The 144,179-nt window shown below is 41.2% G+C and overlaps 8 protein-coding genes across 8 annotated transcripts; all 8 read right to left on the bottom strand.

Annotated features, from left to right (window-relative positions):
• Positions 1-11,421: 11,421 nt before the first annotated feature.
• LOC134405790 (vomeronasal type-2 receptor 26-like) lies at positions 11,422-21,468 on the bottom strand. Its single transcript, XM_063137045.1, has 6 exons — positions 21,302-21,468; positions 19,829-20,006; positions 17,423-18,283; positions 13,783-14,010; positions 12,961-13,087; positions 11,422-12,323 (listed from the first exon to the last, which is right to left on the bottom strand). The coding sequence occupies exons 1-6, from the start codon at positions 21,466-21,468 to the stop codon at positions 11,422-11,424; spliced, it is 2,463 nt and encodes an 820-aa protein (XP_062993115.1).
• A 9,689-nt stretch (positions 21,469-31,157) lies between these two features.
• Positions 31,158-41,215, bottom strand: LOC134405789 (vomeronasal type-2 receptor 26-like). The gene is made up of 6 exons (XM_063137044.1): positions 41,049-41,215; positions 39,576-39,753; positions 37,170-38,030; positions 33,521-33,748; positions 32,699-32,825; positions 31,158-32,059 (listed from the first exon to the last, which is right to left on the bottom strand). The coding sequence occupies exons 1-6, from the start codon at positions 41,213-41,215 to the stop codon at positions 31,158-31,160; spliced, it is 2,463 nt and encodes an 820-aa protein (XP_062993114.1).
• Positions 41,216-50,031: 8,816 nt separating this feature from the next.
• LOC134405788 (vomeronasal type-2 receptor 26-like) lies at positions 50,032-61,503 on the bottom strand. The gene is made up of 6 exons (XM_063137043.1): positions 61,286-61,503; positions 58,280-58,457; positions 55,973-56,833; positions 52,399-52,626; positions 51,577-51,703; positions 50,032-50,933 (listed from the first exon to the last, which is right to left on the bottom strand). Exons 1-6 carry the CDS (start codon positions 61,501-61,503, stop codon positions 50,032-50,034), a joined length of 2,514 nt encoding a protein of 837 aa, XP_062993113.1.
• A 6,911-nt stretch (positions 61,504-68,414) lies between these two features.
• LOC134405787 (vomeronasal type-2 receptor 26-like) lies at positions 68,415-79,956 on the bottom strand. Its single transcript, XM_063137042.1, has 6 exons — positions 79,737-79,956; positions 76,618-76,793; positions 73,158-74,012; positions 72,172-72,399; positions 70,779-70,905; positions 68,415-69,316 (listed from the first exon to the last, which is right to left on the bottom strand). Exons 1-6 carry the CDS (start codon positions 79,954-79,956, stop codon positions 68,415-68,417), a joined length of 2,508 nt encoding a protein of 835 aa, XP_062993112.1.
• A 2,258-nt stretch (positions 79,957-82,214) lies between these two features.
• On the bottom strand, positions 82,215-98,324 carry LOC134405786 (vomeronasal type-2 receptor 26-like). Its single transcript, XM_063137040.1, has 6 exons — positions 98,167-98,324; positions 95,487-95,664; positions 93,712-94,566; positions 88,438-88,665; positions 87,072-87,198; positions 82,215-83,116 (listed from the first exon to the last, which is right to left on the bottom strand). The coding sequence occupies exons 1-6, from the start codon at positions 98,322-98,324 to the stop codon at positions 82,215-82,217; spliced, it is 2,448 nt and encodes an 815-aa protein (XP_062993110.1).
• Positions 98,325-100,508: 2,184 nt separating this feature from the next.
• On the bottom strand, positions 100,509-107,575 carry LOC134405785 (vomeronasal type-2 receptor 26-like). Its single transcript, XM_063137039.1, has 5 exons — positions 107,291-107,575; positions 104,276-105,136; positions 103,938-104,165; positions 102,569-102,695; positions 100,509-101,407 (listed from the first exon to the last, which is right to left on the bottom strand). Exons 1-5 carry the CDS (start codon positions 107,573-107,575, stop codon positions 100,509-100,511), a joined length of 2,400 nt encoding a protein of 799 aa, XP_062993109.1.
• A 6,391-nt stretch (positions 107,576-113,966) lies between these two features.
• On the bottom strand, positions 113,967-121,095 carry LOC134405784 (vomeronasal type-2 receptor 26-like). The gene is made up of 5 exons (XM_063137038.1): positions 120,811-121,095; positions 117,744-118,604; positions 116,527-116,754; positions 115,776-115,902; positions 113,967-114,904 (listed from the first exon to the last, which is right to left on the bottom strand). Exons 1-5 carry the CDS (start codon positions 121,093-121,095, stop codon positions 113,967-113,969), a joined length of 2,439 nt encoding a protein of 812 aa, XP_062993108.1.
• Positions 121,096-126,748: 5,653 nt separating this feature from the next.
• On the bottom strand, positions 126,749-139,689 carry LOC134405782 (vomeronasal type-2 receptor 26-like). Its single transcript, XM_063137037.1, has 7 exons — positions 139,478-139,689; positions 139,364-139,372; positions 136,312-136,480; positions 132,418-133,278; positions 131,154-131,381; positions 130,412-130,538; positions 126,749-127,650 (listed from the first exon to the last, which is right to left on the bottom strand). Exons 1-7 carry the CDS (start codon positions 139,687-139,689, stop codon positions 126,749-126,751), a joined length of 2,508 nt encoding a protein of 835 aa, XP_062993107.1.
• Between the last annotated feature and the right edge of the window lie 4,490 nt (positions 139,690-144,179).

The raw sequence follows: 144,179 nt of genomic DNA, 5'->3' as shown, positions 1-144,179 counted from the left end.
TAGTTGGTCATTTGCCATGACTCCCATGCAAGCTGTTTTGTGGTGGTGCACACCACAGTTTCTCGAATTGTCAAACGTGCCCACAGTCCCTAAGCATACAATGTCAACTAAATAATAAATATGTACCAAAAATGATAAATTAAAGCTGAGTCACAAATAAAGGTATAATGGAATTCGTGTTGGTGATGAATTGTTGTTAGCTCCAGATTATATGTCATTTCAGAAATGTATCAAAACAAATTTAGGAATGAAAAAAATCCTCATGGTCACTCTTACATAGGAAGCTGCCTTGCTAGACCATATTACTTGTCCATGTCACCCATGTAGTTTGACTCGAAGAAAGTCTTCATAGTCTCTGGCATATATGTTCTACATCACCTGGTACTGTTGACCGGATATTCCAGGGATCCAGCCTGGCATCTTTTGAATCCAATACATGTTCTTTAACACTAAGCTATAGTCCTTCTGAATGAGGATGAATGACATCAGAGAATACATTGAGATGTTCTCCATTCTTATTTATTTTATTTTATTTTATTTTATTTTATTTATTATTGCTTTTATATCCTGCCTTTCTTCCTCCAAGGAACCCAAGGAGGTGTACATAATCACCCTCTCCATTTTATCCTCATAACAACAACCCTGTGAAGTAGGCTGGGCTGAGAGTCTGTGACTGGCCCAAAGTCACCGAGTGGGTTTCCATGGCTAAATGGGAACTAGAACCCGGATCTTCTGACTCCCAGTCCAACACTTTAGCCACTACACCACACTGGCTCTCTTATGCCAAAGACTACACATTTAATGAAAGAATACACAGATGTAGTTCTTAAAAATAACATCTATGGTCTAATCAATCAGCATCATACAATTTATTTTATTCAACTCCAAAAATACATTTAAAAGTCAATGAAATAGAACACTATCCATGGGCTCATCTTACCTGTGTAATTTTGTAGGTGCTCATGATGACTGCCATGTGGGAGCAGATATTAGAGGTAGGTCCCCCAATGATTGCTCCAAGGTTGTTCTGGACATCACACTTGTAGTTAGGGATGAATCTGCCCCGTGTGGAGAGAAGTTCCATTGAACCTTGATAGGTCCATCTTGGATTAAAATAGTTATTATAGATATGGAAGCCCAGGGTGGTATTAGTTAAGATCTGGGGTTTTTCATTGATCTCTTTTACAGCAAATGCCAGGGCCAGGATGTGCTGGTAGATCTGAGTTATCACCCTACAATGAGAGTTTCATGGTGCATCACAGTGCATCTGCTTCAGAATATAATGGTGATTACATTTCAGTATGGTGACCATATGAAAAGGAGGGCAGGGCTCCTGTATCTTTAACAGTTGTATTGAAAAGGGAATTTCAGCAAGTGGCATTTGAATATATGGGGAACCTGGTGAAATTTCCTCTTCATCACAACAGTTAAAGCTGCAGGTGCCCTACCCTCTTTTAAATCTGGTCACTCTAGTATAGCTCTTGTAGTTTAACTGTTGTGATGAAGAGGAAATTTCACCAGGTTCTCCATATATACAAATGACACCTGCTGAAATTCCCTTTTCTATGCAACTGTTAAAGGTACAGGAGTCCTGTCCTCCTTTCCATGTGGTCACCCTAATTTCAGCTCATCATATGTTTGCAAACAATGTTGCACTAAGATAGACGACATTGGCCCAATTCATGGAAACATTTAGAGACAATTAAAAGTTCACATGGGTATTTGACTTCTCAAAATACCACCCCCACCCCCAACATAGGCATTGATTTGGCAGTTAAGGGTTAACACATGCGAAAGTACATTCACAATGTTCAGTTTTTAAAATTAGCATCCAAGAATTCTAGCTCAGTGACTCACAGGGGTGACACCATTGATATGATTCTTCCTTATGATACAGGAAGCTATAATTTGGCACACATGCAGCGCATTTATAGATAATTCTAGAAAGTGAAGTGAATGAAATAATCAACTCCTTACATGAGCACATCAATGGACAGCTGGTTAGGCTCTCTCTGGAAATCTATCTCTTCATACATGAGGAAGATCTGAGAAATGATGCCAGGAATAATGAGTTCTCCTTCCTGATAATACTTATGAAGAATAGGTATAGGATCATTGACTGTACATTTAAGCATAGGGATCTTGCACACCCCCACAGGGAACAGCACTAAGTACACCACCACCAATACTACCACATTGCATGGAAATCTATGTTCTGGACAACAATGCATCTTTTGCTACGTAGCCATTCATCTGTCTAACATAGCCTGGTTTGAATGGTCACTCACTTGGGCTGACTGGAAACTGGGATTGTCCAATCAACAATGGGAGAATGAAAACCCTATCTGTAGTCTGTAATTCCTGCTTTGAAATAGCACAGGGGATATAAATAGCACATTCAGCTTCTTCTTAGTTTTTCTAGTTGCTACTGGAACTCCTTAGAGACCTTGAGAAGAAGAAGAAGTAATCCTGGTTAATTTGAAAATTAGAGTGGAGATAATCACCTAGTCAGTCTAAGGAGCTTACTCACAGCGAAAGGTCCTTTATGTCATTGTCCAATGAAAACATGTTTATCATGTGAAACCATAGAATTAGATGCATGGATCTGCAGAGATAGTAGAGGTCAGCTGAAAGTTGTCTAGTAAGAACTTCTGGCCCAAAATTTGGGGATGGGGAAAGGTGGGGAGTGAAATGGGGCAATTTTGGGAGGTTGGTGGAGGAAAGGGCTCTTTCCTTGAAAGGTGTTGGGAGACTGCCTGCGTCTTTCATAGAATCATAGTATCATAGAATAATAGAGTTGGAAGGGACCTATTAGGCCATCTAGTCCAACTTCCTGCTCAATGCAGGAATCCACCTCAAAGCATACCCAACAGATGACATCCAGCTGCCTCTTGAATGCCTCTAGCGTGGGACAGTCCACGGCCTTCCTAGGTCATTGGTTCCATTGTCATACTACTCTAACAGTCAGGAAGTTTTTCCTTATGTCCAGCCAGTAGGGTGACTATATGAAAAGGAGGACAGGGCTCCTGTATCTTTAACAGTTGTATTGAAAAGGGAATTTCAGCAGGTGTCATTTGTATATATGGAGAACCTGGTGAAATTTCCTCTTTATCACAACAGTTAAATCTGCAGGTGCCCTGCCCTCTTTTAAATCTGGTCACTCTAGTATAGCTCCTACAGCTTTAACTATTGTGATGAAGAGGAAATTTCACCAGGTTTTTAATATATACAAATGACATTCAAGAGGACATTCCACAGTCAAGGTGCCACAACAGAGAAAGCCCTCTCCCTTGTCCCAACATAGTGAATGTGTTGTGCTAGTGGAATGCGGAGAAGGGCTCCTCCAACAGATCTCAAGTCTCAGGCAGTCATATATAAGCAGAAGCGTGCCTTCAAGTATCAAGGTCCCAAGCCGTTTAGGGCTTTAAATGTCATTACCAACACCTTGAATTCCGACTGGAAGCATATAGGCAACCAGTGCATTATTATTATTATTATTATTATTATTATTATTATTATTATTATTTATTTATATAGCACCATCAATGTACATGGTGCTGTACAGAGTAAAACAATTCCTTTAAGACCAGTGTTATGTGGTGGAAGATCCCATTTTATTATTATTATTATTATTTATTTATTTATTTATTTATTTAGCACCATCAATGTTTCTTCACTTTTCTTTAAAAGTGGTTTGATTCATGGCAGAATTTCCAGGGGATACCAAAGGAGACATCCTAGTCATTGTTGATGTCATGAGAAAGACACACAAACTTTTGCAAGTGACCAATCATGAGCATGCAATAAATTGCTCATTTAAAGTGAGCCCTTACTTACGAATATATTTTTCTGCATTGTAGCCTCTCCTTACGTTCAGGCAGCTGAATCTCTTACTGCCTGACTAGACCAGAGATGTGATAAAATTATTTCATGTTCTGCGTAGTTCTCCAGTGAAAAGAACAAATACCTCTCTTTGAAGTAAGGTGACCAGGGCTGGTGCCAGACTATTTTGCGCCCTAGGCAAGGCGAGCTACTTGCACCACCCCCAAAATTGCCAACTTCAATCCAGCTGTTCGAGAAGAGTTTCTGAACTATTATATTTTCCTTTTATTATGTTTTTTTTCTTAAAACAGCTAATTTGTATACAACTGTGACCCTTAAAGGGCAGTACTGTTCACCTCTGAGGTCTGCGCTCTAGGCGGCTGCCTAATTGGCCTAATGGTAGCAATGTCCCTAAAGGTGACAAGTTCTACCAGCACATATTGGCCTACAAATCCCAAGATATTGTCCAATATCACTCATGGCTTCCACCTCTATGATAACTTAACTGATGCAAAGATAACCTATCATGCTACCCTGGGTCTGCTTTTCAACTCATATAGATTTGTCCCCAACTATAAATGCAACATTCAGAAAACTTTAATAGGAATAATTGCTGGACTTCTGTCTGAGACCTCGTCATAAAGGAGAGACCTGTCATGTCTTTAAGACTCCACAAATAGGATCTCCACTTGATTTTCTTCCTCTGGTTATGGGCCAGGATAGTTAAGGTAGTTATAATAAAACACATTGAATATATTGCAATTAGATCTCTATTCCAATCCTGTTTAAAATGTTGGGTTCCATACTTATTTACTGCAACTAAGTGCTTATATATGGGTCATGGATCAATATGTCTGTTCAGCAGCTATAAGTGTTTCTAACAATGCTGGAGGCTCTGAGGCTGTTGAAAGCTGCCTGACCAAACCTACATTCCAGCATATGACTCAGTTACTAGTATTGCTATTCAGCCATACTAGGTAAATTATATTTAACACACAAATCAGAAAAGGACAGGAATTCATTGGCCTGGTTCAGACAATACGCTAAACCATGCTGCTTAACCACAAAATGGTTAATGGAATGCATGCATTCCGTTGACCATTTTGTGGTTAAGCAGCATGGTTTAGCGTGTTGTCTGAACCAGGCCATTGTCTGGACCTATTATTTGACTATTTATTTATTTATTTATTTATTTATTTATTTCATTTATATACCGCCCCATAGCAGAAGCTCTCTGGGCGGTTTACAAAAGTTAAAAACAGAGAACATTAAAAGGTATACAAAATTTTAAAATATCAAAAACATAAAAACAACAGTATAAAAACAACGGTATCTATTTAAAAAACAACAGTTCTGGGGTCCGTTAAAAAACAAACAACCTTAGCATTGTTAAATGCTGTTAAATGCCTGGGAGAAGAGAAAAATCTTGACCTGGTGCCGAAAAGATAACAATGTTGGTGCCAGGCGAGCCTCATCAGGGAGATCATTCCATAATTGGCGGTCCACCACTGAAAAGGCCCTCTCCCTTGTTGCCATCCTCCGAGCTTCCCTCAGAGTCGGTACTCAGAGGAGGACCTTTGATGTTGAGCGCAGTGTACAGGTAGGTTCATGTCAGGTATTGTGGTCCCAAGCCATGTAGAGCTTTATAGGTTAAAACCAGCACCTTGAATTGAAGGCAGGTGAAGTGTTTCTACCTGGTCCATCCCCAAGGTTGTCTTTTCTCCATATCCTCTTGACAATGAGGTGTAGCCTAGACCATCCACTCCTCAATGTCTGGTGCATCAGGTTATTCAGTAGTTTACACTAATGTGCATAGTAACTAACCTTTGTAATCAAGGAAGATCTGATAATAAGCCAAATTATTGAAGTCTCCTCCTAAGCATCAAAACAGTGAGGAGTGGGCAAAAAGGAGCCACTGCAAAGATACTTAGGCCTTAGCTAGACCTAAGGTTTATCCCGGGATCATCCCGGAGTCTTCCCTGTTCATGTAAACGACACACTGGGGATCCCGGGAGCAGGCAGGGATGACCCCGGGACAATCCCGGGATAAACCTTAGGTCTAGCTAAGGCCCCAGTCATCCCTCTTGCAAGCAGCAAACAAATCCATTAACTGCTGAATTGGCCAGCTTCATTCTTAACTGTGTGCAAAGCTACTGTGAAGTGGACACTACTGTGAAGCCCACATACAGCCTCCTTTGCCAATGTAGGGGGGCACTCAATTACCTGCATCTAAATGAGGAGTGCCATTACTCCCTTTATGTGAAAGGTGCCCTTTCTCCGTGTTTCTTATCACCAATATTTGTCCTTCTGTGTTTGAAGTATGCACCACTTGAGGCCAGAGAGATATCACCCTATGCTGCATGTACTACCATCTGTGTTATACTCTCCCCTGTGTGGACCTGTTCAGAAGACACCTTAAATCATGGCTTTAACCATGGTGGTTAAGCCAGAAAACAGGGCTGTGTTCAGAAGACACCTTAAACCATGGCTTTAACCATGGTGGTTCAGCCAGAAAGCAGGGCTGTGTTCAGAAGACACCTTAAACCATGGCTTTAACCATGGTGAATAAGGCTTTTTGCGTTATTCACCATGGCTAAGCCATGGTTTAAGGTGTCTTCTGAACGGGGCTAGTGTTTCTTTTTTGTTTGGGGGGTGTATTCTATTGTTGGTGTATTGCAATTGGATGTAGTGTTATGTAAAATCCTTTACTCTGTTGTGGTGGAACAAGAAATGGAGGGTATTTCATTTTGGATTATGTGTTTGGAATGTTAGTGATGCCTGCTCTGAAGTCAGCTGAAAGTTGTGCCATTATCAGGGATGTAGATGCATATGAAGGGATATACAGTTTGTTTTAATCCTGCCTCTCACCTGTCCCACCTATGCATGTTTGTATCCTGGTTTTGGTGTTGGTAGAGCAGATACATCAGTATAGCACTTCTGTGGCTTATCCACACACCTGTGGTGGTATAACTCAAAGGACGCCTTTGTATCTCAACTTCTGCTGCTGTATCTTGACTATAGGATTGCAACCTTCAGGTTTACATTGATTGGTAATCAATGAATTTGTATGTGATACAAATTTACTTGCCACGTCCAGATCCTTTTAGTACTTGGTGGGATACTAGGAAGAAAAAAGCAACTCCTGAAGCAGTCATTCCATCTATATGTTATGTGATGTGCTCTTATTAGACCTGTGTACAGACTTGCACACATTCTAATGAGATTTACACCCACTTATAACGAATCTTTTGACATTGGCAATAGAGCGTCTGTGGCTAAGTAAGGTGATTCTTACTCAAGAAACTTACAGCACTGAAGGGGATAACACTACAATGGCACATACAAATACAAAGGCACAAGCTAGTTTTGGGGAAATTAGCTGAGCAAGTAGAGGCTTAGAAGCAGTTTCAAGACTGAAAAATACACTTTTTGAGACTTAAGAGTATACACACAGAGACAGCAGGGGAAAGAGTAGAGGGAATCTTTAACGGCAATATACCTTTCCTTGGGCTGCAGCCCTTTCCTGTAGAGCAGAACTGGAGAGCATTGCAACTCTTAGTCTTAGGTGAAGAGGAAAAGAAGACAGAGAGGCAAAGCACTCACCCAGGACAGCTTGCTCTCGCAAGTAGTCTATTCTGTGCTTCTGGTTCAAAAGGGAGAGAGAGCTAGCCTGCCTCTTCTCTCCAAACTTGAGGGATTTTGTATGATCTTACCTAAAGATCTCTCCAGCAAAGGAGATTGTTACCTTGTCGTGGTGCTGGAGCTTGAGCACCTCAAGTGATAGGGGGAGATATGCCTAATTAAATGCAAAATTCCAGAGGTTAGCCAGAAGAGATAAGGAATTATTTTTAAACAAGCAATGTGCGGAATAGGAAGGACAAGAGACCTCTTCCAGAAAATTAGAAACATTGGAGGTAAATTCCAGGCAAAAATGGGTATGATCAAAAACAAAGACGGCAAGGACCTAACAGAAACAGAAGAGATCAAGAAAAGGTGGCAAGAATATACGGAAGATCTGTATAGGAAGGATAATAATATCGGGGATAGCTCAGATGGTGTGGTCAGTGAGTTAGAGCCAGACATCCTGAAGAGTGAGGTTGAATGGGCCTTAAGAAGCATTGCTAATAACAAGGCAGCAGGAGACGACGGTATCCCAGCTGAACTGTTTAAAATATTGCAAGATGATGAAGTCAAGGTGATGCATGCCATATGCCAGCAAATTTGGAAAACACAAGAATGACCATCAGACTGGAAAAAATCAACTTATATCCCCATACCAAAAAAAGGAAACACTAAAGAATGTTCAAACTATCAGAGTGTGGCACTTATTTCACATGCCAGCAAGGTAATGCTCAAGATCTTGCAAGGTAGACTCCAGCAATTCAAGGAGTGATAATTGCCAGATGTACAAGCTGGGTTTAGAAAAGGTAGAGGAACTAGAGACCAAATTGCCAATATCCGCTGGATAATGGAGAAAGCCAGGGAGTTCCAGAAAAACATCTATTTCTGTTTTATTGACTATTCTAAAGCCTTTGACTGTGTGGATCATAACAAACTGTGGCAAGTTCTTGGTGGTATGGGGATACCAAGTCATCTTGTCTGCCTCCTGAGGAATCTGTATAACAAACAAGTAGCAACGGTAAGAACAGACCATGGAACAACGGACTGGTTTAAGATTGGGAAAGGAGTACAGCAGGGTTGTATACTCTCACCTTATCTATTCAACTTGTATGCAGAACACATCATGCAACGTGCTGGGCTTGACGAATCCAAGGCTGGAGTTAAAATTGCAGGAAGAAACATTAACAATCTCAGATATGCAGATGACACCACTTTGATGGCTGAAAGCGAGGAGGAGCTGAGGAGCCTTATGACAAAGGTGAAATAAGAAAGTGCAAAAGCCGGGTTGCAGTTAAACCTCAAAAAAACCAAGATTATGGCAACCACCTTGATTGATAACTGGCAAATAGAGGGAGAAAACGTGGAGGCAGTGACAGATTTTATATTTCTGGGTGCAAAGATTACTGTAGATGCTGACTGCAGCCAGGAAATCAGAAGACGTTTACTTCTTGGGAGGAGAGCAATGACAAATCTTGATAAAATAGTTAAGAGCAGAGACACCACACTGACAACAAAGGTCCGCATAGTTAAAGCAATGGTATTCCCCGTAGTAACCTATGGCTGCGAGAGCTGGACCATAAGGAAAGCTGAGCGAAGGAAGATAGATGCTTTTGAACTGTGGTGTTGGAGGAAAATTCTGAGAGTGCCTTGGACTGCAAGAAGATCAAACCAGTCCATACTCCAGGAAATAAAGCCAGACTGCTCACTTGAAGGAATGGTATTAAAGGCAAAACTGAAGTACTTTGGCCACATAATAAGAAGACAGGATACCCTGGAGAAGAGGCTGATGCTAGGGAAAGTGGAAGGCAAAAGGAAGAGGGGCCGACCAAGAGCAAGATGGATGGATGATATTCTGGAGGTGACAGACCTGACCTTGGGGGAGCTGGGGGTGGCAACAGCCAACAGAAAGCTCTGGTGTGGGTTGGTCCATGAAGTCACGAAGAGTCTGAAACAACTGAACGAATAAACAACAACAATCTAAAGATCTACTTGCTATGGGAACAAAAGAGGGTGATTTGGGATGATGGTTGTACTTGATGAAGCCTGGTGTTCAGCAACAGGGCTATATTAGCATGTGTATCACCAGGTAAAACTTTTGCCATCCAGCATTCATATTCTGCTTAGTTTTGCCACTACTTTTTTCTCTGTGGAATGCATTTGAAGAAGTCTATAAGGAAGTGGTTACTGACCTAGGCCTTCTGTGAATGCTCTCAGTCTATAGGTGGGGTTTTGGGTCGCTTCAAAATGGAGTCAGTACTGCTCACAGAAGCTACCTTGTAACATTTCTTACTGCAAATCCTTCACTGGGTGTCAATAATCTCACATTTCATAACATTTAACTCTCTTTCCCCTTTACCTTTCTCATATCCATACTCACAGATTCAGCATACTGCTACTACTGAACAAGTGAAGCAGCTGACAAATGCAGAAAAATCTAGTACAACAAACTAGCAACCTAGCATTCAGAAAGAGTATAAAATACCCTGCAAAAATTAACCATGATACAAAATGGACTAAAGCCTTGTTGCAGTCACTTCTCACTAGCATTTCTTAGCTTGATTCAACTCTGGTTGATCAATGAGAAACTAATCTAAAAATGTGTCAGTATACCTCTGGAACATTAGCCATGTAAACAAGACGATGGTCAGTAATAAGCTTACTCCCACGTAAATAAATATATGATTGCAGCCTTTCCATATCTGTTCACCTTACTCTAACAAGTGCAAGGCCCTCCTGTAAAGGAGAACTATGCTCTAACTAGAACCTGGCCTTGTGGATCATGCAACCAGCAGGTGCTCTCCAGAAAGATGCTTTCAGAGCCTAGGTGATCAAGACACACTCAGACAAGTCAAGACAAGCCACACTATGTGCTTACATATTATCTTGCTGGGACAGAACAATTCTGGACAAGACAATACTTTGCAATTGACCAGACATAACAGTCATAAACAAAAAAAGAAAAACACAAGTACCTCACTGACATAGCAATAACTAGTGACAAAAATGTTGCATTAAAGGAAGAGGAAAAAAGAGAAAAATATACATCACTGGCTATGGAAATTAAAGAACTATGGCAACAGGAAAAAGTTACAATTATTCCATTAGTTAAAGTGATCATATGGAATGGAGAACAGGACTCCTAGACATTTAGCAGTTGTATTAAAAAGGGAATTTCAGCAGTTGTCAATTATATGCATGCAGCACCTCGTGAAATTCCCTCTTCATCAGATCAGCCCAGCCCACCTGACCAGATACAAAAGAGGGCAGTCAGTTATTTAAAGGAGAGAGTTCCACATGTAAAGGGCCAAAAGGCAGAACAAGAAATAGCACAAGGCAGTGGAGGTTTCATAAGAAGATTAGTGTTTGGTCAGGAGCAGAGAGAAAGCAATGAGTGCACTCTCAGACCCCAAGTTACTGATATCCTTCTGTAAGTTTTCCATCCCTGAAAAGTTAATTAAGTGCTATGCTCCCCCATATGAACCTGCCCTTCCTCTCCTTTTTTAAATTTATTTTAATTCTAAGTTATTTTTAGGCTGCTTTTAAAGATATCCCTTTGGAATTGCCGAGCAATTAATTTCATTTGCACGTAGCGTGGGGTGGGAAGAAATGACCCAAATATAATTATACATAAGAATGTAAGAGAAGTGCCATGCTGGATCAGACCAAGGGTCTATCTAGTCCAGCATTCTGTTCACACAGTGGCCAACCAGCTGCCTATGGGAAGCCCACAAAAGGACATGAGTGCAACAAAACCTTCCTGCCCATGTTCCCCAGTAGTTGGAGAACATAGGCTTAGTGTCTCTGATACTGGAGGCGGCGCATACTGTAGCTATCAGGACATAGCCATACAGGGCCTGTCGACCAGGGACCAACAAAGCAGGACATGGTGCAACAGGACCCTCCCACCCATGTTCCCCAGCAAATGGTGTACACATGCTTGCTTGCAACATGATTGTGTTAAGGATGATTGGTTATATATTAATTCTTTATCCTTCCAATATGCTCTTTATTGTTCAATTCAGGTCTTACCAAAATAATATAGATTTTGGGGGAAAATATACAAATCAATAATGCAGCACCAGAGGACGAGATGGAGAAGATCTCCACAGCCACCATGTATTTTCCTTTTGTACTCAGGTAAGTTGGAATGAAGGAGACCCACACACTGCAAAATGCCAACATGCTAAAAGTGATAAATTTGGCCTCATTAAAACTGTCAGGTAACTTCCTGGCTAGAAAAGCCACACTGAAGCTGACAATAGCCAGGCATCCCATAAAGCCTAGGACACTGTAAAACATGGTAGATGAGCCTTCATTACACTCCAATACAATTTCTTCAGTCATGGAGTACATGTCAAAATGGGGGAATGGGGGAAACATTGCCAGCCACGCAGTACAAATAGCAGCTTGAATAAGAAAGCAGGAAAGGACAATAGAGCCAGCCAATGGTCTCCTCAACCATCTCCTCATTTTGGATCCTGGATTGGTGGCCTGAAAAGCTAGAACCACAGTGATGGTTTTGGCCAACACACATGATACAGCCACTGTAAATATGAGGCCAAATGCACTCTGTTGTAGTAGACATGATACATTGTCAGGTTGGCCAATAAATAGAAATGAACAAAGGAATGAGAGAATGAGGCAGATGAGAAGAGTGTAGGTGAGGTTACGGTTGTTGGCCTTGACAATGGGAGTGTTATGGTGCTTAATGAACAAGCCAAGCACCAAAGCTGTGATGAAAGAAAAGGAGAGAGAAAGAATGGTCAAACTGGTACCCAAACTTTCTTTGTAAGAAAGGAAGGTTATATATTTTGGAATGCATAAATTCTGGACAACGTTTGGATATCGACCTTCTGGACATGGAACACAGTCATCCATATCTGAAAAAGAAACATAAGCATTTCTGTTCAATAGAATGAATATGCCCTTATATTGCAAAGCCTTAGATGACGGCAACTACATTAAAATCTGAACCATACATTTGCACCCCTCAAGCTTTATTTGCAAGAAGCAGTAGATGGCCTTATAGGCCCCTTAGAATGATAGAATCATAGAATAGCAGAGTTGGAAGGGGCCTACAAGGCTATCGAGTCCAACCCCCTGCTCAATGCAGGGGGTTGGGCTCAACCCCTTCCTACTCTATTATTCTATGATTCTAAGTCATAGGCATGGTATAACCATGGCTTAAGACCCTAGCCTTAATGGGAAACACAACCCCATTACAAACAGTTTAATCCTTGATGTCACAAATGGTGAATTATTTTTCTACTTGCAACTTGCCTGGATTTATGCATTTCTTGAAATACTGGTGTTGTCCCAGTCAAATGAAGTATGATACACAAAATCATGCAAGCATCCATGGTTATAATGGGCTGTAATCTCTTACCAACAATAACTATCACCACTGAACAATGAACAATCTTTTAAACTCTAGGGCAATGAACAAATACGACCTTCATGTGCACTCATTGACTCAAAGCCAATAGATTTGGCTACTGTATCCATGACACCTTTTACCCTTCTGCTTTGAAATCTTCCCAGCTGGACACTGAATGCAATCATAGCAGCAAAATGGCTTCCCTTCCTTTTTTCTCCTGCTGAAGCCCTCATAGCAATTTTCATTACACAGGGAAAGTGGTTGTGCCTGTAGATAAAAGAAAGAGCAGCATATTTGAACTCTCAGAAAATATGTTTCCCAGATTTGTATAATACACCTTGATTTATGGCTAAGAATTTGTGAGGCATAATGGATTTGGAATTAAGAATATAATTTCAAACAGAGGACTGTTGGAACTTCCACCTTGATTGAAATCTTTCAGCCATACAATTAACATCTTGGGAAAATAAGTCCACCAACTCAAGGCTTTACTTAATATCTTATCCCAGGGGAAGGCAGCATTTTTTCTGCCTGCAGGCGCATTTGGCAATTTGAGATACTTTTGATGGCACTATCACAAAATGGCTTCCAGGCACATCAATGGGAAATGACAATAGCAGCTTCTGGAGGGCCTCACTTTACTTTGAAATTGAGAAAATATGTTGTTTTTAAATAGGATGGGTAGTGTGCATTTTGGGTTTTTAAATATTTTAGCATATTGATCTATAACTGGCGTTCCTCTGAAGATAGACATAGATTCTCAATAACTCCAAAGCCCAATATATAGCTGAATATTTGTGCCTGGTGTTTAGGCCACTTAGAGTGTAACATCTTGGTTTGAATGAGCTTCACCAAACTAACATGGTAAAGAGGCATAGATGTTTCAGAGTCTGAACAGTAAACCACTCGTTCAATTTTGAATAAATAGCTGGAAACATCCCAAAATGTGCATGGATCCCTACCTGGTTAAAGCTGTTAGGCCACACAATATTGTCCACATGAATGGTGAATACACTGTCTTGTGGGGCACGGGGGTCTATCTTTCCAACTTTGGCTCTAAGAAAAGACTTGTTTGGGAATGTGACCCAGTTGATGACATTGAATCCAGCTATTAATGCCCCATTTTGGTCAAAGGATACCTTTTCACCAGCACTGTTGTTAAATGAAACCTTTTTCAGAACGTAGTGGAGCTAAAATGCATAAGGTTTGTTCAATGTATGAGGGGGAGAAAGAGACAGACAGACAGACAGACAGAGAGAGAGAGAGAGAGAGATTGAGATTCATATGAACTACACAGTGGTAGTATTTCATATAACAGAACTATGGTTCATAATCCTTTTAAAATTTAATCCTCATCATGGTTTGGGTTTTGTGAAATCTGTCCCACATGTGTTTCACAGATCATGCTGTGTCATTCGTTCTGGCATCCGTTATGCAGAAAATACACAAATAATAATAATAATTTGTTCACAATATTGTAATTTCTTCACAATAATTTGCATAATTTATGTTGGTACGTAACATTTAGCGTCTTGTCCCCTATTCCATTCGACTTTCCCCCATCTCAGAAGAAACTTTTGTATTTTTCGGCCAATGGATTTGCATAAATTTCAGGAAAGTTAAAGTTTTAAAAATCCAGAAGTCCAAGGACTCCATGTGGTCTGGGCCAGGATCTACACAACTGCTTTATAATGGCTCTGAAGTGCACTGACAACTGTTGGGGCCCATGATACATTCCATATACCATTTTCAAACCACTTTCATGGTGTTATATCCTGCTTGGTGTAGATCTGGCATGGGAAGGCTGGTCCACAGTGGATTCAACAGGCCAGATTCTTAGAAATCTGAATTCATTTTAGTCTATCTCAGATTTCTCCAGCATTCTTACGTTTAGCTAGCCATGCCTTCCTGTTGGACAATATAAAGGCTCTAGCAAGGAAATACTCATCCACTTTGTTCCATTTTATTTTGAAGTGAATGATGTATCGAACACTGGACATCAGAACCAGTGGTGTAATGGTTATCTCCTCCCCTCTGATAACACCCCCTATGCCAAGCTAAACCTTCCATGGAAGGATGTGGTGTCCTCTGTATCACATATTTTGGGAGATGCATGGAATACTGCAGTAGAGCAAGGAAAACTTCCATTGTGTTAGCAGAAGTCTTTCTATATGGCTGCCAGGCTTATGTGCATTTCTAGATGTCCTGATTTTATTTTTTTAATTTTTTTTTGGGGGGGGAGTGAATGGGGAGTTGCCTCCTTTTGGTTTAAAAATATTTTTGCACTTCCTTTGAGCATGCCGCTCCCTCCCTCTCAATTTTAATGGAATTGTTTTATGTGTTACTGTAAAGCGCCTCGATGCCAGAAATGGTGAGGCAGCGCTATAAAAAAAATGCTTAAAATAAAATAAATAAATAAATAAATAAATCTCAATGGTAACTATTTTGCTCCAGTTCTATTGCTACTCAACCACATCAGTGCACTACTGAAGGGAATGAAGACCTATGTAATGACATTAATGCACACGGTGCTTTAAAGACTAACAGAATTATTAACAGACATGAGAAATGAAGTCAAGACAAGTTCCAGTCTGCAAGCTTAGCTACTATGGAACATGAAACTCAAAAGGAAGCAAAGAGGAAAATATATAGTATTTCTTTATACATTGGGAGTAAATAGCTGACCCTTAAACACATTTTTTCAAAAATGTTTAGATCTTTTATTGCATTAATTATATGTTATTAATGAATATTGAACACAATATGAATTGTGTACAGCCAGTAAGAAAAACAAAACAATATTTAGCACATTTTATTTATTTATTTATTTATTACATTTATACACCACCCCATATCCGAAGTTCTCTGAGCAGTTTACAAAAGTTAAAAACAGTGAACATTAAAAACAAATATACAAAATTTTAAAACCATCAAAAGCATAAAAACAACAATATCCATTTATTCTGATTCTGTTCACACAACACGAGAGACCAGAGTACATGTTGAGGAGGGCTTGAGAGTGGGTTGCTACATGATTTTATAAGGATTCTTTCTTATATCCATGCAGAGTGATGAAGCAGGTCCCTGAGGTGGTGTCATTGATGTTGCTGTTGCTATTGTTGTTGATGATGACAGTGGTGTTTTGTCATACTGGATCACCAATTGGGTGTTCTAGCACTTGAATTTAAAACAATTCCCTTATTCTTTAACTGATGGGGTCAAAATGTATTACAAATAATATAGGCATCTTACAATGCCATTCTACACCTGGATATTCTTTAGTAAGTCCCATTGAGGTCAGTGGGATTTACTCCATGATAAGCATGTTTTGGATAGCTGCCTGATTATTTAGGCTGATTATTATTATTATTATTATTATTATTATTATTATTATTATTATTATTATTTCTTACCCACCTCTCTGTTTGGATAGAGGCAGCGAACAACAATAAGTATAAAACACAAAAAACTGAATCTAAAACATAGTATACATTATTAAAACATCATAAAAACATCCTAAAATTCCACTGGTTAGGCCTGCTGAAATAGATCAGTCTTCCCCCCAATACAAAGTAGAATAACGCACAGACCACAAGCCCAACTAGAGACAGTATAGGAAGGAGGCCAAATCAATGTTGCTTTCCCACTTTTCTTCCCATGTACAAAAGACACACCCTGCAAGATTGGACATTTCAACAAAGTTAAAATCCTACTTCTCAGGGCTCATCTCTACCGAGCAGGATATTCCTCCATGAAAGCGGTATATAAAATGCAGGAGCCACACTACTGCTTCATAGCTGTATTTAAGTGCACTGACAACTGTTGGGGCCCATTGACACATACCATATACCACTTTCATGCCAATTTCATAGTGCTATATCCTGCTTGGTGTAGAGGCGTCATGGGCCCCAACAGTTGCCAATCCAGTGCAGTACCACGATAAAGCAGTAGTGTAAATCCTGAACTGCATTTCAATACCACTATGAAGCAGTAGTGTGGCTCCTGCCTTTTATATATAACTTTCATAGTGGAATATCCTGATTGATATAGATGAGCCCTCAGTTATTATCAGATGAAGCAGAGTTCTAGACTAAACCCCTATCCAAACATAAATACAGCTGAAGACCTTTTTGTTTTCTCAGTATTTTAACACTTAATTTTAACTTAAATTTAAATTTTACTGTTCCAACTCTGTATTTTAATCTTATATCAATTTTGTTGCGTGGTTTTATCCTGGTTTTTCTTTTTATACTGTATTTTGTAATTGTGCTTTTAACAGGTTGGTTGTTTAATTATGGTTTTAACTTTTGTGAACCACCCAGAGAGCTTCGGCTATTGGGCGGTATAAAAACGTAATAAATAAATAAATACACCCATCACTGATGCATAAATATCTCATAGTACAATATGTCATCAATAAGCATGACCAAAATAATATTCAGTGAACTTAATATGAGCAGGAGCACCTGAATGGTACATGAAGCTATGGTACATGAAGTTTTTAGCCACCATAATCCCAATTTGGGCATGCACAATCTAAGCAGTTTGGGACATGGCATTGCACTCGCTGATATAATGAACTCCCTTTTCCTTATAGTTTACCTGCCATGACAGTTGATTGAGAAGCTTCTGTCTTTGTCCTTTCTTCACTGCTCTCTGTTTGGACTTGGATAAATGCATGGTTTGCAGTGCATGTGCCAGAGCAAATACAGCATTGTACATGTTGTAGCTATGGGGAGTCATGTCCATTTCAAAAACAGAGCCTGGAAGATTTTCCAGCCTCTCCTCCCCAGTGCAAGTATTATCAACATTTTCGTCTAAAGTGGAGTCAGGAAAAGAGCATTCAAATGCATTCCCCCAGAAAACCCTGTTAAAGCCATCTTCTTTTTCCAAGGTCGGGTTTTTGGTATGAAGAAATTTCCGGAAACCTATCATATCCTCTGAGTTAATGGCAAAGGATAGAGCACCATGGATGAAGTCTATATCCCAAGGCCTTTGGAAAGGGAGTGATGTGAAATCGATCTGAGCTGTCATGACCCAGACTTTCCCTTTTCTCTCCACTGCTATATCCTCACCTTTTGAAATTTCAAGCAACATTCGTAAAACTATCATGGTCTGAATTTCACCATGTAGAACCAATACATTGGCAGTGCTTCCATCGATAATTTTGTAGGTTTTAATCCCTTCCTCCACAAGCTTATCAATTTCATTCGAAGAGCCTTGTTTAGGCAATCTTTCTATGAAGTCAAAGCAGATGCCCTTCTCAGGGAAAAGGGGAAGGACATTCTGTACAAACCTCTCTCCAGTTGCATCGTCAAAATAAAGGACCCCGATCCATGTCCACCTAAAATGCAGTAGTAAGTGAAGAATCCCCATATATTGGTGGGTCCCATTTGGGAACATCTGGTGGATGAAAGCACCTTGTTGTTTATTATCCAGTACTGGAGCAGAGCCATAGGTGAGCTAAAGATTTAAAAAGGAAAAATAAATAAAGGAAACTCCCCCAAAAAGCTCCTGTATTGGTAACAGCAAATAAATGCCCTATCCGTGTTTGGTATTCTGAATGAAGGCAGGGCTTGGTGGTACCACTGGCTGGAAGAGGGGCTTCCTAGGCAATAGTAGCCTATGGAGACCTCCCCCTGGCCTCTTTGAAGCAATGCTCCCCTCCTCCCTCCCTGTATGCAGCGTGGGGTTTATCTGGTTGCTCTTTTGAGAGCCTAGCAGGCTTTTTCGGCACACAGTCCAATTAGCTTGCTGTGTGTGCTTTTGCTTGCTTCATGCTGTAAGTGGGGTGGGAGAGTTCTAGTTGATTGGTGGGTTTTCTTTCAGTTCAATTGGTCACATTCCCCTAAGGAGGCTGGTATGGCCTGGCTGTGTTTGTCCAGATAGGGATGGTGTTCCTTCTGAGGCATTGGTGGCGGAGGCAGGTGATGCCTGAGGGTATCCTACTGAGGGTCTTGTGGCCCCAGTGAGCGGATAAGGATTGCCTGTGGGGACATTTCACCTCACATACCCAGAGTTTCATGGCCCCAGGGGGATGTGAAAAGGGATGTCCCCCCTTTCCCCAAATGGGGAAATCCTGGGTGCGCCAATTCTATAACCAACAGCCAGCAGGCAAAGAATGCTTCACCTGACCAGCTAATGCCAGCTTAAGCCTCATCTACACCAAGCAAGATATTGCACTATGAAAGCAGGATGAAAGTGGTATATAAAAGGCAGGAGCCACACTATTGCTTTATAGTGGTGTTGAAGTGCACTGACAACTGTTGGGGCCCATGACACCTACTATATACCGCTTTCATAGTGCAATATCCTGCGTGGTGTAGATGAGTCCATAGTTGAATAGCTGCCCAGCAATCCCCCTTTGCAGATCAGATTTAACAAATGTGGCCCGATTTTCAATCCATAGAGTTGTGTCGTCACTTTATTGTCTCACCTCTTTTACTTGCAAGTGTGTACATGTGGCTGTGTTGATATAATTTCAGATTGTGACACTTGTCCCAGAATATCAACTGATAAGCACTCCACATTTCATTTTGTGGCTTTACTATGATTCACCTTCCTCCTGTCAGGAGAACACAGACTACTTATGAGATACCAATCTGGTCCTCAATCCCCCACTTTAGAGTCCTGATCAGAAAAATAGATAATTATATATAACCCAGGTCTTCTCAAATAGTTTTGCAGTTTTCAATTGCAATCTCTGACTTCAATTTCAAGGTGGAGGAGAAAAAGGAAGGAGGAGAGATGGAGCACATCTTTTAAAAGGTTTGTTCTTGATCTAATAAACCATGGCCATAGCTAGACCTAAGGTTTATCCCAGGATCATCCTGGGTTCGTCCCTGCCTGAGTGCTGGATGCCCTGTGTGGCACTTAGATGAACAGGTGTGACCCCAGGACAATCCTGGAATAATCTTAGGTCTAGCTATGGCCCATGTTTTAGTAGAATGAGATGGTTGCATCTGAATAAGACACTAAAGTGGTGGGTTGAGGAATAGATTGACCTACCTGTGGAATTTTGTAGATACTCAGGATGGTTGTCATGTGGAGACAGACATTGGAATTCGGTCCCCCAATGACTGCTACTGGATTGTTCTGGATGTCACACTTGTAGTTTGGGAAGAATCTTTCCTGTGTGGAGAGAAGTTCCATCGAGGCCAGATAGGTCCAGCTCGCACTGAAATGACTGTCGTAGATCTGGAAGCCCAGGGTGAAGTTGGGTAAGATCTGAGGGTTTTCATTGACTTCCTTTACAGCAAATGTCAAGGCCAGAATGTGCTGGTAGTGCTGAGTCAGTACCCTGAAGGCAGAGTTACATGCTGCATCATAGCCATCTGATTCTGAACATGACCTTTTCTATATTTCAATACATACAATATATTTATCTAAGATATTGCAACAAGGTTATATTGGCACAGAAATGCATACCTTGAATATTAGCCTAACAACAGCAGTGTTTTATAAGCTTCTGTTTAGTACATATAGATACATGTCCACAACTTTCAAAACCATATGCAAATAGATGGTTTTGTGGTTATGAGATCTCATAACCAAAAATTGTGCTTTTTATACTGTATTTTGTATTTGTGCTTTTAACCTGTTGGTTGTTTTATTATGGTTTTAATTTTTGTGAACCGCCCAGAGAGCTTCGGGTATTGGGTGGTATAAAAATGTAATAAATAAATAAATAAATAAAATCTGCAATTTGTATTATAAAACTACAGCAGCCTGTTGCAAGACAGAATTTTGGGTGAGTGAGATGCTTAAATAATGTTAAATTGAAACCAACAACGACAGCCAAGAATAAAAAAAGCTTGGAAATAAAGTATGTTTTGAAAGAACAGAATTCACATAGGACCCATTTCTGTACCAGTTACAGGAGCTATTCCAAATATTATTTATGGAACAAAACTTTTTTTCTTTTGTTGGGGTCAGGGAGGGAAGGGATGCTATTATGCATTAATTCATGCTGAATACAGTGTAGAAAACGTTAACCATTTTTACATATAACCAGGAAATGCTTAAATAACAATTGAAATTCCTTAAACCCATACAGAAAGTGGCTTGTTCTTCCCAGCCTGAGTAAATGCTGTAACTACTGTGAAGAAAAGGGATACTAAGAGAAGCATAACAATAATATTGATGTCTAGAGCCATTTTAGTCTGTTGCAGCAAAAGCAATAACAAAGAGGCTTGAAGATTAATGAATTTATTCTGGCATAAACTTTATTCTGTTTAAACCAGAATAAACTTCTTAATTTTTATGATCCCACAAAACTCTTTGTAATACTAGTTATAATAATCATGTGGCATGGACAGATGTACAGTATGCTCCCATTCTAGAATACAGAGAGAAATATGTCATACAAATCATGACACATTATTCTACCAGGAAAAACCAACCTGTTTAAGAATATTATCAGGACAGATCTGTGTTATCATTTTTTTGAAAAACAAACAAACTAACAAACGAATTCCTTACGTGAGGTCATCGAAGAGTTCAGCAGAAGGAAGTTTTTCATAGGTTATCGGTTGTGAAAACACATAAGTTTGAGAAGAAATGCCAGCAATGTCAACTTTTCCTGACTGATAATATTTATGAAGTATAGGAAGAAGGCCTCTGGCACTACACTTAACACTAGGAGACATGCACACTGCATGTGATAATAGTGCTAATACCAAAACCACCATCAACAACATCTTGAATTACGAGCTTCTTTCTAGAAACTGTTTAATCTATTACTGCAATGATATTCAAGAGGACCTGAATAACATTGTGTGACTTGAATGGCTATTCATTCAGTCAATGCAATGATTTCAATGTAGTCAGGTGAAGTGTTAGGTAGCAGTGATCAGATGGATGGCCCCTCACTATCTCCATCATAGCTCTGAATTGTAGAAGGGATATTAATAGCACCTTATTTTGCTAGGAGCTATGGACATTATCAAGGGACTTGGATAATAATGGTTATTTCAATAATTACCAGGGAGATAGTGACTTGGAATTGCAAGTTTTCTATGACACTGAAGACATTAAGTTGGATCCAAAGTAAACTTCCTTGCCCTTGAAATCAATGGGACAAGTCATGACTAATGTGTCCCATTGATTTCAATGGGAACTAAATTTGACAACATTGTCAAAATCTAAACCATCGAAAGGCCGCTCACTCAGATTATTTGATTTAGATCTGTAGAGATCTGTTAGATCTGTTAGATTTGCAGCTTGAAGAGGAGAAGCAACTTAGCTCTCTGAGAAGCCATTGAGCAACATTGACTAACTGCCATTGTTCTGTTTGAATTGCAGCTTCTGCTCCTGCCCCCCTCCTTTTCAGGTACTTCAAGCCTCCAGTTTGCTGGAGGCGCGAGCCTTCGGCACGAGCCGAAGGGTGAGAGCACAAGGGCTCTCGGCCTGTGGCTCTCAGCCGTGGGCACGAAGCCGGTCAAGCGGATCCTCTACTCTGGAGGAAAAACCCCAGCCACGGTCCGGTCGCTGCCACTTTCTGATTCAGGTCACGATCTTCTCATTGTCTCCTCTCAGTTCTTTTCTCCTCATATCTGTTCCTTATGGCTCGTTCCAATCTCGTCTCTCCTAACTTAGTTCCTATTCGGTGTCTCCCCTCTTCTCAGCTGCCTTTTTCGTGTTCCTTATGGAACTGTCGCTCTCTTGCTTCTAAGGCCCCTGTCATCCAGGACTTGTTTATCTCTAGGTCTCTCCACCTCCTTGCTCTTACTGAAACCTGGCTTCCTGCCCATGATACTGCCATCTCTGCTGCCCTCTCTCTTGGAGGACTCTCTTTCTCTCACACTAGTCGCCCAGAGGGTCGGGGTGGTGGTGTGGGTCTTTTATTATCTAGTTTGTGCCAGTTCCAGCCTCTTTCCATTCCACCTTCACATTGCTTCTCCTCCTTTGAGGTACATGTGGTGAGGCTCTTCGCTCCACTGCGGCTGCGGATTGCAGTTCTGTACCGCCCCCCAGGCTCGTCCTCAAAATTTATCTCTGATTTTGATTCGTGGCTGTCCTTTTTCCTCTCTGATAACTGTCCTACTCTTATCTTGGGTGATTTCAATATTCATGTGGATGACCCTCAAGATGCTGCAGCTCTACGATTTCGCTCATTATCTTCCTCTTATGATCTTAAGCTTTGGTCGGATGCACCCACACATTCCCTTGGACACTGTCTGGATCTTGTTCTCACTCGGAATTGCTCTGTGTTGGACTTTTCTACTGCTCACTTTCCGTTGTCAGATCATCACCTAGTTTCTTTCAATATTACTCTATTATTATTATTATTATTATTTATTTATATAGCACCATCAATGTACATGGTGCTGTACAGATAACACAGTAAATAGCAAGACCCTGCCGCATAGGCTTACAATCTAATAAGTTGTAGTAAACAATAAAGAGGGAAGGAGAATGCAAACAGGCACAGGGAAGTGTAAACAGGCACAGGGTAGGGCAAAACCAACAGTGTAAAGTCAGAACAAACTCAATATTTGAAGGCTATAGGGAAAAGAAAAGTTTTGAGCTGAGTCTTAAAAGCAGTGATTGAGTTTGTAGTTCTCAAGTGTTCTGGAAGAGCGTTCCAGGCGTAAGGGGCAGCAGAAGAAAAAGGACGAAGCCGAGTAAGGGAAGTGGAGGTCCTTGGGCAGGCGAGAAGCATGGCATCGGAGGAGCGGAGAGCCCGAGCGGGGCGATAGTGTGAGATGAGAGAGGAGAGATAGGCAGGAGCTAGGCAGTGAAGAGCTTTGAAGGTCAGTAGGAGAAGTTTATATTGGATTCTGAAGTGAATTGGAAGCCAATGGAGAGATTTCAGAAGTGGAGTGACATGGTCAGAGCGGCGGGCCAAGAAGATGATCTTAGCGGCAGAGTGGTGGACAGAGACCAGCGGACTGATGTGAGACGAAGGAAGGCCAGAGAGAAGAAGGTTGCAGTAGTCCAACCGAGAGATAACCAGTGCGTGAACGAGAGTCTTGGCAGAAGAGACAGACAAAAATGGTCGAATCCTGGCAATATTATACAGGAAGAAACGACAGGATTTAGCTACTGCCTCGATGTGAGGAGTAAAGGAGAGCGAGGAGTCAAATATAAAGCCAAGACTACGAGCTTCCTTGACCGGAGTAAGCGTGACATCGTTGACAGTAAGGGAATCCTCCTCCTTCACGTCCCGCTTCTCGCTCTTGTCGTGACTTGCAATCTATCAATTATGAGGCTTTTTCCCAGTCTCTAGCCTCCTCCCTTCCTTCTGTCTGTTCGGCTGTCTCCTTGGACTCAGCTGTCTCCTTCTTTAATTCCTCCTTATCTTCAACTCTTGATAATCTTGCTCCATCTACAACTCGGATAGTTCGCCCTTCTCAACCCCAACCGTGGCTCACCTCTTCCCTCCGCTACCTTCGCTCTTGTTCCCGGGCAGCTGAACGCCTTTGGCGTAAGACCAGGGACCGGGCTGACTTTGTCCATTACAAATTTGTACTCTCCTCTTTCTCTTCTGCCATCTCACTGGCCAAACAGCAGTACTACTCAACGCTGATCCAGTCAAATGCTAGGCATCCTCAGCGGCTCTTTGCGTCCTTCAATTCTCTTCTGAAGCCTAATCCGCCATCTCTCCCCGCCTCTCTGTCTGCTAATAACTTTGCCTCTTTTTTCAATGCTAAAATCCAAACTATCCGCTCTGATCTGGCCAGCTCTGCTCCTCTTCCAGTTCCTGTTCCTCATCTGTCAGCTCCCCCTGCAAATTTCTCTGCATTTCCTTCGGTCTCTGCGGATGAACTGTCTACAATACTGCGCTCTTCGAAGCCTTCCACTTGTTCTCGTGATCCGATTCCTTCTCGCGTCTTTATTAATCTTATTCCTGCTATCCTCCCTTCCTTACTACATATTATTAATCTTTCTCTGTCCTCTGGTTCATTTCCTTCTGCTTTTAAACATGCTACAGTCTCTCCCATTCTCAAGAAACCTACTCTTGATAGGTTATCTCTGTCTAACTACCGACCTGTCTCTTTGTTGCCGTTTGTTTCAAAGATCCTGGAGCGTGCGGTCTACTCTCGCTGTCTTGACTTTCTTTCTAGTAACTCTGCTTTGGATCCATTTCAATCTGGATTCCGTCCTCTGCATTCCACCGAAACAGCCCTTACTAAGATCACCAATGATCTCCTTACTGCCAAGTCTAAAGGCCATTATTCCGTTCTTATTCTCCTTGATCTAACTGCAGCCTTTGACACGGTTGATCATGATCTTCTCTTAGATTCCCTTCATGACCTTGGATTTTGTGGCTCTGTCTATAACTGGTTTGCCTCCTATCTAGCGGGTCGCTCTTTCAGCGTGTTGGCTAATGGCAGCTTGTCTTCCTCCTTTCCCCTTTCAGTAGGGGTTCCGCAAGGCTCGGTGCTTGGCCCCTTGTTGTTTTCCTTATACATGTTGCCCTTGGGCAAGCTTATTCAATCTCATGGCCTCCAATATCATCTGTACGCCGATGATACACAACTATATCTGTCATCTCCGGAACTCTCTCCTGATGTTCACGATCGTATCTCAGCATGTCTTTCAGATATCTCAGCTTGGCTGCTTCATCGTCGCTTGAAACTTAACATGGCAAAGACTGAATTGCTTGTTTTTCCTCCTAAACCTTCTCCTCATCTCTCATTCTCTCTTACTGTCAATGATGTTACGCTTACTCCGGTCAAGGAAGCTCGTAGCCTTGGCTTTATCTTCGACTCCTCGCTCTCCTTTATTCCTCATATTGAGGCAGTAGCTAAATCTTGTCGATTTTTCCTGTATAATATTGCCAGGATTCGATCATTTTTGTCTGCCTCTTCTGCCAAGACGCTTGTTCATGCACTGGTTATTTCACGGTTGGACTACTGCAACCTTCTTCTCTCTGGCCTTCCTTCTTCTCACATCAGTCCGTTGGTTTCTGTTCACCACTCTGCCGCAAAGATCATCTTCTTGGCTCGCCGCTCTGACCATGTTACTCCGCTTCTGAAATCTCTTCATTGGCTTCCAATTCACTTCAGAATCCAATATAAACTTCTCCTGTTAACCTTCAAAGCTTTTCACGGTCTAGCTCCTTCCTATCTCTCCTCTCTCATCTCACACTATCGCCCCGCTCGTGCTCTTCGCTCCTCTGATGCCATGTTTCTCACCTGCCCAAGGGCCTCTACTTCCCTTGCTCGGCTTCGTCCATTCTCTTCTGCTGCCCCTTACGCCTGGAACGCTCTTCCAGAACATTTGAGAACTACAAGTTCAACCGCAGCTTTTAAAGCTCAACTAAAAACTTTTCTTTTTCCTAAAGCTTTTAAAACTTGATGTTGTGCAGACTTCTACTGTTACTTTCTACTGTTAGTTTTACCCTACCCTGTGCCTGCTTACCCTACCCTGTACCTGTTTGCATTCTCTTCCCCTCCTTATTGTTTTACTATGATTTTATTAGATTGTAAGCCTATGCGGCAGGGTCTTGCTATTTACTGTTTTACTCTGTACAGCACCATGTACATTGATGGTGCTATATAAATAAATAAATAATAATAATAATAATAATAATAATAATAATAATAATAATAATAATAATAGAGAGCTTTAAACAATCATCATCAACAACAGTTTATTAGCCAGTCAGGCCATGCACATACCAAAACATAATAAAATACTCCTCTTGCCAGAGCGAATACCTAAACACAAAGTGTTAATAAAATAGCTAACAAGAGCAAGTTAAAACATCTTGTAACCCTGGACAATATTTGTTAACGTGTTATATTATATTAATAAGTTTAGTCTTTTATGGCTGCCAGTGACTGTTGTTTCTCCCTTAATAGTTGGGTTTGATTATGCCTCCTCTGTAAGCATAACTCTACCACTATTGGCTAGTACAGATTATTTTACGTCAAATAGGACTGCCAAGTTTGTCAAATGGGCTTTTTAAATGATCAAACAGATGGAGCCAGATTATTCCAAGCCCCAGCTCTGAATTGTACAGAGAATATTAAAAGCATACTTTAGTCTTGGTTTGTCATTTTGCTATTAGTCACTAGACCTCTCCAGATGAAGAAGTAATCATAACTAATTTCATCATTAACAGTGAGCTAACCACCTACTCAGATTTACATCTGTAAGGAATGCTTTAAGGTGGGTTCCTACATTGAGCAGGGGGTTGGACTCGATGGCCATATAGGCCCCTTCCAACTCTACTATTCTATGATACTATGATAAGGTCATGAGAGTGATAATTCCAAATTCCATATACAACATATCAGAACGGCAATGCTTGTGGATATTTTTGCACATTATACCTACCATTCTTGGAAGTATCTCTCTGGCTGTTGCTCAAGATGGAAGTATTCGTCTGGTTGAGTATAGAAATTTTAATCTTCTCAACTTTGTCATATTCTTATGATAATAAACTTTACTTCCAATGAATATGCCATATCTAGATTCACAGATGTATTTATTCATTCATTCAATTGATTGGTGCACCCTCCTACCAAGAAAAAAAACATTCCATATTACTTCATATAGTTTGCCTCCTTTTTAGTCATGGTAATTTGCAAAGCAAAATCCCCACTCCCAAACATTCAATGCTAAATCGTTCTTTTGTTCAAGAACAGGTACCTCCATTCTCTCTATGCAATGACCAGTGCTATCCTGGTTACATCAAACAAAAGAAGGAAGGGAAGAAATTCTGTTGCTATGATTGTATTCCATGTCCAGAAGAGTTGATCTCAAACCAGAAAGGTAGGAGATATAAGTCAGATCATTTTACTGAAAATACAGACTATTATTTGGGACTGTGGATATGAGGTTACCAAATGCCAAGGATTAAAAAGTGTTATCTAAGAGATGGGTGCAAAATTTGCCATGTTGAGCTTTGCTGTTGTTATTTCTTTTATAAATTTAAGTAATTCATACCTCCTGAGCTTTTCAGTGAGCTAAGAGAAGGTTGCATGCAAAAATCTGCATCCTTGTGTACTTTCGGATGCAACTTGGCTTAGGGGAAATTTGCACAAAATATCTATATTAGAGGAAAACGTAGACAAAATGTACAGATTTTGAGAAACCTGCAGAAAACAGCATTTCAGAAATGCTGAACAAGTCATCCATGTTAAATCAGTAGAAATAATGTGTACTTCAAAAATATTGACAGAAATTTGCACATTCAGAAAAAAAGAGCACAAATTTGTACAAATCTTCTTACGGCTTATAATTATCACAATCTAATGCAGAAACAGGGCAGGCCTTAAAAAGCTGTGCAGGCCAAGATTGACATATTTCTCCATCCCCACATTCTATAGTTGAGATTTTATATTCTTGGCAATTGAGAATGATGTTAAAGAAGGAAAGTGAGAATCCCCTTCCATCCCTTCTCTGTCCCTCTTCCCCCCCCTCTTTGGGCTTTGTTCTGTTACCTCCTCTTCGCACCTCTCTCTGCCTGGGTGATCACTCAAGGCCTTTTGGCAGATAAGGTCCGGCATCCTGGCACCTAGCCCAGGCTATCTGTCTCCCTCCCTTCTCCAGGTGTTGGCCAAGGCCCCTTGTCTTTTAACTTTTAGTGCATTACAAAAAACAACTAAAATTACTCCCTTCCCCACTACTTCACCCATGTGTCTTCTACTCAGCACAGTCTATCTGCTTTCCCTTACAGATCCCATGTCAAATGCTCCAGTGTTTAAGGAGACCCTCCCGAGTCACTACTGGTCCCACAACTATATGTGTATGGTCTGTGAAGCCTCAAAGGTTTCCAAAGCAGAGAGAAGCCAATCTAGGATATCTCATATCTTTGCAAGGTGCCCTAGGACACTTACCACCATTCAGCTACTGTTTTTCTCTCCAATACAACCCTGACAAACTTGACTAACTTATTTATCTGCCACACCCCAATCTCATAGCCTATCCATGTCATGCATTGTAGGATAGGTGAAAAAAATCCAGTAACCAAGGACAATCCTATCCCTGGATAATATCAATACTACTTTGACCACAATTTATTTATTTATTTATTTATTACATTTTTATACCACCCAATAGCCGAAGCTCTCTGGGCGGTTCACAAAAATTAAAACCATAATAAAACAACCAACAGGTTAAAAGCACAAATATAAAATGCAGTATAAAAAGCACAACCAGAATAAAAACATGCAGCAAAATTGATATAAGATTAAAATTCAGAGTTAAAACAGTAAAATTTAAATTTAAGTTAAAATTAAGTGTTAAAATACTGAGTGAATAAAAAGGTCTTCAGCTGGCGACGAAAGGAGTACAGTGTAGGTGCCAGGCGGACCTCTCTGGATGACCAGGATTACTAACACTGCCATAACAGGATAAGAAGGCAGGTTCTAGCACTACTATGAAATTTCTCTGATGAACCATCCTCATTACCGTGCCCAGGCACTGGTTCAGAACAGCCACTGCCTCACCTGGGTTTGATGAAAAGGAAAGGTAGAGCTGGGTATCATCCGCATATTGATGACACCTCAGTCCACATCTCCGGATAACCTCCCCCAGCGGCTTCATGTATATGTTAAACAGCATAGGAGATAAGCTAGAGCCCTGTGGAACCCCATGGCGTAGGAGCCACGGCACAGAGCAATAATCCCCCAGCACCACCTTCTGGAATTGGCCATCCAAGTAGGAGCGGAACCACTGCAATGCAGTACCTCCCACTCCCAACTCAGACAACCTATCCAGAAGGATACCATGGTCGATGGTATCGAAAGCTGCTGAGAGGTCCAGGAGAACCAACAGGGTTTCAGCATACTGCTACTACTGAACAAGTGAAGCAGCTGACAAATGCAGAAAAATCTAGTACAACAAACTAGCAACCTAGCATTCAGAAAGAGTATAAAATACCCTGCAAAAATTAACCATGATACAAAATGGACTAAAGCCTTGTTGCAGTCATTTCTCACTAGCACTTCTTAGCTTGATTCAACTCTGGTTGATCAATGAGAAACTAATCTAAAAATGTGTCAGTATACCTCTGGAACATTAGCCATGTAAACAAGATGATGGTCAGTAGTAAGCTTACTCCCACATAAATGAATATAGGATTGCAGCCTTTCCATATTTGTTCACCTTACTCTAACAAGTGCAAGGCCCTCCTGTAAAGGAGAACTATGCTCTAACTAGAACCTGGCCTTGTGGATCATGCAACCAGCAGGTGCTCTCCAGAAAGATGCTTTCAGAGCCTAAGCGATCCAGACACACTCAGACAAGTCAAGACAAGCCACACTATGTGCTTACATATTATCTTGCTGGGACAGAACAATTCTGGACAAGACAATACTTTGCAATTGACCAGACATAACAGTCATAAACAAAAAAAGAAAAACACAACTACCTCACTGACATAGCAATAACTAGTGACAAAAATGTTGCATTAAAGGAAGAGGAAAAAAGAGAAAAATATACATCACTGGCTATGGAAATTAAAGAACTATGGCAATAGGAAAAAAATTACAATTATTCCATTAGTTAAAGTGATCATATAGAATGGAGAACTGGGCTCCTGTACATTTAGCAGTTGTATTGAAAAGGGAATTTCAGCAGGTGTCAATTATATGCATGCAGCACCTCGTGAAATTCCCTCTTCATCAGATCAGCCCAGCCCTCCTGACCAGATACAAAAGAGGGCAGTCAGTTATTTAAAGGAGAGTGTTCCACATGTAAAGGGCCAAAAGGCAGAACAAGAAATAGCACAAGGCAGTGGGGGTTTCATAAGAAGATTAGTGTTTTGTCAGGAGCAGAGAGAAAGCAATGGGTGCACTCTCAGACCCCCAAGTTACTGATATCCTTCTGTAAGTTTTCCATCCCTGAAAAGTTAATTAAGTGCTATGCTCCCCCATATGAACCTGCCCTTCCTCTCCTTTTTTAAATTTATTTTAATTCTAAGTTATTTTTAGGCTGCTTTTAAAGATATCCCTTTGGAATTCCCAAACAATTAATTTCATGTGCACGTAGCGTGGGGTGGGAAGAAATGACCCAAATAGAATTATACATAAGGATGTAAGAGAAGTGCCATGCTGGATCAGACCAAGGGTCTATCTAGTCCAGCATTCTGTTCACACAGTGGCCAACCAGCTGCCTATGGGAAGCCCACAAAAGGACATGAGTGCAACAAAACCTTCCTGCCCATGTTCCCCAGTAGTTGGAGAACATAGGCTTAGTGTCTCTGATACTGGAGGCAGCACATACTGTAGCTATCAGGACATAGCCATACAGTGCCTGTCGACCAGGGACCAACAAAGCAGGACATGGTGCAAAAGGACCCTCCCACCCATGTTCCCCAGCAAATGGTGTACACATGCTTGCTTGCAACATGACTGTGTTAAGGATGATTGGTTATATATTAATTCTTTATCCTTCCAATATGCTCTTTATTGTTCAATTCAGGTCTTACCAAAATAATATAGATTTTGGGGAAAAATATACAAATCAATAATGCAGCACCAGAGGACGAGACGGAGAAGATCTCCACAGCCACCATGTATTTTCCTTTTGTACTCAGGTAAGTTGGAATGAAGGAGACCCACACACTGCAAAATGCCAACATGCTAAAAGTGATAAATTTGGCCTCATTAAAACTGTCAGGTAACTTCCTGGCTAGAAAAGCCACACTGAAGCTGACAATAGCCAGGCATCCCATAAAGCCTAGGACACTGTAAAACATGGTAGATGAGCCTTCATTACACTCCAATACAATTTCTTCAGTCATGGAGTACATGTCAAAATGGGGGAATGGGGGAAACATTGCCAGCCACACAGTACAAATAGCAGCTTGAATAAGAAAGCAGGAAAGGACAATAGAGCCAGCCAATGGTCTCCTTAACCATCTCCTCACTTTAGACCCTGGATTGGTGGCCTGAAAAGCTAGAACCACAATGATGGTTTTGGCCAACACACATGATACAGCCATTGTAAATATGAGGCCAAATGCACTCTGTCGAAGTAGACATGATACATTGTCAGGTTGGCCAATAAATAGAAATGAACAAAGGAATGAGAGAATGAGGCAGATGAGAAGAGTGTAGGTGAGGTTACGGTTGTTGGCCTTGACAATGGGAGTGTTATGGTGCTTAATGAACAAGCCAAGCACCAAAGCTGCGATGAAAGAAAAGGAGAGAGAAAGAATGGTCAAACTGGTACCCAAACTTTCTTTGTAAGAAAGGAAGGTTATATATTTTGGAATGCATGAATTCTGGACAACGTTTGGATATCGACCTTCTGGACATGGAACACAGTCATCCATATCTGAAAAACAAACATATAAGCATTTCTGTTCAATAGAATGAATATGCCCTTATATTGCAAAGCCTTAGATGACGGCAACTACATCAAAATCTGAACCATACATTTGCACCCCTCAAGCTTTATTTGCAAGAAGCAGTAGATGGCCTTATAGGCCCCTTAGAATGATAGAATCATAGAATAGCAGAGTTGGAAGGGGCCTACAAGGCTATCGAGTCCAACCCCCTGCTCAATGCAGGGGGTTGGGCTCAACCCCTTCCTACTCTATTATTCTATGATTCTAAGTCATAGGCATGGTATAACCATGGCTTAAGACCCTAGCCTTAATGGGAAACACAACCCCATTACAAACAGTTTAATCCTTGATGTCACAAATGGTGAGTTATTTTTCTACTTGCAACTTGCCTGGATTTATGCATTTCTTGAAATACTGGTGTTGTCCCACTCAAATGAAGTATGATACACAAAATCATGCAAGCATCCATGGTTATAATGGGCTGTAATCTCTTACCAACAATAACTATCACCACTGAACAATGAACAATCTTTTAAACTCTAGGGCAATGAACAAATAAGACCTTCATGTGCACTCATTGACTCAAAGCCAATAGATTTGGCTACTGTATCCATGACACCTTTTACCCTTCTGCTTTGAAATCTTCCCAGCTGGACACTGAATGCAATCATAGCAGCAAAATGGCTTCCCTTCCTTTTTTCTCCTGCTGAAGCCCTCATAGCAATTTTCATTACACAGGGAAAGTGGTTGTGCCTGTAGATAAAAGAAAGAGCAGCATATTTGAACTCTCAGAAAATATGTTTCCCAGATTTGTATAATACACCTTGATTTATGGCTAAGAATTTGTGAGGCATAATGGATTTGGAATTAAGAATATAATTTCAAACAGAGGACTGTTGGAACTTCCACCTTGATTGAAATCTTTCAGCCATACAATTAACATCTTGGGAAAATAAGTCCACCAACTCAAGGCTTTACTTAATATCTTATCCCAGGGGAAGGCAGCATTTTTTCTGCCTGCAGGCGCATTTGGCAATTTGAGATACTTTTGATGGCACTATCACAAAATGGCTTCCAGGCACATCAATGGGAAATGACAATAGCAGCTTCTGGAGGGCCTCACTTTACTTTGAAATTGAGAAAATATGTTGTTTTTAAATAGGATGGGTAGTGTGCATTTTGGGTTTTTAAATATTTTAGCATATTGATCTATAACTGGCGTTCCTCTGAAGATAGACATAGATTCTCAATAACTCCAAAGCCCAATATATAGCTGAATATTTGTGCCTGGTGTTTAGGCCACTTAGAGTGTAACATCTTGGTTTGAATGAGCTTCACCAAACTAACATGGTAAAGAGGCATAGATGTTTCAGAGTCTGAACAGTAAACCACTCGTTCAATTTTGAATAAATAGCTGGAAACATCCCAAAATGTGCATGGATCCCTACCTGGTTAAAGCTGTTAGGCCACACAATATTGTCCACATGAATGGTGAATACACTGTCTTGTGGGGCACGGGGGTCTATCTTTCCAACTTTGGCTCTAAGAAAAGACTTGTTTGGGAATGTGACCCAGTTGATGACATTGAATCCAGCTATTAATGCCCCATTTTGGTCAAAGGATACCTTTTCACCAGCACTGTTGTTAAATGAAACCTTTTTCAGAACGTAGTGGAGCTAAAATGCATAAGGTTTGTTCAATGTATGAGGGGGAGAAAGAGACAGACAGACAGACAGACAGAGAGAGAGAGAGAGAGAGATTGAGATTCATATGAACTACACAGTGGTAGTATTTCATATAACAGAACTATGGTTCATAATCCTTTTAAAATTTAATCCTCATCATGGTTTGGGTTTTGTGAAATCTGTCCCACATGTGTTTCACAGATCATGCTGTGTCATTCGTTCTGGCATCCATTATGCAGAAAATACACAAATAATAATAATAATTTGTTCACAATATTGTAATTTCTTCACAATAATTTGCATAATTTATGTTGGTACGTAACATTTAGCGTCTTGTCCCCTATTCCATTCGACTTTCCCCCATCTCAGAAGAAACTTTTGTATTTTTCGGCCAATGGATTTGCATAAATTTCAGGAAAGTTAAAGTTTTAAAAATCCAGAAGTCCAAGGACTCCATGTGGTCTGGGCCAGGATCTACACAATTGCTTTATAATGGCACTGAAGTGCACTGACAACTGTTGGGGCCCATGATACATTCCATATACCATTTTCAAACCACTTTCATGGTGTTATATCCTGCTTGGTGTAGATCTGGCATGGGAAGGCTGGTCCACAGTGGATTCAACAGGCCAGATTCTTAGAAATCTGAATTTATTTTAGTCTGTCTCAGATTTCTCCAGCATTCTTACGTTTAGCTAGCCATGCCTTCCTGTTGGACAATATAAAGGCTCAAGCAAGGAAATACTCACCCACTTTGTTCCATTTTATTTTGAAGTGAATGATGTATCGAACACTGGACATCAGAACCAGTGGTGTAATGGTTATCTCCTCCCCTCTGATAACACCCCCTATGCCCAGCTAAACCTTCCATGGAAGGATGTGGTGTCCTCTGTATCACATATTTTGGGAGATGCATGGAATACTGCAGTAGAGCAAGGAAAACTTCCATTGTGTTAGCAGAAGTCTTTCTATATGGCTGCCAGACTTATGTGCATTTCTAGATGTCCTGATTTTATTTTTTTAATTTTTTTGGGGGGGGGGAGTGAATGGGGAGTTGCCTCCTTTTGGTTTAAAAATATTTTTGCACTTCCTTTGAGCATGCCGCTCCCTCCCTCTCAATTTTAATGGAATTGTTTTATGTGTTACTGTAAAGCGCCTCGATGCCAGAAATGGTGAGGCAGCGCTATAAAAAAAATGCTTAAAATAAAATAAATAAATAAATAAATAAATCACAATGGTAACTATTTTGCTCCAGTTCTATTGCTACTCAACCACATCAGTGCACTACTGAAGGGAATGAAGACCTATGTAATGACATTAATGCACACGGTGCTTTAAAGACTAACAGAATTATTAACAGACATGAGAAATGAAGTCAAGGCAAGTTCCAGTCTGCAAGCTTAGCTACTATGGAACATGAAACTCAAAAGGAAGCAAAGAGGAAAATATATAGTATTTCTTTATACATTGGGAGTAAATAGCTGACCCTTAAACACATTTTTTCAAAAATGTTTAGATCTTTTATTGCATTAATTATATGTTATTAATGAATATTGAACACAATATGAATTGTGTACAGCCAGTAAGAAAAACAAAACAATATTTAGCACATTTTATTTATTTATTTATTTATTTATTTATTTATTTATTTATTACATTTATACGCCACCCCATATCCGAAGTTCTCTGAGCAGTTTACAAAAGTTAAAAACAGTGAACATTAAAAACAAATATACAAAATTTTAAAACCATCAAAAGCATAAAAACAACAATATCCATTTATTCTGATTCTGTTCACACAACACGAGAGACCAGAGTACATGTTGAGGAGGGCTTGAGAGTGGGTTGCTACATGATTTTATAAGGATTCTTTCTTATATCCATGCAGAGTGATGAAGCAGGTCCCTGAGGTGGTGTCATTGATGTTGCTGTTGCTATTGTTGTTGATGATGACAGTGGTGTTTTGTCATACTGGATCACCAATTGGGTGTTCTAGCACTTGAATTTAAAACAATTCCCTTATTCTTTAACTGATGGGGTCAAAATGTATTACAAATAATATAGGCATCTTACAATGCCATTCTACACCTGGATATTCTTTAGTAAGTCCCATTGAGGTCAGTGGGATTTACTCCATGATAAGCATGTTTTGGATAGCTGCCTGATTATTTAGGCTGATTATTATTATTATTATTATTATTATTATTATTATTATTATTATTATTATTATTTCTTACCCACCTCTCTGTTTGGATAGAGGCAGCGAACAACAATAAGTATAAAACACAAAAAACTGAATCTAAAACATAGTATACATTATTAAAACATCATAAAAACATCCTAAAATTCCACTGGTTAGGCCTGTCTTCCCCCCAATACAAAGTAGAATAATGCACAGACCACAAGCCCAACTAGAGACAGTATAGGAAGGAGGCCAAATCAATGTTGCTTTCCCACTTTTCTTCCCATGTACAAAAGACACACCCTGCAAGATTGGACATTTCAACAAAGTTAAAATCCTACTTCTCAGGGCTCATCTCTACCGAGCAGGATATTCCTCTATGAAAGCGGTATATAAAATGCAGGAGCCACACTACTGCTTCATAGCTGTATTTAAGTGCACTGACAACTGTTGGGGCCCATTGACACATACCATATACCACTTTCATGCCAATTTCATAGTGCTATATCCTGCTTGGTGTAGAGGCGTCATGGGCCCCAACAGTTGCCAATCCAGTGCAGTACCACTATAAAGCAGTAGTGTAAATCCTGAAGTGCATTTCAATACCACTATGAAGCAGTAGTGTGGCTCCTGCCTTTTATATACAACTTTCATAGTGGAATATCCTGATTGATATAGATGAGCCCTCAGTTATTATCAGATGAAGCAGAGTTCTAGACTAAATCCCTATCCAAACATAAATACAGCTGAAGACCTTTTTGTTTTCTCAGTATTTTAACACTTAATTTTAACTTAAATTTAAATTTTACTGTTCCAACTCTGTATTTTAATCTTATATCAATTTTGTTGCGTGGTTTTATCCTGGTTTTTCTTTTTATACTGTATTTTGTAATTGTGCTTTTAACAGGTTGGTTGTTTAATTATGGTTTTAACTTTTGTGAACCACCCAGAGAGCTTCGGCTATTGGGCGGTATAAAAACGTAATAAATAAATAAATACACCCATCACTGATGCATAAATATCTCATAGTACAATATGCCATCAATAAGCATGACCAAAATAATATTCAGTGAACTAAATATGAGCAGGAGCACCTGAATGGTACATGAAGCTATGGTACATGAAGTTTTTAGCCACCATAATCCCAATTTGGGCATGCACAATCTAAGCAGTTTGGGACATGGCATTGCACTCGCTGATATAATGAACTCCCTTTTCCTTATAGTTTACCTGCCATGACAGTTGATTGAGAAGCTTCTGTCTTTGTCCTTTCTTCACTGCTCTCTGTTTGGACTTGAATAAATGCATGGTTTGCAGTGCATGTGCCAGAGCAAATACAGCATTGTACATGTTGTAGCTATGGGGAGTCATGTCCATTTCAAAAACAGAGCCTGGAAGATTTTCCAGCCTCTCCTCCCCAGTGCAAGTATTATCAACATTTTCGTCTAAAGTGGAGTCAGGAAAAGAGCATTCAAATGCATTCCCCCAGAAAACCCTGTTAAAGCCATCTTCTTTTTCCAAGGTCGGGTTTTTGGTATGAAGAAATTTCCGGAAACCTATCATCTCCTCTGAGTTAATGGCAAAGGATAGAGCACCATGGATGAAGTCTATATCCCAAGGTCTTTGGAAAGGGAGTGATGTGAAATCGATCTGAGCTGTCATGACCCAGACTTTCCCTTTTCTCTCCACTGCTATATCCTCACCTTTTGAAATTTCAAGCAACGTTCGTAAAATCATCATGGTCTGAATTTCACCATGTAGAACCAATACATTGGCAGTGCTTCCATCGATAATTTTGTAGGTTTTAATCCCTTCCTCCACAAGCTTATCAATTTCATTCGAAGAGCCTTGTTTAGGCAATCTTTCTATGAAGTCAAAGCAGATGCCCTTCTCAGGGAAAAGGGGAAGGACATTCTGTACAAACCTCTCTCCAGTTGCATCGTCAAAATAAAGGACCCCGATCCATGTCCACCTAAAATGCAGTAGTAAGTGAAGAATCCCCATATATTGGTGGGTCCCATTTGGGAACATCTGGTGGATGAAAGCACCTTGTTGTTTATTATCCAGTACTGGAGCAGAGCCATAGGTGAGCTAAAGATTTAAAAAGGAAAAATAAATAAAGGAAACTCCCCCCAAAAGCTCCTGTATTGGTAACAGCAAATAAATGCCCTATCCGTGTTTGGTATTCTGAATGAAGGCAGGGCTTGGTGGTACCACTGGCTGGAAGAGGGGCTTCCTAGGCAATAGTAGCCTATGGAGACCTCCCCCTGGCCTCTTTGAAGCAATGCTCCCCTCCTCCCTCCCTGTATGCAGCGTGGGGTTTATCTGGTTGCTCTTTTGAGAGCCTAGCAGGCTTTTTCGGCACACAGTCCAATTAGCTTGCTGTGTGTGCTTTTGCTTGCTTCATGCTGTAAGTGGGGTGGGAGAGTTCTAGTTGATTGGTGGGTTTTCTTTCAGTTCAATTGGTCACATTCCCCTAGGGAGGCTGGTATGGCCTGGCTGTGTTTGTCCAGATAGGGATGGTGTTCCTTCTGAGGCATTGGTGGCGGAGGCAGGTGATGCCTGAGGGCATCCTACTGAGGGTTTTGTGGCCCCAGTGAGCGGATAAGGATTGCCTGTGGGGACATTTCACCTCACATACCCAGAGTTTCATGGCCCCAGGGGGATGTGTAAGGGGATGTCCCCCCTTTCCCCAAATGGGGAAATCCTGGGTGCGCCAATTCTATAACCAACAGCCAGCAGGCAAAGAATGCTTCACCTGACCAGCTAATGCCAGCTTAGGCCTCATCTACACCAAGCAAGATATTGCACTATGAAAGCATGATGAAAGTGGTATATAAAAGGCAGGAGCCACACTACTGCTTTATAGCGGTGTTGAAGTGCACTGACAACTGTTGGGGCCCATGACACCTACTATATACCGCTTTCATAGTGCAATATCCTGCGTGGTGTAGATGAGTCCATAGTTGAATAGCTGCCCAGCAATCCCCCTTTGCAGATCAGATTTAACAAATGTGGCCCGGTTTTCAATCCATAGAGTTGTGTCGTCACTTTATTGTCTCACCTCTTTTACTTGCAAGTGTGTACATGTGGCTGTGTTGATATAATTTCAGATTGTGACACTTGTCCCAGAATATCAACTGATAAGCACTCTACATTTCATTTTGTGGCTTTACTATGATTCACCTTCCTCCTGTCAGGAGAACACAGACTACTTATGAGATACCAATCTGGTCCTCAATCCCCCACTTTAGAGTCCTGATCAGAAAAATAGATAATTATATATAACCCAGGTCTTCTCAAATAGTTTTGCAGTTTTCAATTGCAATCTCTGACTTCAATTTCAAGGTGGAGGAGAAAAAGGAAGGAGGAGAGATGGAGCACATCTTTTAAAAGGTTTGTTCTTGATCTAATAAACCATGGCCATAGCTAGACCTAAGGTTTATCCCAGGATCATCCTGGGTTCGTCCCTGCCTGAGTGCTGGATGCCCTGTGTGGCACTTAGATGAACAGGTGTGACCCCAGGACAATCCTGGAATAATCTTAGGTCTAGCTATGGCCCATGTTTTAGTAGAATGAGATGGTTGCATCTGAATAAGACACTAAAGTGGTGGGTTGAGGAATAGATTGACCTACCTGTGGAATTTTGTAGATACTCAGGATGGTTGTCATGTGGAGACAGACATTGGAATTCGGTCCCCCAATGACTGCTACTGGATTGTTCTGGATGTCACACTTGTAGTTTGGGAAGAATCTTTCCTGTGTGGAGAGGAGTTCCATCGAGGCCAGATAGGTCCAGCTCACACTGAAATGACTGTCGTAGATCTGGAAGCCCAGGGTGAAGTTGGGTAAGATCTGAGGGTTTTCATTGACTTCCTTTACAGCAAATGTCAAGGCCAGAATGTGCTGGTAGTGCTGAGTCAGTACCCTGAAGGCAGAGTTACATGCTGCATCATAGCCATCTGATTCTGAACATGACCTTTTCTATATTTCAATACATACAATATATTTATCTAAGATATTGCAACAAGGTTATATTGGCACAGAAATGCATACCTTGAATATTAGCCTAACAACAGCAGTGTTTTATAAGCTTCTGTTTAGTACATATAGATACATGTCCACAACTTTCAAAACCATATGCAAATAGATGGTTTTGTGGTTATGAGATCTCATAACCAAAAATTGTGCTTTTTATACTGTATTTTGTATTTGTGCTTTTAACCTGTTGGTTGTTTTATTATGGTTTTAATTTTTGTGAACCGCCCAGAGAGCTTCGGGTATTGGGTGGTATAAAAATGTAATAAATAAATAAATAAATAAAATCTGCAATTTGTATTATAAAACTACAGCAGCCTGTTGCAAGACAGAATTTTGGGTGAGTGAGATGCTTAAATAATGTTAAATTGAAACCAACAACGACAGCCAAGAATAAAAAAAGCTTGGAAATAAAGTATGTTTTGAAAGAACAGAATTCACATAGGACCCATTTCTGTACCAGTTACAGGAGCTATTCCAAATATTATTTATGGAACAAAACTTTTTTTCTTTTGTTGGGGTCAGGGAGGGAAGGGATGCTATTATGCATTAATTCATGCTGAATACAGTGTAGAAAACGTTAACCATTTTTACATATAACCAGGAAATGCTTAAATAACAATTGAAATTCCTTAAACCCATACAGAAAGTGGCTTGTTCTTCCCAGCCTGAGTAAATGCTGTAACTACTGTGAAGAAAAGGGATACTAAGAGAAGCATAACAATAATATTGATGTCTAGAGCCATTTTAGTCTGTTGCAGCAAAAGCAATAACAAAGAGGCTTGAAGATTAATGAATTTATTCTGGCATAAACTTTATTCTGTTTAAACCAGAATAAACTTCTTAATTTTTATGATCCCACAAAACTCTTTGTAATACTAGTTATAATAATCATGTGGCATGGACAGATGTACAGTATGCTCCCGTTCTAGAATACAGAGAGAAATATGTCATACAAATCATGACACATTATTCTACCAGGAAAAACCAACCTGTTTAAGAATATTATCAGGACAGATCTGTGTTATCATTTTTTTGAAAAACAAACAAACTAACAAACGAATTCCTTACGCGAGGTCATCGAAGAGTTCAGCAGAAGGAAGTTTTTCATAGGTTATCGGTTGTGAAAACACATAAGTTTGAGAAGAAATGCCAGCAATGTCAACTTTTCCTGACTGATAATATTTATGAAGTATAGGAAGAAGCCCTCTGGCACTACACTTAACACTAGGAGACATGCACACTGCATGTGATAATAGTGCTAATACCAAAACCACCATCAACAACATCTTGAATTACGAGCTTCTTTCTAGAAACTGTTTAATCTATTACTGCAATGATATTCAAGAGGACCTGAATAACATTGTGTGACTTGAATGGCTATTCATTCAGTCAATGCAATGATTTCAATGTAGTCAGGTGAAGTGTTAGGTAGCAGTGATCAGATGGATGGCCCCTCACTATCTCCATCATAGCTCTGAATTGTAGAAGGGATATTAATAGCACCTTATTTTGCTAGGAGCTATGGACATTATCAAGGGACTTGGATAATAATGGTTATTTCAATAATTACCAGGGAGATAGTGACTTGGAATTGCAAGTTTTCTATGACACTGAAGACATTAAGTTGGATCCAAAGTAAACTTCCCTGCCCTTGAAATCAATGGGACAAGTCATGACTAATGTGTCCCATTGATTTCAATGGGAACTAAATTTGACAACATTGTCAAAATCTAAACCATCGAAAGGCCGCTCACTCAGATTATTTGATTTAGATCTGTAGAGATCTGTTAGATCTGTTAGATTTGCAGCTTGAAGAGGAGAAGCAACTTAGCTCTCTGAGAAGCCATTGAGCAACATTGACTAACTGCCATTGTTCTGTTTGAATTGCAGCTTCTGCTCCTGCCCCCCTCCTTTTCAGGTACTTCAAGCCTCCAGTTTGCTGGAGGCGCGAGCCTTCGGCACGAGCCGAAGGGTGAGAGCACAAGGGCTCTCGGCCTGTGGCTCTCAGCCGTGGGCGCGAAGCCGGTCAAGCGGATCCTCTACTCCGGAGGATAAACCCCAGCCACGGTCCGGTCGCTGCCACTTTCTGATTCAGGTCACGATCTTCTCATTGTCTCCTCTCAGTTCTTTTCTCCTCATATCTGTTCCTTATGGCTCGTTCCAATCTCGTCTCTCCTAACTTAGTTCCTATTCGGTGTCTCCCCTCTTCTCAGCTGCCTTTTTCGTGTTCCTTATGGAACTGTCGCTCTGTTGCTTCTAAGGCCCCTGTCATCCAGGACTTGTTTATCTCTAGGTCTCTCCACCTCCTTGCTCTTACTGAGACCTGGCTTCCTGCCCATGATACTGCCATCTCTGCTGCCCTCTCTCTTGGAGGACTCTCTTTCTCTCACACTAGTCGCCCAGAGGGTCGGGGTGGTGGTGTGGGTCTTTTATTATCTAGTTTGTGCCAGTTCCAGCCTCTTTCCATTCCACCTTCACATTGCTTCTCCTCCTTTGAGGTACATGTGGTGAGGCTCTTCGCTCCACTGCGACTGCGGATTGCAGTTCTGTACCGCCCCCCAGGCTCGTCCTCAAAATTTATCTCTGATTTTGATTCGTGGCTGTCCTTTTTCCTCTCTGATAACTGTCCTACTCTTATCTTGGGTGATTTCAATATTCATGTGGATGACCCTCAAGATGCTGCAGCTCTACGATTTCGCTCATTATCTTCCTCTTATGATCTTAAGCTTTGGTCGGATGCACCCACACATTCCCTTGGACACTGTCTGGATCTTGTTCTCACTCGGAATTGCTCTGTGTTGGACTTTTCTACTGCTCACTTTCCGTTGTCAGATCATCACCTAGTTTCTTTCAATATTACTCATAATCCTCCTCCTTCACGTCCCGCTTCTCGCTCTTGTCGTGACTTGCAATCTATCAATTATGAGGCTTTTTCCCAGTCTCTAGCCTCCTCCCTTCCTTCTGTCTGTTCGGCTGTCTCCTTGGACTCAGCTGTCTCCTTCTTTAATTCCTCCTTATCTTCAACTCTTGATAATCTTGCTCCATCTACAACTCGGATAGTTCGCCCTTCTCAACCCCAACTGTGGCTCACCTCTTCCCTCCGCTACCTTCGCTCTTGTTCCCGGGCAGCTGAACGCCTTTGGCGTAAGACCAGGGACCGGGCTGACTTTGTCCATTACAAATTTGTACTCTCCTCTTTCTCTTCTGCCATCTCACTGGCCAAACAGCAGTACTACTCAACGCTGATCCAGTCAAATGCTAGGCATCCTCAGCGGCTCTTTGCGTCCTTCAATTCTCTTCTGAAGCCTAATCCGCCATCTCTCCCCGCCTCTCTGTCTGCTAATAACTTTGCCTCTTTTTTCAATGCTAAAATCCAAACTATCCGCTCTGATCTGGCCAGCTCTGCTCCTCTTCCAGTTCCTGTTCCTCATCTGTCAGCTCCCCCTGCAAATTTCTCTGCGTTTCCTTCGGTCTCTGCGGATGAACTGTCTACAATACTGCGCTCTTCGAAGCCTTCCACTTGTTCTCGTGATCCGATTCCTTCTCGCGTCTTTATTAATCTTATTCCTGCTATCCTCCCTTCCTTACTACATATTATTAATCTTTCTCTGTCCTCTGGTTCATTTCCTTCTGCTTTTAAACATGCTACAGTCTCTCCCATTCTCAAGAAACCTACTCTTGATAGGTTATCTCTGTCTAACTACCGACCTGTCTCTTTGTTGCCGTTTGTTTCAAAGATCCTGGAGCGTGCGGTCTACTCTCGCTGTCTTGACTTTCTTTCTAGTAACTCTGCTTTGGATCCATTTCAATCTGGATTCCGTCCTCTGCATTCCACCGAAACAGCCCTTACTAAGATCACCAATGATCTCCTTACTGCCAAGTCTAAAGGCCATTATTCCGTTCTTATTCTCCTTGATCTAACTGCAGCCTTTGACACGGTTGATCATGATCTTCTCTTAGATTCCCTTCATGACCTTGGATTTTGTGGCTCTGTCTATAACTGGTTTGCCTCCTATCTAGCGGGTCGCTCTTTCAGCGTGTTGGCTAATGGCAGCTTGTCTTCCTCCTTTCCCCTTTCAGTAGGGGTTCCGCAAGGCTCGGTGCTTGGCCCCTTGTTGTTTTCCTTATACATGTTGCCCTTGAGCAAGCTTATTCAATCTCATGGCCTCCAATATCATCTGTACGCCGATGATACACAACTATATCTGTCATCTCCGGAACTCTCTCCTGATGTTCACGATCGTATCTCAGCATGTCTTTCAGATATCTCAGCTTGGCTGCTTCATCGTCGCTTGAAACTTAACATGGCAAAGACTGAATTGCTTGTTTTTCCTCCTAAACCTTCTCCTCATCTCTCATTCTCTCTTACTGTCAATGATGTTACGCTTACTCCGGTCAAGGAAGCTCGTAGCCTTGGCTTTATCTTCGACTCCTCGCTCTCCTTTATTCCTCATATTGAGGCAGTAGCTAAATCTTGTCGATTTTTCCTGTATAATATTGCCAGGATTCGATCATTTTTGTCTGCCTCTTCTGCCAAGACGCTTGTTCATGCACTGGTTATTTCACGGTTGGACTACTGCAACCTTCTTCTCTCTGGCCTTCCTTCTTCTCACATCAGTCCGTTGGTTTCTGTTCACCACTCTGCCGCAAAGATCATCTTCTTGGCTCGCCGCTCTGACCATGTTACTCCGCTTCTGAAATCTCTTCATTGGCTTCCAATTCACTTCAGAATCCAATATAAACTTCTCCTGTTAACCTTCAAAGCTTTTCACGGTCTAGCTCCTTCCTATCTCTCCTCTCTCATCTCACACTATCGCCCCGCTCGTGCTCTTCGCTCCTCTGATGCCATGTTTCTCGCCTGCCCAAGGGCCTCTACTTCCCTTGCTCGGCTTCATCCATTCTCTTCTGCTGCCCCTTACGCCTGGAACGCTCTTCCAGAACATTTGAGAACTACAAGTTCAACCGCAGCTTTTAAAGCTCAACTAAAAACTTTTCTTTTTCCTAAAGCTTTTAAAACTTGATGTTGTGCAGACTTCTACTGTTACTTTCTACTGTTAGTTTTACCCTACCCTGTGCCTGCTTACCCTACCCTGTACCTGTTTGCATTCTCTTCCCCTCCTTATTGTTTTACTATGATTTTATTAGATTGTAAGCCTATGCGGCAGGGTCTTGCTATTTACTGTTTTACTCTGTACAGCACCATGTACATTGATGGTGCTATATAAATAAATAAATAATAATAATAATAATAATAATAATAATAATAATAATAATAGAGAGCTTTAAACAATCATCATCAACAACAGTTTATTAGCCAGTCAGGCCATGCACATACCAAAACATAATAAAATACTCCTCTTGCCAGAGCGAATACCTAAACACAAAGTGTTAATAAAATAGCTAACAAGAGCAAGTTAAAACATCTTGTAACCCTGGACAATATTTGTTAACGTGTTATATTATATTAATAAGTTTAGTCTTTTATGGCTGCCAGTGACTGTTGTTTCTCCCTTAATAGTTGGGTTTGATTATGCCTCCTCTGTAAGCATAACTCTACCACTATTGGCTAGTACAGATTATTTTACATCAAATAGGACTGCCAAGTTTGTCAAATGGGCTTTTTAAATGATCAAACAGATGGAGCCAGATTATTCCAAGCCCCAGCTCTGAATTGTACAGAGAATATTAAAAGCATACTTTAGTCTTGGTTTGTCATTTTGCTATTAGTCACTAGACCTCTCCAGATGAAGAAGTAATCATAACTAATTTCATCATTAACAGTGAGCTAACCACCTACTCAGATTTACATCTGTAAGGAATGCTTTAAGGTGGGTTCCTACATTGAGCAGGGGGTTGGACTCGATGGCCATATAGGCCGCTTCCAACTCGACTATTCTATGATACTATGATAAGGTCATGAGAGTGATAATTCCAAATTCCATATACAACATATCAGAACGGCAATGCTTGTGGATATTTTTGCACATTATACCTACCATTCTTGGAAGTATCTCTCTGGCTGTTGCTCAAGATGGAAGTATTCGTCTGGTTGAGTATAGAAATTTTAATCTTCTCAACTTTGTCATATTCTTATGATAATAAACTTTACTTCCAATGAATATGCCATATCTAGATTCACAGATGTATTTATTCATTCATTCAATTGATTGGTGCACCCTCCTACCAAGAAAAAAAACATTCCATATTACTTCATATAGTTTGCCTCCTTTTTAGTCATGGTAATTTGCAAAGCAAAATCCCCACTCCCAAACATTCAATGCTAAATCGTTCTTTTGTTCAAGAACAGGTACCTCCATTCTCTCTATGCAATGACCAGTGCTATCCTGGTTACATCAAACAAAAGAAGGAAGGGAAGAAATTCTGTTGCTATGATTGTATTCCATGTCCAGAAGAGTTGATCTCAAACCAGAAAGGTAGGAGATATAAGTCAGATCATTTTACTGAAAATACAGACTATTATTTGGGACTGTGGATATGAGGTTACCAAATGCCAAGGATTAAAAAGTGTTATCTAAGAGATGGGTGCAAAATTTGCCATGTTGAGCTTTGCTGTTGTTATTTCTTTTATAAATTTAAGTAATTCATACCTCCTGAGCTTTTCAGTGAGCTAAGAGAAGGTTGCATGCAAAAATCTGCATCCTTGTGTACTTTCGGATGCAACTTGGCTTAGGGGAAATTTGCACAAAATATCTATATTAGAGGAAAACGTAGACAAAATGTACAGATTTTGAGAAACCTGCAGAAAACAGCATTTCAGAAATGCTGAACAAGTCATCCATGTTAAATCAGTAGAAATAATGTGTACTTCAAAAATATTGACAGAAATTTGCACATTCAGAAAAAAAGAGCACAAATTTGTACAAATCTTCTTACGGCTTATAATTATCACAATCTAATGCAGAAACAGGGCAGGCCTTAAAAAGCTGTGCAGGCCAAGATTGACATATTTCTCCATCCCCACATTCTATAGTTGAGATTTTATATTCTTGGCAATTGAGAATGATGTTAAAGAAGGAAAGTGAGAATCCCCTTCCATCCCTTCTTTGTCCCTCTTCCCCCCCCCTTTGGGCTTTGTTCTGTTACCTCCTCTTCGCACCTCTCTCTGCCCGGGTGATCACTCAAGGCCTTTTGGCAGATAAGGTCCGGCATCCTGGCACCTAGCCCAGGCTATCTGTCTCCCTCCCTTCTCCAGGTGTTGGCCAAGGCCCCTTGTCTTTTAACTTTTAGTGCATTACAAAAAACAACTAAAATTACTCCCTTCCCCACTACTTCACCCATGTGTCTTCTACTCAGCACAGTCTATCTGCTTTCCCTTACAGATCCCATGTCAAATGCTCCAGTGTTTAAGGAGACCCTCCCGAGTCACTACTGGTCCCACAACTATATGTGTATGGTCTGTGAAGCCTCAAAGGTTTCCAAAGCAGAGAGAAGCCAATCTAGGATATCTCATATCTTTGCAAGGTGCCCTAGGACACTTACCACCATTCAGCTACTGTTTTTCTCTCCAATACAACCCTGACAAACTTGACTAACTTATTTATCTGCCACACCCCAATCTCATAGCCTATCCATGTCATGCATTGTAGGATAGGTGAAAAAAATCCAGTAACCAAGGACAATCCTATCCCTGGATAATATCAATACTACTTTGACCACAATTTATTTATTTATTTATTTATTACATTTTTATACCACCCAATAGCCGAAGCTCTCTGGGCGGTTCACAAAAATTAAAACCATAATAAAACAACCAACAGGTTAAAAGCACAAATACAAAATGCAGTATAAAAAGCACAACCAGGATAAAAACATGCAGCAAAATTGATATAAGATTAAAATTCAGAGTTAAAACAGTAAAATTTAAATTTAAGTTAAAATTAAGTGTTAAAATACTGAGTGAATAAAAAGGTCTTCAGCTGGCGACGAAAGGAGTACAGTGTAGGTGCCAGGCGGACCTCTCTGGATGACCAGGATTACCAACACTGCCATAACAGGATAAGAAGGCAGGTTCTAGCACTACTATGAAATTTCTCTGATGAACCATCCTCATTACCGTGCCCAGGCACTGGTTCAGAACAGCCACTGCCTCACCTGGGTTTGATGAAAAGGAAAGGTAGAGCTGGGTATCATCCGCATATTGATGACACCTCAGTCCACATCTCCGGATAACCTCCCCCAGCGGCTTCATGTATATGTTAAACAGCATAGGAGATAAGCTAGAGCCCTGTGGAACCCCATGGCGTAGGAGCCACGGCACAGAGCAATAATCCCCCAGCACCACCTTCTGGAATCGGCCATCCAAGTAGGAGCGGAACCACTGCAATGCAGTACCTCCCACTCCCAACTCAGACAACCTATCCAGAAGGATACCATGGTCGATGGTATCGAAAGCTGCTGAGAGGTCCAGGAGAACCAACAGGGTTTCAGCATACTGCTACTACTGAACAAGTGAAGCAGCTGACAAATGCAGAAAAATCTAGTACAACAAACTAGCAACCTAGCATTCAGAAAGAGTATAAAATACCCTGCAAAAATTAACCATGATACAAAATGGACTAAAGCCTTGTTGCAGTCATTTCTCACTAGCACTTCTTAGCTTGATTCAACTCTGGTTGATCAATGAGAAACTAATCTAAAAATGTGTCAGTATACCTCTGGAACCTTAGCCATGTAAACAAGATGATGGTCAGTAGTAAGCTTACTCCCACATAAATGAATATAGGATTGCAGCCTTTCCATATCTGTTCACCTTACTCTAACAAGTGCAAGGCCCTCCTGTAAAGGAGAACTATGCTCTAACTAGAACCTGGCCTTGTGGATCATGCATCCAGCAGGTGCTCTCCAGAAAGATGCTTTCAGAGCCTAAGCGATCCAGACACACTCAGACAAGTCAAGACAAGCCACACTATGTGCTTACATATTATCTTGCTGGGACAGAACAATTCTGGACAAGACAATACTTTGCAATTGACCAGACATAACAGTCATAAACAAAAAAAGAAAAACACAACTACCTCACTGACATAGCAATAACTAGTGACAAAAATGTTGCATTAAAGGAAGAGGAAAAAAGAGAAAAATATACATCACTGGCTATGGAAATTAAAGAACTATGGCAATAGGAAAAAAAATACAATTATTCCATTAGTTAAAGTGATCATATAGAATGGAGAACTGGGCTCCTGTACATTTAGCAGTTGTATTGAAAAGGGAATTTCAGCAGGTGTCAATTATATGCATGCAGCACCTTGTGAAATTCCCTCTTCATCAGATCAGTCAAGGAGCCTAGCCCTCCTGACCAGATACAAAAGAGGGCAGTCAGTTATTTAAAGGAGAGTGTTCCACATGTAAAGGGCCAAAAGGCAGAACAAGAAATAGCACAAGGCAGTGGGGGTTTCATAAGAAGATTAGTGTATTGTCAGGAGCAGAGAGAAAGCAATGGGTGCACTCTCAGACCCCCAAGTTACTGATATCCTTCTGTAAGTTTTCCATCCCTGAAAAGTTAATTAAGTGCTATGCTCCCCCATATGAACCTGCCCTTCCTCTCCTTTTTTAAATTTATTTTAATTCTAAGTTATTTTTAGGCTGCTTTTAAAGATATCCCTTTGGAATTGCCGAACAATTAATTTCATGTGCACGTAGCGTGGGGTGGGAAGAAATGACCCAAATAGAATTATACATAAGGATGTAAGAGAAGTGCCATGCTGGATCAGACCAAGGGTCTATCTAGTCCAGCATTCTGTTCACACAGTGGCCAACCAGCTGCCTATGGGAAGCCCACAAAAGGACATGAGTGCAACAAAACCTTCCTGCCCATGTTCCCCAGTAGTTGGAGAACATAGGCTTAGTGTCTCTGATACTGGAGGCAGCACATACTGTAGCTATCAGGACATAGCCATACAGGGCCTGTCGACCAGGGACCAACAAAGCAGGACATGGTGCAACAGGACCCTCCCACCCATGTTCCCCAGCAAATGGTGTACACATGCTTGCTTGCAACATGACTGTGTTAAGGATGATTGGTTATATATTAATTCTTTATCCTTCCAATATGCTCTTTATTGTTCAATTCAGGTCTTACCAAAATAATATAGATTTTGGGGAAAAATATACAAATCAATAATGCAGCACCAGAGGACGAGACGGAGAAGATCTCCACAGCCACCATGTATTTTCCTTTTGTACTCAGGTAAGTTGGAATGAAGGAGACCCACACACTGCAAAATGCCAACATGCTAAAAGTGATAAATTTGGCCTCATTAAAACTGTCAGGTAACTTCCTGGCTAGAAAAGCCACACTGAAGCTGACAATAGCCAGGCATCCCATAAAGCCTAGGACACTGTAAAACATGGTAGATGAGCCTTCATTACACTCCAATACAATTTCTTCAGTCATGGAGTACATGTCAAAATGGGGGAATGGGGGAAACATTGCCAGCCACACAGTACAAATAGCAGCTTGAATAAGAAAGCAGGAAAGGACAATAGAGCCAGCCAATGGTCTCCTTAACCATCTCCTCACTTTAGACCCTGGATTGGTGGCCTGAAAAGCTAGAACCACAATGATGGTTTTGGCCAACACACATGATACAGCCATTGTAAATATGAGGCCAAATGCACTCTGTCGAAGTAGACATGATACATTGTCAGGTTGGCCAATAAATAGAAATGAACAAAGGAATGAGAGAATGAGGCAGATGAGAAGAGTGTAGGTGAGGTTACGGTTGTTGGCCTTGACAATGGGCGTGTTATGGTGTTTAATGAACAAGCCAAGCACCAAAGCTGCGATGAAAGAAAAGGAGAGAGAAAGAATGGTCAAACTGGTACCCAAACTTTCTTTGTAAGAAAGGAAGGTTATATATTTTGGAATGCATGAATTCTGGACAACGTTTGGATATCGACCTTCTGGACATGGAACACAGTCATCCATATCTGAAAAACAAACATATAAGCATTTCTGTTCAATAGAATGAATATGCCCTTATATTGCAAAGCCTTAGATGACGGCAACTACATCAAAATCTGAACCATACATTTGCACCCCTCACATTCAGCTTTATTTGCAAGAAGCAGTAGACGGCCTTATAGGCCCCTTAGAATGATAGAATCATAGAATAGCAGAGTTGGAAGGGGCCTACAAGGCTATTGAGTCCAACCCCCTGCTCAATGCAGGGGGTTGGACTCAACCCCTTCCTACTCTATTATTCTATGATTCTAAGCCATAGGCATGGTATAACCACAGCTTAAGACCCTAGTCTTAATGGGAAACACAACCCCATTACAAACAGTTTCATCCTTGATGTCACAAATGGTGAATTATTTTTCTACTTGCAACTTGCCTGGATTTATGCATTTCTTGAAATACTGGTGTTGTCCCAGTCAAATGAAGTATGATATAAAAAATCATGCAAGCATCCATGTTATAATGGGCTGTAATCTCTTACCAGCAATAACTATCACCACTGAACAATGAACAACCTTTTAAACTCTAGGGCAATGAACAAATATGACCTTCATGTGCACTCATTGACTCAAAGCCAATAGATTTGGCTACTGTATCCATGACACCTTTTACCCTTCTGCTTTGAAATCTTCCCAGTTGGACACTGAATGCAATCATAGCAGCAAAATGGCTTCCCTTCCTTTTTTCTCCTGCTGAAGCCCTCATAGCAATTTTCATTACACAGGGAAAGTGGTTGTGCCTGTAGATAAAAGAAAGAGCAGCAAATTTGAACATTCAGAAGATATGTTTCCCAGAGTTGTATAATGCACCTTGATCTATGGCTAAGAATTGGTGAGGCATAATGGATTTGGAATTAAGAATATAATTTCAAACAGAGGACTGTTGGGACTTCCACCTTGATTGAAATCTTTTAGCCATACAATGAACATCTTGGAAAAATAAGTCCACCAACTCAAGGCTTTACTTAATATCTTAACCCAGGAGAAGGCAGCATTTTTTCTGCCTGCAGGCACGTTTGGCAATTTGAGATTCTTTTGATGACACTATCACAAAATGGCTGCCAGACACATCAATTGGAAATGACAATGGCAGCTGCTGGAGGGCCTCACTTTACTTTGAAAGTGAGACAATATGTTGTTTTTAAATAGGATGGATAGTGTGCATTTTGGGTTTTTAAATATTTTAGCATATTGATCTATAACTGGCGTTCCTCTGAAGATAGACATAGATTCTCAATAACTCCAAAGCCCAATATATAGCTGAATGTTTGTGCCTGATGTTTAGGCCATTTAGAGTGTAACATCTTTGTTTGAATGAGCTTCACCAAACTAACATGGTGAAGAGGCATAGATGTTTCAGAGTCTGAACAGTAAACCACTGGTTCAATTTTGAATAAATAACTGGAAACATCCCAAAATGTGCATGGATCCCTACCTGGTTAAAGCTGTTAGGCCATACAATGTTGTCCACATGAATGGTGAATACACTGTCTTGTGGGGCACGGGGGTCTATCTTTCCAACTTTGGCTCTAAGAAAAGACTTGTTTGGGAATGTGACCCAGTTGATGACATTGAATCCAGCTATTAATGCCCCATTTTGGTCAAAGGATACCTTTTCACCAGCACTGTTGTTAAATGAAACCTTTTTCAGAAGGTAGTGGAGCTAAAATGCATAAGGGGTGTTCAATGTATGAGGGGGAGAAAGAGTGAGTGTGTGTGAGAGAGAGAGAGAGAGAGAGAGAGAGAGAGAGAGAGAGATTCATATGAACTACACAGTGGTAGTATTTCATATAACAGAACTATGGTTCATAATCCCTTCAAAATTTAATCGTCATCATGGTTTAGGTTTTGTGAAATCTGTCACACATGTGTTTCACAGATCATGCTGTGTCATTCGTTCTGGCATCCGTTATGCAGAAAATACACAAATAATTTTGTAAGGACCTTCACAATAATTTGCATAATTTATGTTGGTACGTAACATTTAGCGTCTTGTCCCCTATTCCATTCGACTTTCCCCCATCTCAGAAGAAACTTTTGTATTTTTCGGCCAATGGATTTGCATAAATTTCAGGAAAGTTAAAGTTTTAAAAATCCAGAAGTCCAAGGACTCCATGTGGTCTGGGCCAGGATCTAGACAATTGCTTTATAATGGCACTGAAGTGCACTGACAACTGTTTGGGCCCCATGATACATTCCATATATCATTTTCAAACCACTTTCATGGTGTTATATCCTGCTTGGTGTAGATCTGGCATGGGAAGGCTGGTCCACAGTGGATTCAACAGGCCAGATTCTTAGAAATCTGAATTCATTTTAGTCTATCTCAGATTTCTCCAGCATTCTTACTTTTAGCTGGCCATGCCTTCCTGTTGGACACTATGAAGGCTCAAGCAAGGAAATACTCACCCACTTTGTTCCATTTTATTTTGAAGTGAATGATGTATCGAACACTGGACATCAGAACCAGTGGTGTAATGGTTATCTCCTCCCCTCTGATAACACCCCCTATGCCCAGCTAAATGTACCATGGAAGGATGTAGTGTCCTCTGTATCATGGAGGGCAGTAGAGCAAGGAAAACTTCCATTGTGTTAGCAGAAGTCCTTCCATGTGGCTGCCACACTTATGTGCATTTCTAGATGTCCTGATTTTAATTTTATTTGGGGCTGTGTGTGAGTGGGGAGGTGACTCCTTTTAGTTTAAAAATATTTTTGCACTTCCTTTGAGCATGCTGCTCCCTCCCTCTTGCATCTCAATGGTAACTATTTAGCTCCAGTCCTATTGCTACTCAACCACATCAGTGCACTACTGAAGGGAATGAAGACCTATGTAATGATATTAATGCACACGGTGCTTTAAAGACTAACAGAATTATTAACAGACATGCGAAATGAAGTCAAGACAAGTTCCAGTCTGCAAGCTTAGCTACTATGGAACATGAAACTCAAAAGGAAGCATAGAAGAAAATATATAGTATTTCTTTATACATTGGGAGTAAGCAGCTGACCCTTAAACACATTTGTCAATAATGTTTAGATGTTTTATTGCATTAATTATATGTTATTTATGAATATTGAACACAGTATGAATTGTGTACAGCCAGTAAGAAAAACAAAACAATATTTAGCACATTTTATTTATTTATTTATTTATTACATTTATACACCACCCCATATCCAAAGTTCTCTGAGCAGTTTACAAAAGTTAAAAACAGTGAACATTAAAAACAAATATACAAAATTTTAAAACCATCAAAAGCATAAAAACAACAATATCCATTTATTCTGATTCTGTTCACACAACATGAGAGACCAGAGTACATGTTGAGGAGGGCTTGAGTGTGGGTTGCTACATGATTTTATAAGGATTCTTTCTTATATCCATGCAGAGTGATGAAGCAGGTCCCTGAGGTGGTGTCATTGATGTTGCTGTTGCTATTGTTGTTGATGATGACGGTGGTGTTTTGTCATACTGGATCACCAATTGGGTGTTCTAGCACTTGAATTTAAAACAATTCCCTTATTCTTTAACTGATGGGGTTAAAATGTATTACAAATAATATAGGCATCTTACAATGCCATTCTACACCTGGATATTCTTTAGTAAGTCCCATTGAGGTCAGTGGGATTTACTCCAAGATAAGCATGTTTTGGATAGCTGCCTGCAAATTTAGGCTGATTATTATTATTATTATTATTATTATTATTATTATTAATAATAATATTTCTTACCCGCCTCTCTGTTTGGATAGAGGCAGCGAACAACAATAAGTATAAAATACAAAAAACTGAATCTAAAACATAGTATACATTATTAAAACATCATAAAAACATCCTAAAATTCCACTGGTTAGGCCTGCTGAAATAGATCAGTCTTCCTCCCAATACAAAGTAGAATAATGCACAGACCACAAGCCCAATTAGAGACAGTATAGGAAGGAGGCCAAATCAATGTTGCTTTCCTACTTTTCTTCCCATGTACAAAAGACACACCCTGCAAAATTGGCCATTTCAACAAAGTTAAAATCCTACTTCTCAGGACTCATCTCTACCGAGCAGGATATTCCACTATGAAAGTGGTATATAAAACGCAGGAGCCACACTACTGCTTTATAGCTGTAAAATCATGCCAATTTCATAGTGCTATATCCTGCTTGGTGTAGATGCATTATGGGCCCCAACAGTTGCCAATCCAGTGCAGTACCACTATAAAGCAGTAGTGTAAATCCTGCAGTGCATTTCAATACCACGATGAAGCAGTAGTGTGGCTCCTGCCTTTTATGTACAACTTTCATAGTGGAATATCCTGCTTGATCCATAGCTAGACCTAAGGTTTATCCCTGGATCGTCCAGGGGTCAAACCTGTTCATCTAGGTGACACACAGGGGATCCAGTGCTCAGGCAGGGGCGAACCCAAGATGATCCCAGGATAAACCTTAGGTCCAGCTGTGGCCATAGATGAGCCCTCAGTTATTATCAGATGAAGCAGAGTTCTAGACTAAACCCCTACCCAAACATAAATACAGCTGAAGACCTTTTTGTTTTCTCAGTATTTTAACACTTAATTTTAACTTAAATTTAAATTTTACTGTTCTAACTCTGTATTTTAAACTTATATCGATTTTGTTGCATGGTTTTATCCTGGTGTGCTTTTTATACTGTATTTTGTAATTGTGCTTTTAACAGGTTGGTTGTTTTATTATGGTTTTAACTTTTGTGAACCGCCCAGAGAGCTTCGGCTATTGGGCGGTATAAAAACGTAATAAATAAATAAATACACCCATCACTGATGCATAAATATCTAATAGTACAATATGTCATCAATAAGCATGACCAAAATAATATTCAGTGAACTAAATATGAGCAGGAGCACCTGAATGGTACATGAAGCTATGGTACATGAAGTTTTTAGCCACTATAATCCCAATTTGGGCATGCACAATCTAAGCAGTTTGGGACATGGCATTGCACTCGCTGATATAATGAACTCCCTTTTCCTTATAGTTTACCTGCCATGACAGTTGATTGAGAAGCTTCTGTCTTTGTCCTTTCTTCACTGCTCTCTGTTTGGACTTGGATAAATGCATGGTTTGCAGTGCATGTGCCAGAGCAAATACAGCATTGTACATGTTGTAGCTATGGGGAGTCATGTCCATTTCAAAAACAGAGCCTGGAAGATTTTCCAGCTTCTCCTCCCCAGTGCAAGTATTATCAACATTTTCATCTAAAGTGGAGTCAGGAAAAGAGCATTCAAATGCATTCCCCCAGAAAACCCTGATAAAGCCATCTTCTTTTTCCAAGGTGGGGTTTTTGGTATGAAGATATTTCCGGAAACCTATCACCTCCTCTGAGTTAATGGCAAAGGATAGAGCACCATGGATGAAATCTATATCCCAAGGTCTTTGGAAAGGGAGTGATGTGAAATCGATCTGAGCTGTCATGACCCAGACTTTCCCTTTTCTCTCCACTGCTATATCCTCACCTTTTGAAATTTCAAGCAACATTCGTAAAACTATCATGGTCTGAATTTCACCATGTAGAACCAATACATTGGCAGTGCTTCCATCGATAATCTTGGAGGTTTTAATCCCTTCCTCCACAAGCTTATCAATTTCATTCGAAGAGCCTTGTTTAGGCAATCTTTCTATGAAGTCAAAGCAGATGCCCTTCTCAGGGAAAAGGGGAAGGACATTCTGTACAAACCTCTCTCCAGTTGCATCGTCAAAATAAAGGACCCCGATCCATGTCCATCTAAAATGCAGTAGTAAGTGAAGAATCCCCATATATTGGTGGGTCCCATTTGGGAACATCTGGTGGATGAAAGCACCTTGTTGTTTATTATCCAGTACTGGAGCAGAGCCATAAGTGAGCTAAAGATTTAAAAAGGAAAAATAAATAAAGGAAACTCCCCAAAAAAGCTCCTGTATTTGTAACAGCAAATAAATGCCCTATCCGTGTTTGGTATTCTGAATGAAGGCAGGGCTTGGTGGTACCACTGGCTGGAAGAGGGGCTTCCTAGGCAATAGTAGCCTATGGAGACCTCCCCCTGGCCTCTTTGAAGCAATGCTCCCCTCCTCCCTCCCTGTATGCAGCGTGGGGTTTATCTGGTTGCTCTTTTGAGAGCCTAGCAGGCTTTTTCGGCACACAGTCCAATTAGCTTGCTGTGTGCGCTTTTGCTTGCTTCATGCTGTAAGTGGGGTGGGAGAGTTCTAGTTGATTGGTGGGTTTTCTTTCAGTTCAATTGGTCACATTCCCCTAAGGAGGCTGGTATGGCCTGGCTGTGTTTGTCCAGATAGGGATGGTGTTCCTTCTGAGGCATTGGTGGCGGAGGCAGGTGATGCCTGAGGGCGTCCTACTGAGGGTTTTGTGGCCCCAGTGAGCGGATAAGGATTGCCTGTGGGGACATTTCACCTCACATACCCAGAGTTTCATGGCCCCAGGGGGATGTGAAAGGGGATGTCCCCCCTTTCCCCAAATGGGGAAATCCTGGGTGCGCCAATTCTATAACCAACAGCCAGCAGGCAAAGAATGCTTCACCTGACCAGCTAATGCCAGCTTAGGCCTCATCTACACTAAGCAAGATATTGCACTATGAAAGCAGGATGAAAGTGGTATATAAAAGGCAGGAGCCACACTATTGCTTTATAGCGGTGTTGAAGTGCACTGACAACTGTTGGGGCCCATGACACCTACTATATACCGCTTTCATACTGCAATATTCTGCTTGGTGTGGCTCCTGCCTTTTATATACCACTTCCATAGTGCAATATCCTGCATGGTGTAGATGAGTCCATAGTTGAATAGCTGCCCAGCAATCCCCCTTTGCAGATCAGATTTAACAAATGTGGCCTGATTTTCAATTCATAGAGTTGTGTCGTCACTTTATTGTCTCACCTCTTTTACTTGCAAGTGTGTACATGTGTTGATATAATTTCAGATTGTGACACTTGTCCCAGAATATCAACTGATAAGCACTCCACATTTCATTTTGTGGCTTTACTATGATTCACCTTCCTCCTGTCAGGAGAACACAGACTACTTATGAGATACCAATCTGGTCCTCAATCCCCCACTTTAGAGTCCTGATCAGAAAAATAGATAATTATATATAACCCAGGTCTTCTCAAATAGTTTTGCTGTTTTCAATTGCAATCTCTGACTTCAATTTCAAGGTGGAGGAGAAAAAGGTAGGATGAAAGATGGAGTGCAGTTTTAAAAGGTTTGTTCTTGATCTAATAAACCATGTTTTAGTAGAATGAGCTGGTTGCATCTGAATAGGACTCTAAAGTGGTGGGTTGAGGAATAGATTGACCTACCTGTGGAATTTTGTAGATACTCAGGATGGTTGTCATGTGGAGACAGACATTGGAATTCGGTCCCCCAATGACTGCTACTGGATTGTTCTGGATGTCACACTTGTAGTTTGGGAAGAATCTTTCCTGTGTGGAGAGGAGTTCCATCGAGGCCAGATAGGTCCAGCTCGCACTGAAATGACTGTCGTAGATCTGGAAGCCCAGGGTGAAGTTGGGTAAGATCTGAGGGTTTTCATTGACTTCCTTTACAGCAAATGTCAAGGCCAGAATGTGCTGGTAGTGCTGAGTCAGTACCCTGAAGGCAGAGTTACATGCTGCATCATAGCCATCTGATTCTGAACATGACATTTTCTATATTTCAATACACACAATATATTTATCTAAGGTATTGCAACAAGGTTATATTGGCACAGAAATGCATACCTTGAATATTAGCCCAACAACAGCAGTGTTCTATAAGCTTCTGTTTAGTACATATAGATACCTGTGCAAAACTTTCAAAACCATATGCAAATAAATGGACGTATCTTTCTGTCTCTTCCACTGTGTCTCTGTGTGTGGATTTGTTATCCCTCTTGTATATATGCATTCAAATTATAAAATCAAATAAATCAATGAACGAGTGTGGCCTAAACTTGTGTGTGTGTGTGTGTGTGTGTGTGTGTGTATGAACACACACATGAGAATGCATTTGCATATATATGCACATTTGGGCCTCATTTTTTATATATACCGCCCAATAGCCAAAGCTCTCTGGGCGGTTCATTTGCCCATATGTTAATTTCACATGACTTGGAAAGCAAAACACATGATTCATATTTGTGTCAATGCATCCTCAATGTATTCTCATTTTCAGAATGCCTGAAAGAGCGATCTTTCTATATAGAACTGTCAAAATCTGGAACATGGGTTTTATGGCGTATGGAGTATAGCACTCAACAATCAAGCATTGGAAAGTGTCATTGAAATGGAATATTGGGGTTCCGGAGGACTGGAATATTGGGGTATAGGAGTTCTGTCACCTTTCACATGCTCAAGGATCATTCTACCACACAGAAGGATGAAGTGACCTTCATCCTGTGGTCATGTGGTACCATGGGGGTGAGGAAATAGATGAAGGCAGGAATTGATATCTGAATAGTGTAACACAGACTGGTCAGACTTCTGGCTTGTAAGATCCAACTTTTTTTATTATCAATGGAACGCTGAGATGCTCCAACAACAGGAGCATTAATTTACTTAGAATTAATGAATTCTGAGGCCAGAAATTTGTTTAGCGGACTGAACAGAGCTCATAGTTTTTCCAGACAATGGTCTTCATTCAGCAGTGTGTGTACATGTGTGTAGTTTGTATATAGGGAGTCATTTTACTGTTGCTATTGCCAAATAATTTGGAGTCAGAAAATCTTAGCCAATCAACTGCAAATCACCCAGTGATCTACCAGAAAATCCCAGTCTACCCTCTGCCTACTCTTGTTGTAACAAGACTTTAAAAATTATTCACCATGGGGTGGAGGGCAATTAGAGGTTTTCTTGAGACTGGCACAGCACATTCAGTAGGTTTTTTCATCTGTGGTTTCCAACTTCTGACTACAACTCTTATATCACTCACCACCACCAATAAAAACAGGTGTTGAAGTACAAAGATTTAAAGCCCTGCAATGGGAATACTTAGAAAGCCTGAATAGAAGGGATTATCTCCCCATTAATGACATTGCAAAAAGTTAAAACAGGATTTTTTTTATAAATGCTACATTGTGTAAGCTGCTCACAATAACACACACACACACACACACATATATATACAGAGAGAGAGAGAGAGAGAGAGAGAGAGAGAAAGACAGGAAGAGAGTTAAAATACTAGTTGAAGTACATTACTAGTTAAAGCAGCACTAAAACAAGATACCTGCAACCCAGAATCACACCAATGCAATCAGGCTGTTGCAATTACCTGTAGTTACCTTCAAGAAATCACATATTTTAAGGGCACAGTTACTAATAAAACATTTATTTATTTATTTATTTATTTATTAATTACATTTTTATACTGCCCAATAGCCAAAGTTCTCTGGGTGGTTCACAAAGGTGTGGCATTAGACTTCCACTAATGTGAACAATTCAGTTAAATATAAGAGAAAGAAGAAAAAAGAAAAAAGGAAAATAATGACATATGCAATATAAAGGGAAAACTGCAATGGCCCTAAGAACTAGATCCCATAACCACAAATCTGCAATTTGTATTATAAAACTACAGCAGCCTGTTGCAAGACATAATTTTGGGTGAGTGAGATGCTTAAATAATGTTAAATTGAAACCAACAACAACAGCCAAGAATAAATATAGCTTTGGAAATAAAGTATGTTTTGAAACAACAGAATTCACATAGGACCCATTTCTGTACCAGTTACAGGAGCTATTCCAAATATTATTTATGGAACAAAACATTTTTTTCTTTTGGTAGGGTCAGGGAGGGAAGGGTTATTATGCATTAATTCATGTTGAATACAATGTAGAAAACATTAACCATTTTTACATATAACCAAGAAATGCTTAAATAACAATTGAAATTCCTTAAACCCATACAGAAAGTGGCTTGTTCTTCCCAGCCTGTGTAAAGGCTGTGACTACTGTGAGGAAAAGGGATACTAAGAGAAGCATAACAATAATATTGATGTCTAGAGCCATTTTAGTCTGTTGCAGCAAAAGCAACAACAAAGAGACTTGAACATTAATGAATTTATTCTGGCATAAACTTTATTCTGTTTAAACCAGAATAAACTTCTTAATTTTTATGATCCCACCAAACTCTTTGTAATAATAGTTATAATAACCATGTGGCATGGACAGATGTACGTGATGCTCCCGTTCTAGAACAGAGAGAGAATCATGCCATACAAATCATGGCACATTATTCTACCAGGGAAAACCAACCTGTTTAAGAATATTATCAGGACAGATCTGTGTTATCATTTTTTAAAAAACAAACAAACTAACAAACAAATTCCTTACGCGAGGTCATCGAAGAGTTCAGCAGAAGGAAGTTTTTCAAAGGTTATCGGTTGTGAAAACACATAATTTTGAGAAGAAATGCCAGCAATGTCAACTTTTCCTGACTGATAATATTTATGAAGTATAGGAAGAAGGCCTCTGGCACTACACTTAACACTAGGAGACATGCACACTGCACGTGACAATAGTGCTAATACCAAAAGCAACAACAACGACATCTTCTATTAAGAGCTTCTTTCTAGAAACTATTTAATCTATTACTGCAATGATATTCAAGAGGACCTGAATAACATTGTGTGACTTGAATGGCTATTCATTCAGTCAAAGCAATGATTTGAATGTAGTCAGGTGAAGTGTTAGGTAACAGTGATCAGATGGATGGCCCCTCACTATCTCTATCATAGCTCTGAATTGTAGAAGGGATATTAATAGCACCCTTTTTTTGCTAGGTGCTATGGACATTATCAAGGGACTTGGATAATAATGGTTATTTCAATAATTACCAGGGAGATAGTGACTTGGAATTGCAAGTTTTCTATGACACTGAAGACATTGAGTTGGATCCAAAGTAAACTTCCCTGCCCTTGAAATCAATGGGACAAGTCATGACTAATGTGTCCCATTGATTTCAATGGGAACTAAATTTGACCACTTTGTCAAAATCTAAACCATTGAAAGGCCGCTCACTCAGATTATTTGATTTAGATCTGTAGAGAGCTTTAAACAATCATTATCAACAACAGTTTATTAGCCAGTCAGGCCATGCACATACCGAAACATAATAAAATACTCTTCTTGCCAGAGAGAATACCTAAATACAAAATGTTAATAAAATGGCTAACAAGAGCAAGTTAAAACATCTTGTATTCCTGGACAATATTTGTTAACACGTTATATTATATTAATAAGTTTAGTCTTTTATGGCTGCCAGTGACTGTTGTTTCTCCCTTAATAGCTGGGTTTAATTATGCCTCCTCTGTAAGCATAACTCTACCACTATTGGCTAGTACAGATTATTTTACGTCAAATAGGACTGCCAAGTTTGTCAAATGGGCTTTTTAAATGATCAAACAGATGGAGCCAGATTATTCCAAGCCCCAGCTCTGAATTGTACAGAGAATATTAAAAGCATACTTTAGTCTTGGTTTGTCATTTTGCTATTAGTCACTAGAACTCTCCAGATGAAGAAGTAATCATAACTAATTTCATCATTACCAGTGAGCTAACCAACTACTCAGACTTACAGGCTTTGAGAGGCACTGAAGCTGAAAATATCACATCTCAGCAGAAATCTCCTTTTGTCCTCCTTAATGCACATAGTATTGTGCTTTAATGGGACAGCAACTTGTAACAGGGGGTTTTAATGACACAAAGTACAAGGAATTTGAGGTGTTCCAAAAGAAAGCTCCCAAAGAACAGCCAGTTTGCAATATAGAGGTCCATCCAACGAGCATTTTATTGCATGCTTATTACTGAGCACTCACGGAATTCTCGGAGGTCCCTCACATGATGTCGTCTGCCTCCTGTGCGCCTGCCACTCCTTCTGGCCTTCTTTGCACCGCAAGAAAAAAAAGGAAAAGTCCGGTTGCTGCTCTCTCCTGCCATGTGTGGGAGAAGCAGTGTGATGCCTGACTGAATGGGCCTCGTGTTCCTTATTTACTTCCTGTTTTCAAACAGGAAGTAACTGAGCGATGACGGAGAAGTGACGGTAGCGGGCGTTTCTTCCTAGGTGTGATGGAGCTGACATAATATTTTTAAGGGCACAGTCCTATGCATGTTTAGACAGGGGGAAAAAGTCTTACAAATGCCTGCATTCCCCAGCCAGCCTTACTGGCTGGGAAATGCTAGGAGTTTTAATGTAAAATCGTATCTGGAGAGTCACAGGCCTCCAAAATCAGAGGCTGCTGACTATCCTACGTGCAGCGACTGGAGCATGGATGGGATCTTCTCCTCCATGCTCTGGCCATCCTGCATTTCGCCTAGACAGGCAATTTTGCCCATTTAGTCACAGCTGAAGGGATGGGGAGGGAAGGTGCCTAGAGACCTGATAGGAAACTGCATAAAGCAGCTTCCCCAATCTCCCCCACCCCTCTTTCCTGGGACCACCTCCTTTTCCACCTCTCCACACTCCATGGCCATAGCTAGATGGGGGGAAATTCCAGGGCAATCCCCGGGATTGTCCGTGTGTATCCACATGAAGCACAGGGAATCCCGGGATCAGGGAGGGATGATCCCTCCCTAACCCTGGGATCTTGCCCTCCCTTTAGGCCTGTGTGGCCGGGCACTGCGGTTTGTCCCAGTTCCTTGCGAGGAGCCATGAGCCATGCATGGGGCGTACAGCTCCTCAGGAGCACTGCACCCATCAGGGTTGGCGTGGGGGGAGTGGGGAAATTTAATTATTTTTTAAAAAACCTTACCTTTTGCACACGAGCACTCATGCACAACTTCTCCTTTAAGAAAATAAAAATATTGCATCCAACACCTCTCTCTCTCTCTCTCTGAGGTTGTCCCGCGTGTAAACAGAGGGGGGATCTCGCGACAAAACCATTGCAAGATCTTCACCCCTGTCAAGACTAATAGGTAGGTCTAGCTAAGGCCCATTTCTGAGTGCAGAGACATAGCTGGCATGGAGAGAAACATGTCAACTATGAGGAGTGGGGAGAGCAGTTTCTGGGCTCCAGCATTGGAGCCCTGGTTCTGGCCTTAGTTCCCAGGAACTAAAGAATCCTATGCCCCCCACACACACATTCCCAGATGCTGTGTAGGATTGCTCTCTTATATTCTGTTTAAACATTTACAGCATTGTGTCCTAAGTATTCCTAATTGTGTCAGATTTTCACATTCCAAATGAAACCTCCATCATCAAGGGGTGAACTAAATTCTCCTATTCCCACCTCCAGTACTCTCCAACCGAACATAATTGCAAAACAACAACAACAACCACTTGTAAATGGATGGATATATTTGTCAAGCTCTAGATAAATGCAATCTCCATGAATGAATGCAAAACAGGGGAAAAAAATGAAATCCATAGAAGTGTACAGAGAGAGATTTATTTAATCCAAACCCAATGCATTTCAAGCTGCATCATTAAAATAGCTCATGCTGTGTTCAAGTGTTAACTGGGACATTAATTTTCTCATTTTCATGTTTAAATGTAACAACTTTTCATAGTATTGTGCTTTACATTAGTTAATCCTGATTCCATTCTACAATGGCATCTTCCAAAAAATTCTAGCAGCCTTTCCTTCCCCCCCCCCACTCACCTTTGCTAGACCTACCGGTAAATGTGCGACCAAGGAGGGGAGAGCCCGTGATGCAACTATCACGGGCTGTCATGCTAGTCTATACGTCAGGCACGACGAACTCAAGAAGGGAGCCGTCACATCTGCCATTTTTAAATTCTTAAAGGGACAATGTGCATGAACGATCGTGCACACAGGTAAGTTTTTTTTTAAAAAAAATTAAATTCATTTCCCCACTATGCCCACCCTGCCCCCGGTGGGCACAGCACGTGGCCAGAAAAAGCTGCGAAAACGGGCCACATGTTCCAGGGGGAAACCAGGGCCAAAGGGTAGGCTAATATCCCAGGGCCAGGCAGGGTTGATCCCTGCCTGAGCCCAGGATCCCCTGTGCGTCATCTGGACGCATAGGGGTGATCCTGGGTATCAGCACAGAATAACCTCTGGTCTAGCAAAGGCCCCCCTCTCTCTTATAGTTGATAGTATACAAAGCACACATTTTCCAAGCCAGAAATACAAATCCAGGAATATGTGAGCTGATGTCACAAAATGCATTTGTCTTCACATTGGGGGTGGTGTGTAAACAGAGCAAGTTCTGTTCAAAACAAGCTGAAATGAAGTTCTTGTACAACCCTTATTTACTTCAATATCAGAGAACATTAAGCAGCAGTGATTCAACCCTGTTTAATCTCTACTTAGGATAAGTTTGTCATGTATGCAGGGCTCTTCATTATTATTATTATTATTATTATTATTTATTTATATAGCACCATCAATGTACATGGTGCTGTACAGAGTAAAACAGTAAATAGCAAGACTCTGCCGCATAGGCTTACAATCTAATAAAATCATAGTAAAACAATAAGGAGGGGAAGAGAATGCCAACAGGTACAGGGAAGGGTAAGCAGGCACAGGGTAGGGAAAAACTAACAGTAGAAAGTAACAGTAGAAGTCTGCACAACATCAAGTTTTAAAAGCTTTAGGAAAAAGAAAAGTTTTTAGTTGAGCTTTAAAAGCTGTGGTTGAACTTGTAGTTCTCAAATGTTCTGGAAGAGCGTTCCAGGCGTAAGGGGCAGCAGACGAAAATGGACGAAGCCGAGCAAGGGAAGTAGAGGCCCTTGGGCAGGCGAGAAACATGGCATCAGAGGAGCGAAGAGCACGAGCGGGGCAATAGTGTGAGATGAGAGAGGAGAGATAGGAAGGAGCTAGACCGTGAAAAGCTTTGAAGGTTAACAGGAGAAGTTTATATTGGATTCTGAAGTGAATTGGAAGCCAATGAAGAGATTTCAGAAGCGGAGTAACATGGTCGGAGCGGCGTGCTAAGAAGATGATCTTTGCGGCAGAGTGGTGAACAGAAACCAACGGGCTGATGTGAGAAGAAGGAAGGCCAGAGAGAAGAAGGTTGCAGTAGTCCAACCGTGAAATAACCAGTGCATGAACAAGCGTCTTGGCAGAAGAGACAGACAAAAATGATCGAATCCTGGCAATATTATACAGGAAAAATCGACAAGATTTAAGACCTGTTCAGACCTGTTGATCGGTGAGATCTAGGCCATATCTACATAAAGCAGGATATTCCATTATGAAAGCGGTATGAAAGCAGTATATAAAAGGCAGGAGCCACACTACTGCTTTATAGTGGTACTGAAGTGCCCTGACAACTGTCGAGGCCCATGACACCTCTACACCAAGCAGGATATAACACTGTGGAAGTGGCATGAAAGCTGTATATGGTATGTGTCAATGGGCCCCAACGGTTGTCAGTGCACTTCAATAGTGTGGCTCAGTAGTGCGGCTCCTGCCTTTTATATACCACTTTCATGCCGCTTTCATAGTGGAATATCCTGCTTGGTGTAGCTGAGCCCTTAGACTCCTTATTGACTCTGATTTTGGTTTGTATAACCATGCTTCCACCGGCTCCAGTTTTATCTTCCAAGCAAAATACAGAGATGACCTATTTATGCTGGTTTGTGATATATAAATTAAATCACATGGCCTTCTCACAACCACATCTGTGCCATGTTTGGAGAAAGTGAGTATGAAGAAAAATGTTCCTGGTGGATGCTCCCAAGCTTGAGAATACCAGTTACATTTCAGCCACTTCTTATTTGCTAGATGTCACAATTTGGGGAGGGTGGCAGGGGGACATGTTGAAAGAAACAAATGGCATGGGTTTTTTTTTCATGAGTATTAGCTAAATTTCCAACTGCAAGCACTAGTTTCTGGCATTTACATAGTGGTGTTTGAAATCTCAATCCTGTGGTATCTAGAAAAGCACAGTCTGATGCAGGCCTCGGTCTACTCAATGATGTTTGCTTATGGAAAATACACGCACACGCCCCTCCATGCATTGAATGAACATGTAGAAAAAACTATTGTTGCCACTGTGCACACTGCCATGGTACCCCTGTGAACATCACACATCATGTGCAGGAGCCCTTCATGCATAGCTCTGTGTGGAGAATTGCTTCTGATCAACATCCAAGGGTCATTAATCAGGGAAGCATGACAGTACATGGTACGTGCCAGTGGTACATGGCAGTGGTAATAGAGGGTCCAGGGGCCAGCCTGAGTGCCCCCACCACCCATTCTACTCATTTACTTTATGAATGGAGGGGTGTATTGTGCTAATAAAATATTCTTGGGATGCAAACACATTTGATTGCCTTTAGAGCAAGTGGGCTTTTTACTCTGGTTCTTCACTGGGGTTAATTTTTTATTATTTTTTTTATTTAAGGATTTTTATGCCGCCATTCAGCCAAAAAAGGCTCTCACATTTGATTGCCTTTAGAGCAAGTGGGCCTTTTACTCTGTTTCTTCACTAGGTTTAATTTTTATTTATTTATTTATTTAAGGATTTTTATGCCGCCATTCAGCCAAAAAAGGCTCTCACGGCAGCTTACAAAAGTATTTCTTAACAGTCTCTGCCCACAGGCTTACAATCTAAAAGACATGACACAAAAGGAAAGGGGATTGGGAGGGAGGAGGAGGAGGGGGGAAAGGAAAGCAAATTCAGGCACTACAATCTTAGTTGCAAAGTTCAGCAGTTACAGTTGACAGCAGGAGGGAGGGGGCTCTCAGCTGGAGCTGGACCCAGGCACGGTGGAGAGGTGCCTGGCTGCTGCTTCCTCCCTCACTGGTGGCCTCTGCAGAGACAGTTGACAGCAGGAGGGAGGGGGCTCTCAGCTGGAGCTGGACCCAGGCACAGTGGAGAGGTGCCTGGCTGCTGCTTCCTCCCTCACTAGTGGCTTCTGCAGAGACAAAGGGCTTATTTCACAAAATACATCATGAGCTCAAGCCACATTCAGGGAGATGTGTGTGCCCCCTCTAAAGTTCTTCCGAAAATAGGTAGAAACCCATAACATAATAAAAAATACACAAAATGAGAGGACATTTAAGTTGGCTCAGCATTTTCTGTTTCTAGTGATGACTCATCTTGTACAGTAATTCATATCTCTGCAGTGCGAGGGGACAGATTCCAAATTCTAAGCAATATTGCAACAATTATGAAGAATATTTCTGGAGGCAACATATTTTCCTCCATGACACTTACACTCTAATGTGAGAATACAAAGCCAGAAAAGATAGCTCCAAATTCATCTACAATTCCTCCAGATTAAGTACCATTTATATCAGTCATTTGTGATTTTATCCAGTTCTTAAAAAATAATAATCCAAATTAAGTGCTACATAGAGTAGACCCACTAAAATAAATGCAATTTCTGTACATTAATGGTGCTATATAAATAATAATAATAATAATAATAATAATAATAATAATAATGTTAGTTACGACTAATTTTAGTCCCATTCATTTTAATAGGTCTGCTCTAAGCAGGATTTATGTTGGTAACTATAAACTTGGGTGATATAGAAATCTAGAATACTTAATTCATTCTCCTGATTAACTGCCCCCTGCTATTTAACTCAGGCCTCACCACAATAATATAGCATTTGGGGAAAAAAATACAAATAAGTAAGCCAGCACTGGAGGCCAAGATGGAGAAGATCTCCACGGCCACCATGTATTTTCCCTTGGTGCTCTGGTAAGTTGGAACGAAGGTCAACCAGACACTGCAAAACAAAAGCATGCTGAAGGTGATAAACTTGGCTTCGTTAAAACTGTCAGGTAATTTCCTAGCTAGGAAAGCAACAGTGAAGCTAACAATGGCCAAGATGCCCATAAAGCCCAGGACACAGTAAAACATGATAGCTGAGCCTTCATTACATTCCAGTACAATTTCTTCAGCCATTGAGTGCATGTCAAAATCTGGGAATGGCGGAGAGGTTGCCAGCCACACAGTGCAAATGACGGCTTGAATAAGGGAGCAGGAAAGGACAATGGAGGTGGCCATTCTTTTCCCAAGCCATTTCCGCATCTTTGATCCTGGCTTGGTGGCCATGAAAGAAAGGACCACGATGATGGTTTTGGCCAACACACAAGAAACAGCCACTGAAAAGATGATGCCAAAAGCAGTTTGTCGACAGAGGCATGCTATTTTCTCAGGTTGGCCAATGAATAAGAAAACACAAATAAAGGACAGCAGGAGAGTGATAAGGAGAGTGTAGGTGAGGTTCTGGTTATTGGCTTTGACTATGGGAGTGTCCTGGTGCTCAATGAAGATTCTTAGCACCAAAGCTGTGAGGAAAGAGAAGAAAAGAGCAAAAGTGGCCAAAGTGATTCCCAAAGGTTCTCCATAAGACAAGAAGCTTATATTTTTTGGAAGACATAAATCCTGGTCATGGTTTGGATATTGACCTTCTGGACACTGAACACAGTCAACCTTGTCTGGAAAAGAAAACATGGATTTTTGATATATGATACCCCCTGTATCGGGCAATGCAAAAATCCATCCTTAAGTTTCGAAAATCCTCTATGAGAGCTAGTCCATTGAAGTGTAACATACAAGTATGCAAACATCTTATAAAATTGTGTTTGTAAGAAATATCTAGCATGGTTTAGAGCAGCCTTCTCCAAAATGGTACCCTCAAGATGTTCTGGAGTCCAGTTCTCATCAGCCCAAGTCAGCAAGATGAATTATTATTATTATTATTATTATTATTATTATTATTATTTATTTATTTATTTATATAGCATCATCAGTGTACATGGTGCTGTACAGAGTAAAACAGTAAATAGCAAGACCCTGCCGCATAGGCTTACAATCTAATAAAATCATAGTAAAACAATAAGGAGGGGAAGAGAATGCAAACAGGTACAGGGTAGGGTAAGCAGGCACAGAGTAGGGTAAAACTAACAGTAGAAAGTAACAGTAGAAGTCTGCACAACATCAAATGATCAGGAATGCTGGGAGTTGTAGTCCATAACATCTGGAGGGTACCAGGTTCAGGGAGGTTGGTTTAGGGAAATTTAGTACTTAGAAAGAATTTTACACTTGATATATGAGGAAGTTTCATATAAATCTTGCATAAATGGCCCCTTTACAAGCATTTACGGGCCTTTACAAAAAAGGATAAGTCTCATTTTTTATGGAAAACGGCAGCTCAGCAAAGGATGGGGCAGTCACACACTGCTTGCTGAGTGCCCATGGCTTAGCCAATGGCTTGTCATGCATGGCAAGCAGTCAGGTCATCCAGTGGGGTTGTGATGAGTGATGCATACCTTGGACTATTTATTTATTATTTATTTATTTAGAATATTTATATATTGCTCCCCACTGAAAAATTTCAGAGCGGTGTACAAGGTAGAATGAAAATAAAAACAGAATAAAACAGTTACAACAAAATTTAAAAGAAGCAAAAACATAAATCCAAGGCCGCATGTTAAAGAAAGGCTTCTTGGAATAAAGATGTTTTCAGGAGGCGCCGAAAGGAGTACAAGGTTGGCACCTGCCTGACCTAAAGAGGCAGGGAATTCCACAGGAGGGGGGCCACCATGCTGAAGGCTCTTCCCCTGGTGGATTCCAATCGGAGGATGGATCTATGTGGAACCACTAGGAGCAGGCCCTCAGATGACCTCAGTGACCGGGCAGGTTGGTAAGGGAGAAGGCACTCTCTCAGGTATTATGGTCCCAAGTTGGACTAGGGTGAGTTCATCTATCCCTAATTATGCTGTAATATATTTTGGATTAAGTCAAATGAGGTGATAAACTCAGCAGGTCACAGATATCAGGAATTACATCAGATATTTTATCTGATTCAGCGATCAGCACTTAATTATGAACCATTTTGCAATATTAAGGATCACATTCAATATATTAAAAAAAAAGTCTGTATGTGATAGCTCTTACCAGTCTCGTTTGACATCTTCCCTTCAGGACATGGAATGCAATCATAGCAGCAAAAGGACATCCCTTCCTTCTTTCTCTTGCTAGAGCCCAAATAGCAATGATCATTACAAACAGAAAGGGGCATGGCCTGTCCCTAAATGAAAGAAGAAACAGACATCATTCCAGGGGGAAAAAAAGCATCTTGTGAGTTTGCAACCTATAGGTCACTCTATATTTAAAAGTGAATAACAGAATAGCATCACTATTAGGGAGGATTTGGTGTGCAATGTACTGTTATAACTGGTGGGGGGGTGCACTGAACATAATTGGTTTGGACCCCAACTCTCTGGAAGTGAACAAGCAAAGCATACTGAACACTGGACAAATTCTCCTGCAATGCATTACATTTTCATTCCTACCCAAAGCAATGGGATTGGAGCACCATGGTAAAAACACACACAAAAAACCCTGATGTGCTTAGAAGTTAGAACTACCACATGCCCCTATCCTCCCTCCACCCTCTCCCTTTCCTGGTGTTTTTCTTTTATGGAAGCTTGAGGTGCAATGTATCCATTTTTGGAGATACACAGTCTGTCTCTCTATGGGCTCATCTACACTTGCTGGCTATGCAGGATGTGTGTGTGTGGGGGGGGAATCCTGGGCTGTCCTGCTTCTGGGATCATCCCCCAGTGTGCACGTGCTAGCACAATTTCCCAGAAGTCAGGAGGGATGCTCTGGTGCAGTGATTTTGTTTTTAAAAGCAGAAGCCAGTCACACAACTGCGTGGCCCCGATCCTGCACAAAAATGTAAGTACAAAACAAAACAAACGCAAAATTCAGCTCCAAAAAACACCAGCAGCCATCCTGGGGATGGCGAAACTGTTCCCCCCACCAGACATGGGAAAAACCGTGGTTGCAGTTATCCTGGGAAAAGTAAGGGGTTGTCCCTGGTTAACCCCAGGATCCCCTATGCATTATTTGGATGCACAGGGATGACCTAGAGACAACCCTGGGGTAAATGGATGGTGTAGATGTGACCAGTGTCCTTCTGAATCCCAAACCATCCCGACTGTTCAGATTTAGACAACTTCAGAAGAGCTGTGCTTTGATACAGACATCAGACATCTCCCAAATCTGTTTGAATCGGACCAGTTCAGATTTGGGATCCAATTGACTGAACTTAGGTAGAGTAAATTCAATATCTCATGCTGTGACACAGTGGTCATAGCTAGACCTAAGGGTTATCCCTGGATCATCCAAGGGTCAAACCTGTTCATAGGTGACACACAGGGGATCCAGTGCTCAGGCAGGGGCGAACCCTGGATGATCACAGGATAAATCTTAGGTCTAGCTGTGGCCTTTCTCAACATTATGAATATGAGTTGATACATTCCAAAATGAACACAGATCTTACCTGGTTGAACTTGCTGGGCCATTTGATGGCATCTTCATCAATGCTGAACCTTTTGTTAAAGAGATCCTGTGGGTCCATTTTGCCAACTCTCACTCTACGAAAAGATTGGTTTGGGAAGGTGATCCAATTTATGATATCAAATCCGGCTGCTAATGACCCATTTTCATCAAATGAAATCTTTTCCCCAGCGCTGTTATTAAATGAAACACTTCTTAGAAAGTCATGGAACTAAAGTCGCAAAGGAAAGGAAAGGAGGGAGTGGTTGAATAGACAGGATATATTTTTTAAAAATGCCAAAAACAATGGGTGATAGTTTCTTTAGTGGTTTTATTCAGTTAAGAAAAGAGTAATAAATCATTCCAGTATACAAGAGAATGTATAGTTGCTACTCCTACTGAGTTGCTGGTGTTACTACTATGTAACTACTACTCCATGAGCATGGCATTTTATAAAGTCACACAAGTAAACACAGAAGTGCATAAAGATTAGGACAATAAGCAGCTTGCAAGCTTACAAGAAAAAGAAAGAAAGAAAGAATATATGGCTTAACACTCAGTCGTTGGTTTTTCATGACACAGCAACACCTGTTTGGGACGGGCCTATTCAAAATGTTTCCCATCACGGGCATTGGCTCATCATGATTCAAACAACCCCTGATGAGTCCATCTATGCGATGCAAACAAGACCATTGTGACACTTGCTTTCATTCACTGGAAATGTTGAAAAATCCTGATGAACAAGGATGCATAAAGAAAGAATGCTAGTAATACTGAAATATATTAATCTGGTAAAACCAATAATCATGTTTATTATCTCCTTAATGTGTACCAATGAACTTTAACTGGAAGATGTAACACACTTAGCTCTTAGATGTTTAGATGCCTGTTTTATTAAAAATACAGAATCTTGCATGGTCTGTCACCTATTGTTGCACCTACGGTGCAGATGTGGATAATTTTTGTACATTAATCTGCCCAGGACATTACCTGCCACGGTTGTTGATTCTGAAGTTTCCATTCCCCTCCGTCTGCCCTTATTCTGTGCTTGGATTGGAATAACTCAATGGCATTCAAAGCTTGAGCCACAGCATAGACAGCATTGTAGATGCTGTAGCTGTGGCCAGTCATTCTCGTTTCAAAAACTGAGGCAGGGAGAGATGCAAGTTCCTCTTCTCCGGTGCAGATGTTGCTACCTACGTGGTCTGCCACAGGATTAGTGAACATACAGTCAAATGCATGTTCCCAGAAGCTTCTGATGAAGCCATCTTCTCTTTCTGAGGTAGGATTTCTGGTTTGAATAAATTTCTCGAATCCCAAAAACTCCTTTGTGTGCATTGCAAAAGATATAGCACCATGCAAGACCGCTATGTCCCAATTCCTTTGAAAAGGCAGTGATGTGAAATCCACCTGGGCTGTCATAATCCAGACTTTTGCCTTCATTGGTATTTCTTCATGTTCTGAAAAGTGGAGCACCATCCTCAAAATAATCATGTCCTGAATTTCGCCGTGTACAACCAATACAGTGGCAGTGGCATTCACAATAACACTGAATAGTTCAGATCCCTGTTCCACCATTTCTTCGGCATCATCAGAAAAACTTAGTTGTGGGAATCTTTCTATGAAATCAAAGCAGATGCCCTGGCCAGAAAATATGGGAAGCACATTCTGTACAAACCTCTCTCCGTTGTCATCATTCAGATAAATCACACCAATCCATGTCCACCTAAAATGAAGCAATAACTGGAGTATCCCATCATATTGAAGGTTCACATTTGGGAACATCTGGTGGAAGAATGCTCCTTGGGTTTGGTTATCCATCACTAGAGCAGAGCCATATGCCAGCTACGTCACATTTTGAAAGAGGAGAGAGAAACATACATTTCAAAAGTAAACCAATGTGTGTGCTCGAGTTAGTGCTATGCCAAATATTTCAAAAGGATGTGATATTGAGCATTGTTCTGAGGATTCAAGAATGGCTGTCAGGTTGAAAGCCATAATAATAATAATAATAATAATAATAATAATAATAATAATAATAATAATAATCCGCCTCGGATTAGAACAGCAAGTATAAAACATAAAATATTAATCAAAACACAGTATACATTATTAAAACTCATAGAATCATAGAATAGCAGAGTCGGAAGGGGCCTACAAGGCCATCGAGTCCAACCCCCTGCTCAATGCAGGAATCCACCCTAAAGCATCCCCGACAGATGCTTTTCCAGCTGCCTCTTGAAGGCCTCTAGTCTGGGAGAGCCCACAACCTCCCTAGGTAACTGATTCCATTGTCGCACTGCTCTAACAGTCAGGAAGTTTTTCCTGATGTCCAGCCGGAATCTGGCTTCCTTTAACTTGAGTCCATTATTCCGTGTCCTGCACTCTGGGAGGATCGAGAAGAGATCCTGGCCCTCCTCTGTGTGACAACCTTAAGTATTTGAAGAGTGCTATCATGTCTCCCCTCAATCTTCTCTTCTCCAGGCTAAACATGCCCAGTTCTTTACTAAAAACATACTAAAAGGATCCTAAAATCCCCCTGGATAGGCCTGCTGGAAGGGATCAGTTTTTATAGCTTTCTTAAATGCTAAAAGATTGTTAAGTTGATGAATCTCCTCCAACAGGCCATTCCACAGTCTGGGAGCAGCAGAGGAAAAGGTCCTCTGGGTAATACCTGTCAGCCTAGTTTTGACTGTCTGAAGGAAGTTCTTCCCAGAGGACCTGAGTGTGCAGGGCAGATTGTACAGGAGAAGGTGATCCCGCAGGTAGCCTAGAAACTAATCGGCAGCCAGTGAAGAGATTTTAAAACTGGTGTAATGTGGTCACCCCTAGGTGTACCGGTGACCAACCTGGCTGCCAGGTTGCTAGGAGAAGAAACTAGTGCAAACAAGAATGGGGAATCTAGGGATTTAGGAAAGGTGTTTTTCAATCCCCCCTCAAAGCTTCAACAGAACAAGGCTGTTAGCACAGAGAGTTTCAGCCAGACAACAGTTCCTGAATGCTGAGGAGCCCATGCAATTTCATTTCATCTCCTGAGCATTCCAGGAAGCAGTGCCACACTAAAAGCATCTATGTGAAGAGGCCCACTTTAATGACATGTGGGATGTTTTAACATTTAAAAAGATAAAACAGAAGCCTCCTTGGCTACTCCCTGCTCTTCCTAGGAAAACAGAACCCCTGTCCCTGTCCTCAGTGAGAAAATGGTTGAAATTCACCTCTTAGGCCATAGCTAGACCTAAGGTTTATCCCTGGATTGTCCAGGGGTCAAACCTGTTCATCTAGATGACACACAGGGGATCCAGTGTTCAGGCAGGGGCAAACCCTGGATGACCCCAGGATAAACCTTAGGTCTAGCTGTGGCTGTAGTTACTCTTGGAAGAGGCAGGGGGAAAAAACCCATTGCATTTTCAGAAGGAGGGAAAATTCAAGAAATGTGTTGGTTGCTGATTAGTGAAAAAATGATTGATGAACAATCCTGGGGCTCCTCTATACCAGTCAGGATATTCCACTATGAAAGTGGTATGAACATGGTATATAAAAGGCAGGAGCCACACTACTGCTTTATAGTGGTACTGAAGTGCACTGACAACTGTCGGGGCCCATTACACATGTACACCAAGCAGGATATATCACTATGGAAGTGGCATGAAAGAGGTATGTGTCAATGGGCCCCAACAGTTGTCAGTGCACTTCAATACCACTATAAAGCAGTAGTGTGGCTCCTGCCTTTTATATACCACTTTCATAGTGAAATATCCTGCTCGGTGTAGATGAGCTCCTGGATTCTTAATACCAGTGGGGATGTGGGAAGGGCAGTACTTTATTGTACTGAAGATATTATCTGGCCCTGAAATGGAAGTCATTCTGGAACGCTCTTCCAGAACATTTGAGAACTACAAGTTCAATCGCAGCTTTTAAAGCTCAACTAAAAACTTTTCTTTTTCCTAAAGCTTTTAAAACTTGATGTTGTGCGGACTTTATACTGTTAGTTTTACCCTACCCTGTACCTGCTTACCCTACCCTGTGCCTGTTGGCATTCTCTTCCCCTCCTTATTGTTTTACTATGATTTTATTAGATTGTAAGCCTATGCGGCAGGGCCTTGCTATTTACTGTTTTACTCTGTACAGCACCATGTACATTGATGGTGCTATATAAATAAATAATAATAATAATATTTATTTCATAGCTGGTTGCTTCAAGATGAGAATCTGCAGGTTGTAGTACCACCAGCATGGTCTCCTCCAATGATATGGGCTTCATATGGCTTATGGGCATGTAGAATGGCTTCTTGAGTTCATAGGAGAGGTTACTAACATGAATGAAGAAATAGCAAGCTCCATCTTCACTGTATGGATGTTTTACTTGGCCAAAATTTGATATTTAAATTGAATGCATGATGTTCCCTTCCACATCTTACAAGACAGGAGAAAGTATGTGTGGACAACGTACCTGTGGGATCTTGTAGATAGACAGAATGGTTACCATGTTGAGTTCGACATCAGAATTAGGTCCCCCAATGACTGCAACAAGCTTGTTCTGGATATCACACTTATAGTTTGGGAAGAATTTGCCTTTTGTGGAGAGAAGTTCCAAAGAGGCAAGATAGATTGAGACTGCATTGAAATCATTATTATAAATGTGGAAGCCCAGGGTGATGTTGGCTAAGATCTTATGATTTTCATTAATCTCCTTTAAAGCAAATACCAAGGCCAGGATGTGCTGGTAGTGCTGTTTCAGTACCCTACAAAGAGATCAATGACTGCATTACTGTGTTTGTGCTTCAAATTTCAACTCAGTATTTGTTTACTCAAGGTTTTGCACTAAATCTGATTGTATGGCCCCGCTGTTGCAATATATGAATTGCCATTGTAAATCACCCCTGAACTTTCACCTTTTTCTTCTAATATCAGCATTTCTTTACTAGCTTTGGGATAATAGGTGTCAAATATTCAAAGCCAAATAAGACTTGTTTTAATGATACTAGCTTTTTTCATGGATTTGCAATCTGTCTTTTTATTATTTAGTTCTCTAAATGCTTGCATTTCATGTATATTCTCTTAACTGCAGGAATCAATGGCTTGTGACTCTGACTAAGTGCACAGGGGGCAACATCACCATCTCCAGACTTCAGTGATGGATCATTACATCTAGTATCAAATCAATGAAAGAAAGACTGGTTGTAAAACAAAAATCAGGCCTATAAAGTGCAATTGGAATTACCCCCAGGTTAGTGTGTTCAGTATTGCAGGCTAGAAGTGGCTAGCAGTCCATTGTATAGATATCTGCTCTGAAACAGGTCCCATTGAATTTAATGGGGCTTACTTCAACGTAAATTGGTACACAATTTTAACAGCACACAACCATAGCACCCAACAGCATAAAACCAGAAACTTAAGGTTACAAAATTGCTAACAAAAGGTAGCAAAGACCAAGGGGTCATCTATACCAAGCAGATATTCCACTATGAAAGTGGTATGAAAGTGGTATATAAAAAGCAGGAGCCAGACTACTGCTTTATAGTGGAATTGAAGTGCATTGACAACGGTTGGGACCCATGACAAAGACTTTCATACCACTTTCACAGTGTTATATCGTGCTTGGTGTAGATGTGACATGGGCCCCAACAGTTGTCAGTGCACTTCAATAAGCAGTAGTGTAGATCCTGCAATACCGCTATAAAGCAGTAGTGTGGCTCCTGCCTTTTATATATCGCTTTCACACCATTTTCATAGTGGAATATCCTGCTTGGTGTAGATGAGCCCTAAGTATAGAGTTACTTGTAAATAAATAAATGAATAAATATTAACTTCTCTCCCTATCTTATACAGTACAGAATATCCAATAGAATGTATTGAATAAGAAACCAGGCTGCAAAAAAAAAGTAGTCACTGTCAAAGGCGTGTGTGGAGTCAGCTCAACAGGTCAGAACAACCACATTGAAATTGCGAACATAATCCAAAAAACAGTTTTGGGGAATTATGATGATGGCATCTTATCTAGACAAAGATTTGATTATACGTGATTGACAGCCCTTACAAATAAAAGCATAACTCAAAACATGACATCTTATACCGGGAGGAAAGTGTAATAATCAATAGCAAATATGCTGTACAAAATAAACCTAAAACTGCTACTATGGCACATGTTATTATGCTGCATGCTGCACAGAATTGATGATGTCCTAATATTGTCTACATTAGCTGTTCCAAATACACTGAAGCACAACTGAGACAGAACAAATACAGAGATCTACAATCAGTTTTTATAATTGACCCAATTCTCCAAACACAAACCTAATCTTGTGTCACTTCATTCCCTATTATTATTATTATTATTATTATTATTATTATTATTATTATTATTTTACCTTTCAGAATTACTAGGGGAAAGTGCGCATCTCAAATGGGAAAAATGCACTTTGGCCAGATCTACACCTTGTATCAAATAATTAGGAAAGTGGAGTAAAAAGCAGGAAATAACATTACAAAGTAGTATATGGAATGTGTCCTGTGCCCCAGCAGTTATCAGTAGACTTCAGTACCGTTACAAAGTAGTTCTGTAGTTCTAGCCTTTTTCTCCATACAGTAAAGTGTGAAAGCATGCATTTTTGAGCATTAACACAAGTTCGATAATTTGCAAATGTTTTCAGAGAGCATGTTCTTCTGTTTGCATTCCCATCTGTGGTTATGAATGAATGCCCTTGCATAATTTGAGAGCATAAACAAATTCCTCATTCTTCCCCTAAACAGATATATCATTGGCCACATTATACACAAAGCAGAAATCTGGCATGTGCCAGATTTGCCAAGGAATCAGAGGAGGCTTAAAGAACAACTGATATGGCACATACAACACTGCTTTGAATAATATGACTCATTCAGTAAGGGATCCTTACACTCAGTACTGTAACTATTATTATTATATTATTATATTTATTTGTATCCCGCCTTTTGCCCAATACTAGGCCTCAAGGCGGCCTTACAAAGTTTAAAACATACATTGAAAAGGAAAAAAATAAAAAAATAAAATACACAACAAAATTATAAGTAAATTAACATAGATGGAGGAGAAAACATTTATTATTATTATCATCATCATCATCATCATCTGAGGAAAATTGCAACAACAACAACTATGGCAACAGGAAAAATATTCTATTAGTCACATTATTATTATTATTATTATTATTATTATTATTATTATTATTAAAACCTTCAGAAACTGGGCCTACAAAAATACATCCTAACCAACATCCATAAAGCAGTCATACTTAAAACATGTTCAATAACCAGGAAATTTCTGAATCAGTAAAAGGCAACATGACCTGGCAAAGCCTGTCATGTTCATCTAGAAAAAAGTGCCATGAGTGAAAGAATGATGATGATGATGATGATGATGATGGTGATGATAATGCATAGGTTAGGCATGATCCCATTCCAAGAAAGAAAAACAAACATTCAAAATATTTCTCACTAGTCCACCCAAGTGAAATTGCTTCCATAGAATGATCCCATGGAAGCATAAGGATGGGACAGACTTATGATATGCTAAAGAAAACCCAACTCCTTACACGTAGTCACCAAAGAGTTCAGGAGAGGGACGTTTTTTGAAGTCAGATGGAGTTAATAAAACGTGGGTGTGAGATATAATGCCACCAATTATGAGGTCTCCTGGCTGATAATACTTGTGATGAATAGGAAGGGGGTCACTGACATTACATCTAAGCATAGGGATCTTGCACACTGCCTGAGGAAGCAGCACTATTACCAAAAGCACTAATACCACCATCTTGCATGAAAATTGTTTTCCCAGTAACCAAATCACCTGTTCCTACATTGACACTGGATTGTCTCTGAATATCACAGTTTGACTTGAATGGCCACTCACTGAGATGATTGGAGCCAGGACTTTAGAGTGCAAATTTTCAACGATCACTCTCATGGAGCCCTGTCTACCTCTATCCACAGCTCTGAATGAAATGATGGATATTAAAAACACCCTTCAGTCTTGGTTTGTTGTTTTGATAGTAACTACATGAAATCTCATGGGAAAGGAAGAATAAGTGATTATAAGTTATTTCATAATTACAGGGGAGATAAGCACCTGCTCATACTTGTTGGTTGTGTGAGAAATTGAAGTTGAAAACATATTAATGACATCTCAGCAGAAGTCTTGTTTGGGCAGCATGACATCTTCTATTCAACTCATAGCCCAACTTTGATAATGTTTAAAAGAACAACACCAAAAGTTGGTATATTTCTGACTGATGGCTAATACAAGCTCTATTCAGGTATTTGCTTAAGGTGGGTAGAAGGAACTCCTCCCTACATCTCCATGTGCACCTGCCCCACCCAGCTCAGTTCAGACTTTGCCATTTTGAATAGGCAAGGTGTCAACCCATGCTCCTTTTAACATAAGGGATTATACTCTATGCATAATCAGGGTTCTTGATCACATGGATGTCAGCCAGACCCCAATTGTGGTTCCTGGCATTTCTTTCTGCTCAAAATTTAAGGTAATTAACTGGAGGTGAAATAATCTATTGCCCAGATATTACCATCCACCCCTTTCCCTTTATACTTGATTCACAGTGGCAGCTGACCCTCTTGTGGAAGCTGCAAACTGTCTTCCTCTCTCAGATGTCCTCTTAGAACCATGCTATTAATTACATAGTATCATTCTGATGAGTATTATAGGAAGCCAACTGTGGCCACCAGGTGGTATCAACACAATCTGTAGATACTTGATCCAATACACTGTGCTGGAGAAATCTTCTGTGGGCTCCAATGAGTCCAGATTCCCAAGTATCTGAGCTGCAGAGTCTGCAGTGCGCCCCTTACCAGCACATCTTCCGGATTTCGTGCTGGGCATCTTTCCAACTTTAAAAAAGGCAAGACATGTTAATGTTGGCTGCGATTAACTTATCATTGGCATATTACACCTGTAATTTGCCTATTTTACAACATTTGCAGCCACAATTTATGTAGAAGTAAGTGCTTTACGGCTGCAAATGGCTGCAAGTTCCAAGTGGACTAAATTTCCCCACAGTGAACTCCCACCCCTACAGGACACGGGTGGTGGTGGTGGTTCACCCATCCTTACTTTGACAACCTGTTGGGCTTAAACAGAACAGAATTCACAGCATCATGCATCCCTGCCTACTTCATACGTGTGCTAGTGTAGGAGAAATAATTTATGGATTGTCGTAGAATTCTTTACATGGTCAAGAGACTGGACATGACTCCGGTCATGCTCGCTCACCAATTACTTTATTGCAGCAGCACAGAAAACACTATGTTGCAAGAGAGTCTCTTAGCACACCAGCCAAGAGAACTAGCCCCCCGTCCCCCCAAGGTGTGACACTTTAATAGATTTCTACAGTTTCCATACATAATTAGAGCACACCTTATTGCAGAGGTCAATTGTCCAATCACAAAGCTTACAATGTTTTAAGCATGGCATTCTGTATCTCCCTTTGGCTCCCATCCTTCACATGTCTCAGCCTTAAGAAATAGCTGACCATACATTTCCCTTTGCACCATATATTTGGCCATGAGAGACAGCCGACTCTGGACATTCTATATTCCCCTTTTGCCTTAGCAACACAGGGTGAAAAGCAAGGTAAGCTTCTTTCAGTAAATCAACCTTTTTATTGATAAAGGTGAATTTCCACTGCAGGATGATAAACGTCATTAAGCAGACTTCTTTTTAACTTGACAGGCTCCTACTTCCTGTGTATATCTGGATCCATAGAGAAGAGGTTTTTCTGATGCTGAGGAGGACTCAGTCATTCCAGAGCAACATCCCATCTACATATTTGTCCTGGTTTTCCCTTGAATTATCCCATTTCATTTTCATAGCGTATGAAAGCTTGCAAACTTTCACCTGTGCTCTTGTATGTGCCATGTCTCTTTACACATCTCCGTTGCCCCTGTGAGACTCACTCACACACCTTGTTGTTTTCCCTATCGTCTCCACCCATTGATCTCCTTTGTACCTCCCCATACATTTTATTGGTTGTTGGAAGTTGGACAATTTAAGATGGTTTAATGCCTATTCCTTATTAGCTGCTCTCTGCTGTTCAGCTCAGGCTTCAGCAAAATGATAAAGCACTTGGGGCAGAAGATGCAACCCAGTAGTCCAGTACTGGAGGACAAAATCGAGAAGATCTCCACAACCACTGTGTATTTCCCTTTCGTGCTCAGGGAGGTTGGGACAAAAGACAACCAAACACTGCAGAAGACCAACATGCTGAAGGTGATGAATTTGGCTTCATTAAAATTGTCTGGTAACTTCCTTGCTAGGAAAGCCACAGTGAAGCTGACAATGGCCAAGAAGCCCATAAAGCTCAGGACACAGTAGAACATGACAGTTGAACCTTCATTACATTCCAGAACAATTTCATCAGTCATCGAGTGCATGTCAACATCGGGGAATGGGGGAGAGATTGCCAACCACACAATACAAATAGTGGCTTGAATAAAGGAGCAGGAAAAAACAATGAAGTAAGCCAATTTTATCCCCACCCATGCCCTCATCCTAGATCCTGGCTTGGTGGCCATGAAAGCTAGAACAACAATGATAGTTTTGGCTAATACGCAAGAAACCGCAACTGAAAAAATGACACCGAAAGCAACTTGACGAAGGAGACATGTCATTCTCTCAGGCCGGTTGATGAATAGCAAAGCACAAAGGAATGATAGCAAGAGGGAGATGAGGAGAGTGTAGGTGAGGTTTTGGTTGTTGGCCTTGACTATGGGAGTGCTCTTGTGCTTAATGAAGATCTGAAGCACCAAAGCTGTAATGGAAGATAGGGAAAGAGCAAATACGACCAAGGTTATTCCCAAAGGTTCTTCAAATGATAAGAAGGTCATAGTCTTTTGAATGCAGAAGTCCTTGTCATTGGCTGCATATTGTTCATCTGGGCACTGAAAGCAGTCATCCATATCTGGGAAAGGGGGAAAAGCTGTTTATAGATACATGACTGCAAATTCACTGCTGTAATTAAATCTTAATATTACAAAGCCCCAAACAGTGACTGCTAGTTCAAAACCTGATGGCATTTTAAGGAACGAACCAAATTCTTGGTCCTCAAGGACAAAGGGATGCTCATCATGATCACAGAAGTTGTCTTATCATGCCCTAAATATCACAAGCTATGGGGTTATCTCCATGTCTGGGCCAAATGTTTGAAAATCTAAATATTTAGTCTGAGGAGGTCTTTGCAACAAAAAGACAGAGGTTAAACGTCTTCCTCTTTCTTTGCCTTGCAAAGTGTAGGGCGAATTTTGGTATGTGTAAAGACAAGATGAACTACTTCTTGATGATTATGATTTCTATTTCACCCACAAAACATTATGAGCTGGCATTGTTCAGAGGCCCATGGTAAAAACAACAGAAGGCTTAAGCTACAAGGTTGCAACAGGAGCAAAAAATAGCTGAAATTCTCCAATTTTGTAGCCTGTAAGGACTCTGCTAAAGTGCGGTGGCCAATTTAGTCTATTCCTAACCTGATATAACTAACCTGATGCTTTCTGAATATTCTATAATAGTGGTTTTTACTTCAGAGTAGTTTTCTAAGTATAAGAATACAACAACAAACTTATCACTGGCTTCATCAAAATGTCTCCATCTATCAGGAACCAACCCTAAACTATAAGCAGCTTTCTAAACAACCATCTTTCATATAAATTACAAGCATAACCCTTACTGAACAAGTTGATCAAATTTTGGTAGCGATTTTGATTAAAACATGGATATATTTGTTGCATTCTAGCATTTTGGACCTTCCTCAAATGAAACAAAGCTAGTAGCGTAGCATATTCAAAATAGATCAGGTTAGTGATACTGATGGACTGAATTGTTTTGAACTTGAGAGAAACAATTGTTGGTACTCCCTGGTGAAGTCAATCTTGAACTAGGGTTGGGTCATCTGTTGAGTCCATTTCTGCAGACTTCCTCCTTTGCCAGCCTCCAAGTCTGACCCATGCCAGTCCCGTGCAGATTTTTTTTTCATTTTTCACATTTTCCAAATGCATTAATGACGGTTCAGATTACACACTATGATTAGGTGGCTAACCCTTTTGCAGTAGATGGTTAGTGAGCATGTTTAAACCATGGTTATTTATAGGGGTGTGCACGGACCCCCCGCTCCGCTTCACTTGCAGATCCGCCATTTTTCAGATCGGGCCGCTCCGCCCCGCCCCCGCTCCGCCCACTTCCGCTCCGCTCCGCTCGGAGCTCCGGATCCAGATCGGAGCTCCGTTTTCCCCCCCCCCATAGGCTTGCATTGAAAGCTAAAAAAGTAAACAACTTTTTTTCTGTTCAAGTTAGAAACCTCACATTTGGCACCATGACACCTCATGGGGGTATACACACACACACCAAGTTTCAAAGCAATCCCATCATCCCCTGATTTTTGGGGAATTTTTGAAAATCAGGCACCCCATTCACACCCCTTTCCATAGCTCCGTCAATTTGCACGTTAGAAACCTCAAACACGCCACCATGAAAGCTTATCCAGGGATACATACGCATGCCGAGACTCAAGGCAGTCCCATCATCCCCTGATTTTTGGGGAATTTATGAAAATCCAACACCCCTTTCCATAGCTCCGTCAATTTTACACGTTAAAAAAACCCCTAAAACTCACCACCATGACAGCTTATCCAGGGATACATACGCCACACGCCGAGACTCAAGGCAGTCCCATCATCCCCTGTTTTTTGGCGGGGCTTAAACCTGCAAAATTTGGAACTTCCAAAACTCCAAGTGAGCGCAGGAAGGACTTCACCCCTGAGTCAAAGCCACACACACACAACATCCCTGCGAGGTGGGCAGGGGAGGAGGGAGGGAAGGCAGGCAGGCATGCAGCTGGCATTTCTGGGGGCATAAGGAAGTGAGCCAAGGATAAGCCAGTAATGCATATAAAATGGAATAAATCAATCAATAAACAAAGGAGGGGTGGAATTAAAAGCAGCAGTGTTGCTCAATAAACAGCAAGAAGATTTTTTAAAAAAAGGCTATATCTGTCTTTTACCAGCAATAAGGGGACGTGCCCGGGGGAGGGGGAAGTAGCTGCCAGTTCAACTCAAGACAGCCATTGCTTCACCAACAGCTCTGAGCTTGAGAAGTAAACGCTCACTTCAACTCGTAATAGGCATCGCTCCACCACTAAGAAGTAAACGCTCACTTCGACTCATGATAGGCATTGCTCCACCGTTTTACTCTCTTTGGAAGGCTCTAATGGCCTTCCAGTGCAGGAGAGAGTGGGGGCATGTCCACGATGAGATGCCCTAGGGGAGCTCATCCCCTTGCACCACATCTTTTCAGTTGTTCCCCAAAGTTAGGGTGGGGAGCAGTGCTGTGTTTCTATCTCTTATTCTTGGCTTAGTATATGATTTCAGGTTGTGTTTGTGCATTTGGTGGGGCTACTGTGTTAAAAAACACTGGGAAAAGTCCGTTCAGATGAAGAAAAAGAAGTTTCCCAGAATCCCAAGTTACCCGTTTTGCCTATGCCCTCCTCTAACTTTGGGATCATGTGATCATGACCGGGAGCTGACTCTGCCCCTCAGCCCTTTGAAAAAGGTATTTTTCCCGCCGATTTTTTTAAAAATTCTAGCGTGCGACCTGCACGATGCAGAGAGGTGAGAGTAGTCTCAAAATGACCCCCATCCACGACTGTCTAAGCACAAGAATTTTCAGAACAATAGCTTAAAAAACAACCCAGTTATCCCTGATTCTTTCCCTCAATGCAATCCTATGGGCGAAAAGCCGAAAACGCCATTTGAGCTGCGCGGTTGACCCGATTTTCAAAAAAATATAGCACGCGACCCGCACGACGCAGAGAGGTGAGAGTGGTCTCAAAATGACCCCCATCCACGACTCTCTGAGCACAAGAATTTCCAGAACGATAGCTTCAAAAAGAACGTAGTTATCCACGATTATTTGCCGCAATGCAATCCTATGGCGAAATGTTTTCAAGATGGCGATCGGAGCACTCCGCGGAAAGAGAAGCGCTCCGAAAATGGCCGCTTCTCTTCGCCTTGCTTCTAGGGGTCCGCGGTCCGCTCCTACTCTGCCTCTGGGTAAGGCGGAGTAGGCCAATTCGCTACTGCTTCTACGCTCCTAATCGGAGCTGATCACACCCCTAGTTATTTAGCCACCATGGTTAGGAATGGTTCACACAACACGCTAAGCCAAAATGTTTAGCTCAAAATGCTTAACCACCATGGCTTACTGTGTGGTGTCTGAACACAGTCAATGTATTTATGGGCACATGCCCCCATGTCTAAAGTGTGTTTATGCACTTTTTATAAATGTACACATTTTTCCACATGCATTTTTCAAATGTGTGTATATTGTCAAATTCATTCTCCCCCCCACCCCTTTATTTCATGGAAAGCATGCCTAGAAATGCACTGATTTCTGATTGGAAATTACACCTGTTTCCATGTTTGGTTGGAAGAGCTGGTGTGGATCAATTAAATCCATTAAAAAAAAAAACACTCAACAAAGCTATTTTCTCATCCAGTCCTACCTTGAACACTGTTATAGCACAACTAACATGACACCAGCAGAAGCTAGGTTATGAACAGTGGACAAGAAGAAAATCCAGTTAAACTTACATTTGTGGAAGCATGCTTGTGCAAGTGGTTGCACATCACAGTTAAACTTACATTTGTGGAAGCATGCTTGTGCAAGTGGTTGCACATTACAGTTGCACAACCTGTTGCACATCATGTTTTCATAGACAGATGTGTAACTAGCTCTGCCTCATGCTTACATAGCCATTTGCACAATGGAAAGATTAATCAGAGCTCTGCTAGTGCTATTTGAGTTTGCAGAATGATACCACGGAACACTTCCCTTTGCTGATAAATAATGTAGATCCCAGCTCTTACCCTCCTGGTTTGAAATCTTCCCTTCTGGACATGGAAGGCAATCATAGCAGCAAAATGGCTTCCCTTCTTTCTTGGTCTTGCTATAACCCAGATGGCAATGGTCATTACACAGAGAAAAGGGCCATGCCTAAACGTAAATGAAAAAAGGGAGTATTTTGATGTTCAGAAAACTTATTTGGGGATTTCTTACATTAACCCAGTTTTATGAGACTAGCATGGTATAATTACCTAGAGAGTATTTAGTATTCAATAGTATGTCTCATTGAGTTTAGGATCCTGATCCTGTCAGATCCCAGTCAAAGCAGATTCATGGGGTCCCAATATGAGGCAAAGTCACAGATGCATCAGATTGAGAGTTTATTTATTTCATAAAAGTAGCAGAATATGTTCAGCCAAGAGAGTTGATCTTCATCATTACAGCTGGTTCTGTGCAGGCGCCTGACAGTACAGGACACACCACCCCCTCTGACCAAAAAACCCCTCCAAGTTGGCTGTTTATTCCCTGCCCCCTTAAGAATGAGACCAAACTGGTCTGCTTTTAGCACAAGGTTATATAGCTAGCCCCTACCTTCCAGAAGGAGCTCAAAGCATTGCAGGCTAGGAAATCAATCACCCTTTCCAATGAGAACATGTCCCCAATATTTTAGCATAGGAGGAGGAGTCTCTCAGGTCTTCAGAGAGACAAAGCACAATACCCTACTCTGATTGGTGAGGTAACTTGGCAAAGATCAAGAAGTTGTAGCTGTACCTGCTTGATACCAATTATCTCAAGTGAGAGGCATACTTGGTTAACTAAAAGGTTCCCCATTATTCTAGGCGATACATGCCTCTGTATACTACAAAGAGCATATAGGACATGGTGTCAGTTCAACAGTTGACTCCTCACTAGTCTTCCAAAACCAAACTCATTACAGAATTTCTATCATCACCTGAATCACCTGCTGATAGAAAACCATCCCCTAGTTGGATGTATCCATTCCCTCATGACTTAATCCATTTTCCATTTTGTTTACTGTTAGAACACATAATGTTAAATTTCCCATAGCACACTTCCTTTTGATAAAGTGCTGGTTGATTCCATTTTGCTTTTCCTGAGTAATTGCAATTTAGTCTTTGTTTTTTGCTATGGAATTTGGCTAGGTAATTGATAAATCTATTCCCCCCACCCTTTGGTTGGCCTCAGAAGATGACTTATAGGCCAAAACAGTGTAAAGAGACATTTAGGTTGAGCATCATTATTTTAATTGACCTCATCAAACTAGAAGAATAAAGAGACAGGGGCAGTTCATTAATATTTTAAACAGTAAATTATTTTGGAACATGGGAGAAATGACTTAATATGTCATGAAATATGTGTCAAACCTACCTGGTTGAAGCTGCTGGGCCATACAATGGAATTCTCAAAAATGCTGAATGATATGTTTGAGGAATCTTTCATGTCTACCCTTCCAACTTTGACTCTAAGGAATGACTGGTTCGGGAAGGTAACCCAGTTTATAATATCAAATCCAACTATTAATTGCCCTTCTTGGTCAAAGGAAACTGTTTCCCCAGCAGTGTTGTTAAATGAGAAACTCCTCAGGAAGTGGTGAAGCTAAATTTGAAAGAAAAGACATGCTGGTCATAAAAATATATATAGGTAAAGATGCAAGCATACAATTGGGTAATAATTTTTCATTCTTGAGGGCTATGCTTAATATTTGTTTGTTTTAAAAATAGGCAGGCTAAAAGTACTGATGGGGTTTCTGAACAGTATGTAAATTGGTGGACTTGGCATGAGAAATTGCAGCTCCAGGTTCAGTTGGGCACAAGCCCATTTAACGAGGACACCATGTGAAGTCCTTCTCTTCTGGTATTTAGATGAGTACTAAAGAGTAGCAGCTATTTCAGAGAGGAGTGAATTTAGCAGGTGGGGTCACAAAATTTGCCAGCAGCCCTCTAACTTCCCTCTGCTGCTGGCTGCCATGTTTAGGTCCTCATAATGATGCTACATTCTGATATAGCATTGTTTCAAGGCATTATGGGGAATCAAACATGATGATAATCAGCAGCAAAAAGCAAAGGGAGGACTCGTGAGTTCCCACACACAGACACACACCTTTGAAATTTAGGTCCATCCGCCAAACTGGGAAAGATGAGCACAATTTGCCACTTTTTTTTTTGCTGTCCCCACCACTACCACCAGACCACATTTTGGGACTTTCAAAGGCTTGGCACAACACATTTAGAGACCAGTTAGATTATTAATCATTGCTGTGGGGAGTTTCCCCTAACCTAATCTACTGATGCTATTTTAGAGTGTTTTACATAATTGTTTTTTTTATTAGATATATTTTCATTGTTATAGAATATAGATGTTGATGTTTAATTTTTAATGGTGGGTTTTCTAGCCAGGTTGATAGGTGTTGTGAATATAATATACAGAAAAGCAAGATATAACAAGATTGAAATCAATGAATCACAGGGGAAACAGTCCAAAGGTCCTTCGACACTGTCTGTGGGGCCATAGGGTATTTTGGATACCCTAAAGTTGGAGACAGCATGACCAAACTAGCCCTATATGGTTCAGATCCAGGTTATTTGAAAGAATGTATTCTCCCTTATGAGCCTGCCCATGCTTTGAGATCTTCTGGAGAAGCCCTTCTTTCAGTCCCACCTTCTTCACAGGCACGCTTGGTGGGAACATGGGAGAGGGCCTTCTCGGTGGCTGCTCCAGTGCTTTGGAACTCTCTTCCCGGGGAAGCTAGGCTGGCTCCCTCCTTGATGGGCTTTCGGAAAAAGGCTAAAACTTTTTTGTTCCAGCAGCCCTTTGGAGAATAGTCTGGCCCTCCATCTATGTTAATGTCTTATAATTTTGTTGTGGTTTTTAAATGTTTATGGTTTTGCCCCCCCCCCCATGTATATTTTAAACTTTGTAAGACCGCCTTGAGGCCCAGCATTGGGCAAAAGGCGGGATACTACTACTACTACTACTACTACTACTACTACTACTACTACTAATAATAATAATAATAATAAGCGATGGGGGGGTGTCAGTGCTTCAGCCCCACTTCCCCTCCCCTTGCAGCCAGCATGGAAATAAGGGATCAATGGTTACTAGCCCTGATGGCTAGCCGTTACCCCCAGAAGCAGAAGCAGTAAGCCTATATACACTAGGGCAGGATCCACACTACTGCTTTAAAATAGTTTATAACAGTAGTGACAATTGTTGGGGCCCCAGGACACATTCCCTATACAGTTTTCAAAACATTTTCAAAGGCCCTGTTCCGAAGACACCTTAAACCACAGCTTTAACCATGGTGGTTAAGCCAGAAAGCCAGGCCATGTTCAGAAGACATGAAAAGAAGGGAGAAACAAATTCTCAGGATGCTGAATGTTTTATTGTGGACTGTAAAGCCTGACGCATTTTGGCTTGTACCTTTTCAAGGCCTTCTTCGGGGTTTGTAGGAAGATGTCTTCAAAGATCTTCTTATCAACAGAGAGATTGATAAGAAGATCTTGGCAGACATCTTCCTACAACCCTCTGAAGAAAAGGTACCTTGAAAAGGTACAGGCCAAAACACGACGGGCTTCACAATCCACATTAAAATGTTCAGCATCCTGAGAATTCATTTCTCCCTTCTTTTCACTTCATTGGATGTTTTCTTCCCCTGCTTTTGCTTTTGCATGTTCAGAAGACACCTTAAATCATGGTTTTAACTGCAGTGAATAAGGCTTTTTGCCAATGGGCCTTGCTAGACCTATCTGTTAAGGATAGGTCCTATCTGAGGAGAAGGAGCGAAGCCGTGCTGCAGCTAGCGCAGGCCATCACCCCTTTCTACACATGAGATGCGATGGGGTAACGGAAAGCCCTGTTGCGTCGGCCATTTTTTTAAAAATGGAGCAGGAGCGCACCAACAATAAGGTAAGTCTTTTTTTAAAAAAAGGTTCCCTGCACCCCCTGCCCCAATTTCCCCCCACAATGTCTGATGCCCCCCCGCTTGCCCCCTCGCTCACCCATCCACTCACTCGCCCCCTCACTCGCCCATCCATCCGCTCACTTGCCCGTACACCCCCTGCTCACCATGTCCACCCCCGCTCGCTTGTCCTCCACCCCCCATTCGCTCGCCTGCTCATCATGTTCGATGCCCCCTCTGCCCCCGTCTGTGATCTCCCCCCCCCAGCCTGATGGGCACAGCGCTCCTATGGAGTAAGCGAGCAGCCAGGAAAAGCCACGGAACTAGCTAGACCTTCCACAGTCCCGGGCTCAGCCCAGGGCTGTGGAAAAAACAGGCCACAAGCGGATCTGGTTATCCCAGATCAAGGGAGGGTTTAGCCTGGCCTGACCCCGGGATCCCCTGTGCATCGTCTGCATGCACAGCAGGGAGCCGGGGCCTCACACTGAGCTAAACCCTCGTCTAGGAAGGCCCTAAGTCACCATGGTTAAAGCCATGGTTTAAGGTATCTTCTGAACACAGCCCGGCTTTCTGGCTTAACCACCATGGTGAAAGCTGTGGTTTAAGGTGTCTTCTGAATGGGGCCAGCGTGTCATATCCTGCTTGGTGTAGCTCTGGCCCAGGTTTGAGATAGCATGCGTGGGAGGGTGCTGTTGCACTCATGTCCTGCTTAGGGATTCCTGGTTGAAAGCTGGTTGGCCACTGTGGCCTTTGCTAGACCATGGGTTAGCCCAGTGCAAGCCCCGGGCTTGCCCCTGTGCATCCAGATGATGCACAGGGGATCCCGGGCCCAGGCAGGGGTAACCCTTCCTTGGCCCGGGATAACCAGCACCACTTTTGGACTGGTATTTCCCATGGCCTCGAGCTGAGCCTGAGACTGCGGGCATGTAGACCGGTCTGCCGCTTTCCCCAGCAACCGTAATTACTTGGGGAAAGCAGCGGACGGGGAGCAGAGCTCCACAGGAGTGCTGTGGCCATTAGGGCAGGGGGGGAGATTGGGGGGGGAATTGGAGCAATGGGGGATGAGGGGGGAAACGGAGCCATGGGGGATGGGGGAAACGGAACCATGGGGGATGGGGGGAAATGGAGCCATGGGGAAAACAGAGCCAGGGGGAAGATCAGGGAAGGGGGAGTGGGGAGAATGATTTTTTTTAAAAAAATAAAACACTTACCTAAGCGCACGAGCGCTCATACGCATCCATCCCCTTTAAGACAAAGATAAAATTTTAAGTGAACCGCCCAGAGAGCTCCGGCTATTGGGCGGTATAGAAATGTAATAAATAAATAAATAAATGAAATGGCTGACACAATGAGGCTTTCCTTTACCCCGTCACGTCTGACGTGTGGAAAGGAGTGACAGCCCGCACTACTTCTAGCATGGGCTGGCCCCTCCTCACCACCGGATTTGCAGGTAGGTCTAGCAAAGCCCTGTGTGAACAGAGTGCTGGACTAGATTGCCCCTTAGAAGATCATCAGATCGGGGGGAATCATGTTTCCTTCTCATTGCTTCGCCTTCTGCTTCTGTCCCACAATAAGGATGAACAGCTTCCTCTTTCTTCTCAGTGGGTGTTTTTTATCATGCGACTTCTCTTATACGCAGCAGGAAATGGCAGCATGTACTATTATAGCCAAAAACATTTGGATTTTCCTGGTTTTATTTTGTGACAGAAAAAAAGGGCAGAAGGAGCAGGAGACACATGAGAGGATCGCTGTATCATCAGAATGTCCAGCAAAGAACCGTGAGTGGCCAGTCACAAGTGGGTCATAAATGCTTGTCTGATGACACACTTAGCCTGATCCAGCAGGGCTCTTCTCTTGTTCTTATGTTTTCAATCATGTCAAATACTCTCTGAGGTTGGGGCAAATTTGTTTGCCTTGTTTTGGGGGAGAGGGAAGAAGGAGCACTTAAGGGGCTTCTGTTGAAGATATGACAGCAGGTTTTTTTTTCTCCCATTGAAAATTAAAACAACTGTTTCAGTTTAAAAATCATCATCATCATCATCATCATCATCATCATCATCATCATCATCTCAAGTTCCATCCATCCCAAATGTGAAGACGTGAGGTGTGGGGTTTTTTTTGGGGGGGGGGATTTATCTCTGAATCAAACTAAAACAAAATTCTCCCTCCATCCTTGCTATCAGCTAGCACAAACTAGATTAACAGCTGTTACCCAGAGGACCTTCTCTTCCGCTGCTCCCAGACTGTGGAATGGCCTGCTGGAGGAGATTCGTCAACTTGACAGTCTTTTAGAATTTAAAAAAGCAATAAAAACTGATCTCTTCCGGCAGGCCTATCCAGTGAAATTTTAGAATGTTTTCACGATGTTTTAATCATGTATGGTATGTTTTAATTCGCTTTAATGTGTATTTTATCTCATGTTTTTATACTGTTTGTTTTACACTTTGAATTGTTTTTGTTTTTGTGAACCGCTCAGGGAGCTTCGGCTATTGGGCGGTATAAAAATGCAAATAATAATAATAATAATAATAATCAGGCAAAATATCTTGTCCCCACTCTAAAAAGTATTACAATGTTCCTTAAATTGGGGAGGGGTCGTAATGAAAGCCCTGCTACAGTTTTACTGTGTGTGTGTGTGTCTGTGTATAAAGTCTACACAGAATGGATGCTATAAAAATCTGGAGCCTGCTCTTACACCTATACACATGGTTAGGACTCCAATATTTAGGAGCTCAGGACATTACCTGCCATGGCTGTTGATGAAGAAGATCCCGTCTCCTTTTGTCCACACTTGCTCTGTGTTTGAATTTAGATGAATGCATGATGTGCAAAGCATGAGCCAAAGCATAGACACCATTATAGATGCTATAGCTGTGGCCACTCATGCTCGTTTCAAACACAGTACCAGGAAGAGTTTCCATCTTCTCCTCCCCAGTACAGGGTCCCTTAGCCAGCCCATCTACTTCAGAGTTGGGAAAGAAACAATCAAACGCCTCTTCCCAGAAATCCCATATAAATCCATCTCCTTTTTCTGTGGTAGGGTTCCTGATCTTGAGAAATGTCTGGAATCCAGGGACATCCTTTCCATGAATTCCAAAGGATAAAGCACCATGGATGAAATGAATGTCCCAGTTTCTTTGAATCCCAACGGATGTGAAATCCATTTGTGCAGTCATAATCCAGACTTTTGCCTTTAGCGTCATATTCTCAAATTTTGAGAGGTAGAGCAAAGTTCTCAAATTCATTATGGTTTGAATTTCACCATATATGATTACAACATTGGCAGTGCTTTCCATGACAACTTGAAACATATCATGGCCCTTCTCAAGCATTTCTGTAAACTCACTTGTAAACGTTAATTTGGGAAAACTTCCTATGAAGTCAAAGCAGATGCCATTTTGGGAAAATGTGGGAAGTTCATTTTGCACAAAACTCTCTGAATTATCATCTTCCTGAACAATCACTCCAATCCATGTCCACATGAAATGCAGCAACAACTGGAGAATTCCTGGATATTGAACAGCTCCACTGGGAAACAATCGGTAGAAGAAAGGCATTTCATTTTTGTTATTTGTTCCTGGAGCAGAGCCATATATGAACTAAATCAAACAAGAATGAGAGGGAATATATTTATGAAATTATTTTTTGTTTGTTTGTAAGACCGTAAGAAGACCTCTGCTGGATCAGATCGAGGGTCCATCTAGTCCAGCATTCTGTTCACACAGTGGCCAAACATCTGCCCACAGGTAACATTACCCTCCCATTCATGTCCCCCTGCATCCCCCCAAAATTTTCAGCACCTTGGATAGCTCCTTTAGCATTCCAACATCTTCTGACTGGAACCCAGAATGGAATCGGACCCACCAACTTCCACTGCATAGGATTGTACCCCTATACCAGTCTTAAGGACCATAACATGGGCAAACTTCCAAAATTGTTCATACTGTTATTTCTGCACATTTTTAAAAATCCTCCACCTCTCTGCAAACATTGCTCTTTTCTCCATCTCAGCCTTGCTCCATTGCCATGGAATTTCTACTCTCTTTTATTTTCATAGGAAGTTGAAGGTGATCCGTAGAAGGGATCTTTACCAAATGTGTCCATCCTCCAACTCCCCTGTGAAGCTCACCACCAAGCTATAGAAGCTCTATTCACATGAACATAAGCAACAAGGACCAAGAAGTAAACGTATTCTACCAAAGCATGGCAGGCTGCAGTGTCAGTTGTATGCTAGAATGTTCACTACTTAATCATTTCCAGAAATGTTTTATAAAGTCAAATGAGATGCTGTTTACAAGAAGAAAATGAAGTTCATTCTGTAAAACAAACAATCACACTCTGAATTGAACCCCAGTGATTACTTTCCCTTGGCCTGGGTTTTACCTTCAGTTAATATGCATAAGCACGTCCCTATTCTGCAATGTCACTCTCTATCGCCAAGCTGTAACAGTTCATCTAAATGGGAAGGGATGTGTCTGAGTGGATTGATAAATTGCCATGACCCATGCCCACATTTTACCTGTGGAATATTGTAGATGTTCAGAATTGTTGCCATGTTGGCACAGATATCAGAATTGGGTCCCCCAATAACCGCTGCTACATTGTTATGGGTGTCACACTTATAGTTGGGGATGAAATTGCCCTGTGTTGATAGAAGGTCCATTGAAGCAAGATATGTCCAGCTTGCAATGAAATAGCTATTATAGATGTGGAAGCCCAAAGAATCATTGGACAAGATCAGAGGGTTTTCATTGATCTCATTTACAGCAAACGCCAAGGCCAGGATGTGCTGGTAATTCTGAAGTAGTATCCTGAATAAAAGATTCTTGATAAGTTATACAGATTTGCTTCAGAACATGACATAAACTCGATTTCCACATTTTATCTATCATTTTTCTATCATCTATCTATTACAATATCTATTAACTGCTTGAAGAAACAATAGCATGAACATTTGGAGATATATATATATATAGTCTAAAACTAGCACTGCTTTAGAAGTATTTGTAAAAGATACAAACAAGAAAAGTAAGGTTTTATTGATGATTTCATTTAGGCTTTTTTTTAACCTGTCCTATTTCTATACACCAAGCAGGATATTCCACTATTTTAGTATTTATTTATTGCATTTTTATACCACCCAATAGCTGAAGTTTTTATACCACTATGAAGGCAGCATGAAAGCAGTATATAAAAGGCAGGAGCCACACTGCTGCTTTATAGCAGTATTGACGTGCACTGCTTTATCATGGTACTGAAGTGCACTGACAATTGTTGGGGCCCATTGACACATCTACACCAAGCAGGATATAACACTATGAAAGTGGTAGGGAAATGGTATATGGTATATGTCAATGGCCCCCAACAGTTGTCAGTGCACTCCAATACTGCTATAGTATAAAGCAGTAGTGTGGCTCCTGCCTTTTATGTACCTCTTTCATACCATTTCATAGTGGAATATCCTGCATGGTGTAGATGAGCCCTTTGTGTTACAGAAAGTTTAATATGTAAAGATGAGAGTGATAGAGGCAGAGGGAGAATAGGGAGAAATTTCAAACCGTATAGGCACTTCTGCAATGCTAATAAATTGGTAAAAAAATGGCATTTGTTTGAGAAATGACAAAATTATATATTGGGTGAGTCAGCTGAACCATTACCAGAAATTGGGGGCAATACATTATGTGGCATATACTGGGGAAAAGACTCAACAGACTGATCTGAAACTTGGCCGTATATGAGAGAAATTGCCAATTTTGAGGCAGAAAAGACAATGGCTTATTTTTTGAGGTGGCTGAGTGCCCACCAGCAGATGGAGACCCATAGACTTAGATGGGCTTCATTTTGCAGTAATATTTCTCCTGTTGGTGTAGGATGTCTTGGAAAACGCCATGATAGCTGGTTGGATTGTGTGTGGCTTGGGTGGTGGATGCAGTCTTCCCCTCCCCCCACATAAGCCCCCACAGATCCTGGAAATGCTATACAAAGGGTTGAATAGGGTGAGCTGTGGGGGAAAGGGGAATCCCCCAGATCAGCCATTGGAATGTAATCTTCCATCAGAGGAGCTTTTTCATCAATGGAAGACAGATCCTGATCAAACCCACACTGTGCAAAACAATCCTGAACATATATGAGCCAAGCTGCCAGTTCTGTCCTAGTTCTTGAGAAGAATGATCACACCATCTACAAGTACCGATCAATTCCCTCCAAGGAACCCAGGGCGGCGTACATAATCCTCCTCCTCTCCATTTTTGTCCTCACAGCAACAACCCTGTGAGGAAGGCTGTGCTGAGAGTCTGTGACTGGCCCAAAGTCATCCAGAAAGCTTCCATGGCCAAGTGGGGACTAGATCTCCCAACTCTCTGTCTGACACTCTAGCCACTACACCACACTGGCTCTCCATTTTTGAAGATTAAACTATAGATTGCAAAATGCTAATATTATTCTGGTGAGCAATGAAAGCAATATACTGTGTTCAATTAAAATTTCTGCTTTCACATTCCAAGTTAAAGCCATAAAGACTGATCTCTTCCAGCAGGCCTACCCAGCTGAATTTTAAGATGCCTTTTTTAATGGGGTGCTGCTTTTAATGATGCACTTGTTTTAAATGTTTGAATTAGTTTTATGTACTCTATGTTGTTTTTAATTGTGTTGTACCCTGCCTTGATCCAGAGGGAGAGGCGGGTAACAAATAAATATTATTATTATTATTATTATTATTATTATTATTATTATTATTATTATTATTATTTTAGTATAGAAAATGAATAAATATGAATATTAATAAATAGTCTGGTAAAATGCATGTCCAGAAATTGAATCCAATGCATCAAGTACCATGTTTAATATTAGTCACTCAACCCCACCCCATTTTCTGTAGCCGAAAAAAAAAAGTTTCTTTGTTCTTGTTGTTCACTATTATGGGGAAACTTAACTCTTCAGGCTTGACTTTCAACCAGGTAATGCTTGAAATAATAGACACTATTTACTAAAAGAGGCTGGAGATGTCAGATTCCAACCTAAGTAAGAACCAGAACTGCTGAGGAGTGAATGGTTAATATTGGTAATGATAATCAATGAGGCATGATTCATAGGAGCCTGCTTTTCTGCAAAGTGAAAAACAAAGTGCCAGATGTTTCCTACATCACTGTAACTGAGGATACTATGTGGACAGATGTGTGGTTTTAAAAGCAGCTTCTTACATACGGTTGTCAAAGAGTTCATGGGTGGGTGATTTTTTGAAGGTTATCGTATCTGAAAATATGTAGATTTGAGAAATTATGCCAGCAATTACAGGATCTCCTGATTGATAATATTTGTGCAGAATTGGAAGAGGTTTGCTGATGGCGCATTTTACCATTGGAACCCTGCATGCCACCTGGGGAAGCATCACCAAGAGAAAGAAGAGAAGGACCACAATTTTGCATGAACATCTTCCATGGAAACACCGGTTCACCTGTCCACACATTGTCATTGGAGTGTCCCTGAGTTGCAAAACCTAAGGTGAATAAGCTTCAAGTACTTTTCATGTATCTGTTTATTTCTCCAACCCCCAATGGCACAGGCAATATTAGTAGTATCTTTATGTGTTGGTCCATTATTTAGGTAGTGGCCATTAGATCTCTTGAGGGCTTTGGAACAGAAGTAGAGACATTTATAGTTAATTTGGTAATTACACAGGACTTAATCACCTTCAGAGTTTATAGGTTGCCTGCAGGAACGCAGGAAAAACATGTTTATCACATCTTAGCAGAAGACTTTTCTGGATTTCTGTGGATTTCAGAGATTGGCAACAAGAAAACATTGCCAGGAAATGAGGTCTTAAAAAGTATACCCAACAAAAGAGAGTAACGAGTTTGGAATTAAGATTTGCTTAAGTTTCAAATTGATCCTCTTATTCAAAGTACTCTAAACAAGAGTAGATATCCATCAGTTTCCAAATGTGTATAATCCATTGGAAGGGCAGGTGGAGCCAAAGAACACTGCAGTGACCAATTTATTCAACCAGAACCAAATCACACTGTGGCCCAAGATGCTATATACTAATATAACCTAATACAACATATCTAGGGACATCAGATGGTATTTTGCTGCTCTTAGCATCATATGGTATTTTCCTCCTCCTTCCCTTTGGCCTGATCTATACCAAGCAGTATATTGTACTATGAAAGTGGTATATAAAAGGCAGGAGCCACACCAAGTAGGATATAGTGGTATGAAACCAGTATAGTATGTCTCAATGGCCCCCAACAGTTGTCAGTGTACTTCAGTACCACTATAAACAGTAATGTGGCTCTTGCCTTTTATATATGGCATTCATACCACTTTCATAGTGGAATATCCTGCTTGATGTAGATGAAGCCATTGCATACTGAGGAACACCCTCCCCATATGGAGGACCACAATGACTTGCATGTTAATGAAGTCCTCCATACCTCACTCACTCCATCCTGTTTCCATTATGGGGAAAAGTTATGGTAGTTATGGGGAAATGGACAGGTTCATCAAGTACTAGTAGTTCATTGAACACTAGTAGTGGTATATAAGATATGTGGAACCACGTGGATAAGTTGTGGTGTACTGAAAGTAGACTAAGCCTTCAAACTTGGAGCTTGTTTTGTAATAGTTTTCTGTTTTCTGAGCCAGAGGAATATTATTTTTCATGCAACTCATTGTGAATTCTATCACAAACTCATGTAGTGATGTATGAGAATTTTGTTACAGTTCACAAATCACTCAAAACGAGACTTTCAGCTATGGGGTGGTACACAGTAGAAATATAATGAATCAATCCTGAACATGAACACAAGCAGGAGCACATATTCTCTGAAAATGTTTGCAAATTCCCGAACTTACCTTCACATACTATGTACTTGAGAATTCCACAACTTACTCAAAATGTACAACTTTCTCAAACTTCAAAAGTTTTGAAAACGTACACCTTCTGACAAATTCAGAAGTTTCTCAAAATCTGCAAATATTGCAAAATGCACAACTTTTGAAAAAAATGCACAACTTTTGGGAAAAAAATCTGCACAACTTTTTCCCATTTGAAAGAACAGAAAAACAAATTGCAAATTAGAACGGGAGTGTGATAAACTGGGCTTCGAAATAAAGTTTGGAGAATTTCAGCAAGTTCAAACATCCCTGGGTCTATCCATAAGTTTGTGTTATGTCTATGCAACCAAAATAATGATATGCATGGGAGAATTTCTAATTATAGGCAGCTGAATAAAATGTGAGTTAATTAAAGGCCATATCTACCATAGAGACTTGTCTATTCTTTAATACTTTCTAGTCAATAGATGTCCTCTGCTGTTCAACTCGGGCTTCAGCAAAATCACAAAACATTTTGAGACTGAAGAATTGAGATTTGAAGAAAAGTCAAACATCCCTGGTTCTTTCATCACTAAGTTTATATAATGTCTATACACTGAAAATAATTATCTAGAAGGGAGTATCATTAATTACAGTTACATACAATTGAATAAAATGTAAGTTAAGCAAAGGCCAATTTTACTAAATACTGTTGTCTATTATTTATTTATTTTCTGTCTTTTAGGTGTCCTCTGCTGTTCAACTCAGGCTTCAGCAAAATAACATAACATTTTGGGAAGAAGATGCAACCAAGCAGTCCAGTGCTGGACGTTAAGATGGAGAAGATCTCCACAGCCACCATATATTTCCCCTTGGTACTCAAGTAGGTTGGAACAAAGGACAGCCACACACTGCAGAAGACTAACATGCTGAAGGTGATAAATTTGGCTTCATTAAAACTGTCTGGTAATTTCCTGGCTGGGAAAGCCACAGTAAAGCTGAGAATGGCCAGGAAACCCATAAAGCCCAGGACGGAGTAAAACATAATAGCTGAACCTTCATTACATTCCAGTACAATTTCTTTTGTCATTGAGTGCATGTCAGAGTCTGGAAATGGGGGAGAAGTTGCCAGCCAAACCATACAATTTGTGGCTTGAATAAATGAGCAGCAAAGTACAATGGAGTAAGACAATTGTTTTCCCACCCATTTCCTCATCTTGGAGCCAGGTTTGGTTGCCATGAAAGCTAGAACCACAATGCTGGTTTTGGCCAATATGCAAGAAACGGCCACTGAGAAGATCATGCCGAAAGCAGTTTGTCGAAGGAGGCATGACAGCTTTTCAGGTTGTCCCATGAATAAGAAGACACAAAGGAAGGAGAACAGGAGGGAGATGAGCAGAGTGTAGCTGAGGTTCCGGTTGTTGGCTTTGACTATGGGAGTCTCCTTATGCTTCATGAAGATTCCCAGCACCAGAACTGGGACGGAAGAAAAGGAGAGAGCAAAACTGGCTAACGTGATCCCCAAAGATTCTCCATAAGACAAAAAGGTTATTTCTTTTGGAACACATCCATCCTTGTTATTATTTGGATACTGATCTCCAGGGCATTCGACACAGTAATCCATGTCTGAAATAGAAAATATATGTTTTCTTTACATGGAAGCCCTGGATGTTGCGTCTGCTTGAAGTAACAACAAAAAGAAAACCTTGAATGTTTGCTGATATGACACTAAAAGTCATGGCTGTAACCTTCCCAAGTCAAGAAACCATATTCAACTATGATACAGAAATGCTGCCTCTCTTGGTCCCAATGACAAAGGGATGCTCATCTCCATCTATAAAGATACTGTATCTTCAATCACCGATGAGCAGTTAATATAGTCACCGTGATCTCTAGATATGCTGAAACCCTCGCCTGTGTCCCAACCCACAATGATGTTAGGGGGTATAACCAAGAACACATTTATTTCAGTGGTGATGTTTAACAGTATCCTTTTACCTGCAGGGTTGAAAAAAATCTGTCAATTTTGCTTTCCCCACATTCAACCTTTCTTTGTTTTGATAATCTAGAGTCCATCAAATTTATGAAGAAATTTGTGAAGAGAGGGCCATGTTGTATCTGCCTGCCACGTTGCCATGAAAATGAAGGGCTTGTCAGGAAAAAAAAAGATTTGACAATCCCGATCTAGGAAGGAACATAATTGAATATAGACGAACTGAGTCAGTGTGGTGTAGTGGCTAAGGTGTTGTACTGGAAGCTGGAAGATCAAGGTTCTAGTCCTCAGTCGGCCATGGAAACCCACTGGGTGACTTTGGGCCAGCCACAGTCTCTCAGCCCAACCTACCTCACAGGGTTGTTATTGTGAGGATAAAATGGAGAGGAGGAGGATTATGTATGCCTCCTGGGGTTCCTTGGATGAAAAAAAGTGGGATAGAAATATAATAAATAAATAAATAAATAAATTCAAACACAGCCTTTTCAGAGCTAAGCACTCAAACACTCTGATTGCATGGGACATAGGTCAGTTTGACTTTTGCACACATAAGATTGTGTTTTTTAAATAATAATAATAATAATAATAATAATAATAATAATAATAATAATGTTATTATATTTATGATTAAATATGTTGATTTTGAGAAGTTCTTATAAATAATAAATAAAAAAGACCAAACATCCCTACATATCAGTGTCCTCCCAACAATTTAAATAACATTTAAACATCTGCTGCACACATAGCAAATCATTTTTATATACTTTATAAACTCTGTAGAAATTATTTCCTACCCTTCTGGTTTGAAATCTTCCCTTCTGGACATTCCTGGCAATCATAACAGCAAAATGGCTTCCCTTCCCTCTTTTTTTTACTATAACCAAAATGGCAATCCTTGGTACACACAGAGAGGGGTTGTGCCTGCCCATAAGGGAAAGAAAGGAACAGTTTCTCATTGGTTTATCCACACATCAACAGGTACAAAAGACATTGATGCTTGTATGGTAAAATGGGTTTGTCTTTCGAGAAAAGTGCCCTTTCCCCACATCCCATCCATGTGGCCGTGGGGAGGCTATTGCAGGTGTGTGTGTGTGGGGGGGGGGAAAGAGCCGTGCCTCCTCATCATTGGAGGAGGCTGTATGGTGCCACTGATTGAGGGTGGGGTGGCAGCACCAATATTAGGTGGCCGCGCCCAACCCTCCAGCCTCTTCTGGATCACGACTGAAAGAGTAGGACATCGGTTGGTGTAGGAGAAGGAACCACGTGCTCCATTAAGTGATGACAGGTGATGCCTGAGGCCTTCTACTGAGGGTTCTTGTGGCCCCAGTGGGGGATAAAGGTTACCTGTGAGACCAACTCACCTCACTTTAGGTGAGCGACACAGGAAGGCCCGGGGGGAGGGAGCAACACGGGAAGGCTTCCCCTCCCCAAAAGGGGGAGGCCTGTGGGTGGTGATCAAGCAGATGCCACTCATCAGGAATAGAATGTTTCACTCTTTAAAATGCCTGCTGGTTGCCGGCATAGTTAGGGCCTGCCCAGTGCTTCCTTTGCAGATCTTAATAAATGTGGCCGCTAATATGAAACCATATATACTGGTTTATAATAATAATACCAATACTAGTTACAGCTTGTAGTGTTGGAACCTCTGCCGTCAGTCCAGTAAGTTCTTGGAAATTGCATTGAGTGCCTCAAAGCTTAGTCCAGTACCTTATCAATTTAGAATTGATTCAAGGTTATTGTTGTTATTATTATTTTCGGATATGTTTATATTCTTTATATATTTGTTCAGGTTTTTTTTGACACAGCTTGCTTCTTCTTCCTCCCATTTCTGTCTTTCAAAATTTAGTTTTAACCCTGTGATTCCCTTTGCTTGGTCAATAAAGTAATATTGCTCAACCCCCTCCCCCAGCCAAATTATGGGATAGCATTGGTCAGGTCCTCTGCTCTTCAAAATAAATACAACACAAAGCATTTTAAGATTCGTCTTAGACCCTGTATGCTTCCCATCACAAAGGGAATAGTTGTGCAGGAAGATGACTTAGATCAGTGCAATGACAGTCAATCTCCCCTGGTTTGGCCCTGAGGGACAGCTGTTTCTGTGTTTGAAAACTGAATGAAATTTTGAACATTCAGAAAACATTAGTGTTGTGAAATGGACCTCACCTGGTTGAACCTGCTGGGCCAAATAATGCCGTCATTGTGAATAGTGAACCTCTTCTTGTGGGGAGACTGTGGGTTCACCATTCCAACTTTGACTCTATGAAAAGACTGGTTTGGGAATGTGACCCAGTTGATAATATCAAATCCAGCTACTAATTCCCCATTTTGGTCAAAGGAAACATCTTCTCCAGCACTATTGTTGAATGAGACACTTCTCAGAAATGACTGCAACTAAATTAGCATAGGAAAGAGACAAAATTCATGAGATTAAAGAGCTGTTTGAACATGATCCAATGATATACTGAAGGCAATCTATTACATCAGTCAGATGAGGACATTACCTGCCATGGCTGTTGATTCAAAAGGTCCCATTTTATGCCATCCACCATTCCTCTGTGCTTGAGTTTGGAGGAATGCATGGCATGCAAAGCATGTGCCACGGCATAGGCAGCATTGTAGACACTGTAACTATGGCCACTCATGCTCATTTCAAAAACAGACCCGGGAAGAGTCTCCAGCTTTTCCTCCCCAGTGCAGAATCCCCCAGCTTCCTTGTCTAAGGAAGGATGGGGTAAAGAACAGTTGAATGCCTCTTCCCAGAAAACCTTGAAAAATCCATCTTCTTTTTCCAAGATTGGATTTCTCATGAGAAGGAATTCCTGGAATCCTAAAAGATCCTTTGAGTGAACTGCAAAAGATATAGCACCATGGATGAAATTTATATCCCAACTCCTTTGAAAGGAAAATGAGGTGAAATCCACCTGGGCTGTCATAATCCAGATTTTGGCTTTCATTGACAATGGTATATCCTCCATTTCAGTGATCTTGGGTAGTATTCTCATTATCATCATGGTATGCACTTCACCATGCAAAATCACAGCATTGGCAGAGCTTGCCATTATAACGTTGCATGTATCAAAACCTTCTTCCACCATTGCATCATAGTTATCAGAAAAAGTTAGTTTAGGAATTCTTTCTATAAAATCAAAGCAAATTCCACTCTGAGCAAATGTGGGAAGAACATTCTCTACAAATCTCTCTGAATTCTCATCCTCCTGAGATAAAACCCCTATCCATGTCCATCTGAAATGCAGCAGTAAATGGAGAATCCCATCATATTGATGATCTCCATCTGGGAACATCCAGCTAAAGAAAACATTTTGGATATTGTTATTCCTCATGGGAGAAGAGCCATAGGTGAGCTAAAGATAATTGAGAGAGAGGGAAAGAAGAAAACTGACATTGTTCCATCTGTTATCTTTTAATTAAGCTGTGTATTAAACAGGAGGATTTAATATGTTCTTGTAATGGATATTCAGTGGTGCAGCTTTGGAGCATATTTTGGGAGCTGTGACTTGGCACAGATGTGACTTCACAGCATCTTTGGCCCAGATGGCTTTGAGATATAGAGCTTCATCCCACGTACCTGTTTCCCTCGAATTGTCCCCTACAGCACTAAGCTGTTGCTGTTGTTGTTGTTGCTGTTGCTACTGGGCGGCTAGATCCTTTGCATACTAGGAAATGGCTTTAAGGGGGGAAATGTAAAAAAATCATTAAAAAATCAATGGATGACCCAATCTGATTCAAATTTGGTATGCTTAAAGCTCTCCTAAATATCTATTACTGTGCCAATTTTGATATATTTATATTTAAAGCTTACACATATGTAAGCGTTTGTTTATTTTTTCTTCAAATCGTGCTCCTGCGCCCCAGTGGCCGCTCGGAAAACAACAAATGATACGCTTGAAAACTAGTAACAAAATATTGCACTTCTTTAGGTTAAGAAGCACAATTAAAGCAGGGTGCATGGGAGTACTTCACAATAAAAGCAGATTATAAGCTGGAAAACTTCGGAGTCCTTTGCATGCAATTCACAGTGATTGCACAGTATAACGCTGGTGTGATAAAGCTCATAGTCAGTGGAAGTGTGTGGAAGTGCATATGGACTAGCTGGTGGAAGATCCATACCTTAGGGCTCCATGCTGTGAACTAAAGCAGGAAGGAGTTGCACTGCTGTGAACTTTAACGCCAACATGAAATGGTATCAATAACTGCATTGGGAAGTACTGCAGCCCTACTGCAGTAGCATTTCATGTCTTCAAGGCTCAGATTGGCAAGCTCTCTCAACCTCTGTCCAATATGTGCTGGATCTTCAAGGTAGTTTCTTGTACCTCTGTTTCCAGTCTCTGTATGAAGTCATCAGGGAGGTGAGTGGCACTCCATAATCAGCCAGACTAGCCTCACCCTTGGTGCTTCATCTATAGTGGCACCATTCCTCAGCTTCCTCCTGTTCCTCCTCCTCTTCCTCCTTCTCATCCTCCTCCCACTACCAAGCTACACCAGAAAAAAATCATTTTTCAGGCCCTGCACTCAGTTCGCCATTCTATCACCTTCTGTTCGTCTCTTTTTGCTACTTTTTCAGCAACAGAAACTGCTAATTGCAAAAGGGCCATTCTTCCCTTTGTCTGCACCAGAGGAGACAGGAGTTAATTAGTGTCTTCCCAAGTTCACTCTCCCAAGTTTTAATCTGGGAGAAATTACTTTCTAAGATTTTTAGTGGTTTTTTTTTTAAAAATCAGACTTCTATTATGAGGCTAGGCAAGAGATTTTCCTTGCTTCCCATATCCCTCAGGCTGCCTAAACTAAACAAGCCTTAAAAAATCCTATGCCTTGAGTAATTCTTTTTGATAGTGTGTTGCTTGGGTTTTAGATGCTACTGAAGAAAAAAAATCAATAGAAAATAGATACTTACACACCACGAACAACAACAACAACAAGTAAATAAAACAACAACTAGGTATAAACAGAACCAGCTAGCCTAAATAGACTGTGTTCCTAATTTATACAGGTCCCTTATTCAATCTCTTATTGAGCCTCGTGAGGCTCTGCAGCTGAAACTCTCCCCACGGCCTGAGTTCGATCCCAGCAGAAGCTGGTTTCAGGCAGCCGGGTTGGGTCGACTCAGCCTTCCATCCTCCCGAGGTCAGTAAAATGACTACACAGTTAGCTGGGGGAAAGGTAATAACGGCCGGGGAAGGCAACGGCAAACCACCCCGCTATAAGGCCTGCCAAGAAAACATTAGCGAAAGCTGGCGTCCCTCCAAGAGTCAGTAATGACTCAGTGCTTGCACGAGAGGTTCCTTTCCTTTCCTTCCTATTCAAGCAATGCAGCACATTCATTGGTCCAGATTTTTCAGTCAGTTCTCTAGTTCCAGCTGGTCTGAAACTTCCTTTTCTACAGGATTCCAGCATTCTTCTCTTTCCCTCCTCTCTATTTCTTCTTCTGTCTGCTTCTTCTTTTTTCTGCCCTTCTGCATTTCTGCCTTTGGCTCAGATCCTCCATGCTTTCATCTTACCTGTGGCATCTTGTATAATGACAGGAGAGTTGCCATGTGGAAACAGAATTCATAGTTAGGGCCCCCAAGGACTGCTACTGGAATATTCTCAACATCACATTTGTAGTTCGGGATGAATCTGCCTCGTCTGGAGAGAAGTTCCAATGAGGCAAGATAGGTCCAGCTTGCACTGAAATCACCATTGTAGATGTGGAAGCCCAGGCTGACGTTGGGTAAGATTTGGTGGTCTCCGTTGATCTCATTTATAGCAAATGCCAAGGCCACGATGTGCTGGTAGAGGTGCATAATAAGCCTGGAGGGAAAGCCATATACAGTACAGCAGTGTATCTTCTTCAGATCAAGCCAATAAATTCAGTTCATTCAATGATCAAAATGCCTGGCAACTCAAGGCAAGAGTTAAGGCTGTTTCATGTTGCCTCATACTCCAGAAAGACACAAAATGGGAATCTATTTCCCATCAAAATGGGAATCTGCTCTGCACACCCCTATAAGCCACTTTAATTACCATGACAGTTTGTTTAAAATTATTGCTGTGTAAAAAACTAAATCCTTCTGCATTCCTTTAAACCATTCTAATTCACTTTATTACAAAAGGAATTGCTTTTGAAAAGTAATTTAAAAGGAGAGAAAATTTTAGAGAAGTCCTTATGGGATGAGACCAAGGATCTTGTGCTTGAGGTGGCTGAGGAGAATGTGCAACTGTTCTGTACTTCTGCAAACAACTCATCCAGCAATTTGTAGCCTTTTCAACTTCCAACGCATTAATTAAGGCTCAGGAGAAGACATAATGAGGTAATTCTTCTGATAGTGCTTTTTCAGACGAGGAAGTGCAGGCAGCCTGGGAGGCTGCAGAGCGTTGGAGGGCAGGGTAATAGAAAAGGGAAAACACACACACACCAACACATACACACACCACCACTACCACCAATGGGCACCTCACAATGATTAGGTAAAGCACCAGAGGAAATTTATAATAAATTCTAAAATGACCTCTAAGACTGAGTCAGAACAATTGAAGTCTCTTTCATGGAGGATTAAAAAAAACTTTTAGGAAAATAGAAGACAGTTTGGGGCACAGCACTAGCTTCACGTTTTCCCTGGAGTTGGACAGAACGCTGCCCTCTTCACATCTGGCAGGACCCACAATACTGCTTTCATACCACTTTCACAGTGTTATAGCCTGCTTGGTGTAGATGATGTGTCAATGGGCCCCAGCAGTTGTCGGTGCACTGTTGTGAACTGCCCAGAGAGCTTCGGCTGTGGGGCGGTATATAAATGTAAATAAATAAATAAATAAATAAATAAATAAATAAATAAAGAAGAAGAAGAAGAAGAAGAAGAAGAAGAAGAAGAAGAAGAAGAAGAAGAAGAAGCAGCCGCATGGCAGTTATAGGAATATATTCATTACAGTGTAATGATAAAATGAAAATACCAAACTACTTACATATGATCATCAGAAAGTTCCAGTGATGGATGGTTTTTAAAGGTTATGGTATTTGAAGATATAAAGACCTGAGACATAATGCCAGCAATGATGACATTCCCTGACTGATAATATTTGTGAAGAATAGAAAGAGGTTCCCCAGTGGAACAATGAACAATGGGTTGCTTGCCTAGCACCTTGGGCAGCAGAACTAATATCAGAAGTAAGACCACCTTGCAAAAAGTGAGCTTCATTTTACTCACTCTCTCTCTCTCTCTCTCTCACACACACACTTCCAACATTGTTTTTCAACTGTCCATGAATAGCAAAGCTCCATAACAATGGCTATATATTTGGCTGATCCCAATTAAGAACTCTGAGGTGTACAGAAGCAGGAATCAGAGCACGGTGTGACTATGGACTAGGCTCTGAATGGTTGTCTTCAGTCTTGGTTAATATTTTTGCTCCTGCCTACTAGAGCTCCCTGAGGATGGGGTGAAGTAATAGATGCAATTATGTTGAATTTGATAATAACAGGGGAGTTAATCACATAGTCAGAATGGTAGATTTTCTCTGACATTGATTTCAGTGGGGTTGAGGAGTCCTTCCAGGTTTCAGTCAGAACCAGCCAGAACTCTAAAGGAGTTGCCCAAGATGCTGAACCTTAGGTTCAGGACCTTGGATATCTCCTTTAGAGTTTTGGCTGGTTCTGAATGAAACCAAGAATGGAATCACAGCCCCACTGATATCCTAGCCACCAACTTTTATTGCATAGGGTTGTACCTTTATACTAACCTTAAGGGGTATAATCCGGCCAAATGAATGACATTGTACATACTGATTTTTCTACATTTTTTTTTTTAAAAAACTCCACCTTTCTACAAACCTTCCTCTTTATCTCAACCTTGCTCCATTGCCATGGAACTCCCTCCTCTCTTTTATTTTCATCCTCCATCTCCCCTGTGAAGCTCACCACCAAGCTATAGAAGCTCCATTCACATGAACAAGGACCTAGAAGTAAACTTCTACTGACACACTGCAAGCTGGCGTGTGGGTTGCATGTTAGAATGCTCTCTTACATAATAATTTTTCAGGAATCTTTAATGAAATCAAATGAGATGCCAGATATTTACTTTCTGAGCAATATCTAACCTTTGACTGGGTTACCTTTAACTGTAGGTGTCTCTTAATCGCTACATGATTTGCTTTCAGGCTGTATGTTACAGGCATAACATTGTACAATTTCTCCTTTTCATCTTCAGCAGGAGAGGCTGTGAATGTGTTGAACCAGTGCCTGGCTGCGACAATGGACTGGATGAGGGCTAATAAACTGAAACTCAGTCCAGACAAGACTGAGATGCTGTTAGTAGGTGATTCTGCTGACAGGATGGGGGGTGTTCTACCGGTTCTGGATGGGATTGCACTCACCCTGAAGGAGCAGGTTCGTAGCTTGGGGGTTCTTTTAGATCCATCATTGTCACTTGAGGCGCAGGTGATCTCAGTGGCACGGAGTTCCTTCTACAAACTCTGGTTGGTGGCCAAGCTACACTCCTATCTGGAGAGGGATAACCTGACTTCAGTTGTCCATGCTCTGGTAACCTCCAAGTTAGATTGCTACAATGCACTCTACGTAGGGCTGCTTTTGAAGATGGTTTGGAAGCTGCAGCTCGTGCAAAATGCAGCACCCAGATTGATTTCGGGAACCAGAAGGTTCGACCATATAACACCTGCTCTGGTCCGCTTGCACTGGCTGCCTGTATGTTTCCGAGCCCAATTCAAGGTGCTGGTTTTGACTTATAAAGCCTTACATGGCTTGGGGCCACAATACCTGTCGGAACGCCTCTCCCAACGTGAATATACCCAGTCACTACGTTCAACATCTAAGGTCCTCCTCCAGGTGCCTACTCCGAGAGAGGCTCGGAGTATGGAAATAAGGGACAGGGCCTTTTCAGTGGTGGCCCCCCAGACTATGGAATGATCTCCCTGATGAGGCTCACCTGGCACCATCGCTGCTATCTTTCCGGCGCCAGGTTAAGACTTTCCTCTTTGCCCAGGCATACGGCGGCACATCTTAATCACCCACATGTTTATTTTAACAGTTTTTAATGCTTCATATATGTATGTTCTGAGTTTTAGAATTTTAAATTTTGTATACTTGTTTTTATCTCATTTTAGAATTTCTGTAAACATCCCAGAGAGCTCTTGCTATGGGGGGGGGGGGGCGGTATATAAATGTAATAAATAAATAAATAAATAAATACGTTGACCTGTATTATAAAGGTGACAGAGACCCTTTCTGTGTTCACATTTCATTTTACTTGAATTTGCAATTAATTATGTTCATTTCATTATACTTGACCTTTTGATATTAAATACAGGGTTTTATAGTACATTGTTATAGAAGGTAGCCTGTGTGTGTGTTTTAGAGCTTTATGGACATAAATAAATCCAATTTTGAAATACAGTGAAAAGTGTTGTTATTCATGGAATTTGCAAATCAAGAGTTTTCCAATGAAGTGTGTTTCATGAGAAGCAGTGAACAGGAAAGCAGTCAAAAAGAGATGACAACCTAACTCTTGACTTTGGTTTATATATGTAAGGTTATATTTTAAATGCTTTTAGTTTTTGTAAACCACAAGGAGAGTTTAAACTATTAGGTGGTGTAGACATTAATACATGAAATGAAAATAATAATAATAATAATAATAATAATAATAATAATAATAACAGACAAGTTTAAGTTCTCCATTTGCCTATCTATAAAATTATTTTCATTCATCTCCCTCAAGTCATTTGCACATCACTCTCACCCTATTAAAGTGTATTGTCTTTATTTAGAAGACATCTGTATTTCTGAGAGCTTGGGTTATGTAAGTGTTAGTGACACTAAGGCAGGATCTACGCTACTGCTTTATTAGAATATTGGAGTGCATGGATAACAATTGGGACCTAAGGACACATTCCATATACTGCTTTCAAAGTGCCATATCCTCCAGGGTGTAGATCTGGCCTTAGACACTTTAAGTGAAAGAGGAAATAGGCAGTGGGAAGGAGACGTGGGACAGAGGTGCACAGAAATACAGGTGAATCAACTCTGCTATTCTGTGATTCTATGATTCTATGAACTTACTCTGCCATAAGCTTTAAATGAACTGTCTGGGCATGGTCAGAAGTATCATCTCAAATTCAGCAATATGATTGTGGGATTTGTAGTAGCTATAGACCCTGTTCAGATGAAACGCTAAGCCATGGCAGTTAAGCATTTTGAGCTAAACATTATGGTTTAGCATGTCAAGCGAACCATGACTTATAGACTGTCCTATAGTTGCAAGTAAAAGAAACACCCCCTTTGCAACCACAGAGCTTTTAGGAGGATATTCTTATTATTTTTTAAAAAGTTTCCATTTATTTCTGTTATATAGATAGATAGATAGATAGATAGATAGATGATAGATAGATAGATGATAGATAGATATAATGGGAATTATTAAAAATAGGTGATCTATTTCCAAACTCTCACCACCAGTCTCTAAAGTGGAGAAAGCAAGGTCTGAGGGATTTCATTAGTTTGATAGGTATTTCTCTCTTCACTCAATAATGAAATGATCAGTTCTCAACAATGAAATGGTCACTTTCGTCAATGCTCAGAACAGTTCCAGAGTGATTAGGACTTATGGTTGAGGTTGGGGAAGTCCTCTGTGCCACACTCAATAGGCCTATTCAGAAGACACCTTAAACCCTGCTGATTAAGGCTTTTGATTCAGCAGAAAGGTTGAAGGTGTTCTGTGTTGCTAAACACTGCTCACTCACTAACCACTGTTGGACTGTCTGCAGCAGGGTCAGTGGCTCAAACCATAGCATAAAGTTCTGTGTGGAACAGCATGGCTTGTGGTTAGTGTTAACTCCAGAGAACTACAGTTTTGCTAACCACATTGCCTGAAGTGTTGTTTGAATAGGCCCATTCTAACATTTCCCTTTGATGTGGTAGTTATGAGGAAATGGGCAGGTTCATCACCTGGCTGTAGAAGTGCTATGTAAGATATGTGGAACAAATGTGATAAGTTATGGTATGTATTGGAAGAGGAACAAAGAAAGATGTTTGAGCATAATGTTTCAATTCACAAATCACTCAAAAATTCTGCTGTTCACAATCCCAAACTTGAACAAAATGATGAGAAAATGTTCTCTGAAAATGTTTGAAATTCCTCAACTTGTGTTTGCAAAATCTGTACTTGAAATTTCCACAACTTTCTCAAAATCCACAAATTCTGACATATGCAAAACTTTCTCAAAACATGTAAATGTTGAAGAATGCACAACATTTCAGAATGAACTGAAAAACAGATCAGAAAACTGGTTGCAAATAAGAATGGGAGTGAGCTGAATAGAGATATGAAAAAAGTCAAACATCTCTGGTTCTCTCATTGCTAAGTTCATGTAATGTCTATACTCAGAAAATATTTATATGGCAGGGAGTATCATTAATTTCTAATTGCATACAGTTGAATAAAATGTGAGTTAAACCACGGCAAAATTTACCAGATACAGTTATCTAGTATTTAATTATTTCTGTTTGTGAGTGCAGGAGGGAGCGCGGAAGAAAGACACAAATATCAGAGCTTGGGTAAACTAGGGCCTCTTTATTAAATAATGCTGTATCTATCCCTCCCTGGATCTGCACATGAAGGTATGGGAATTACAACCTTAATTCAGGCTGCTTTCCTGTCTTTAAGGGCAAGTCACTCTCAAAGCAAGGAGTCGGAAATCCCAGCTCCTTGCTTATATGACACTATGTAAGTGTAGGAGACCATGCCATGACACCCCTGCCCACTGCCATATGGGACAGTGAATAGGTGAAGACAGTGTGGTTTCCAAAGGCACACCATATCCTGACACGTGAGCTGCATAACCCCAGAGGAGCAGGTCCTCCGATTATGCCGATCACCCCTAAATGGGTACCAGAGTGCTCACCATCCCTAGCTAAACAGCACAATTCCTGCCGCAAATTAACCTATTAACACCACCAGTATGAAGTAGGCAAAAACCACATATGGAAAAAAATCCTACTTAGCCCTCCCTCCAAAGGGAGCGACTGGCTAATCCCAAACTGGAACAAAATGGGTGGGTGGGAGCCGAAAACGAAAGAGGCCAAGCCTTGGGCAGGCCCACCTTTTATAGGCGCGGCCACACCCTGATGCACGAGGCTCACATTTGGAGCCTCATAAGCCTCTTTATAGGCGCTGCACCACCCCATCACAACGGCTGCTTCCTGCCAAAACCGTTAGGTTGGGTGGGAAGCAGATTTTTTAGCTGTCCTCTGCTGTTCAACTCAGGCTTCAGCAAAATGACATAACATTTTGGGAAGAAAATACAGCCAAGTAATCCAGCACTGGAAGCTAAGATGGAGAAGATCTCCACAGCCACCATATATTTCCCCTTGGTACTCAAGTAGGTTGGAACAAAGGACAGCCACACACTGCAGAAGACCAACATGCTGAAAGAAATGAATTTGGCTTCATTAAAACTGTCTGGTAATTTCCTGGCTAGGAAAGCGACACTGAAGCTGAGAATGGCCAGGAAACCCATAAAGCCCAGGACAGAGTAAAACATGAGCGTTGAACCTTCATTACATTCCAGTACAATTTCTTTTGTCATTGAGTGCATGTCAAAGTGAGGAAATGGGGGAGAGATTGACAGCCACATGCAACAAATCATGACTTGAATGAGAGAGCATAAAAGAACAATGTAGCTAGCCAGTTGTTTCCCCACACATCTCCTCATCTTGGAGCCAGGTTTGGTGGCCATGAAAGCGAGAACCACAATGGTGGTTTTGGCCAATATGCAAGAAATGGCAACTGAGAAGATCATGCCGAAAGCAGTTTGTCGAAGGAGGCATGGCAGCTTTTCCGGTTGTCCCATGAATAAGAAGACACAAAGGAAGGAGAGCAGGAGGGAGGTGAGGAGAGTGTAGCTGAGGTTCCGGTTGTTGGCTTTGACTATGGGAGTCTCCTTGTGCTTCATGAAGATTCCCAGCACCAGAGTTGTGATGAAGGACAAGGAGAGAGCAGAAGTGGCTAAAATGATCCCCAAAGGTTCTCCATAAGACAAGTAGCTTATTTTTTTCACGTCACACCCGTCCTTGTTATTATTTGGATACTGATCTCCAGGGCATTCGACACAGTAATCCATGTCTGAAAAAGAAAACATATATTTCCTGTATGTGGAAGCCCTGTATGTTGCGTCTGCTGGAAATAACAACATTAAGAAAGCCTTGAACGATGGTTGTTTTGACTCTGAAAGTCAGGGCTGAGTTCTTCCAAAGTCATTTTTTTTTACAAGAATCCATATGCAACTAGGTCATGGCCCCAATTAAATCATTAAAGATACTGTGGCCTCATCTACACCAAGCAGGATATAGCACTATGAAAGCGGTATGAAAATGGTATATAAAAGGCAGGAGCCATACCAAACAGGATATAGTGGTATGAAGGTAGTATATAGTATATGTCAATTGGCCCCAACAGTTGTCAGTGCACTTCAATACCACTATAAAGCAGTAGTGTGGATCCTGCCTCCATATACTGCTTTCATATCAGTTTCATAGTGCATTATTCTGCTTGGTGTAGATGAGGCAACCATCTTCAATCACAGTTAAAACAGACACCATCATCTCTATATATGCTGAAATCCTCCCCTGTGTCACAACCCACAGTGATATTAAGGGGTGTGTGTAAAATTAAGAACATATTTATCTCAGTGGAGATATTAGGTAGCACACAGAAGAACTCAGATTTTTAAGAGCTAAGCAAACAAACTCTGTTTGCATATGTCAGTTTCACTTTCTGCCACACTGATTTAAAAAACAAACAAACCTTCTTTCCATTAAACAGTATTTATGATTAAATCTGTGGATTTTCAAACGTTCTTAACACAAAAAAGAAAAAAGGAAAGAAAAACGGACCAAACTCATTGCTACTTATCTGCCTCATCCCATCAATTTAAAGAACATTTAAACTTCTGTTGTGCACACAGCCGATCATTTGTATATGGCTTGTCTCCTACCCTTCTGGTTTGAAATCTTTCCTTCTGGACATGGTTCGCATCTATAACAGCAGAATGGCTTCCCTTCCTCCTTCCTTTTACTGTAACCTAAATGGCATTTCTCATTACATAGAGAGAGGGGTTGTGCCTGCCCATAAAGGAAAGAACAGAATAGTGACTTATCCAGAAATCATGCAGAAATGACATTGAAGCTGGTTTTGCATAATGGTTTTTTCTTTCAAAAGAACTCTTAATGTAACAATTGTAACAAGTGTTGGAAACTCTGTCATCAGCCCAGTGACTTTGTAGTTATGATCTAGCTCTTGGAAATTGTATTGACTGCCTCAATTTTGAACATATTCTAACATGTTATTTTCAAATATTTTACTATCCTTGATATATTTGTTCAGGGTTCCTTTGAAACAGTTTGCTGCTGCTTCATCCCATTTCTGTCTTTTAAAATTTACTTTTCACCCTGTGATTCCCTTTGCTTGGTTAGGAAAGTAATGTTGCTTCATTCCTCCCACCCGCCTAGCTATGGGAGAGCCTTGGTCAGGTCCTGAGCTCTTCCAAATAAATCCAACACAAAGGTTTTTAAGATTCGTCTTAGCCCTTGTAAGCTTCCTAACACAAATTAATAGTTGTGCAGGAAGATGACTTAGATCAGTGCAATGACAGTCAATCTCCTCTGGTTTGGCCCTGAGGGACAGCTGTTTCTGTGTTTGAAAACTGAATGAAATTTTGAACATTCAGAAAATAACTAGATCAGTACCTGGTTGAACCTGCTGGGCCAAATAATGCCATCATCATGAATGGTGAATCTCTTCTTGTGGGGAGCCTGTGGGTTCACCATTCCAACTTTAACTCTATGAAAAGATTGATTTGGGAATGTGACCCAGTTGATAATATCAAATCCAGCTACTAATTCCCCATTTTGGTCAAAGGAAACATCTTCTCCAGCACTATTGTTGAATGAGACACTTCTCAGAAATGACTGGATCTAAATTAGCATAGGAAAGAGACAAATTCCATGAGATGAAGCAGCTTTCCTAACATGATCCAATGATATACTGAAGGCAATCCATTACATTTTAAATGGCATTTATAATAGAGATCCAATATGTTTTATTATAAGACATAACCAAACTGTATTGAAATTTTCCACTCAAATAAGAGTACACATATCATCCAATCTGATCTAAGTACAAGACTATCTGGTGGGTGGGGGACGCTTGGTTTTATAACCGCAATGCATGAATCCCTGCTAACAGGGGTACTCTGAAATTATGGTATTAGGGAGCAGAAGGCTGCTTCCCTCCTCTTCCCATTCATCATTTTTTTCTCCAACTGATGCTCAGATACACTCAACATTCTATGAAAACTACTGAGCATACTCAGTATCTTGTTATATTATTATTTTTATAGAATTTTAATGACTATAATATTTATGTAAACATAGGGGAGTCCTTTCATGTGCTGTAAAACCACAAATGTCTGTGTGAGGTCCTTTTTCATTAACCTAATCATAGGGTTCATCTACACCAAGCAGAATATTCCACTATGGAAGTGGTATAAAAGTAGTATATAAAAGACAGGAGACACTCTACTGCTTTATAGTGGTATTGAAGTGCACTGCAGGATCTACACTACTGCTTTGTCATGGTATTGAAGTGCACTTACAATTGTTGTGGCCCCTGACACATCTACCACAAGCAGGATATAACACTATGAAAGTGGTATGAGTGTGGTATATGGTATGTGTCATAGGCCCCAACAGTTGTCATTGCTATTAAGCAGTAGTGTGGTGTCTGCCTTTTATGAACTTCTTTCAAAGTGCAATATCTTGCTTGGTGTAGATGAATCCATAGTTAGAGGACTGCCCAACTTCTCCAGGCTACATAGAGAGAAAGATTTCTGTCCAGTCAAAGACCATTTGTTGCAACAATAGATACGGTGAAATCTTCTGCATCTGTCAGATGGGGACATTACCTGCCATGGCTGTTGATTCAAAAGGTCCCATTTTATGCCATCCACCATTCCTCTGTGCTTGAGTTTGGAGGAATACATGGCATGCAAAGCATGTGCCACGGCATAGGCAGCATTGTAGACACTGTAACTATGGCCACTCATGCTCATTTCAAAAACCGACCCGGGAAGAGTCTCCAGCTTTTCCTCCCCAGTGCAGAATCCCCCAGCTTCCTTGTCTAAGGAAGGATGGGGTAAAGAACAGTTGAATGCCTCTTCCCAGAAAGCCTTGATAAATCCATCTTCTTTTTCCAAGATTGGATTCCTCATCAAAAGGAATTCCTGGAATCCTAAAATATCCTTTGAGTGAACTGCAAAGGATACAGCACCATGGATGAAATTTATGTCCCAATTCTTTTGAAAGGAAAATGAGGTGAAATCCACCTGGGCTGTCATAATCCAGACTTTGGCCTTCATTGACAATGGTATATCCTCCATTTCAGTGATCTTGGGTAGCATTCTCATTATTATCATGGTATGCACTTCACCATGCAAAATCACAATGTTGGCAGAGCTGGTCAATACACTGATGCTCATTTCAAAACCTTCCTCCACCATTGCATCGTAGTCATTGGAAGATGTTAGTTTTGGAAATTTTTCTATAAAATCAAAGCAAATTCCATTCTTAGCAAATGTGGGAAGAACATTCTCTACAAATCTCTCTGAATTCTCATCCTCCTGAGACAAAACCCCTATCCACGTCCATCTGAAATGAAGCAGTAAATGCAGAATCCCATCATATTGATGATTTCCATCTGGGAACATCCAGCTGAAGAAAACATTTTGGATATTGTTATTCCTCATAGGAGAAGAGCCATAGGTGAGCTAAAGAGAGGGAGAGAAGAAAACTGACATAATTCCATATGTTACCTCTTAATCAAGTAGTATATTAAACAGGAGGATTTAATATGTTCTTGTAAGGGATATTCAGTGGTGCAGCTTTGAAGCATATTTTGGGAGCTGGGACTTCACAGCATCTTTGTCCCAGATGGCATTGAGATATAGGGCTCATCTACACACAGCAGGATATTGCACCATGAAAGTAGGATGAAAGTGGTATATAAAAGGCAGGCGCCACACTACTGCTTTATAGCGGTATCGGAGTGCACTGCAAGACATAAACTACTGCTTAATAGTGGTAATGAAGTGCACTGACTACTGTTGGGGCCCATGTCACATCTACACCAAGCAGGATAGAACATTATGAAAGTGGTATGAAAGTGGTATGGTATGTGTCAATGAGCCCAAACAGTTGTCAGTGCACTTCATTACCACTATAAAGCAGTAGTGTGGCTCCTGCCTTTTATACTTTCATACTACTTTCTTTGTGCAGTGTCCTGCTTGGTATAGATGAGCACATAGTCAGCAGAAGTGTATGGCAAACTTGCAGTGCATATGGGACTAGCTGGTGGATGATCCATGCCATTGGGCTCCATACTGTTTGCTAAAGCAGAAAGGAGTTGCACTGCTGTGAACTTTAATTCCAACTTGAAATGGTATCAGTTACTGCATTGGGATGAACTGCAACCCCACTGCAGTAGCATTTCATGACTTTAAGGCTCAGACTGGCAAGCTCTCTCAAGCTATGACCAACATGTGCTAGACCTCCAAGCTTAAAGTAGTTTCTTGTTCCTCTGTTTCCAGTCTCTGTATGAAGTCATCAGGGAGGTGAGTGACACTCCATCATCAGCTGCAGATGTGTGCCAGACTAGCCACACACTTGGTGTATCGTCTATGGTGACACCAATCCTCAGCTTTCACCACCACCACCACCACTCTTCCTCCTCCTCCTCCTCCCACCACCAACCTGAACCTGTTTTTAAATTCCATTTTTCAGGCCCTGCAGTCATTCTCCACTCTATTTTATTACCTTCTGTTCCGTTTGTCATTGGCCTACCATCTACTGCAAAAGGGCCTTTCTTCCCGACATTTGCACCAGAGTAGATCAGGGTTAATCAGCATCTCTCAGTTTAGACCTGGGTGCAATGGCTTTTCTTTCTATGCTTTTTTAAAAAAAATTGGTAGTGATTTTTTTTATATCAAACTTCTGTCATGAGGCTATGCAAGGGACTCTCCTTGTTTCCTGTCTGGAATTCTCTGCAAGCTCATTATGCCCTTTGGTTTAAAAGACAACAACCATAGTGACAACATTTAATATTTCTTCAGTGAAGGCAGAACAGTAAATACTTAAGCTCACCCTTAGTGTTGTTATATGTCCGAAGAAGCAGAACAATAAATACTTTCCCCCCCATTTTTTGGTGAGCATATTTGGTGTTGCAAGTACTCCATTCACCATGGTGCCACCTGATCTAAGAAGTTAATCCCTATCAGGTGACTTTCCTTACTATAGCTCATTTCCAGCTCATTTACTGGGACTTGGCAGACCTCATGGGCTGGAGACATCCTGTCCTGTGAGTGGAAGGGAAATAGTGTGACCACAATCGTCTTTGCGCTTTCCTTCCTGTAGCCTTTCCCACTGCCAATATGCAGAAATCTTTAAACAAACAAACAAAAAGCCTTTGGCTACATACACTAAACAGGGCTTAACAATTTCTGGACCTTGGGTAATTCTATTTGGTAGTGTGGTGCTTGGCTTTTAGTTGTGCAGAGGGTAAATCCAAAGAACTGCAAGTCCACAAATGGTTAAATTACACAGTGTAAGTGATAGTGAAGAAAGATTTCAATAGAAAATAGATACCCACGTTACAAAAAACGTCGTCATCATCATCATCATCAACAACAACAACAATGGGTAAATAAAACAACAACCAGGGATAGACACACCCAGCTATCCTAAATAGACTGTGACCCAATTTTATACAGGTCCCTTATTCAAGCAATATCTCACTAGCATTGGTCCAGCTTTTTAATCATTTCTCCATTTCCAGCAGCTCTGAACCTTCATTTTCTCTACGATTCTAGCATTCTTTCCTTTTTCTTCCTCTCTGTTTCTTCTTTTGTCTGCTTCTTTCTGTCTTCTGATCTTTTACATTTCTGTCTTTGGCTCAGATCCTCCATACTTTCATATTACCTGTGGCATCTTGTACAATGACAGGACAGTGGCCATGTGGAAACAGAATTCATAGTTAGGGCCCCCAATGACTGCTACTGGGATATTCTCAACATCACACTTGTAGTTTGGGATGAATCTGCCTCGTCTGGAGAGAAGTTCCAATGAGGCAAGATAGGTCCAGCTTGCACTGAAATCACCATTATAGATGTGGAAGCCCAGGCTGACGTTCGGTAACATCTGGGGCTTTTTATTGATCTCATTTATAGCAAATGCCAAGGCCAAAATGTGCTGGTAAAGATGCATAATAAGCCTGGAGGAAAAGCCATATACAGTACAACTTTTTCAAAACAAGCCATTCCCTTCAGTTCATTCCTATGTATATTCAATTATCAAAATGCCCAGCAGTTTAAGGCAAGAATCAAGGTTGTTTCATGTTGGCTCAAACTCCAGAAAGACAGGAAATGGGAATCTAAGGCAGAGAATGGGGAAGACACAGTGTCTTGGAACATTCATGAAAGAATGCCCCATGTTTTTCTGGTCCTGTGCTATCTTATGAATCCTCTGAGCCCTACTGAGCCCTATTGCTAGAGGAATCCTGTGAGTTGTCCCATGACCTTTTGTTGCACAGATCCATATTAATAAGGTACATGCATATGAATGAGTACATATGTCGCTTTATGTTTGGAAGGACTTACTTCTGAGAATTACAAAATACTCTATCCCTTTCCCTTACTATCACTCTTCATCCGTGATAGATGTGTAAAGCACAGTATTTCATCAGCCTGCAAAATATTTTCCTGCCAACCCTCCCCCACTGTCAGATTTCTGACAGGAGCCCTGGGCATTTTTGAAGTACAGGATAACAAGTTTCCATTGACCTAAATGGCAACATGACACCTAATTAAAACAAACAAACCACAGAGTCAATAGCAATGAAATTTAGCCTATTTAGGAGATACCCACAATTCTATATTTATCCAACCTTTCTCAGCTCTCTAACGTCTTTCTCATCTTGTCAAATGGCCTTTATTTTTACATTGTGAAAACTACTAAGTCACTATAATTATTGTAACACTTTGTTTAAAATTAGTGCTGTGCCAATCATCATCATCATCATCATCCTTCTCCATTCTTTAAACCAGTCTAATTCACGTTATTACAAAAGGAATTGCTTTTGAAAAGAAATGTAAAGGAGAAGAACATTTTGGAGAAATCTTTACGATTTGAGATGAAGGATCTTGAGCGTAACTTGCTGCTGAGGTGGCTGAGGGGAATGTGCAACAGTTCTATACTTCTGCAACCAACTCTTCATCAGCTTGCAGCCTTCTCAGCTTCCAACACTTCAAAGGAAGCTCAGAAGAAATATAATGAGGTAATCCCTCTAATAGTCCTTTTTTTACACCAGGAAGTGCAGGTAGCCCAGGAGGCTGCAGAGCATTAAAAAAATGTGTGATAGAAATGGAAACTGCACACAAACACAAAGAGCACAAATGATCACATCACAGTGATTAGGTAATCTCAAAAATGGTGCCAAATTAAGTTCATAAGAAAATCTAAGAGGACCTCTAAAAATGAATCAGGAAAAATGAATCAACACACACATATTTGTTTGAATTGATGAACATATAAACTCACACAGAAGAATCAGGGCCTCACACTGATTTCAGGCTTCAGAAAATCAGCACATGGGCCTGCCTCAATCCCCATGTGAAATGGAAAGAAACAAAGAAACCAGGGATTCTTGCATGTCCTTTTCCCAACACACACACACACACACACACACACACACACACACACACACACACAAATACACACACAGACACACAGGAGCAATAATTGGGGGCCTGTTAGAAGTTGAGATCCACCTACTGTAGATCTCAACATCTAACAGAATGCCCACACCAGTGGAGTAATGGGGAATTCCTTATTGCAGATGGTTACAATTTAAATAATAATGTGGCTGACCCAATTACTGTCTCATGAGATAAGTGTTGACTGTTCTGTCCTATCAAAGCTAAATGATATTTCCAGAGACAGATAGTTTGCACATTTTTGTTTAATATTCACTGAAGTTTCCAAGTGTAGCCAGGCACTTCAGAACTGCACCATTATTGCAGAAAGAGAGTGAGTGAGAGAGAGAGTTGCTGAATATAATTATGACATCTTATTCTAATAAAAACATTGCATTTCTGGGCTGAGGTTTACGACAGATAGAGCTCTTAAGAAAATACCCTCAGAAAACCAGCTCTTTTAAGTCATGTCACAATAACATCGACACCTGAAACAACTGAGGATAAATAATAGCAGAATTATGGAAAGCTAGTCTCAGACATGAAGAGTGGCTAGAATCTCAGGAATCATTATGATAGCTGTATAGCCAGGGAATTCTTACAATATGGATGGGAATCCTCACTGAAAGATGTTAGGGACTTGAGATTCTACCTAGACATCAGAATTACTGAGAATAAAAGGGGTTGTAGTAGAAGCAGAAACAAGGCAATTGTAGGAATATATTCATTACAGTAGAATGATACTGTAATAGTGAAAACACCAATCTACTTACATATGATCATCAGAAAGATCCAGCAATGGACAGTTTTTAAAAGTTATGGCATTTGAAGATATAAAGATCTGAGACATAATGCCTGCAATGATGAGGTCCCCTGATTGATAATATTTGTGAAGAATAGAAAGAGGTTCTCCAGTGGAACAAGGAACAATGGGATGCTTGCTGAGCACCTGGGGCAGCAGAACTAGTGCCAGAAATAAGGCCATCTTGCAAAAACAGAACTTTGTTTTAGACACACACAAAAATCACTTCCAGCATTACTATTCAAGTGTCCCTGAGTAGCAAAGCCTCATTGCTATGGCTTTACATACAGCTGATCCAAAGTAAGAACTCTGAGGTGTACCAACACAGCAGTCAGAGCTGTGACTGTGGACTAAGATTTGAATGGTCCTGGGGATATTAATAAAATGCTTCAGTCTTGGTTAATAGGTTTGCATCAGGCTACCGGAACTCCCTGAGAATGGGGAGAAGTAGTAAACATCATTACATTTAATTTGATAATGATAGGAGAATTAATTACATATTCAGAATGGTATTTTTTGTGTGACACTGAATAAGAAAACATGATGATCATATCTCATCCCAAAAGATTGTACATAACAATAATATAATGCTTACAATACTTCTAGAATTATAGAATAGTAGAGTTGGTAGGGACCTATAAGGCCATCAAGTCCAACCCCCACTCAATGCAGGAATCCACCCTAAAGCATACCTGAGAGATGGTTGTCCAGCTGGTTTTGAGTTGATGGTTGTCCACTTAAAACACAATCCTTTGCATGTTAAGATAGAAAAATAATAATCCTACGATTAGCCATGGGTTGCTGGGGAATGCTGGCTTGGGAAGGCTAGGAGTTGTAGGACTTTCCTCATACTGGCTGGGGAATGCTGAGAGCTGTAGATCTTTTGTTCTTTCTAAACATGCATATGATCAGTGGAGGCTGGTGTCTCTAATTTGGGTGGGTATTTGGATCCCTTCCAGGTTTTAGACAGAACCAGTTAGAACGCTAAAGGAGTTGCCCAAGATTCTGAACCCTACAATTGGATTCAGGACCTTGGATAGATCATTGAGGGGTTTGGCTGGTTCTGAAGAAAACCTAGAATGGAATCACAGCCCCACCAAAATCAGATTTGATATTTTAAGGTCTATTGTATGAGTGTTTATAATTGTACAGTTCCCTACTTTTGTAAAACTATATCTTTTTAAAATTTCCTTTAGATTGCCTTGATGAAGGACTAGATTTAGTTTGAAATGCGTCAGCAATAATAAATCCTTTCGGACATACAACTCCTAGTTCCACCCTAGTTCCACCCTTTGCCTTTTGCCTTTTTTCTCTCTCTCACTCATACTGATTCTTCAGCATATTTTGAAAAATGCTCTACCTCTCTGCAAACTTTGCTCTTTTCTTTATCTCAACCTTATCCATTTCCATGGAACTTCCCCACACCCTTTTATTTTCAAAGAAATTTAAGGGGATCCATAGAAAGGATTGTTGCCAAATGTATCCATCTGTCATTTTCCTTGTGAAGCTCAGCAACAAGCTATGCAAGCTCCATTCATACAAACATAAGTAACAAAGACCAAGAAGTAAACTTCTACTGAAGCGCTGCAGGCTTTTTTTGCGGGTGGTCTGTTAGAATGTTCACTTAATCATTTTTAGGAATCTTTTATAACGCCAAATGGGATGCTAGATAGTCACTTCCTTAACAATAACTGAATTACAACTAAGTTACTTTTAACTGTAGGTGTCTCTTAGGCCATAGCTAGACCTAAGGTTTATCCCAGGATCATCCCAGGTTCGTCCCTGTCTGAGCACTGGATGCCCTGTGTAGCACATAGATGAACAGGTTTGACCCCAGGACAATCATGGGATAAACCTTAGGTCTAGCTACGGCCTTAGTCTCTTCATGATATGTTTACAGGCTGTATGTTACTGGCATATAACCTCGAACTGGTGGGAACCCAGGAGAGGGCCTTCTCAGTGGCTGCCCCAGGGCTCTGGAACACCCTTCCCTGGAAAATTAGACTATGGGCTCATCTACATGAAGCAGGATATTCTGTTATGAAGGAGGTATGAAAATGGTATGGTTTGTGTCAAGGGCCCCAATAATTGTCATTGCACTTCCATACTGCTATAAAGCAGTAGTGTGGCTACTGCCTTTTATATACTGCTTTCATGGTGCTTGGTGTAGATGAGCCCTGGCACTCTCTCTGTGGTGCTTCCAGAGGCAGGCTAAAACTTTTTCCCCAGCTGGCCTCTGGGGAGAAGCCTGGACCTCTGCTTATGCCACTGTGGTGTAGTGGCTAAAGTGTTGGACTGGGAGTCGGGAGATCAGGGTTCTAGTCCCCATTTGGCCATGGAAACCTACTGGATGACTTTAGGCACCTTAAGTGAAAGAGGAAATAGGCAGTGGGAAGGAGTCATGGGACAGGGGCATCCTACTTACTCTGCCGTAAGCTTGAAATGAACTGTCTGGGTAGTCATAGTCAGAGGCATCATCTCAAGCTTAGCAATATGATTGTGGGATTTGTAGTAGCTGTTGTTGTTTTTATTTGGCTTTGTTTTTTTCACAGAACTGAGTTGGTGGGGTCAACTACTGCAGTTCTCTCACCTATGTTTAGTTTCCAGTGAAAGACTGTTTTATAGTTGAAGGTAAAAGGGAGCAAAATTAGCAGCTCTGACCATGGCTTAATGTGTTGTTTGCGACAACATGGCTTGTGATTAGTGCAAACTTCAGAGAACCACAGGTTTGATAACCACAGAGCTTGAAGTGTTGTTTGAATAGGCCCATTCTAACATTTCCCTTTGACAGGGTAGTTATGAGGAAATGGGCAGGTTCATCACCATGTTGTAGTAGTGCTACATAAGATATGTGGAACAAATGTGATAAGTTGTGGTATATATTGAAAGAGGACCAACGTTTTGGGCTTGGAGCCTGTCTTGTAATAGCTTGCTCTTTCCTGAGAGGAGTTTTATTTCTGAACCACCCATTGTGATTTTTTCCACATGCTCTCAGAGGGATGTTTGAGCATAATGTTGCTGTTTACAATCCCAAATGTGTACTTGGAATATCCACAACTTTCTCAAACTCCACAAATTCTGACATATGCACAACTTTCTCAAAATGTGCAAATGTTGAAGAATGCACAACATTTGAGAATGAACTGGAAAAAAAAAAGATCAGAAAAACAGGTTGCAAATGAGAATGGGAGAAAGCTGAATGGAGATCTCTTTTTTTAAGTCAAACATCTCTTGTTTTCTCATCACTAAGTTCATGTTATGTCTATACACTGAAAATAATAACAATGTGTGCACCAATTACATACAGTTGAATAAAATGTGAATTAATCAAAGGCCAATTTTACCAGATACAGTTATCTAGTATTTAATTGTTTCTGTTTTTTAGCTGTCCTCTGCTGTTTAACTCAGGCTTCAGCAAAATGACATAACATTTTGGGAAGAAAATACAGCCAAGTAATCCAGCACTGGAAGCTAAGATGGAGAAGATCTCCACAGCCACCATATATTTCCCCTTGGTACTCAAGTAGGTTGGAACAAAGGACAGCCACACACTGCAGAAGACCAACATGCTGAAAGAAATGAATTTGGCTTCATTAAAACTGTCTGGTAATTTCCTGGCCAGGAAAGCGACACTGAAGCTGAGAATGGCCAGGAAACCCATAAAGCCCAGGACAGAGTAAAACATGAGCGTTGAACCTTCATTACATTCCAGTACAATTTCTTTTGTCATTGAGTGCATGTCAAAGTGAGGAAACGGGGGAGAGATTGACAGCCACATGCAACAAATCATGACTTGAATGAGAGAGCATAAAAGAACAATGTAGCTAGCCAGTTGTTTCCCCACACATCTCCTCATCTTGGAGCCAGGTTTGGTGGCCATGAAAGCGAGAACCACAATGGTGGTTTTGGCCAATATGCAAGAAATGGCCACTGAGAAGATCATGCCGAAAGCAGTTTGTCGAAGGAGGCATGGCAGCTTTTCCGGTTGTCCCATGAATAAGAAGACACAAAGGAAGGAGAGCAGGAGGGAGGTGAGGAGAGTGTAGCTGAGGTTCCGGTTGTTGGCTTTGACTATGGGAGTCTCCTTGTGCTTCATGAAGATTCCCAGCACCAGAGTTGTGATGAAGGACAAGGAGAGAGCAGAAGTGGCTAAAATGATCCCCAAAGGTTCTCCATAAGACAAGTAGCTTATTTTTTTCACGTCACACCCGTCCTTGTTATTATTTGGATACTGATCTCCAGGGCATTCGACACAGTAATCCATGTCTGAAAAAGAAAACATATATTTCCTGTATGTGGAAGCCCTGTATGTTGCGTCTGCTGGAAATAACAACATTAAGAAAGCCTTGAACGATGGTTGTTTTGACTCTGAAAGTCAGGGCTGAGTTCTTCCAAAGTCATTTTTTTTTACAAGAATCCATATGCAACTAGGTCATGGCCCCAATTAAATCATTAAAGATACTGTGGCCTCATCTACACCAAGCAGGATATAGCACTATGAAAGCGGTATGAAAATGGTATATAAAAGGCAGGAGCCATACCAAACAGGATATAGTGGTATGAAGGTAGTATATAGTATATGTCAATTGGCCCCAACAGTTGTCAGTGCACTTCAATACCACTATAAAGCAGTAGTGTGGATCCTGCCTCCATATACTGCTTTCATATCAGTTTCATAGTGCATTATTCTGCTTGGTGTAGATGAGGCAACCATCTTCAATCACAGTTAAAACAGACACCATCATCTCTATATATGCTGAAATCCTCCCCTGTGTCACAACCCACAGTGATATTAAGGGGTGTTTGTATAATTAAGACTAGGGGTGTGATCCGCTCCGATTAGGAGCGTAGAAGCAGTAGCGGATTGGCCTGCTCCGCCTTACCCAGAGGCGGAGTAGGAGCGGACCGCGGACCCCCTAGAAGCAAGGCGAAGAGAAGCGGCCATTTTTCGGAGCTCCTAGTTCAGGCGGAGCGCTCCGGTCGCCATCTTGAAAACATTTCACCATAGGATTGCATTGCGGCAAATAATCGCGCATAACTACGTTCTTTTTGAAGCTATCGTTCTAGAAATTCTTGTGCTCAGAGAGTCGTGGATGGGGGTCATTTTGAGACCACTCTCACCTCTCTGCGTTGTCTGGGTCGCGTGCTATATTTTTGTGAAAATCGGGTCAACCGCGCGGCTCAAACGGCGTTTTCGGCTTTTCGCCCATAGGATTGCATTGAGGGAAAGACTCGGGCATAACTGGGTTGGTTTTTAAGCTATCGTTCTGAAAATTCTTGTGCACAGAGAGTCGTGGATGGGGGTCATTTTGAGACCACTCTCACCTCTCTGCGTTGTCTGGGTCGCGTGCTATATTTTTGTGAAAATCAGGTCAACCGCGCGGCTCAAACGGCGTTTTCGGCTTTTCGCCCATAGGATTGCATTGAGGGAAAGACTCGGGCATAACTGGGTTGGTTTTTAAGCTATCGTTCTGAAAATTCTTGTGCACAGAGAGTCGTGGATGCGGGTCATTTTGAGACTACTCTCAACTTTCTGCGTTGTCCGGGTCGCGCGCTAGAAGTTTTTTAAAAATCGGCGGGAAAAATACCTTTTTCAAAGGGCTGAGGGGCAGAGTCAGCTCCCGGTCATGATGATCCCAAAGTTAGAGGAGGGCATAGGCAAAACAGGTAACTTGGGATTCTGGGAAACCTCTCTTTCTTCATCTGAACGGGCTTTTCCCCGTGTTTTTTAACACAGTAGCCCCACCAAATGCACAAACACAACCTGAAATCATATACTAAGCCAAGAATAAGAGATAGAAACACAGCACTGCTCCCCACCCTAACTTTGGGGAACAACTGAAAAGATGTGGTGCAAGGGGATGAGCTCCCCTAGGGCATCTCATTGTGGACGTGCCCCCACTCTCTCCTGCACTGGAAGGCCATTAGAGCCTTCCAAAGAGAGTAAAACGGTGGAGCAATGCCTATCATGAGTTGAAGTGAATGTTCACTTTTTAGTGGTGGAGCGATGCCTGTTATGAGTTGAAGTGAGCGTTTACTTCTTAATCTCAGAGCTGTTGGTGGCTGTCTTGAGTTGAACTGGCAGCTGCTTCCCCCTCCCCCGGGCACGTCCCCCTATTGCTGGTAAAAGACAGATATAGCCTTTTTTAAAAAAATCTTCTTGCTGTTTATTCAGCAACACTGCTGCTTTTAATTCCACCCCTCCTTTGTTTATTGATTGATTTATTCCATTTTATATGCATTACTGGCTTATCCTTGGCTCACTTCCTTATGCCCCCAGAAATGCCAGCTGCATGCCTGCCTGCCTTCCCTCCCTCCTCCCCTGCCCACCTCGCAGGGATGTTGTGTGTGGGGTGCCCGATTTTCAAAAATTCACCAAAAATCAGGGGATGATGGGATTGCTTTGAAACTTGGCGTGCGTGTGTATATCCCCATGAGGTGTCATGGTGCCAAACATGAGGTTTCTAACTTGAACAGAAAAAAAGTTGTATAATTTTTTAGCTTTCAATGCAAGCCTATGGGGGGGAAACGGAGCTCCGGATCCGGATCCAGAGCTCCGGGCGGAGCGGAGCGGAAGTGGGCGGAGCGGGGGTGGGGCGGAGCGGCCCGATCCGGAAAATGGCGGATCTGCAAGTGAAGCGGAGCGGGGGGTCCGTGCACACCCCTAATTAAGACCATATTTATCTCAGTGGAGATATTAGGTAGCATACAGAAGAACTCAGATTTTTAAGAGCTAAGCACACAGACTCTCTGTTTGCATGGGAAATATGTCAGTTTCACTTTCTGCCACACTGATTTATAAAACAAACAAACCTTCTTTCTATTAAACAGTATTTATGATTAAATCTGTGGATTTTCAAACGTTCTTAACACAAAAAATAAAAAAGGAAAAAGGAAAGGAAAACAGACCAAAGTCATCGCTACTTATCAGCTTCATCCCAACAATTTAAAGACCATTTAAACTTCTGTTGTACACACAGCAAATCATTTATATATGGCTATAAATACTGTAGAATATATCTCCTACCCTTCTGGTTTGAAATCTTTCCTTCTGGACATGGTTCACATTTATAACAGCAGAATGGCTTCTCTTCCTCCTTCCTCTTACTGTAACCTAAATGGCATTTCTCATTACATAGAGAGAGGGGTTGTGCCTGCCCATAAAGGAAAGAACAGAATAGTGACTTATCCAGAAATCATCCAGAAATGACATTGAAGCTGGTTTTGCATAATGGTTTTTTCTTTCAAAAGAACTCTTAATGTAACAAGTGTTGGAACCTCTGTCATCAGCCCAGTGACTTTGTAGTTATGATCTAACTCTTGGAAATTGTATTGACTGCCTCAATTTTGAACATATTCTAAGATGTTATTTTCAAATATTTTACTATCCTTGATATATTTGTTCAGGGTTCCTTTGAAACAGTTTGCTGCTGCTTCATCCCATTTCTGTCTTTTAAAATTTACTTTTTACCCTGTGATTCCCTTTGCTTGGTTAGGAAAGTAATGTTGCTTCATTCCTCCCACCCGCCTAGCTATGGGAGAGCCTTGGTCAGGTCCTGGGCTCTTCCAAGTAAATCCAACACAAAGGTTTTTAAATTTTGTCATAGCCCTTGTATGCTTCCTAACACAAATTATTAGTTGTGCAGGAAGATGACTTACATCAGTGCAATGACTGTCAGTCTCCACTGGTTTGGCCCTGAGGGACAGCTGTTTCTGTGTTTGAAAACTGAATGAAATTTTGAACATTCAGAAAATAACTAGATCAGTACCTGGTTGAACCTGCTAGGCCAAATAATGTCATCATCATGAATGGTGAATCTCTTCTTGTGGGGAGCCTGTGGGTTCACCATTCCAACTTTAACTCTATGAAAAGATTGATTTGGGAACGTGACCCAGTTGATAATATCAAATCCAGCTACTAATTCCCCATTTTGGTCAAAGGAAACATCTTCTCCAGCACTATTGTTGAATGAGACACTTCTCAGAAATGACTGGATCTAAATTAGCATAGGAAAGAGACAAATTCCATGAGATGAAGCAGCTTTCCTAACATGATCCAATGATATACTGAAGGCAATCCATTACATTTTAAATGGCATTTATAATAGAGATCCAATATGTTTTATTATAAGACATAACCATGTACATTGATGGTGCTATATAAATAAATAATAATAATAATAACCAAACTGTATTGAAATTTTCCACTCAAATAAGAGTACACATATCCTTCAATCCGATCTAAGTACAAGACTATCTGGTGGGTGGGGGGACGCTTGGTTTTATAACCGCAATGCATGAAGCCCTGCTAACAGGGGTACTCTGAAATTATGGTATTAGGGAGCAGAAGGCTGCTTCCCTCCTCTTCCCATTCATCATTTTTTTCTCCAACTGATGCTCAGATACACTCAACATTCTATGAAATCTACTGAGCATACTCAGTATCTTGTTATATTATTATTTTTATAGAATTTTAATGACTATCGTGTTTATGTAAACATAGGGGAGTCCTTTCATGTGCTGTAAAACTACAAATGTCTGTGTGAGGTCCTTTTTCATTAACATAATCATAGGGCTCATCTACACCAAACAGAATATTCCACTATGAAAGTAGTATGAAAGTAGTATATAAAAAGCGGGAGACACACTACTTCTTTATAGTAGTATTGAAGTGCATTGCAGGATCTACACTACTGCTTTATAGCAGTATTGAAGTGCACTTACAATTGTTGCGGCCCATGACACATCTACCACATGTGGAATATAAAACTATGAAAGTGGTGTGAGTGTGGTATATGGTATGTGTCATAGGCCCCAACAGTTGTCAGTGCTATTAAGCAGTAGTGTGGTGTCTGCCTTTTATGTACTTCTTTCATAGTGCAATATCTTGCTTGGTGTAGATGAATCCATAGTTAGAGGAATGCCCAACTTCTCCAGGCTACATAGAGAGAAAGATTTCTGTCCAGTCAAAGACCATTTGTTGCAACAATAGATACGGTGAAATCTTCTGCATCTGTCAGATGGGGACATTACCTGCCATGGCTGTTGATTCAAAAGGTCCCATTTTATGCCATCCACCATTCCTCTGTGTTTGAGTTTGGAGGAATGCATGGCATGCAAAGCATGTGCCACGGCATAGGCAGCATTGTAGACACTGTAACTATGGCCACTCATGCTCATTTCAAAAACCGACCCGGGAAGAGTCTCCAGCTTTTCCTCCCCAGTGCAGAATCCCCCAGCTTCCTTGTCTAAGGAAGGATGGGGTAAAGAACAGTTGAACGCCTCTTCCCAGAAAACCTTGATAAATCCATCTTCTTTTTCCAAGATTGGATTCCTCATCAGAAGGAATTCCTGGAATCCTAAAAGATCCTTTGAGTGAACTGCAAAAGATACAGCACCATGGATGAAATTTATGTCCCAATTCTTTTGAAAGGAAAATGAGGTGAAATCCACCTGGGCTGTCATAATCCAGACTTTGGCCTTCATTGACAATGGTATATCCTCCATTTCAGCGATCTTGGGTAGCGTTCTCATTGTTATCATGGTATGCACTTCACCATGCAAAATCACAATGTTGGCAGAGCTGGTCAATACACTGATGCTGATTTCAAAACCTTCCTCCAGCATTGCATCGTAGTCATTGGAAGATGTTAGTTTTGGAAATTTTTCTATAAAATCAAAGCAAATTCCATTCTTAGCAAATGTGGGAAGTACATTCTCTACAAATCTCTCTGAATTCTCATCCTCCTGAGACAAAACCCCTATCCACGTCCATCTGAAATGCAGCAGTAAATGCAGAATCCCATCATATTGATGATTTCCATCTGGGAACATCCAGCTGAAGAAAACATTTGGGATATTGTTATTCCTCATAGGAGAAGAGCCATAGGTGAGCTAAAGAGAATGAGAGAAGAAAACTGATATAACTCCATATGTTACCTCTTAATCAAGTAGTATATTAAACAGGAGGATTTAATATGTTCTTGTAATGGATATTCAGTGGTGCAGCTTTGGAGCTTTGGGAGGTGTGACTTCACAGCATCTTTGTCCCAGATGGCATTGAGATATAGGGCTCATCTACACACAGCAGGATATTGCACCATGAAAGTAGGCTGAAAGTGGTATATAAAAGGCAGCAGCCATACCACTGCTTTATAGCGGTATTGAAGTGCACTGCAAGACCTAAACTACTGCTTTATAGTGGTAATGAAGTGCTCTGACGACTGTTGGGGCTCATGTCACATCTACACCAAGCAGGATAGAACATTATGAAAGTGGAATGAAAGCGGTATATGGCATGTGTCAACGAGCCTTAACAGTTGTCAGTGCACTTCATTAACACTATACCTGTTGGTTTAACCTGATTGTGGTTTTAATTTTTGTGAACCGCCCAGAGAGCTTCGGCTATTGGGCAGTATAAAAATGTAATAAATAAATAAATAAATGAAATATAAAGCAGTAGTGTGGCTCCTGCCTTTTATATACCACTTTCATACTACTTTCTTTGTGCAAGGTCCTGCTTGGTATAGATGCGCCCATAGTCAGCAGAAGTGTATGGCAAACTTGCAGTGCATATGGGACTAGCTGGTGGATGATCCTTGCCATTGGGCTCTATACGATTTGCTAAAGCAGAAAGGAGTTGCACTGAAATGGTATCCATTACTGCATTGGGATGAACTGCAACCCTACTGCAGTAGCATTTCATGACTTCAAGGCTCAGATTGGCAAGCTCTCTCAAGCTGTGACCAACATGTGCTAGACCTCCAAGCTTAAAGTAATTTCTTTTCCTCTGTTTCCAGTCTCTGTATGAAGTCATCAGGGAGGTGAGTGACACTCCATCATCAGCTGCAGATGTGTGCCAGACTAGCCGCACACTTGGTGCATCGTCTATGGTGACACCAATCCTCAGCTTCCACCACCACCACCACTCTTCCTCCTCCTCTTCCTCCCACCACCAACCTGAACCTGTTTTTAAATTCAATTTTTCAGGCCCTGCAGTCAGTTCTCCACTCTATTTTATTACCTTCTGTTCCGTTTGTCACCGTTTGTTACTTTTTCAGTGACAGAAACAGTGGCCTACTGCCTACTGCAAAAGGGCCTTTCTTCCCAACATTTGCGCCAGAGTAGATCAGGGTTAATCAGCATCTCTCAGTTTAGACCTGGGTGCAATGACTTTTCTTTCTACGCTTTTTTTTTGGGGGGGGGGGAAGTGATTTTTTTTATATCAAACTTCTATCATGAGGCTAGGCAAGAGACTCTCCTTGCTTCCTGTCTGGAATTCTCTGCAATCTCATTATGCCCATTGGTTTAAAAGACAACCACCATAGTGACAACATTTAATATTTCTTCAGTGTATAAGTAAATACTTAAGCTCACCCTTAGTGTTTTTATATGTCCTAAGAAGCAGAACAATAAATACTTGAGCCTTTCCCCCTCTTTTTTTGGTGAGCATATTTGGTGTTGCAAGTACTCCATTCACCATGGTGCCACCTGATCTAAGAAGTTAATCCCTGTCAGGTGACTTTCCTTACTATAGCTCATTTCCAGCTCATTTACTGGGACTTGGCAGACCTCATGGGCTGGTGACATCCTGTCCGGTGAGAGGAAGGGAAATAGTGTGACCACAATCGTCTTTGCACTTTCCTTCCTGTAGCCTTTTCCACTGCCAATGTGCAGAAATCTTTAAACAAACAAACAAAAAGCCTTTGGCTACATACACTAAACAGGGCTTAACAATTTCTGGACCTTGGGTAATTCTATTTGGTAGTGTGGTGCTTGGCTTTTAGTTGTGCAGAGGGTAAATCCAAACAACTGCAAGTCCACAAATGGTTAAATTACACAGTGTAAGTGATAGTGAAGAAAGATTTCATTAGAAAATAGATACCCACGTTACAAAAAACGTCATCATCATCATCATCAACAACAACAATGGGTAAATAGAACAACAACCAGGGATAGACACACCCAGCTATCCTAAATAGACTGTGGGCGTTACTAGACGAGGCCTTAGCGCGCCTTCTGACCCGGTTTCCCTGCTGTGCGTCCAGAGGATGCACAGGGGAATCCGGCGGCAGGCCGCACTGAGGCCTCCTCCAATGTGCCATAAGCGAATGCGCTTATGGTGCGCCTTTTCCCCAGCTCCGGCCTCAGGCCGGAGCAGGGGAACATCTAGGGACTTCCGTGGCTTTTTGCGGCTCCTCGCTTACTTGCGAGGAGCCGCGAAAAGCCGCGGACGTGCCCATTGGCCCGGGGGGGGGAAGAGAGGGGAGGGCGAAGGATGGCAGAGTGGGTGGCAAGGGGGGAGGGGGGGTGCGATTGCGCCGCGCGCCGCCCGAGCAAGCAGCCGAGCGGCGCTTGCCCGAGCAATGCTGCCATGCCAGGCATTGCCCGGGCAAGCGCCGCTCGCCTGCTTGCTCGGGCGGCGCACGGCGTGATCGCACCCGCCCTGCCCCCTTGCCACCCACCCTGCCATCCTTCGCCCCCCCGTACAACCCCCCCCCAAAAAAACCACTCACCGTCTCTGGAGGCTTCGGGCCGCACCCGGCCCCTTTAAGCAAAAATAATAATAATGGTGGACGCCGCAGGGACGCGACGTCCCTGTGCGTCCGACGTGTGGGAGCCTGGAGGAGGCGCGCTAACGGTAGCGTGCCTTGGCCCCGCCTCCCTGCCGGTGTAAGCCGGCAGGTCTAGCAAGACCCCAAGTCCCAATTTTATACAGGTCCCTTATTCAAGCAATATCTCACTAGCTCTGGTCCAGATTTTTAAGTCATTTCTCCATTTCCAGCAGCTCTGAACCTTCATTTTCTCTACGATTCTAGCATTCTTTCCTTTTTCTTCCTCTCTGTTTCTTCTTTTGTCTGCTTCTTTCTGTCTTCTGATCTTTTACATTTCTGTCTTTGGCTCAGATCCTCGATACTTTCGTATTACCTGTGGCATCTTGTACAATGACAGGACAGCGGCCATGTGGAAACAGAATTCATAGTTAGGGCCCCCAATGACTGCTACTGGAATATTCTCAACATCACACTTGTAGTTCGGGATGAATCTGCCTCGTCTGGAGAGAAGTTCCAATGAGGCAAGATAGGTCCAGCTTGCACTGAAATCACCATTATAGATGTGGAAGCCCAGGCTGACGTTGGGTAACATCTGGGGCTTTTTATTGATCTCATTTATAGCAAATGCCAAGGCCAAAATGTGCTGGTAAAGATGCATAATAAGCCTGGAGGAAAAGCCATATACAGTACAACTTTTTCAGAACAAGCCATTCCCTTCAGTTCATTCCTATGTATATTCAATTATCAAAATGCCCAGCAGTTTAAGGCAAGAATCAAGGTTGTTTCATGTTGGCTCAAACTCCAGAAAGACAGGAAGTGGGAATCTAAGGCAGAGAATGGGGAAGACACAGTGTCTTGGAACATTCATGAAACAATGCCCCATGTTTTTCTGGTCCTGTGCTATCTTATGAATCCTTTGAGCCCTACTCTATTGCTAGAGGAATCCTGTGAGTTGTCCCATGACCTTTTGTTGCATAGATCCATATTAATAAGGTACATGCATATGAATGAGTACATATGTCGCTCTATGTTTGGAAGGACTTACTTCTGAGAATTACAAAATACTCTATCCCTTTCCCTTACTATCACTCTTCATCCGTGAAAGATGTGTAAAGCACAGTATTTCCTCAGCCTGCAAAATATTTTCCTGCCAACCCTCCCCCACTTTCAGATTTCTGACAGGAGCCCTGGGCTTTTTTGAAGTACTGCAGAGCATTAAAAAAAATTGTGATAGAAATGGAAACTGCACACACACACACAGAGCACAAATGATCACATCACAGTGATTAGGTAACCTCAAAAATGGTACCAAAGGAAGTTCATTATAAATTCTAAGAGGACCTCTAAAAATGAGGCAGGGAAAATGAATCAACACACACATATCTGTGTGAATTGATGAACCTATAAACCCACACAGAAGAATCAGGGCCTCACACTGATTTCAGGCTTCAGAAAATCAGCACATGGGCCTGCCTCAATCCCCATGTGAAATGGAAACAAACAAAGAAACAAAGAATCCAGGGATTCTTGCATGACCTTTACCCAACACACACACACACACACACACACACACACTTAAGAGCAATAATTGAGAGCCTTGTGCAAGGTTTCTGCTTTCAGAAAGATGGTGTGAAGAGATATTCAATCTGCTCCCCTGACTTGATTCCTCCCACCTTTTTTATTATTATTTTAAATATATCAGGACTCTAGAGTGGGGGATAAAGGGCAACATGGCTTTGATATCAATCTGTAGTTTACATTGCACCTTTTTGGCAATGTAAATTGGAGCCATGAGGCACCTGTTCCAGATTGGGACATTGCCCCCCTAATCCCCTGCCCCATGTTATGATCCTATTCTGAGTATTAAAGTGAATCCACACCTTAGAAAACCACACCCCATAGCTAAAGGAGTAGGCATTGCCCATGGAATACTGTGGGATTCCTCTGAAATCATTGGCATACTAGCAGCATTCTATCTTCAGTGAATATGCCCAATATATCTTTGCCAGTAGTTGCTGCTAGGGGTCGTGCAGAGTCCATTCCATCCCTGTTCTATGGATTATCAGGCTCTTTCCATTCCATCATCTGTCTATCGACAGAATCAGATTTTTTTTTTCAGATTTGTGAACATTTGCAAGTGTGCACATGTGCCAATTTCCCCAAAGTGCACAAATTCCCACCAAATGTGTATTTTCACACTATAGGAGGGAGCACATATTTTGGCTGTTAAAAAAATATATATTTATGCATTTTTCTACGATGAAATTTGTGCATAATTCCCAATGACTAGGGGAATGGTCTTCAAGTCCATAGACTCTGCCTGACAAGGAAAAAGCCATCCCAATGAAGGATCCATGGGTCAGATTCATAAAATCTTGCATTGCAGATTTCTTGGGCATCCCTATTGGTCTCCATTCACTTTAATTGTGCCAAAAAAACCTTAATACCTTTTCAACCACTTTTCAGATATGCACCAAACCAATGAAAGGCACATCTCCATGAAAGACATTCAAAGTGGAGGCCCAACATGGTGCCACAACTCCTGTCGCCGTGGTCTGTCATGATATGTTTGAAGAGGCTCTGCAACAGAACAGTCTGTTGTGATAATTTGCATCCGACAGTTAAGTTCATGTCTTGCTAGCTTGCAGTTTATCTTTTCCCCCTCTCTGTTAAAATATTTCCTAGCATGTACTTCAGCTGCATGTTCATGCCATTTGCCAGCAAAGTTCAGTTAAGTGACATGATATGGCTAATGGTACCAGGGTGTATCACTCAACCAAAGAAGACAGCAAAAGATTCACCTACTGTAGATCTCAACTTCTAACAGAATGCCCACACAAGTGGAGTAATGGGGAATTCCTTATTGCAGATGCTTACAATTTAAATAATAATGTGGCTGACCCAATTACTGTCTCATGAGGTAAGTGTTGACTGTTCTGTCCTATCAAAGCTAAATGATATTTCCAGAGACAGATAGTTTGCACATTTTTGTTTAATATTCACTGAAGTTTCCAAATCTAGCCAGGCACTTCAGAACTGCACCATTATTGCAGAAAGAGAGTGAGTGAGAGAGAGAGAGAGAGAGAGTTGCTGAATATAATTATTCTAATAAAAACATTGCATTACTGGGCTGAGGTTTACGACAGATAGAGCTCTTAAGAAAATACTCTCAGAAAACCAGCTCTTTTAAGTCATGTCGCAATAACATCGACACCTGAAACAACTGAGGATAAGTATTGCAGAGTTATGGAAAGCTAGTCTCAGACATGAAGAGTGGCTGGAATCTCAGGAATCATTATGATAGCTGCATAGCCAGGGAATTCTCACAATATGGATGGGAATCCTCACTGAAAGATGTTAGGGACGTGAGATTCTACCTAGACGTCAGAATTACTGAGAATAAAAGGGGTAGTAGTAGCTGAAACAAGTAGTAGCTAAAAGGGGTAGTAGTAGTAGTAGTAGCTGAAACAAGGCAATTGTAGGAATATATTCATTACAGTAGAATGATACTGTAATAGTGAAAACACCAATCTACTTACATATGATCATCAGAAAGATCCAGCAATGGACGGTTTTTAAAGGTTATGGCATTTGAAGATATAAAAATCTGAGACATAATGCCTGCAATGATGAGGTCCCCTGATTGATAATATTTGTGAAGAATAGAAAAAGGTTCTCCAGTGGAACAAGGAACAATGGGATGCTTGCTGAGCACCTGGGGCAGCAGAACTAGTGCCAGAAATAAGGCCATCTTGCAAAAACAGAACTTTGTTTTACACACACACACACAAATCACTTCCAGCATTACTATTCAAGTGTCCCTGAGTAGCAAAGCTTAATTGCTATGGCTTTACGTTCAACTGATCCAAAGTAAGAACTCTGAGGTGTACCAACACAGCAGTCAGAGCTTTGACTATGGACTAAGATTTAAATGGTCCTGGGTATATTAATAAAATGCTTCAGTCTTGGTTAATAGGTTTGCATCAGGCTACTGGAACTCCCTGAGAATGGGGAGAAGTAGTAAACATCATTACGTTTAATTTGATAATGATAGGAGAATTAATTACATATTCAGAATGGTATTTTTTGTGTGACATTGAATAAGAAAACATGATGATCATATCTCATCCCAAAAGATTGTACATAACATTAATATAATGCTTACAATACTTATAGAATTATAGAATAGTAGAGTTGGTAGAGGCCTAAAAGGCCATCAAGTCCAACCCCCACTCAATGCAGGAATCCACCCTAAAGCATACCTGAGAGATGGTTGTCCAGCTGGTTTTGAGTTGATGGTTGTCCACTTAAAACACAATCCTTTGCATGTTGAGACAGAAAATAATAATCCTACGATTAGCCATGGGTTGCTGGGGAATGCTGGCTTGGGATGGCTAGGAGTTGTAGGACTTTCCCCATACTGGCTGGGGAATGCTGAGAGCTGTAGATCTTTTGTTCTTTCTAAACCTGCATATGATCAGTGGAGGCTGGTGTCTCTAATTTCGGTGGATTTTGGATCCCTTCCAGGTTTTAGACAGAACCAGCCAAAACGCTAAAGGAGTTGCCCAATATTCTGAACCCTACAATTGGGTTCAGGACCTTGGATAGATCATTGAGGGGTTTGGCTGGTTCTTCAGAAAACCTAGAATGGAATCACAGCCCCACCAAAACCAGATTTGATATTTTAAGGTCTATTGTATGAACGTTTATAATTGTACAGTTCCCTACTTTTGTAAAATTATATCTTTTTAAAATTTCCTTTAGATTTCCTTGATGAAGGACTAGATTTAGTTTGAAATGCGTCGGCAGGAATAAATCCTTTCGGACATACAACTCCTAGTTCCACCCTAGTATCACCCTTTGCCTTTTGCCTTTTTTCTCTCTCTCTCACTCATACTGATTCTTCAGCATATTTTGAAAAATGCTCTACCTCTCTGCAAACTTTGCTTTTTTCTTTATCTCAACCTGATCCATTTCCATGGAACTTCCCCACACCCTTTTATTTTCAAAGAAATTTAAGGGGATCCATAGAAAGGATTGTTGCCAAATGTATCCATCTGTCATTTCCCTTGTGAAGCTCAGCAACAAGCTATGCAAACTAGGGATGTGCTCCGCTTCTAATCGGACCAGCGAATTAGAAGCGGAGCGGGGTGCTTCGCCTCCCCTTAAGGCGGAGGCGAAGAGGATTGGGGGGCCGGTGGAGCATGGCGAAGATGATCGAGATGAAGGCGGATCCTTCGCCTTGATCTGGAGCTCCGCTGGAAAGTTAAGTGGGGTTTACCGGGCCTTTCGCTGTCGCTGTTGCCCATGCGGCAACAGTGGCAGGGCCCGGTAAACCCGCCCTCCTCTCCCTTACCTGCCTCCGTCCGCAGTCCCTCAGCTTCTTCAATTGAGCCCGCAGTTCAACCAGTAAGTCTAGGCTGCACTTGCAGCCCAGACTTCCTGGCTGAACCACGGGCTCAATTGAAGAAGCCAACGGACCGCGGACAGAGGCAGGTAAGGCCCCCCTCCCCCTTGGTCCCTTACCAGGCTCTGCCACCATCGCCGCATGGGCGGCGACAGCAGCAGGGCCCAGTAAACCCCCAGCCCTCCTCTCCCGGCCTTACCTGGCACCACTCCCCTCCACTGTGGAGCTCCGATTCGGAGCCGGAGCTCCGCGGCAAAGAGGAGCGGAGTATGGGCAGAGCGGCGTGGAGCAGAGCGGGCCGATCCGAAATTTTCAGATCGTCCCGCGGGGCGGAGCGGGGGGTCCGTGCACACCCCTAATGAAAACTCCATTCATACAAACAAGTAACAAGAACCAAGAAGTAAACTTCTACTGAAGCGCTGCAGGCTTTTTTTGTGGGTGGTCTGTTCCCGGGTTCATCCCTGCCTGAACACTGGATGCCCTGTGTTGCACATAAATGAACAGGTTTGACCCCAGAACAATCCTGGGATAAACCTTAGGTCTAGCTACCACCTTAGTCTCTTCAGGATAAGTTTACAGGCTGTATGTTACTGGCATATAACTTTGAACTGGTTGGAACCCAGGAGAGGGCCTTCTCAGTGGCTGCCCCAGGGCTCTGGAACTCCCTTCCCTGGAAAATTAGACTATGGGCTCATCTACATGAAGCAGGATATTCCGTTAAAATTTTGTTTGAATTAAACAAAACCCACACATCCACCGGCCACCTGAGCTTTCTAAGTTCTCCTTTAAAACCAGACTCTCCAATTCTTGTCTGAGAGGCTTCATTCACAAGTATAGAAACATCAATGTACATTGTTCTTCACCAGATGTCTCAGATGTCTATATCTTCTCCTTTGGTCCTTAGGCGTCTTTGATTATTATGTTTCACCCTATACTCAGGGCTATTTCCTCCTGTTCCATATTTGTGGGCATTGCTAACTATGGATTCCCCAAACTCGTACCTCCCTCCAAATCCAAATCAAAGTTTTGTGCTAGTTTTGTGCCATGACTCAAAGTATGAAAATGACATATCTGTTTTAGCATTCAACTTTGGCGTAGTGTCTTAGGTGATATGACAAAGGCCTTAGCTAGACCTAAGGTTTATCCTGGGATCATCCTGGGGTCATCCTTGCCTGCTCCTGGGATATTCTATGTGTCATTTACATGAACAGGGATGACCCTGGGATGATCCCGGGATAAATCTTAGGTCTAGCTAAGGCCAAAGTTGGCTTTTGTGTGTGTTAACACTATGAACGTGGCATATAAAAAGCAAGAGCTACACTACTGCTTTATAGTGGTATTGAAGTGCACTGACAACTGTTGGGGCCCATTGACATATACCATATATCGCTTTCATACCACTATATCTTGTTTGGTGTGGCTCCTGCCTTTTATATACCACTTTCATTGTGCAACATCCTGCATGGTGTAGATGAGCCCTATGAAACCACATTTGATATATCAGGAAACAGTTATAGGTGGTGGTGGCACAAAACTTACACAAACCTTCATCCCATTCAGATGATTCAACGTGAACTAGGTGCTTCCCAGCTCCTGTTGGATTTCCCCCAGGATCAGTTTAAAACTGCCCTGCCACATTTCTATCTTTGCACAATAGTTTTTATTCAGTGTGAGATGAAGTTCCAACTTCATTGTGTAAACACGAAACCCAGGTGTTATATGGACAAAGAATTGATTTGCTGGTGTGGATAAAACTACTGAGCAAAAGTAGGAGGGTGCTGATTCTGCAGTTCCCATAGATCTGATTTACTTGTAATATGACTTCCATAAAAGAAGGAGAACAATGGAGCTCATTATTTTGTTACTTCTTCCAGAGGAATAAACTCTAAAGATATGGGATCAGCACTGAAAAGGGCCCATCCCAGTTTCACACCAATTTATTGGTTCATAATGGTAGAACAGAGAGCAGGGCCTCTTTAGCTGACATCTAGAATATGAAGTTTCATATGGCTGCAGGCTAGAGTGGCCATCCATCATGTTTTACAAAAATGAGTCCTCTATTTGAAGGGCTGACAGAGGACCATCCTCCATTTCAAGGCATTCTCATATTTAAGGTCTGTCCTTAAAGTTTACATGTCTTATGATTAATAAACGAAGTTGTAGAATAAGAGCTGTAGTAGGCAATGATATTCAGTGTAGCATATTAAATAGAAAAACTGAAGTTATCAGTTGAAACTTCTATACAAGTCATATCACTTGAGGGACAAGTTTGAGTAAGTAACTCCCACTTTCTGAATCTCACCTTATAAATCTATAACTCCATTACTTACAAAGAACAAACAAAACAACATGCTTTCTCCACTGGTGATTCTGAGGAAGCTCAAGGAAATGGGGTAAATTCCAGTGGGAAGAACTCCATCAATGTACCTGTGAAACATCAAGGATTTGCTAATGCATTTTGTCATTTTATCTGGACAAGACTGAGGAACTGATAACTAGTATTTGGACATTACAATGGTCTCAGCCACTTGTGGATAAAATTGAGAGTGCATTCCATAATTCTAAAAAATGGGCATAAAACCAGAGTTCAAATCTTGAGTAATATTTGAAAATTCTCATTGAAAAATAGAATCATAGAATCATAGAATAGTAGAGTTGGAAGGGGCCTATAAGGCCATGAAGTCCAAGCCCCTGCTCAATGCAGGAATCCACTCTAAAGCATCCCTGACAGACGGTTGTCCAGCTGCCTCTTGAATGCCTCTAGTGTGGGAGAGCCCACAACCTCCCTAGGTAACTGGTTCCATTGTTGTACTGCTCTAAAAGACAGGAAGTTT

This window comes from Elgaria multicarinata, chromosome 11, assembly GCF_023053635.1.
Source record: "Elgaria multicarinata webbii isolate HBS135686 ecotype San Diego chromosome 11, rElgMul1.1.pri, whole genome shotgun sequence".
NCBI classification, from domain to species: domain Eukaryota; kingdom Metazoa; phylum Chordata; class Lepidosauria; order Squamata; family Anguidae; genus Elgaria; species Elgaria multicarinata.
The sequence above is the reverse complement of the archived record's forward strand: the minus strand, read 5'-3'. Positions and strand labels throughout refer to the sequence as shown.

Coding starts and splice junctions, on each gene's coding strand:
- LOC134405790 (XM_063137045.1), bottom strand. CDS start 21,468: ATGTCTCCTAGTGTTAAGTGTAGTGCCAGAGGCCTTCTTCCTATACTT. Junction 20,007..21,301: donor GAACTCTTCGATGACCTCAC/GTAAGGAATTCG, acceptor GATCTACGACAG/TCATTTCAGTGCGAGCTGGA. Junction 18,284..19,828: donor GTATCTACAAAATTCCACAG/GTAGGTCAATCT, acceptor TTAAATCTTTAG/CTCACCTATGGCTCTGCTCC.
- LOC134405789 (XM_063137044.1), bottom strand. CDS start 41,215: ATGTCTCCTAGTGTTAAGTGTAGTGCCAGAGGGCTTCTTCCTATACTT. Junction 33,749..37,169: donor TCAATCAACTGTCATGGCAG/GTAAACTATAAG, acceptor TATGCATTTTAG/CTCCACTACGTTCTGAAAAA. Junction 32,060..32,698: donor GAAGATTTCAAAGCAGAAGG/GTAAAAGGTGTC, acceptor TTTGTTTTTCAG/ATATGGATGACTGTGTTCCA.
- LOC134405788 (XM_063137043.1), bottom strand. CDS start 61,503: ATGTCGTTGTTGTTGCTTTTGGTATTAGCACTATTGTCACGTGCAGTG. Junction 58,458..61,285: donor GAACTCTTCGATGACCTCGC/GTAAGGAATTTG, acceptor GATCTACGACAG/TCATTTCAGTGCGAGCTGGA. Junction 50,934..51,576: donor GAAGATTTCAAAGCAGAAGG/GTAAAAGGTGTC, acceptor TTTGTTTTTCAG/ATATGGATGACTGTGTTCCA.
- LOC134405787 (XM_063137042.1), bottom strand. CDS start 79,956: ATGGTGGTATTAGTGCTTTTGGTAATAGTGCTGCTTCCTCAGGCAGTG. Junction 74,013..76,617: donor CTATCTACAAGATCCCACAG/GTACGTTGTCCA, acceptor AATGTGACGTAG/CTGGCATATGGCTCTGCTCT. Junction 70,906..72,171: donor GGCCCAGCAAGTTCAACCAG/GTAAGATCTGTG, acceptor ATTTAGGGACAG/GCCATGCCCCTTTCTGTTTG.
- LOC134405786 (XM_063137040.1), bottom strand. CDS start 98,324: ATGGTAAAATGCGCCATCAGCAAACCTCTTCCAATTCTGCACAAATAT. Junction 87,199..88,437: donor GGCCCAGCAGCTTCAACCAG/GTAGGTTTGACA, acceptor ATTTACGTTTAG/GCATGGCCCTTTTCTCTGTG. Junction 83,117..87,071: donor GAAGATTTCAAACCAGGAGG/GTAAGAGCTGGG, acceptor CCCCTTTCCCAG/ATATGGATGACTGCTTTCAG.
- LOC134405785 (XM_063137039.1), bottom strand. CDS start 107,575: ATGCACCTCTACCAGCACATCGTGGCCTTGGCATTTGCTATAAATGAG. Junction 102,696..103,937: donor GGCCCAGCAGGTTCAACCAG/GTGAGGTCCATT, acceptor CCTTATGGGCAG/GCACAACCCCTCTCTGTGTG. Junction 101,408..102,568: donor GAAGATTTCAAACCAGAAGG/GTAGGAAATAAT, acceptor TTTCTATTTCAG/ACATGGATTACTGTGTCGAA.
- LOC134405784 (XM_063137038.1), bottom strand. CDS start 121,095: ATGCATCTTTACCAGCACATTTTGGCCTTGGCATTTGCTATAAATGAG. Junction 118,605..120,810: donor CATTGTACAAGATGCCACAG/GTAATATGAAAG, acceptor CCCTCTCTTTAG/CTCACCTATGGCTCTTCTCC. Junction 115,903..116,526: donor GGCCCAGCAGGTTCAACCAG/GTACTGATCTAG, acceptor CTTTATGGGCAG/GCACAACCCCTCTCTCTATG.
- LOC134405782 (XM_063137037.1), bottom strand. CDS start 139,689: ATGGCCTTATTTCTGGCACTAGTTCTGCTGCCCCAGGTGCTCAGCAAG. Junction 133,279..136,311: donor CATTGTACAAGATGCCACAG/GTAATACGAAAG, acceptor CATTCTCTTTAG/CTCACCTATGGCTCTTCTCC. Junction 131,382..132,417: donor TGAATCAACAGCCATGGCAG/GTAATGTCCCCA, acceptor ATGCTAATTTAG/ATCCAGTCATTTCTGAGAAG.